A 138,303-nucleotide genomic window follows, 5' to 3' on the forward strand; every position below is an offset into this window, starting at 1 on the left:
CTCCAACAGAAAAGGTGTTGCCTTTATCTTCATTTGACAGATGGGAAACCAAGGGCTAGAGAGGCTGGAGGGAAGGACATGTCTCTATTTTGTCCACCCAAAAGCTAGACACGTGGGCTTGGCCTCTTTCACACACTTTCTCATCAGTGGTAACAGCACCATTTCAAAAGCTCATTCGTAGGTGCTACAGAAGGAATTACCCTGGGAAATACCTGTCTCCTCACTGATGATGGATCAGCACTGACCTCTGGTCAGGACTAAACCCCCTGTGTGGTGGTTCCCTGTGGTGCCTGTCTCAGAGCACTGCCCGGGATAGACAGAGCAGAGGCCACATCCCAGACTTGCCTTGCCACTCTGTAGCCTGTTGCTTGGAAGCGCCCATCCAATAACGGAGTTGGCACTCCATGGTACACCGTGATGCACAATCGAAACCACTTATGGATTAGCAGCTGGGAGCAGCATGACCGTGCCTGAGCACCAAGCAGATGCCACAGGCAGATAAGCCATGGATCTTTTGTTCTTTTTCAGGAAGCTCTTGGCAAGCTACTGCCTTGACAAAGCACTAACTTGTGTCCTTGATAACTTTATCATCCAGGTTCCTCTGATAACCCAGGTTTCTGTGTCAGGTTTCTGATCCTTGCCCTGTTATCACGATCTCAAGACCACTCCTTACTCAAGCCAACAACTTGGTGCATGTGCTTCTGGCATAGGCTTGATGGAAGGTCCTCCAAGACCTGCAAGGATCAAGGCAAGTTTGCAGCCTGATCAAACACAGGGCCTGATGGTGCTAATGCTATATGAATATGTAACAACACGAATGAACTCTAATGAGCTGGGCCACAGGGTTTGTTTGCAAGGAGCCCAGAACCTGTCTTACCGGCTGGTGAAGAAGAGGCAGTTTGCTCATTACAGCACGCTCCCCTCCCGGCTCCCCTCCCGCCCATCCGTGCTGGGGAGAGGCCCTGCCCAGGTGGAGGCCTTATTAATTTGTAAAGTTGTCTTTTGATCTCTATCTTGGAGCATAATGAGAAGGTTTGAACTCTGCCCGTCCCACCCTCTCTGTGCCTCCCACTTGCTCTTATCCCCCAGAGACTGGCAGGCAAGGGGGAAACTGCCACAGCTCTGGGATTCATTTCTTCCTGGAGAGGGGAATATTTGGGGCCTTTTAAGACATACTTCAGCAGACACATCTACGGCCACGTAGCAGGACAGCACTAATCCCTGCACACCCTCCTCTCTGTCAGACAGACACCTGATCCTGGGGGGAAATAAGGGGAGATCAAATCTCAAAGGCAGCTCCTTATTCCCTTGGTTCCCCCAGCCCAAAGCAGCAATCAGAGGCCACCAGTTGTGTCCCTGTGTGGAGCACCATCGATGCAGGATGTTGGCTCCTATAGGACCTCTGCTCTGGAAGGAAGTTCCTGGTGCCCTGTGCCTTCCCCTGGAGCTGCTACAGGAGCTTCTGTGCTAGCAAAGAGCCACATATCCCCCCATCTAATGACCCATCAGAGTCTTCCCCTTGTGATGTAATCTCTCTCCCACCCTGGATCAATCCTGCACTCCTAGCACACCGGTTGCAGCTCCTTCTCCATCGCTTCCTGCCCCTTGGGCTGCAGCCTCCAGAGCCACAGCAGAAACCGCAGCAAGAGCTCGTTTGGCACTGCAGTCTGTGTCCAGGAGAGCCAGCTCAGCCACTCAGTTACTCCTCTCCCATGACTCCTCCTTTCCTCAAAAGGAAATGAAAACAAGCTCCAAGCCAGACACGTGTCCTCAACGAAACCCATCTGTCAGAGCCATCGCCATGGTCCGACCGGGCTCTTGCCTGGACAGGGTGTCCAGCCCCGCCATGGAGAAGCGCACGTAGCCAGTCCCAGGGGCAGCACGTACCCAAGGGGACACAAGGCCGGAGCAGTGGACACCATGGGACTGCCAGGGCAGCTGTGTTGTCCCCAAGAGATCTGCCTGGGGCTGTGCTACCTCCCTTCTCAGCAGTGACAACAGCTCCCAGGCAAGGAGCCAGCTGATAGCTCTGCACATCCACAGATGTCTCCATACCGTTTCCATACACACCAAGCAGAGTGGTGACGACCTCCTTAGCAGGAACAAGAGTGTCCTGAGGGGCAGGGGTATCCACCCATCCCCTAGCTGCTTCACAAATTTCCTCTGAGGGAGGTTACCTAGATCTTAGTTTTGTATCAGGCCCTTGTAAAGCCCCAAGAGATTCTCCCTCCCTGCCAAGAAGCTTATACTAAAGTGTTTTTAATACATTCATTGTGTTAGTCATACCCCATATGTCCTCTGCAATCACCCCTCCTTCTCAGTGGAATCTCCCATCACACCAATTACTTTGTCCAGCCTCTGACAGAGCCTTTATTAGAGCATGAACCCATCTGCCTTCTGTCATCCACCCCCCTCCAGGCATTTTCACATTTCACTGTTCCCTCTCATGTCCTTTTCCTGCCCCACAGCCCAGTTGATACTAGATGCAAATCTCACCTATTCTACATTCTCCCAGTATCCTTAGAGAATTAAGCAGCCCCAGCTCCAGTACTGAGTCCCTACATGCCCCCACCTGGCAATGGGCTGCTGCCCTGACAGCCCCAGCAGTAAAAACAGTGGTTCTTGCTGCAGACATCCAGAGTAGACACAGAGAGTGAAAACACGTGAGTTTCACATCCTCCTGGGGCATTCCCTTTGGTCCATGTTCTGGGCCAGGTTTGTTTGTGCCTCCTGGAGATGTGCCCCAGGGACCTATGGATGCAGCCCCAGCACCTCCTTTGGTGTGTGCGGTAGGACCAGGGCAATTATTAGGGGCTTGTGTGGTAACCCATGTCCAGTTTAGGATGCTCCCTTCCAGTCCTTGCTACCCCACCTCAAGCTCGAGGTAGAAAACAGGAGGGAGGTCACCTACATCAAGACCTGATGTGGCTCATTTCTGTGAGCACGGACACGGTGCTGCACCTACTGTGCACCCGAAAGAACACCAGAACCTCTCCGTGGCCCAGAGGGAGGTGCAATCCCTTTAGCTGTGAAATGGGGCTCCTTTGCAGTCTTCCTCCTCCTTTGTATGCCTGCACCTTCCCAGTTTTGGTAGGCTGTCTTCTCCAAGACCTGGGAAGGTAAGCACACTTGCCTCACCTGCTGCAGGCGGGCAGAGAGAGCAGCTCTGCCAGCTGTGAGAACAGTGACCCCACAACCGCAGCCCCACGGTGGCAGGGCTGTGTTTTGCAGAGCACGTGCAGCCCCACGCAGGAGGCACGTTCGCTCCTCCTGCCTGTGGTGAGCTGGCAGGCTTTCCAGGGAGCCACGATCTGCTCACAGAGCTGCTTGTTCAGGAGCGTGCCGTGTTTTTGCCTGGTCTTGCAGCTGCCTGTCAGCTGCTGTACAAACACAGCCCTTGTCTCCCGTGTCTATCCTCTCTCCCCTCAGCCCTGCTCTTTGTGGGGCTCAGGATTAGCCACACCTCAGCTGGGTAAACAGGAGCTGATCCTGCCCCAGCAGCCGAGGGCTTTGCAGCCTCAGCCACCGTGAGCAAGAAGTGCTCCTTTATTTTTCTCCCAAGCAAATCTCTCATCATTCAGCAGATCTGAAGCCCTTAATTGGACACAGTAGCTGATGTGATCCTCTGCTTTGGTTTCATCTTCTATTTTCTTTCTTCATCCTCTGCTTTTGTTCCACTCAGCTTCCTTTATTTTCTGATCTGTTCCTCATTTTCTCACTCTTCTTCCCCAGTCCTGTCTCTGTCCCCTTTTTCCTTTTTCACCCACCAGAGAAAAGCCACCCTTTCTGTATGTCATCTTTTTGGGTGCTAAATAATGAACTAATGAACTATTATAGTCTGAAAAAGCCTTGGAGGTTGTTAGTAACTATAACCAGAACCTTGGTCTTCAACTCAGCTCAGAGGCAGCGTTTCCCGCAAATTTTTACCTGGCTTTGAAGGGGTGCTGAGCAGGGAGGGAGGAGGACGCCCAATCCCTGCAGCACAGCACCCTCTAGCCTCCGCCAGGGCGGTAGCTCTTCCCTGAGCTGGAAGCAGGAACGACCTCCACCATCATCACTCAGCCACGCATCCTCCATCCTGCCATGCTCCCTACATGGCCAGCCCTGTGTAACTCCAGCAAAATCCTCCTGCAGCACCATATCCAAGGATAGATTTCATGGGAACTCCAGGGATCAGGATCATAACTCTGGTCTGTTCTGAGCAGACATCAGCTTTGCCAGGTGGAGCCTGCAGTGAGCTCAGGTGGTGTCAGCCCGGAGACGGGATCATTACACAGCGTCAGCAGCACTGGTTACTTCCTCTAGCCCATGCAGTACTTGGTGGTGGTACAGGCAGGGGTTTCCAAGGGGAAGTGCTGCTCCTGCAAAGCCGGCTGAGGTCACTGAGTGGTGTGGAATCAGTGACTGCAGTAGCTCTGCAGTTGCTGTGTTTTCTTGGGAGGCTGATCCACAGCCTGCCAGGTCCCTGTGCATGGAAAAGGGTGGTCACCCCAGCACGCCTCTGGATGTGGCAGCAGGCCTTCCCCATTTGGCTGTGACTGCCAATGCATCTCCAGGAAAGCATCAAGCAGATGGAGATGCTCTAGATTAGCCTTTCATGCCAGCCACCACACTGTTCCTTGCTGCCTCCTGCCCACCCATCCACCCCCCAAAACATTCTCCTGTGGTTCCCACCAGCCTTGCCCACAACCCACCTCCCTGCACCAGCATCAAGCCTGTTTCCTCTCATCCCTATTTTTCTTCTACACCTCTAGGAAATAGAGCTCTGGCTCTCTGCTCCCTAACACCATCACTCATTCTCCCAAAACACAACTGCAACCATGTCCTTTGTACTCACCCTCCTCCAAACACAGTTGTCTGTTCCCTCCCTCCCAGACCTATCCCGATTCCCACTATTTTGGCACAAGGCAGTAGCTTCCGCCTCCGCTCATTTTATTTCCATAAATATTGCTCTCTAGGAAGAGGTCCTTCCCCATTCCTCAGGCAATACTAAAATTTGGATTTTTGCAAGGGGTTGATAATCCTATTGTTCATTTCACTGAGCATTTCAGTTTGCAGGATTGCAACCCTTCATTCTCCTCAGGCACCACTACTTCCATGGAAAATTTTCCAGAGAAAGTATTTCACAAGCAGCCACTGAAAAATAAATAACTATGGTTTTAGCAGTCTCCCTCACCAGCTTTCTGAGGCAGGATAATCATAGTCTTTCCAAACTCCAACCTCAGGAACACAGTATAATGGCAAATGTCAGACAGACCACTTGGGATTAAACAGAAGACCAATGGCTTCCTTTATTCAGCGTGACATCTTGGAAACACTCCAGGAGAAACTCATACATCCTTCTGGCTCTACTACATCAATTTGTTCAAGTCCATCCTGCTTTCCACCAGAGATGCCTCCTCTCCCTGCTCTCCAGGCCTGCCAGACACCTGCTGCTCTGATGCCACCTCCCCTGCACAGAACCCCTCTGCTTGTGCCAGTGGCTTTAGGAACAGGTGCCACACTAAAGCACCACTTGGCTCCTGCAGCTGTGCCTCGATTCACCAAAATGTGTGATAAAGGGGCAGAAATGGGTGAGAGCAAAGAAGAGGTGGCATAAGAAGTGGCTGCAGGGACAGGTCTGCTCAGCCTGGCAGCTTTTGGTGAAGAAGGTAAGAATTTCACCTAACCAGACCCCCTGGAAAATTGAGGGGTGTTGTGGCACAGGTTCATCTGAGGGAGATACAGATGGATTCTTCTCCTAGAGCACCGAGACTACTTGTGAAGCCAGGTAGGATTCAAGTGCCATGGAGCATCCAGAAGCAGGACCAGCAGCACTGCTGTTGCTGGGGAGTGATTTTCAAAACCTCTTCCTCCATCCAGCATCTGTGGCTGGATGTGGGGTAAAAGCTGTGAGCTGGCTGTTGGGAATTTGTGGACAGAGCAGCGGAGCACAGCCTGGTAAAGTGCTCAGCTAAGTGGTATTTCTCGTTCGGCCTAAAGAATTTGGGAATGCAATAGCCCATCTGCTCTGAGATGATCAGTGAAGCTCCCTGTGTTAGCAGTCAGAGCCTTCTTGGGTTTGGTAGAAAAAAAAAAAAAAAGAGTCAAAAAGTCTCTAGCAATGGCTTTCAGCCATTAGAGACCATAGCCTGTGGTCTACAGGGGACAAAAAGGTGGACAGCAGTACCCAGCAGGGCTGACTGAGGTCAGTCACTTCAGTTCTATAATTAGGAAATAAATACCATGCTAAATAAACCCAGAGTAGAAGCTTTTGAGGAGCGTGACAGAGCTGGAAGTTGGAAAGGAGCAGCTGAATGAGAATGTGATGGAAAAATACTGAGCAGGTGGGCCACGTGCCACCTCCCCGACTGGTTTGTATGATGCAGCCGTTCTCCCATCCCGGGCACTTGCCTCCATGCGTTGCCAGCTCCTCAGGACAGAGGCTGGGCTATTTAGAGCTCTGCAAAGTGCCCATTACGCTTTTAGACACCATTTTCAGAAAACACGTAAGAGTGCAAAGAGCACTGTGCCTCCAGATCCAACAGGCTCCGGAACAGCACGGCTCTGCAGCCCACGAGCCAAAGCCTCGCTGGCACTGCAGGGAAGGCAGAGCGGGAGAAGAGGAAAAAAGCATTGCCTTTATTTCCATCTGCAAAGCTTTTTTTGTGCTCACATGTCACTGACAGGCACTTTGCTTATTTTCAGCTGGCAATCAAGCCCTGCCTAAGAGATGTTTTCCTTTTTTCTCTCTGCTACACCACTGGCAGAGATGAACACCCTGATGTTTCCTCCAGCAAAAAGGTTCCCTCGGGGGTGCAAAGTCCGCGGGAGTCCTTCAGCACACGGCGCATTTGCTGAGCAGGAAAAAAGCCGGGCCAGGGGAAACGAAGCAGAAAAAGAGTTTGAGTTCCTTGTGGCAGCAACAGCCAAAAAGAGAGAGGGATGTGAAGAACAAAAGGTGACTGTCACCACGGTGTTGCACGGGGGTGTCTTCAGGCTGGCTCAGCAGCACGTGGAGTTCTCTCTGGCTGGTACCTTTCCAATTGCTGAATTTAAAAAGGTGGAATTATCATCAGTCTTTTTTTGGCCTCTGTACAGAGGTAATTGCCTGCCCAAAGCACAAGGCAAAGATGCATTTTTCCCCGTGCCTGCAGTTCCATGCACACATATTTGGCCCCTTTGACAGTATCCACACTACTCAGAGAAGGATCCTCCTGTCTCTAGAGCACTAGGGTGTTCATGGACACCCCCATCCCACTTCCCTGCACTAACATCAGGCAGAAACATCTGCTGGGCTGGTGCTGCCAAATCCTTCCCTACAAGACTGGGAATGAAGCTCGGCCCTTCCCAGCACCCTTCCTTTTGGGATGGTTCAGGCTCCTGCTCAGATGGCATTTCCTGAGCATGAGCTGTTTGCTATGAGTGGCACAGCCTCTCTGCTGGCTCGGGGCGGGAGAGCTCCACCTATGGTAACACTGCTGTTCCCAGCGCCAGCCCTATGGAGCGGGCCGGCCGGAGCAACTCCCTGCACGCTCTGAGAGAGGGCAGCTCCCTTCACAAGCCCTTTGTATTCCCAAAATGCTCTTGCTCCCTCCCAGATAGGCCTGCTCCCACACCACAAGGTACAGCTGGAACCCCCCCAAGGTCACTCAGAGTGAAATGCCAATGACTCGCACCGATTCTTTTTCCCCTTCCTGGAGACGCAGCACCTTTTCCATCACTTCCCTTCTTACTGCAATAAACAGAACTCAGGATTTTGGCTATTGCTGCTGCAGCCACCTGTGAATTTGTGCTGCCACCTCTCCAGTGTTAAGTCCCCTCCAGTTCTTGGCTCTCATTCCTCACTGATGCATCTGAGCAACCCTGGTGTAAAAGACCGTCCTGTGTTTCATTTCTCCTCAGCAAGAAGTGGGCAGCTGAGAGTTTGGTTTGCTCTGCTTTGTGGCAGGGTCCATAACAAAGCTGTCTTCTAACAGCTGAGCTTCTCTCAGGTCAGAGAAATCTCCAACAGCCTCAAGGATTTAAAATAAAAGCCTTACCCAGAGGCTCAGCTCCGGTCTGTGGCATGTTTTCCTGCCTGGATCTGTTTTTTCCTGCCTGGATCAGATGGTGAAGGAGCTAAGGTACACCCGGAGTCAATTGGACTGCAATTTTGTGTAATCAAACTCAAACACATTCCTGAAATACTTTGTTAAGCCTGATACCGGATGTTTATCTGCTGAGCCTATCTGGTAGCTTGATCACAAGCATAACTCAGCTGCCTTGAGACACACCAAACCTCAGCCCAGCTGAGTTGCTGACAAATTTAGCAACCATAAACCCTGGGCAATCCCACAAGGTTAATTAAACGATAAGGAATATTGCTGTTTGACTGAGTGGTGCAGGATCACACCTGGAGTAATCGAGGAGGAGAGGATGCCGCTGTTTGTTCTGCCACCGTCATTTCAGCAGTTCCCTCTCTCCCCTTCCTCAGAGCTCTCTCCTTCCCTGTGACTCAGGCTACAGCAGTTACTCATCTCTCCACATGCACAGCGCCCTGGAAAATGTGACTTGCTCCTTGAGAGCTTTCTCTACGTAGGAAGCTCCAACTCCCAGTAAACAGAGGAACCAAAATGTCTGAAACGAGAGGAAGGATTTTTCCACCCAGTTATATAAAGCAACCATGAGCACAGCTCGGAACAGTTGATGTTACCAGCAATGTAGTGCATGGCTCTTTTGGGATAACACAAGAAAAGCAGGTTTATAAACATCACACTGTGGACAGTTTGTTATCTTATAATTTGTTTCCCTCCAGTGCCTCCCTGACATGGTGGGGTCCATCCACCTTCAAGTGGATTTTGCTGTCCCTGTCACACCCCCCACTTGTGAGGAGGACACTGGGCATTCCTATGCCTCTGAGGGACCAGGGAAAGCCCTTCCCTGCTGCTGGCACAGCCCAAGGGTGGTCCTGGTGTTTGCCACACACAGGTGGCCTGTGGGCCCATGGCAACCAAACCCAGCGTGGTGAAGGCCCTGACACCATTTTTAAGGCCCTAAAGTATTGTTCGTAAATGACTTTTAGTTGCAACACGTTATTACATGACCAGCATCCAGCACCAGCTCATAAGTAGCCTAGAGGGGGCTTTGGCCCTCAGGACCACGGAGCTCCGTATCACTGAGAGGTGAACATGTCCCTCATCTGGAGCCGCTCCCCTTACAGCCTCCCCTGCACCACGGGCGTTGGCTCCGGCGGCAGGGAGCGGCGAGGCTGAGGATGGAGCTGTGGCTCTCTCAGGCTCTGTCATGGCGCCGACGCTCCCGGCCCCCCTCCGGCACTGGTAGCCCCGCCCCCCGCGCCCTCTGCCGCCAATCACCGCTCTCCGCTTGACTGACAGGCCTCCAAGCCAATGGAACTGCGGCATCCCGCCCCGCCGCGCCTTCTCCAGCCAATGGCGCCCGCGCGTCTCCGCTGGCGCGCGCGCTCCCGCCCTCAGCTGCCTTCTGACCAATCGCCGCGCGGTTCTAGGCGGAAGCGGCACTACGGAGGCCAATGGGAGGGCGAGGGCGGCTGCTAAAGGGCGGCGGGCGGCGGGCCCGCGGCAGACGGGCGGGAGCGGCGGCGGGAGGAGTGGAGGGTGCTGTGAGCCCGGCAGGGCCTACAGGTGAGGCGGGGAGCACCTTCCCGCGGGGTTCGGGAGGTGGCCGGGTCTCCCTCCCGTTCTCCCGGCGGTGCGTGGCCGCAGGGGGCTGCCCCGCGGCCAGGTCTCGCCCTGCCCAGGCACCGCGCGTTGTCCTCGCGTGTCTATTGCCCGGGGCGGAGGTGGGTGTCCCTCGGCGTCCGGTTCTCCCCGGGCGTGGAAGCTCTGGGACTGGCGGTACGGTGACAGCCGCCCCCTGCCCTCCCTGGGGGTGTGAAGCTGGGCCGGGAGCTGCACATCCCTGTGCTCGCAGGGAGGGAAGGCCGGGGTGGGATGCTGTCGGGAGCTCAGTGCAGAGCAGAGGGTGGCCCTCGTGTAGGTTAGAGCCAGGGCAGCTGTGCCTCCGGCTGTCACGTCACACTGTTCTCTCAAACGGCTTTTTCTCTGGTGCTCCAGGGTCCTGACCCCGCTAGGAGCATCTCGCATCAGCTTCAGACTCCCTTTTGTTAGGTACTATGTACCTGCTTGTCAGCCTGTGTGATGGGATTGCTCCTTTCTGCACCTTCACGTATGACTTGTGACTTCCTCCAACTCACGTTGGGTAGGTGCATCTATTACAGCTGATGAAATCCCTCACCTGACACTAACTTCTTTGGAGAGGTTTGTCAGCAGTAGCTTTATTCACGCAGTTATGGCTGGAGGGATTGCATTCTGCATTTTCATGCAGGTCTCCTCAGAGAATTCATAACAGCTTCCTCTTATTGTTGATGTACAATTGTCACTGGCCTGGCAAGCACTAAAGATTCCTGTCTGCCTCTTGCAGATTGCTGCTTGGCTTCCACAGCATTGGTGCCTCATTCTGTGACAAATGTTAGTGGCTTGTTAGTCAGCTAACTGGTACAGTATATTCATCTTACAGGCCTTATTTATCACACTCAGCCGCATTTGTAATATTGCTCAGGTTGACATGTTCTAGTCCCTGCTGATAAGTGTCGTAAGACACTCAGTTCAGCTGTTTGCATTTGTGATATCTCATCTTCAGACTTTCTTCGATAACATTTATTTCCTCTGCAGGGAGTTTTGTTATTGACAACTCGTCTCTTGTTGTTGTGTTATCTTTTCTTGGTTTGTCTGTGTCCTCTCTTAGGTGCTTGCTTAGTTCTCATTTCACAAGAGGAGTTTGCATGGGTTCTCCTGTCTCTTGGATCAGTGGACATGCAGCTGTTCTTATTTGAGGCATGGCTTATTTTGGTCTCAAAGTCAAGAGTAAGAACAGTAAGATTATTAAAAGGGAAATCAGAGCTAATGTTTGGGTTCTTCTATTCTCTTGCCTTATTCTTAAAAACAGTTGATTTTGCACAGGAGGTCCTCTATGTTACTGAGTAAATTAGCTGCACAGAAAATGGGGCTGATCTAAAATTGTGCCAAACTGTCTTTTTTAGGGGTGGAGAAGATGGTGAGTTTGGGGATAAGTCCTCCCATCATGCCCAACCGTTTCTGAAGAAGTTAAACTTGAAAATTAATTTATTCTACTCTCGTAAAACCTATATTTTTCTATTCAGGGAATGAATAGCAGCTTAAGCTCTTAGTGTTTCATAAAGCTGCTTTATTAAACTTGTCATGGGAAAACACAGAGATTAACACATTGAAATAGTTGTTCTGGGATGTGGCACTGGGAAAGAAAGATGGCTGAATAACATCCTCTGTCCTTGACACAGGTTGTCCGAATGTACTAAGTTCCAGTTGTACTTCTAGGTGTGATTTGGTGCACAACAGGAAATGGTGGCTTTAGAACAGTGATTCAAACCTTCTGTAGTTTAACCTCCTTCAATAATGGAAATGGCCTGGGTGCTGCTGGATTCACATTGTCCTGTTATTCCCCTTTTTTGCTCTGTATCTCTTGCCTCCTCTACTTTCACTCTGCTGGCTCTGGCAGTACCAGAACTTGGAATAAGTTAACAAAGAACAGGGTTTAGCAAAGTCTCTGGTAGGGGTCTAAGTGTTGGGATCTTATAATAAGATGGGTGCTTATAATTCCTATTGCAAGGTATAGCCTGAAACTGGTGGTTTGGACTTTCCAGCAACAGCCTAAATAACCAGAGTTTTGCTAGTATATTGGAGTCTTCATCTTTGCTTTTGAGTTTCTCTGAAACAGTGTTTTGTGAGGTGTTATAGCTCTGAATTGCTATTCTTAGGGTGCTATAGAGCAATTGATCTTCTGTGCAAATATTTGCCCTTCTTCAGCCTAAATATCTTGCAAAGTTTAAATTTATATACAGTTAAACAACTGATCAAACTCAGCTGACTGACTGCAGTACCAAACAGTTGATTTAATTTCAGTGTGCAAGGGCACATTGTCCTTCTTGTGGAGAAGCAAAGTCCCACTTGCCCAACATATATGGGTGGCAGTGATGCTAACCCAGTCAGGCAGCTAACTCGGCCTCTTCTGGCTCTGGGAAGGCTTGTATGCCCAAGGGCTTGTCCTTTCTTCAGCTGTATCTCTTCAGCTGTATCAGTTGACTTAATAATAAAGATTGTCTCTGACTGCCAACCTTGCTTTGCCGATATCAGGCAGCAATAATTGAAAATGCTTTGCAAAGCAGTTCTGTACAAACCAGATGCTTGAAGTGTTTTTGTGCCTGTGCCCCGTTAGAGGTAACGGCAGTGGAAGGAGGTGTCACAGATTTTTATCTGTACCTCTGGATTGACCAAGAAGTGCAGTTGCCTTGCACTTACTCTGCTGTTGAGAAACACTTGTTTCCCTTCGTCGTGTGTTTGATCTGACTAAAATAAATGAGAGTGACAACTTTCTCTACTAATATGGACTGAGCCCTTGCAAAGACCATTCCGAAATGTCTTACGTATTAGTTTCAAGTAACAGAGGTACAGCCCTATTCAGGACATTCTATCCTCAAAAACGTAGTACAGGCTCCTCAAAAGGGGACAAAAGACTGCTATTGAGAGAGTCACTCTTCAATAATTTGTCCTGCTTCTAAACTTAAATCTTCAAAGATGCTTTTGCATAGAGCTGCAGGTTCCAGAAAGGTTATGCTGAAGGTGTTCAAGCCTGACTGTCCCTTAACTGGAACACCCAGTTCTGTGAAGGTTGGGCATATGTGACTATGAAAGGTTGCACTAAGTGAAATAAGCAGATGCACAGTCACAGTGAATGTCCTTGTAACAGGTAAGGACAAAATGTCCTAAGACGTATGCCTATAATATCCCTAGCCTCTCACTTGGAATTCAGCAGGAGAGAAGGCAATGTAGCTCTTCAAACGTGGAGCTGCTGGTAACTGTTTTAGTTGGCATTCTGGTAGAACCCGAGTACTTGGCAGTGGTGGTAATTGTGTGTTGGTCAGGTCCTGTCTCTTTGTATGTAGTTCTTCTGTCCTGAAATGTTGTTGCTTCATTTTCAATGTCACTACATGAATTGGACTTCTCTAGTGTGAGCCTTCTATCAGTCATGGACAGACTCTGAGAGAATGACTCTACAAATCTTCTGTTCCCCGGTGGAGAGGAGCTGCTCATCAGGGAAAAAAAAAAATGTGTTTGAAGGCCTCAGTCAAGTGGCACCTCAGCTTAGGATCATGTTCAGATATAGGTGTTTTCAGACTACTTGAACTGGACCAGTCTTGAATAAAGTTCTCTTACCTGTGTTGTGCTTTGGGATAGGTGGTCTTTCCTTGCTCTGCAGCTGGTCTGGTGTGGAGCATGTTCCCTACTTGCTTGTCTGTGCACCCTGTGGCTGAGCAAACAGCTGTGATGTGCTTGGACTTTGAGCTGCTCCTCCAGTATGAAAAGCTGACCTCTGTGACTGGGGATGGAGGGGTTGGAGTTGGAGGGTAAATGAGGCTTTAACAATATGATGCCGTGCTTCAAAATATAGTGAGGGAATAGAGCAGACTCCTTGGGGATGTTGGTCTGTAATGTAGTTTTTATTAGCTCTCCCAGCTCTATGGCTTGATGCTGGGGTCATTCCCTCAACTACTGAGCATGGATTGTCAGGTTCTCTACAGCCTGTTTACTCCACTTCTTCCCTTGAGCTTGATGCTGCTCACTGGCAAAGGGTTGTGTGATAAGCAGCTAATGCTGTAAGGCTGTGGAAAAGTGTTACCCAATATTTCTCTCTGTATGCAAAACTAAGCTTGACCCCTTGTACAAGAAGCTGAAGCTTTGCCCTGTAGTTCCATAAGGCAGTGGTCAGGGTGTGACGGTCCCAAGTCTCTGTATCTTATCTTAAAGGAAAGGCTTATGTTATCTAGGCAAACATGGTTATTTGATTACTGCAATTAATTGATTTCAGTGAAGTCAGAGCCTTGTTCTGTGTTAGTTTAATCATGTTCATCAGGGGTGTGCAATAAAAGCTAATGCAGTAGTTTTCAATCCATCTGAGACAGAGGAACCAGATAAAGCAACATACGTGGAGTCTACATAGCAACCTCTTTGGGTAATACACAAAAGCTGCCCGTGGGTCAGTTGAACTATTTTTGATTAGCTAAAATGATATTGTAAAGAAACAAAGGCAGTTCCTGTAGTTGGAAGGAAGTGAAATTCAAGGCTCATTTGACTGTGAATTGCCCTTTTTGGAGAACTGAAGGACCTAAAGAGCCTTCGGCCCTGTTGGCTGTAGAATTATTCTCAGGTGCTTCTTAGGTAAGTTGCCTTGGGATGTACACCCAGCCCTCTTAGGTGGTTGATTTCTGCTCTGAAGATGTAGGATTCCTCAAAGTCAAAAAGGAAAAAGCTCCAGTTAAATGCACCTGTCTTTCTGCACTGATGGTGCCTTGTGCTGGGAACTTTATCCCTGTAACCTCACAGTACCTCTAAACTTAGTATGAGCCAAGTATTGTAATTCATGAAAAGGTCAAATTCCAGTGAAGGCACCAGCCAAGAAATTGTTTTTGGAACAGGGTGTAAACAATACTTGCTGGTGTCTGTACTTGCCAACCAGCCAAATCCTGGCCTGGGTGCGGGCTCTGGCACGAGGTGGAGGGATTTGCACCAAGGACTTCCATGTGCTGTCCAAGTAGTGTTCTTTTAAGCATCCTCGTGAGGGGACATGTCAGTGTGCCCTCTCTGTTTGGAGATAAAATCTGTCAGATATAGGACAACAAAACCATGGGGGGCTTTGCTGGACTCCTGAGGACTGCACTTTATCTCTCGTGGCCACATCTAACCCTAAGCTTAAGTGCTTGAAGTGCTCAGCTAATTCTTAATTATACCCTCTGTGCTCTGAGGTCTGAGACTTAGTTGGCTCTTTGAAATGGCCAGAAGTACCCAGTGATGCATCAAGATGATCTCAGCACTTGTTTCACATGTTTTTCTTTAAGCCACCACCAAAGGTTATGGGAGGTTTTGCTCTGGATAAGCTTGGGCTGGGTACATGCCAGTCTCAAGATAAGTGGTGTTGTGACTTGCTTTGTGTGCTTAAGCTGATGAGGTATAGTGCTGGCGTGGCTCTAAAATACTTATATATATTTAATTTTCTTGAAATAAAGTAGCAGTTTAGACTTGACACTTTTCCATGAAAAGAAAATCATTTCTTTATACAAGTGCTGGGTAGAAGGAAGGATATGGGACTGTGCAATAAAGCTTTCTTCATGATTACTCTTGAACAGGTTCCTGTAGCGGTGTAGATTGTGTGCCTTCAGACTGCCTTCTGGTACTTTACAAAAAGTCTGGCAGCCTTTCCCATCAGGACACATGCTTCAGAGCCTTTCCCAGGTATATTCATTTTCATCTGGATGGTCTCAAAACATCTTCCTCTGCATTGAAACCCTTGAATGCTCAGTAATGTGACATTTCTGTACACTTCCTGGAGTGAGATTTGAGTAATATGCATAAAACTTTCCTTTATTTCAAAAACTGTGCACTGCTCTGGCTTTCAAACCTCTCTTAAATAAAGTTCCCTTCTCCATAACATGGTTCTAAATATCTTACCTGGCAGTGACAGGCCTGTAATTTCTGGTTTTGCAGTGTATCTTTCAGAAGAGGCATTAGGTTTGGTTGATATTAAAGACAATTAATTTCCTAGAAACATTCCCCAAAGAACTAATTTCAGTGAAACAACCATCCTTCTTTGCCCTTCAAAGAGGTGGTAAAAAAAAACTTACTTCTGATCTTCCTAGGAACAACTCTTAAAGTAGGGGGGGTTTGCTTTTCTCTTGTCTCACATACTTGCTTTGAGTTTTATTCCCCAAGTGGACGCTAAAAATATATTAAACCAGTCCAAGAAATGTGTGGTGCCTTACTTAACAAAGTCTGTCTGCTTAGTCTGTCAGAAGCAGCTTCTTTGACTCTTCTGAACCTTTGTGGGTAAGAGAGTATTACACTACTTGGTGGAAGCTGTAAAAGCATCAGAAAGCAGATTTTTAAAGACTTTCAATGTTGACCAGGCATGCTTCACTTTGGTGTCCAGCTGAGCTCTGAGAGCACCAGTGAGCCAGAATGCTGACTGGTGGGAGGGCAGCTATGAGGCTTTTGTACTGAGCTGCCATTCCTGGAAATGGCATTCCTTCAAGATTCTTCAGTCAATGTAATGGAGCATAAAATATCTTGCTAGTGGAGTCCCTTTCAAAGAGGCCTTTGCTCTTGTCTGTTCCATGTAGCTGCATCTTTGCTTTAGCCAGAAGCATTTCTAGTGAAATGAGGCTTTCAGTGGCTCATTAAAAGGCCTGAAGGAAGGACCCTGTGGGAATGGCTTCCTTTAATGTCTTTGCTTTTTTAATGTTGGCTTTCCAGTATGCACAGTCAGACTCTGCTTCCATGGGTGGAGGAGCTGTAATGCTTGGTAGTTAACAAATCCTGATTGTGCCGCATTGAGTCACAACATAAAGTGACTTCTGTCTTTGGAAGAGTTTCCTCTCCACAGGAAACCTGTAACTGAAACGTGTACAGGTCCTGGATTTGTTGACAGTTGTGAATTCACTTACTATACAAGTAAATATTTTGATGGCTTTTCCAAAACCTAGTGTCTTTGAAAGGATGGTAAGGAATTTGCTGTAGCTCTACTGGCTTTTGTTGTGCTTGTTTCTGTTCCTGTCTGGAAAGGGGAGACGTGGGGTTTTTTTTTCTCGTTGTACTTGTACAGGTGAAGTGCACTCTAGCAATAGTGCTGAAATGTTTCCTGCAACATGATTTTCAGCTTTTTGTGATGAAAGGGGAAATGAAAAGACCACCAATTCAGCACTTGCTTTCCAGTGATTGATTTTAAACATAGCTCTCAGTCACAATTGGGACTTAAGAACGTTGCTTAAAAGGGCTGTTGGTCTTGGGGGCTGTCATGCCTTTTTTAAGTGATTCTTTAAAAAAAAAAAAAAGGTGTAATTAAGGTTCTTCAAAATAACATCCTTGGGGCCAAGAGTTTCAAATTCTTTGTGTTCCTCAGTGTGGATCTCCAACCCTGTGATGGATGTAAAGGCAGGCTTGATTGCTTCCAGTGGTACACTTACTGCCTCTTGCTAGTTTTGTCTAAGCTACCAGAAGTGAATCCAGTGTTCTGCATACAGAAAGGACCAAATGTTTGTCCATTTAAATTAGTGCTGACCCTGTTAGAGGATATTCTAGATTAAAATTTGTCTGGCTCGACACTGTGGTTATCTGTCCTTTTTCGTAAACAGACAAGTTTATTGGGTCAATGCAAAAAGGGTTTAACAAAACAGAAGCAAGGTGACCTTATCCCAGCTGGTAAAGAGGGAGGCATTTGTCCGATGTGATTAGAGGCAGAGCTCAAATTCATTTTATTAAGCTAAACCCTTGAAATTTTAGAGCAGAGTGCCTTGACTCAGCCCCTGCAAATCTGCCCTGGCTGAGATGGGTCTGTTTAGGTCTTCAGAAATACCAAACTGTAGAGGAGGTACCTGAAGTGCCACAGCTGGATCCATAGGGCTTGGAGTTTACCAATCTAATCTTCATGGACTTAGATCCGTTGCTTAAATAATCACTGCAGATACCTGTGCAACTGCAGCAGCAGTGCCAGCTTTGTGTTACATCTACAGACTGATCTGAGCTTTTGGGTGAAGATCCTGACAAGTACATGATCCTCTAGCACATGTTTGAGGTGCGTAAGTTCAGTGAATGTGTGTTTAGACTGTCTTAAAATGGAAAAGTACTAGTTCACAAGTGTCAAAGCATAATCCTGCCTACCAACAGCTGATTTTTCTGTAAGTAATATCAAGCTGTTTTAAGGGAGTGACAGGCTAAAATGAGATCTAAAAGTATCAGAGAAGACATGGTGTGTTTGTAATCTGAAGATTATATGGCAGAGAGCATTCTCAGGGAGATAGGGCTTAGCTGGATCAGTTACACTGAATCATTAGTACAAAATCCTAATGACTAATTGTGCCCAGGTTTATTTTTAACAAATTCACTAAGGTGAAAGCTGTAAATGGCAAACTAGCTTAAAATCCAGGTGGCAGGAAGGTCTGGGATAAGTCTTGTATTAGTGTCTCATAATTTTCTAAATAAAACAATGAAAGGAATATGTTAACAGAACTCCTGGGAGTTTCAGCTGGGGAAGATTTGCTCGAGCACCTGGTTGTCCTGGAGTTCAGGAACTTGGTCTGCTCTTCTGCCACTTGTGCCTTCCCTGGGGAAGCCATTTCTGTAGTTTGCCTGTTGTCTCCTACACAACTGCTGGTAGGGTTGGTGAAAATATGCTAAGTATGGATGTGATAGAGCTGAACGTTTTGCTTGAACTCTTCACTGAGATATGTGATGCCACTGTAATCTTCTGAGTAGAAGATGTCTTTTTGTGGCCCACTTTGCTCCCTTCTACTGTGAAGCTCAGGATTGGAAAATAAAAGCTTTAAAGCTGTCCAAAATTAAATGTCTCTTCTTTCCTCACCTTCTGTTCTGTGATGCATATGGTTATGGTGGCAGAAACTTGCAGCTCTTCAGCACACTGTTAATCAATAGCTGATGTCATTTGTGTTTTCTTCCAAGGGATTTTGGTGTAGCTGCACTGAGTACAGAAAGTACTTCTGATGCTCTTCATTCCTGCTAGGAAGAATAAAGCTTTGATATGGTCTGTCCTGGTGGTGTGTTTTCCATTTGGAAGCAGCAGCTGTGGTAGGGAGCAGACAGTTCTGGAGCTTTTCCTGGAAGCTCTGATTCCCCATCGATTTGTTGTGCCTGTAGGAAGCCAACTCTAATTGTAAATATCACTTACGCTTTTATGGTCACAGGCTGAAAGCTCTGTCCTTTATTGGCATCATCAAATTCTTGTAACAAGCCTTCTTGCATGTGCACTAGTATTAATTAGGTGGCTGTGTCTGAGCCTCCTGTGGCTCTCACGGTCTTGAAGTGTGATATGTTGTAACATCTCAAAAAGCAAGTGTGGGAACAAGCAGAGACTGTTTACAAGCTTCCATCTGTAGGAGTGAGCTGCCTTGCTAAGCCTGAATAAAAGTAGCAGGAAACTTCTTTCAGTCTGGCTTCACACTTCAGTAACAGTGTAGATATTGCAGAAAGTTGAGTAAAACAGCATCCTGTTAATTCTGGTCTTTTAAATACAAAGGGATTAGGGTAGTTCTTCTAATTCGGTACAATGCTGCACTGTCTTGCAGAGATGGGGTCTGTCTCTGCTCATGAAGGTGTATTTACATGCTGCAGATGCATTAATATGCTGTAGGCAAATGATCTAGTCTGGAATCTGTCCACGGGCAAGAGATTTCTGATGCATATGTATCACAGTTGAAGTGGTTATGACTGACTACACAAATCACTAGCAATGTCTGTGGTGAGACCTTTGTGTAAATTTGTGTTTATCTCCAGCTGAGAGATGCAGCTTTATCAGTAATAATCAATTTGCTTTTCTTCCCTTCACAGGGTAACTCCTGTAGCACGTGGATCCAGAAGGTGACAAGTCTACTGAGGACTGGCAGGTTTTTTTCTGGCTTGAGGAAAAATTGAAATTGGTAAGACTTGGCTTGTTGGTTGATATCTTACTTGGGTTACCCATATGACTGAGGAAAGACTGAGGGAAAAACCTGCCCCTTCAACAACAACTGCAGCCAGCTGTTTGAACTGTGTGTTCAAAAAAAGCTGGATCAGTTTAAAAACTTGATTTCAAGCCAGAAGGATATATTTTCTTTTTTTGGTTCTTTTCCCTGCCTCTGTTCCTTTACTCTGAAGCCCTTGAAAGACTAGATATTAATCTAGTCCTTCGTCTGCAGAACTGCAGTGAACTAAAAGAAATGCTGAAATTGCCAGTACATAAAGTAACCACCTTAAATGGAGGCAGGATTTAGTACCAGTATTCTCATGGAATTGTAAAACTCAGGCTGAGGAACTAACACAGTAGTTCTTTCAGGTTCTCATTTTCGAGTCTGTCTTGTACATCTGTGAAGAAACATACATCTAAAGCTGCTAAGGTGTCTTTGTAGACTGACTTTTCACCTGGCTTGTTTGAGCTGTGGGTAGTCTTGTGCAAGATCCTGAATGCACTGACTGGCTGCAGACCAGGGCTTGACACCTGAGACACTGGTGCACTTGTAATGCAGCACTGATTAGGAATAAATCTCCTTCCCAGCTGATCACCCAGTTTCTATTTCTTCTGTTGGTCAGGGTGCTTAGAACAGTACCAAATAAATTTCCCTTCATCTTGAAAGTTGCTAGTCTGAGTTGATATGCTAGGATTTCTTAGCAGTGTTGACTAACAAATTTAGTTGGTGAGCACAGTTGTGTATTTTACATGACAGTTGATACTCACATCCAACAGTGTATTTCTAAAAGCTTTTATTTTCTTTTTTTTTTATCTCCAGGCTCAAAATGAGTGCAATATTGGAAACCTCTGAGCTGCCAGCAGTGTTTGATGGGGTGAAGCTGGCTGCAGTTGCCGCTGTGCTGTATGTTATTGTTCGCTGCTTGAATTTAAAAAGCCCAACTGCCCCTCCTGAACTCATTTACCAGGACTCTGCTTTGGCCCGCTTTCTACTCAAATCATGCCCACTTCTGACCAAAGAGTAAGTACATTTTTTCCATGTTGACCTGTATTATAGGAATAAGAGCTGCACTTATCTGTTCTTCTGCCTAGTGTGTTTCTTAAACCTGGGTGCAAATAAATCGGTGCAGGGTGCAATCTTGATAAAATAAACCTGTTCCAAGTCAAGCATTTCATTATTGCTGGTGTCCCAGGTACCTGGAGTTAGGGCCAACCCTTGTTGTGCAGGGCTCTCCACAGATGCAGTCAGCACTTGTTCATGTTCTTGTACTCCTTTCTCTTAGGGAGGAAATCTCTTGGGGGTCACAGGGAGGAAATGGTTTTTATGCTGTGTCAGTGTGCTTATAATGAACACAGGGGTGGCTATTAGTTTTAAAGTGCCTACTCCTATTTGAAGTGCCTTAAGTTGATTGAAAACTAATTAAATGTATTACTGGGTAGAGCACATCATAACTAGTTTAATAAAGTGATGACATACTGACCAGCTCTAAGGCTGTTGCATTCACTTCAAATTGACCTTATGTCAGCTGTGTATTTGAGCAGGCTGATCCTTGACTCTCCATTCTAGGACCTCCAGAATCAGTGCAGCAGCTTTTATCTTCACCAGTAACCTTCACCAATAATAGGAAGCATTTAGTACAATTTCATGAGCATTTGGAGGGACAAGGACTTTGATTACGGTATTTATCTTCTGCAATCACTTTGAAAACTTGCAAGTCCTATTTAGAAGCCCTAAATACATCAATTTTCTAGTAAGTGCTCAGTGCAGCTGCATGAACTTTCCTTTTGGATCTCAAAAGTCAAACTGACTTAAGGATAGTCATTCTAGAGGAGATGAGAGAGACTTTTAGCATTGCTGTGTTGGGTGCCTTGATTACATAAGGTGTAAGATATGAGGTCGTGGAGTCTGTAAACTTTTAGAGGAAACAAAGCATTATCTGTTTCTAAATTGGAACCCAAAGAGAGTTCTGTGATGCACTCCAGGTTTGGTAGTAATGTGTGTTTGGATTCTTGATTATGTCCACTGCCTCAACTGCAAAGCAATTACGTACCTAAAAAATACATTAAGAAAGTTCAAGTTACTTAGTACCTTAGACACTTGCCATCTCAGTGTAGCAGTCATAGTCACTGAAGGAGAAAGCATGAAGCTGTGCTGATTACCAGTCTTGAAGGCATATTAGTATCAGCTTATCTTTGGAAATGGATTGGAAGCTAATTCAGAGTCCATATTACCCCTATTTCAGCTCTTCTCACAGCACAGGCTCTTAGCACTACTTTATTACAGCCATGTTTTTGACTTTCAGTTGGAGAACAAACCATACCCTAAAGAGTGAAAATGCAGAACATGTACTGCAATTTTTAGACATCTGTTGTGCATTAATTGCAGGTGTGAAGAGCTGCTTGCAGAACCCTGGTGTTGTGTTAATAGTGTGCAGTTGTGGGTTGTTTTCTCTGGATCAGCTGAGCTCAGGCTTGCCAACTTCTCTGAAAGCTGCAGCAGTGATCTCCAATACATGGTTCTTGGGTAGAATATTGTCTGAAAGGTTTCCATGACCCCAGGAAGCAAATTCAGCTGAAACAAGTTAGAACAACGTGTCAATAGGTAGTTGTTCAGTCCTCTTACCACTGTTCCTCTGTTAAGGAAGACAGGAATATAATTGCTGTTGGGGATTGAAAGGATTTATAGGACAGACAGCTTTAAGATGATGTATATGTGGGTTTTTTTTTTTACTACTGATGTTATCAGGGACTTTTTTCAATACAGAAACTAAAAAAAAAAAATCAAAGAAATCCTGTCTTTAGGCATGGAAGTCACCTGGGGACTAAAGTGGAACAAATATATTTAAATTCCTGCAATTATGCATGAAGTAGTTTGCAGGACTAATTAGCAAAAAGCTGTGTGAAAACAGCTTGTGCCATACTCCACTGAAAAATCTTGCAAGGCTTTGATTACTTGCTAATTATTCAGAGTGTTAGGAAAGCTGATTAAGCAGCTCTTTTCAAATTCTACCATGAAAGCAAAATAAGTAGCCCAGCAATCCCTTTTGTTATATCAGTACTGGGTTTGTTGTCAGATCTGTTATATGACCAATTCTTCTCTACAGAAGAATGTTCACAGCTGTGAACTGGCTTTCAGACCTGGTTTGTTCAGCTTCCTTACACTTCAGGGAGGAAAGGGTGAGGGTACTGCTGGGAAAAACAGGGTGGCAGAGAGAAAGCAGAAATAAGCAAAGTTATTCTATCCGTGCAGGTGTTCAAAAGTACTTGGAGAAAACACTTCTGGACTTTATTTTCCCTTTATGGCACCATCCTCACCTATGGACTTACCCGTTGTAGCTGTGGTGTTGTTTAGTAAGCCAAGTGATGGTAGATGAATAATTGAGGAACTTTGAATTGTAAAACTGCCTGAGATGGCTGCGTGCCAGGTACCTTGTACTTGCCGGTGTTAGTACTGCTTTTTACAGTTCTCTAAATTGCTAGAAGCTTTCTACTTATCTAGCAAACACTGGTAAGCAAAAGAATGTCTTCCTGGAGCTCATGTTTTCTTACCTCTGTCTCCCTTCCTCTGCCCTGTCCAGCTTTGTACTTTGGCTTGACAAGTGGAGTAGTATAATCAGACCCTTTTCCATTCAAATTGCTGCTTCTTGCATGGAAGCTCTTGCAAATCAGCCCAGCTATTGGTGCTCTCGAGCCCTTGGGCCTAATCCCTGGCTGCAGCTGTCTCCTTTTCCTGTCTTTCAAATGGGTGCAGAAAGTCCTTCATCTGCTCTTACTCCTGTAGAAATGCAGTGCTGGCTCTTTGATTCATGAAGATAAATTTGGCCAGTGCTTGCTGTAGTAGGCTAGACTTTTTTTGGCTGTTTACAATTTATTCTATCATCAAGGGTATGTATCTTTATTTCTGTAGGGATGTGGCACGTGTCATCCCTATCGAAAATAATTATCCTTGCTGTCTGCACACTTTTTTTATCATCAATAAAGGCAAGCTCCTCAAAGATTGAAGCAAATGACTGTCAAGCCTGTTAGTAAACACTGTCAAAGATCCAGCCTAGATCCTTCTTATCCTTTGTTTGCACACTAACCTATACTGGATAAGTAGGCTGCCTGGTACCAGAAGACTCCTTTACACTGTCACTGCGTTTCTCCTGGATGCAAGGAGACAAGTAGTCAGAAAAGCTGTCTTCAAGCCTTTCAGTGTTCTTTTCTTCCTCCTGATAGCAAGCAGTGTTTGATTCCTGTCAAATCCTTAGTGTTTCACCCTGGGAGGAACACTTCCAGGAGAATAATAAACTAGAACAACAGTGTTACCCCTGAAGCTTTGGCAGGTGAACATGCTGAGAGGCAGAGGAGAATGGCAGCTCCCTATTGGTAAGTCGAAGTGTTAACCTTGGGGAGAGAAGCAACCTCGGGGTTTTGAGTTCTTGCTGGGTGCTGTGGCATTGGCAGCAGCCTTGTTCTCCAGTTCTTGTCATCAAAAAGCCTTCACCCTCTGAAGGAAGACTGTAAGTGCTGTAATCCTCATGCCTTGTTTTGACTAAAATACTTCTTTGTAGTCAGTGAAGGTTGAGGAGGGGTGTGTTGGGCACTTTACTAAATAAAAGCTGCCTAAATGGTGAAGGAGGTGATTTAGCCAAGGAGGCCAGTCTGTTCTTTTAAATAGTTCCAATTTCATACAGTTTCTATGGGCAGCAAACACTTCTACTCAACTTGGTAGGCTCAGGGGACATGGAAGCTCCTTAAGCTGCTTAAATTTTTGTTACATATTTGCTCTGTTTTCATCACATTGAACAGCCTAGATGAGCTGATGCAGAAAAAGCTGCCTTCTATATATTTGTTGGAGGGGGTTGAACCCTGCAGACTTCTAAATGAGTTTTCTTGATCAGAATTCAAATTGCATTCCCTCACATCAAGTAAAGGACAAGGTTCAAACTAAGTTTGATTTTGTAAAGCATTCTTTAAATACTTCCAAACTGCTCAATAAAGGGGGGGGGGGGGGGGAATAATCTGTCACCTGCTGCAATGCTGGCAGCAGTTCTCAGGGTGTCCTGACATGGACAAATTGTAGGCTCTGTTTTCTCGCCATCAGTATCCAAGGTACTACAGGACATCAAAGGCCATGTAAGAGTTAATGTTTAAAGTGTTAATCTCCTCAGATGAAATGAAGTAATGCTCCAGAAATAAGCCTGTTGCTGAACTTCCACTTCAGATCTTTGAGGACCTGAATGCTGATGCTTGCTAATAAAAATAGCACAGTTTTTATGTGCTTTGTGTGAGCTGCTTATACAGCTGCTGCTTTCCTAAATTCCTGCATACTGAGTGATGTACATGCTCTAAAATTATAATCTACTGCCTGAGAGCCACTAAACTTAATCAGCAATCACATGTTGGAATTGTTTTAAATATTAAAATGCTAGGAGAAATATTTGTGGAAAACGTAGGAATTCTCTTGCTGTTGGGCACTGTTGTGTGCAGCCACCTATCAAGATGGGGGGGCTGTGCTACACAGCTGAAATGCAAATTTGGAGCTAAAATATTAGCATTTGTGAGCAGATTTATGTAACTGGCTGTGAATTCACTCAGTTCAGTTAAGACTGAACTCTGTACTCTCGTGCCATATAAGTCAGCTTCCATAATAAGTAACTTGCATCCCCAGGCCTGTTCTCGTGTCTGCCTTCTGTTGCAGAATCCTCTTACTGGAAGTTATAGGGCTGGTTACTGGAAGACATAACTGCTTCAAATATTTATCTTTACCCAGAGTCCCTGCTGTCTATTGCAACCAAAACAAAACAGGAAAATGAGTCAGTTAAAAGCCTTTGGGTCTGGAGCAAAGTGGGAAACCATTTTTGTTTCACAGACATAAAAATATCCATTTGTAGCACAATGCAACTTTTCCTTTGGATTTTATCAGTACATGCTTCTCTGTGTTACTGTGGCACACTATTCTTGTCCTTGTGTGGAGGTCTTGGCAGGAGGTCTTCCTGAGTGCTGTTCACCACCAAGCCGTCTGCTCAGCTTCTGTTGCCACAAGCCACTATTGCAGAACAGTGAAAATGCTGCTTATAGGCACTGTTTGGGCCTGGGCTCTTGTACATCTGTGAGCAGCTTCACTGAAACAGGATACTGAGGATTACATAGTGACTCATCTCCATACGGGGAAGTTTGCTGTGCTGTAGTAATAATCTCTACAATACACTGCTTTTCAAAACCACTTTGGTTTCTAGCAGATATAGAGGAGTTGAAGTCTTTGAAGGCTTTCTCTGTTTCTGCTGATTATCAATGCTGGAGGGAAGCCAACTGCTTTTGAGTGAAGGGCCCTTGTTTGAAAGACATGGTTAAATTTAGCAGTAGTGATAGTTTTAGCATAAATTCTGAAGGGCAATGCTCACATGTGCCTTAGACTGAATACTACTTAGTTGCTCAGCCTGCGTGGTTGTGTTGCATCCTGTTGGGCTTGTTTTGTTAAGGTAAGCCACAAGAAGGATACCCTGAGTACATGCTCTTCTTGTCTGCAGGATGTTGTTTTGGAGGAGCATCTTTTTCAGCTGTTTGCCATGAGGAACGTTGGCTTCACTACAGAACAATCTGTGCTAGCTATTGCTAGCAGCACTGGGTTTTTTCAGCTGGGTTGAGTATGGAAATGTCTTTGGAACTGTTTCTCACATAATAGGCTTAAATAAATTTTATCTTTCAGAGGGGTGAAGACTTTTGCATAATTCCTGGTGAATCTTTTCCCTCACCAGTGTGGTGTTGTGCACCTTCTCAGCTGAAGAGTTCTTTTTATACTTTCCTCTTTGAATGATTTTAGTAAATGCAAGCTCAAAGTCCACACAAACCGTGTATAAAAAGATGTCCCATCCCTCAATCCTGTACAGTCTTGCACTGTCAGGCTCAGTACTTGATCTTGGAAGTTCTTGTAGACTTTATCTCACTGAAAGGCATAGAAGTCACTTATAGGAAGATTTCAAAAATAGACTTATCCATTCCCAAAATGGAGGGTCAACAAAGAGTGTGATAGACAGATCATATGTCTGATTCTGCTATAGATCATAAGGATACCTTGTCTTTAATTGAGGACAGACTTTACCTGAATTCAGTGATAGAGAGGAATCACTGTCAAGCATTTATTAGGTTTTGCAGTAGTTAGATTGGCAGCTTGTCTTGGTAAACAAAAGTAATATTTTTAATAGCTGCTTGTTTTTGCATCAATCTGGTAAGGTAAATTTTAATCAGTCTTAGTTTTTCACTGATAATGTAAGATCTGTACGATCTAGGCAACTTCTTTCCCCCTCCCTGTTTAATCTCTTGGAGCCTGGATACTTAAGGGATGTGTTTTGCCTCAAAACAAGCCTGTCGATTAAAGGCTGATGGACCTAAACAAAACTATTGGTGAGATAAGCTGCTGCTCAAATGCTTGGATGCATTTCAGAGCTTTAACTGCTTTAAAATAAAGTGCAAACTGTAGAAATACACTTAACAACGTGCTTAGGTATTACTAAATAGGAGTAACAAAACTGCATCAGAGTACTATGCACATTACTCATGCTGAGTCTTGACCTTTAAATATTTATTTGAGAGTGCATTTTCATGCAGAATGACTAACACAAGGCATCTTTGCTGCGGGCAGTGTGATGCTTAAGCAGCTGACTGGAGTTAGCATCATAAAAGATAAGCTGAACATTTTACTTGGTCCATAGGATGCTCAAACACTCATTCACACTGAAAGGAGCAATAGTGAGTGTTCACTTGTCCATAGGGCTTCACAGAGTTTAAGCTTTGAGGAAGATGTGGAAACTGTAGGTATCATTTGTCCATTATGGATACTCACAGGGATTCCTGCCTTAAATGAAGAATGTATCAATGAAACTGCATGTGCTGTTTGCCCCTAAAAGTAGCATAAAGGTTTGAGTTATTGCAGATCAGTACTTAGGTAACCTCCAGTCAGGTTATTCAAAGTCAGGTTTGGGGGTCTCTTTCCCAAGAGGAACCATCTGTGGAGACTGGTAAGCAGTGCACTCTTGGTAAGTAGTATGCTTGAAGCCTTTTGTCTTAATTTAAACTCTGGCAGTAGTGGTGAGTCTTTGAAGACTCTTCTGATTTCCTCTCTAGCAACACCCTGTGGTACCTGCTGCTGCATCTCTTCCAATGGATGACTGTAACCTATAGCTGGAAACTGAACTGTAGATTAAACATGAGGAAAGGTTTTATGCTTGCAGAGATCCTGATTTTTGGCTTATATTTTTTTTCTATCAAGATGATAGCAGTAATCAGTGACAGCTGTATAGCTTAGCTGCTGTAGCTGTAGGTATTGCTTCCCTGTTAGCCCCATGGGGTAAGATTTTGGGATAAATGTTGATTTGAAAAGCATTGTATGGAAGCAGAATTGCCAAGACTTTACAATGCATATGCTTAACCCAAGATTGGAAACCATGAAACAATGTTGACATCTCAGTCTCTTCTAAAAGAGCTACAAATTCTTCTTATAGGTTGTATTTGTCAACTCCCCTCAAAAGCTGCCAGCAAACCCCATCTGTAAAGGGTGTCCGTGGGGGAAAAAATACAACTGCAGTCAAGCACAGTGTAGTGTGGAGTATGGCTCCTGACCTGAACTGATGGTAAAGGGAACAACTGGGGTGAAGCCACTGTTTTTCCTTATGTTAGAAGAGCAGTGCCTCTGCCAGTGTATCTGGCATAATAGTTGTGTTCAAAGCCTCTTCACTGAGCTGTTTGTGACTCGAGCAGAACCATCTGTGGTTCTTGTGCAGTCTGGCTCAGTTTGACTGCATTATTCCAATGGATATCTACTCTGAATCGTGAGAATGGATCCACTGACTACTTTCCACCTCTACCAGCTATTTTAGAGGATGAGCTTGTACAGTCCCTATCATTAGGAATCTGCACAGCTGCATGTGGTGCCTGGCAAGACCCAGTGCAGAGGTGCTGGGCTGACAGAAGAGGGGTAGTGCTAATGGCCTTGTATGGATCCTTTGTAAAGCTTTATAGTTGAGTGATCAAATCCAAGATGCACTGAGGACCAATTTATGAGGTTGCTGCAAAAGCTGTCAGCTGATGCTCACCTTTATTGAAGTGGTAGCTGCTTCTACAGGAATCTATTTTGGGTTTCTTTGGGAAGTGCACTTGCAAAAATTTGAACAAAACTACAGTGAACTGCAGTGTTGCTCTGACTGTAAGAAGTCTCCCTCGTAGATGAGGGAAGAGAACAGGGAGAAGGAGCATACTGCTACTCTTATCTTGCTAAATAAGCCTAAATAGTTCTTATTTTGTAGGAAGTCTTTTTAAGGAGTGTGCGGGGGAAGAGAGAGTTGCGGATATGACACATAGGAGCTGGCATGGGGAAGGTCCAGCTGTGTGAGTAGGTAGAGTCAGAGCACAAAGGTAAGGTTTCAGTCACATTCTAGTGGATTATGGGCTTAAGTAGTAAAGTTGAGTCCTGAGATGCTAGCTTTCTGTGAACAGGGAAGAACATGATCTCTGCTTCATGTAGTCTCAAGAAGTCAAAGGGAATAACTGGAGGAAACCCTTAACACAACAGGGAGGGAGTTGCTAATCTCTCAGAATCCAGAGTGGTGTCAGTAGCTCTAAAGCTTCTTCTGGATACCCTGCTCTGTGTAGCAGAGACCACAGTTTCTTAATTGGAAGCGTGTTCCCTGGGACTGCTGTTCTAAACAATAAATCATTCATGCTTTCCTGTTCAGAGCTGATATAACTGTCTTTTTCAAGGCATCAGCTCAGTCTCCTTTGCTGAGTGGTCAGGTGACTTGCCCACATGGTGGTGGTGTAGGGCACAGTATGTTTCCTGTTACACCACTTGCAGCTCTGCTTGTACTAAAAAAACCTGATAACTAAGCCTTCAATGCTTTCCTGCTCATAGCTGTGTTTCTCACATATGTATTTTGAGGGCCAGTATGCCAGGAAAAGACAATCTACTTTGTCACCTAGCTTTAATATACCCTTGATAAACAAAAATAATTGGTAGACTCACCCCTCTGATTGAAAGGGATTTATTATTCAGCAAAGCTTGGCCGGTTCTGAAGGGGTCTCTTAAAATTGTCCCAAATTTACCTAATTCTGAGAGGCAAAATCAACCTGTCCCATGCTCTTTGCTTAACTTAGCAAAGCAGTTCTGTGTAAAATGGTCCCAAACAGCAAGTCTTGGGGCTTTCAGTTTTCTAAACTTGCTCTGAATCCTGTCATTTCTGCTACTAGCTTGTACGGGTAAGTGCTTACACAAGGTCATGTGGCTCAACCCCGAAGGCTTTAGTGTTTCAATTAAAACAGATTTACAACACTTTACAGTTCTAGAGGTCACTTTGGTTGGCTGGCAACATGGAGTCCCAGTCTCATCGAGGCACAAGGCTTCTGTGTATTTATTGAGGAGCATTTGTGCCTCTAACATCTCAATATAGAGGAATGTCAGGGTTTTGGCTGCTGCTGCTGCTATCGGTGCTGGTTTTTTAGCTTTGAGAGCATTTTGGTCTCTCCTCTTGTGTAAGGCTGCAAAGATCACTGCTGCCAGTTCAGTCATAGCAAAAACAATTCCATATCTGTTACTATATTTGGTAACTGGTGAGAGATTTGTTATGGGAGTGCTTATCTGTTCTTAAAGGATCATTAACACAGCAAGGGTAAGCAATTAAATTAATGCCTTTCAGGTACATTCCACCCCTGATCTGGGGAAAGAGTGGACACATCCAGACTGCCCTTTATGGGAAAATGGGGAGAGTGAGATCCCCACATCCATATGGACTTCGCAAGTACCTCACGATGCCAGATGGAGCGACAGCCACGTTTGATCTCTTTGAGCCACGGTCTGAGCACTGCATTGGAGGTCAGTCAAACAGCTGCTGGCTGCTAACCTTGATTCTGTGCTCTGGGAGACGGATGAAGATAGAGCCCACAACTCCCATTTGGCCTTCAGAAAAAGCAGTTTTCTTTTTTTAATTGTCGGTGTTGAGATCCTCGTGGTACAATGCTGCACTAGAACAGTTACTGTTATCTTTGTAGCTGAAGAGAATTTGAACAATGCTTCTCTAATGAGGAGAAAATTCAGTGGCTAGAGCTGGTAATGTTGGAGCTTTGCACATGAGAGTGATAGCTAATTTGAAGAGCATATGCTAATCCTGAATGTAATTTACTGTAGTTACTTGAATTACAACAATTACTTTCTTCATTGATGAAATGATATCTTGTTAAAGTAGCGAGCAGTGTCAGCAGATCAAATATCATTAGATTAGCCACAAAGTAGATGATGGTTAATGTCAGCTGATCAGCGTGTCTGTGCTTAGCAAAGCTTCATTTCAAAGATCTGTATTACACCCAGCTCTGGACGGGAAATGAGGGGAAAATAGCATAACCAGTCTACTTGGTGCATGAATGAGCACTGGGCTCCACAGCTTCCACACACATCGCAGTCACAGCAGGCTGTCAGAAGGCAGAACATGTGTAATGTCAAAAATGCCCATCAAAGGGAAGAATATACTCTTGGTCTCTAGGCAGTGTCTGTAGAACTGTTTGTACAGCTTTCCCTGAAGTTAAAAGCTGTTCATCTCCCGTAACGTGAATTACTTTTTCACATCTGCAGTGCTGGAGCTGCTGGTCTCCTGTCCTGTACAGGATTTTTGGCAGACCAGTAGGAATTTTAGCTTGCTTGTGGTAGATGGTTTCCCACGGATCTGGAATGGAAACCTTCTGAGCCTCTTCATTTGCATGAAGTGACATTTACTTAACTTCCTCCCCTCTCTCTGTGCACAGAGGATGTCACGATGGTGATCTGCCCGGGGATTGCCAACCACAGTGAGAAGCAGTATATCCGCACCTTTGTCGACTATGCCCAAAAAAATGGGTACAGATGTGCTGTCCTGAACCACCTGGGAGCCTTACCAAACATCGAGCTCACTTCTCCACGAATGTTCACGTACGGTAGGTATTTCATGGCACCTGGGGGACTTATTTTCAAGCTTACGGAATTTCTAGGCATTGATCAGCCTCCTTTGGGATAACACAACTGCTGCACCCAAATGAGGGTAATAGTTTCCTGCTGTTTCCTAGGAACTAAACTGAGCTTACATGGGAGGAGGAGGAGAAGAGGCTAATAATACTGAATTCACTTTTTCTTGGCTCTTCTGCCAGCTCTTACACATGTTTTAATCAAGGAGGCATGTTTTTGAAAACTTCTGGAAAAGAACTCGTGGGTCTACCACAAACCTGCTCAAATGATTTTAGAGATGCTGAAATTGCCAGTTTAGTGGAATGTGAAACAAATCTGTCTCTAAAGGATAAATGCTACTTCTGAGGCTTTGTAAAATGTGGCCTGAGAGGAGTTTGTACCAGTCCATCCAGAAAGTACATTTCTGTCCTAGGAGGATTAGCCCTGCCTGTAACACAGTGTGAAGGAACAGCAACAGTTCTAGAGCATGACAGCAAAGCTACAGAAGTGGTAGTGCTTAACTGCCATGATTTTGGGCTCTCACTTTGAGTAAGATGTCTTTCTTGAGCTAGAAATGAAAAGAAATAAAGGATTTGGAACAATGTTAAGGGTGTCTCCAGCTAGTCTCAACTGCCCTATTAATGAGTAATGTGATCTTTGTAGAATGTGGCCTTTTTGCCTGTGACCTAATCTGCTTGTTCCTGAGCTCCCCTGAGCCTTTGTGTCCCTCTTTACTTTAAATATATATAGGAACACTCTCAGGAGTCAATTGTGGGTTTACCAGACTTGTGCTAGGTTTTAAGATGACTATGACAGATACTGCTTAGAGTTTGGATTAACAGTTAGAATAGTTATCTTGAGTGGTTAAATTGTCAAAATAGAAATATTGTGCTTTGAGATGCTAAGTCTGGCAGGCAAATAGACCGTAATGCTTTGTTGCTTGCTTTAGAGTTATTAAATCTACTCCTCTTTGGAAAACACTTCAGGAATATGAAGTACCTTCATTTGTACTGAGGCCCTAGGCTGTTAGTGGCTGCAAGCCTACCATGTCTTCAAAACTAAGCTTGTCCTCATTAAAGCATTTGCTTTTTTTGACAAAAGTTGAGCTTGCTTTAGGCCTTAGGGAGTTACTCTGTAGTGCATCTGTTGAGGCATACCTGTCTGAGTCTTTTATAACCTTGGAAAAGGCAAGGAATGCATAGCACTTCCTTTGAGTAACGGAGTAAATCACTTGGCAGAGTTGCATGTTAAATAAAGTACTAGCAAGACCATGAGCAGGCTTTACTCTGCCTCCAACCCAAATAACAGAGTGTCCTTCTAGCTTTGCTGTATTCCAGGCATATTTATTGAGGAGCAAGTAGCCTAAATATGGGATTCACTGAATCCTCCAGCCTAAATTTGGGATTCGCTGAATCCCAGCCACTACATCAAGCTTGACCTGTTGCTATTCTAGCTTTGCATTTCTGAGCTGCCCTGAAATCATGAAGGTCAACCACTAAAGTGTTTTGACTGCTGGCTTCTTCCAGAGGAAACCAGAGGAAGGCAGCTTTTGTCAACTTGAGGAAAATTGCTCGTTAAGACTGTTCACAAGGGAGTGCCCAAGCCCTGCTAGATTGCTCAGCCAGGAGCTTACTGTTCCACTGAAACAAATACAAACCCTGGTGTTCAGAGTCTGCTCTAGGGGTAGATAAAGCCAGAGTGATGTCTAGCAAGGATGCTACAGCTGGGTTGGTACAGGGTAGAATCCCAACTCTCAGGATTTATCCTGGACAAATTCCACAGGGTAGAGCTGAATTTCTGACTCTAAACAGCAAGAAACATCTGGAGTTTTATTTCTGTTTTTCATGTGATGCCTTCTGTGGTTTGCAGTCTTAATCCAATGAGGAAGTTAACAATGTGCATAGATAGTTGATACCAGTGTACTAATGCCATCAGTTTAGCAGCTTCTCCATATTTCCTTTTCCCATACTCAAAGGCAGGCGAAATAGTTGAAGGTGCTCAAATGTTGCAGGTGCCTTCATGTCTGTCAAACAATTGGAGGATGCCAGAAACTGGGCCCCTTGGTCCCAGCAGCCTGTGGGATCCAAATGGGTGCTTGCTGAGAGCAGAATAGATCTATATAGAGACACTTAACTCTTCCCTTGATACGGGGATACCCATGTGTCCTTTAGAAAGCTGCAGTATCTTTACCTCTTTGGTGGTAGCAAAGGGCTGTCTGTGTCTGCTGAAACCCTTCCCCCTGATTCCAGAGGGAATCCTGCTTAATCAGGCTCTGCAAGAGTCTGCTGAGAGTTCTTCCTGACAAGCCACATCCCTTTCCAACATCAGTAGGGATTTGGGGACCCGTGACAGTCTTGCGAAAAGCAAAGGAGTGAACTGCTTTCCAGATAGCCCACTTCAGAAGTGGCAAACTGCCTCAGGAAAGTAATGAGGTATGGTACTCTTCCACTGTAATGTCAAGCCTGGAGTTGCTGGACTCTGCATTTTAGGCTGTTTTAGAAGAGTTTCGATTGTCACATCAGCTTTTCCCGTGATTTTTAAGCGCATAAATTTCATCTTATTTTGGCACTCTCTCAGAACTGAGCATGAGCTAAGCTCCACAGGACTTTAACAGATGTATGAACACATGTGTGAATCAGAGCTCTTAAAACCTTAAGGCTATTGAAAAGTCAGAAAGGGTAAGAAGCTGAACTCAAAGCACGCAACTGAAGCTTCATGCGGGAATTTAAGTATGTAAGAAGATGAATCTTAAACTTCGGTTTTTTTTGTTTTTTTTTTTTAGGTTGCACTTGGGAATTTGGTGCCATGGTGAATTACATCAAGAAGACCTACCCTCAGACCCAGCTGGTTGTTGTGGGCTTCAGCCTGGGTGGAAACATAGTGTGCAAATACCTGGGAGAGAGCCAGGCCAACCAGGAGCGAGTCCTGTGCTGTGTCAGCGTGTGCCAGGGGTACAGTGCACTGAGGTGGGTCTGGAGGCTTCTCCATGCTGGTCTCTTCTGGGAGTGCAGGTGGGGGCAGATCCTTGCCAGGGTATATGTGGAAGGCCAAAGTGAAGACAGTTGTTTCTCTTGTATTGACCTGGCGTGACAGACTGCAGTGTGCAGGATACCACCCTCCTGAAGGAGCAGCTAAAGCTTTGTTGATTGGAAAGAGTTAAGCTTCTTGTCAGCAACGCAGACAGGTTTTTCGTACCTGGCCAGGTGCATGCTGACAGCTTCTGGGCTGTGCTTGTGATGCTGTCTCATTGCTACAGTGTCCCTAGAGGAGGCATTCCCCGTCCTGGTGTAATTAAGCAGGCAGGCTGGGCAGTGTGACCAGCTGCTGAGCTGATGCCAGACTTGTAAGCAATAGTTTACACTGTCTTATCACTCTGAAAAGTATCCCGTGGTTCCTAATAGCTTGTTTGGCTTCAGTGTTTAGTTCCATCTGGAGGCTCTTAACCCGGGGAGACTGGAAAGAGGCACAGCACACAGACTGTCAGTCCATGCTGCCCTCGTAGTGTGTGTCACTGAAACAGTGCTGTGGGCTGATGAGATGGAGGGACACTTGCAGCTGTTCTAGAAGTGGGAAGCTGGGGAGGAGAAAGCTTATAGCCCTGGAGTGTGCTGAAAATTTTAAGATGTCTCCCCCCCCACCATGGAAGCCAAGGCTGTGACACTTCAGGAGCTGTGGTGGCTCCACTTGCCTGTACCGATGGAGGGTCCAGGCACAGTGCTGCTGCTTGAAAACTGGTGCCTCAACTAATGTGCTTTTTTACTCCATGTATGCACAGTTAATGAAGCCAGTGTAACTGGCTAAGCAGCTGTTTTCAGTTTTTACTTTCTGTACACTTGGACAACTACTAAGATGTATCTGACTTTACAGTAATTTAACTGCAATTTTTGAGCCATGAGATTATTTACAAGGCAAGAGGGGCTGTTGAGACTCAGGTATTTGGTTCATGATACTTTGGACTGATAAAAATGGTGAAAACTATGGCAGACCTGTGGGGAGCTTGCTATGGAAGCTCACAGCCCAGTCAGGGTAGCTGGAACTCTCAATGCTGCTGATGCTCTGCCTGTATAGGGACCAGTTTGATATTCAGCAGTCTGAAGATGCCTTTTATGAATTAGGCTCTTAGAGGTAAAAATAAAAAGCTTTTCTGGAAACATTAAGATGAGAGTAAAAGTTTGATATACATGTAATATTCCAGCATACCTAGTCCCTTTTGAGGTCAGATGTGACTACTGCTAAAACAGATATAATCTGCTGCTAGTTCACACCCTTAAAATCTGAACAGATGCTGCAGGAACAGCTGTTCTGCTTTGTTTCAAGTAAAATGTTCTTAGCTGTCCTGGGGTTCTGGCATAGAGTACACAACATCCTTTTCAAGCCAGCTCCTTAATTGCAGCCATCGGACAGGGTTTGCAGGAATAACATCTGGCTGAGGTCCACTTGGTTCATCTTGTTCAATTATGCAATACCGTATTTCTGGTCTCCAAAATGATGTTTAGAGTAATGCTGTTATGCTTGCAGGGCAAGGACAACCTGATTAACAATACTCCACTTGGATATTTGTGTGGAAAGACAACTGGTTTTTTTTTTCTCTGAGTTTAATGCAAGTATTGGGTGGGTTGTGTGGATTACTGAGCTCTTGCCTCCACCTGCTGGGTAAACATTTCCTAGCAAACCTCCTGTCACAAAACATCTGCTCTCTAATACTGGTTAGCCAGCAGGAAGTCTTTTCAGGTCTTGTCTTCCTACCTAGTATCTGCTGCTGCTTTAAGTGCTAATTAGCTGAAGAATTAGGGGAAAGCAACATGTACTGAGCAGGAGACAGGAGAGGGAAGGCCTTGTGCCCTGGCTGTAGAAGTGGGAGGGAAGGAGGTACAAAGCACCTCTGTGTAAATGATTAAAGCCTTAGCCTTCCTAGGCTTGGTCTGGTAGATTAAAATAACTGGCTTCAGCCTTCTGGGCTACATGGAAGTGGATTACCCTGGTAGATGTGACTAGTTAGTTTACGATTCAATTTTTTAATATTGATTTGTCCAGCCTTTATCTCCCAAATAACTTTAGGAAATGAAGGAAAAAAATGGTGGTGAGCAAGGGATCTCTAATAGGAAAGCATTTCCAGAGCAAGAGCAATACTAGGATTTGCCAGAAGAATGAGACTCTTAGTTTAATGAATTAACAGAATCTGGGGAATGTGTTCCCTGAGGCTAAACAGGGACAGGTCTCCTTATTCCTTAATCTCTGCCTGCACAGGCTTGATTCTGCTTCTTGATCTTGTGGAATGCATCATCTCCATAGCTACAGGCTGTGGGGAGAGACCTCAGCTTTAAAACCTGGGCAGTCCTCAAAATATGGGAAGCTACCTGTGTGTGGGTTTGGGTTTTTTGTTTGTTTTTGTTGGTTTTTTTTTTTCAATGCTTACAAGCTCTTCATATTGGGAGTACTGCTGTACACCACAAGAGCTGCAGGGAAATGTAGTAGCTTTAACATCAAACATCTTGTAATAACTTAGTAGGTTTGGAAAATGTTTTGTGAGGAAAGAAATGTGCATTGTCCTGTCTTCCTTCATTCCCCTTCCCTGGCATAAATGTGGTAAGTATAGTCTGGCTAAACAAAAAGATTTTGGAAGGTTTGGTGGATTGTTTTTTTGATTTTTTGTTTGTTTTTTTTTTTAAAAGAAATTCCATGCTCAGGCATTGCTAACTACAAGAGAACAGCTTGCTCTTGCTCTGATAGGGGATTTGCTGGTTATGGCTTGGGAGGTCATGCTAAATCTGCTGCAGTTCTTATAGTATGTTAATGTTTAAGTGGTAAAGTGCTTCAGTAGCTGAAACTGCTCCCAGCATTCTTCCAGTCGCTGGGTAAATGATAGTGTGTTTCCTCAGTAACAGCAAACCCTGCAAAGACTAAAGCTCTAACCTGCCCATGACCCTGCATAGCAAAGGAGTGCTGGTATCTGGCAGAGCTCACAGAACTCTGGATGGCTTTAATTCTGTTTGAACAACAGATAAGCTGTGAAGTGCTATTCTGCTTTGAGAAAAGGTAAAGACAATTCAGATGATACTTGCAGCTGCATCTAGTATTTATTCTTACAGTTCTTGCCAATGAAGCTGTGTCTGTACATATTGGAAACATCTGCACAAATTATTTCCTCTGCAGAGCAATATGCACAATAGGCAACACTGTTCAGCAATGGGTTTTGGCCCTTTCCTTGGTAGTGCTATTATGTAAATTACGTTCAACTTCTGCAAGGGGATACTTTGTCAGTGTTTTGGATCTTGATTGATGGCTCTTAAATGCTCTTATCAAAACTTCTAATTTTGTTGTGCAAGATGAGACTGCAGATCTGTTTTCTGATACTAACAAACTTCATCAAAGTGGAAGTCATTTCCTGGAAAAGGTTAAGCTGTGGCAGGGAAGGCCTTGAGGTTTGTTTACATAGCCTCCAAGCTGCCATGAGATGTTAAAAGTGTATTAATCTAATCTTTCAAGATCTCCATTAACAGCTTTGTTTGTTCTGCACTGTGGTTTTTTTTCTAGGGCACAGGAAACCTTCATGCAGTGGGATCATTGTAGAAGATTTTATAACTTCCTCATGGCAGACAATATGAAAAAGATCATCCTTTCTCACAGGTACTGCAGTGCATCATTTACACTGATGGTATTGATTGGGTCAATTGCTATACTGGATTTGTTTTCCCAGTCCTTTAAAATAGGACTCCTGAAAGTTCTTTGGTTGGTCTTTAGATGAACCAACAGAGAAGGGGAGCCTGTGTCAACCTCATTAGTGTACTGTAAAATGTACAAGTAAGCTTTGGTCCTCTTGTTGGAAGAAAGGCTTTGTTGTCCTTCTGTCTTCTCTGAAAACTTGGTCAATGAATAAACAAGACATGCACAGGAAAACATTGCAATTAGACTTCAAAGTCGAGTATTCTGCATCTGTTTCACTTCTAGCCAAAGAATTCCCTATTCAAGGAGCCTCTTGTTCTGCCACCTACCTGAGGTAGGACTAACCTTCAAGATCTACTGTATGGAGCTGCTGCTTATCAAATAAGCAAATAGTCAAACCTGTAGCTCTGGCTTCTAGCTGTTCCTCTAGAAAGAGCCTGTAGCCAGCAAAATACTTAATGTTGCTGTTCCTGGAGTGCAAGTGCTGCTGTTGCGATCCGTGTCTCTCACATAACAAAGGAATGTGTGTACTAAACAGATGACATACTCAATGTTGTTGTTTTCCCTCACTAGAAGTTCTCTGGGTGGTACTTTCTAGGGCAAGAAAGTACCTCATCCATGCCTGACTGGAGAGAAAAGGAGAGGAATATCTAAGATCCACTGAATTAAGAGCATGTGTCACTTCAAACTTTTGGTTCTTTGTTTACACTCTTGTGCAGTATGAAACACTTGTAGAAGTTAGGGCAGCTGATGTAGGATGATCCACATAATTCATTCCAGATTTACAAATATTTAGACAACTTGACCAAATTTGACATCTGAAGTTAGGTAAGCTCCCATTAAAAGGTACTTAAATTTGTAACCCAGAAAAAGCCAGTGCTGGCTTGAAGGCAAGTATGTTAAGTAAACTTTTTCCATGATCGCTTGTGCTCCTAGGCAGCTCCCCCAAATCAAACCTAGCTCTGCACTGCAGCTGCCTCTGAAAGGGAGTAAAAATCCCTTTCCAACTTGTGTCTTGTTTTTCTGTTTGTTTGGGGAGAAGTTTGTTCTGGTAAAGAAACATTCTCTCTTGGGGGCAATAATTAGTTATGACAAGTGTCCATAGTAAATAGCTTTCTGCTAAGGTAATGCCCCAAGTAATTTCTGTTGTGTGAGCTAGGCTGATGTCTGTGCTGGGGGGCTTTAGGACCAGATGGTGGAGGAGATGCTGTGCCCAGGACTGCTCTCACCCAAACCATGCACAGGATTGGTCTGAAGCCAAAGAACCCTCCCTCTAATATGCAGCCTCTATTCCAAATACCTTTAGTGCTCTCTGTTCTGGGAAGATTGTTTTTAGGGGCCCCATCGTGCAGTTTTTCAGTATATCAGGACAACATTTTTCTCTGAGGAAGCTGCTGGGGTTTCTGTTATGTCATGCTGCAGTGGGAAGTAGACAAATATGCTGTTCTGGTTCCCAAGAAAGCCTCATGTATATGTAGCCCACTTCTAGTCTTGTCAGATTTGGCAGACTCACTTGTCCTTGAAACAGGTCCTTCTGCCCTTTTGTTGTCTGGATGTAATTCTTGATGTTACTCTTTCAGGCAAGTTCTTTTTGGAGATAACATGAAGAAGCCACAAAGCCTGTCAGATGCTGATCTGAGCAGGCTCTATACAGCAACATCCCTGATGCAGATTGATGATAATGTGATGAGGTATGAGGGACAATTCTCTGCTCCTCTGTAGAATTCTGAAAGTACCTACTCTTCCCAATGTTGCTCTTGCATGCCCCTTGCTGTGCCTGTAGGAATCTGCTGATATACAGTGAACTCAACTTCAAATTCTTACTTACCTCCACACTGAAGAAAACTTAGCAGGAAAAACCTTACTATTGACAGTCACAGCTTCATTAAAATAATCTAGGAGATGTTTATCAGTAACACCTGAACCTGCAGCCTTTAATAATGTAGGAATAACTTGCTCTGCTGGGGAGCTCTAGCAAAAAACAAACAAACAAACAAAAAAAACCCCAAACAACAACAAAAACAGCAAAAAAACCCAAACAAACAAAAAAAAACAACAGTGGAATGTGAAAAGCATCTCAGAACAGCTCATGGATTTCCTTAGCTCTGTTTGAATCTTGTAAAGAACCTTCTCCTCAAAAAACACTGCTGCCTTCTCAATACCCATGAGGGTTGGTTGAAATAATACAACTTAGTTGTCATACTAACACCTAAATTAAGTTCTCTGCTTTATTAAGCAGTAGCCTGTTATTGCCTGTGTTCTTAACAACACCACAGCACCTTAAGTGGCAGTGTCCATACCACAGCATGTTCTGTGTCAGGCAATGCACCTTTCCAAAATGAAGCTGTAAACTTATATATAGCTCTCAGCTATAACACTTCTGGCAAACTTGGAATATTGTTGGCTGTTTATTAAAAAAAAAAAGCTATTCCCTGAGAGGGAAATCTCCCTACTTGTTTGGCCCAACATACCAGCTATGTTGTCTCTTAGATAAAAACAAGGCACGTGAGTATAGGTTTACTGAATTCTGAGGGGCTTATCAAGTATGTTTGAGCTTCATAAGCTGTGGTGAGGTTGTATTTGAAAAGGCTTTCAGGAAAAGATGAACAAGATCATAACTTTTTCTTTCTTCTACATGTACAGTTAAGGGAAGTGGGATACTCTAAAAGAAATGCCCTGAAGCCTGCTAGTTTTCAACTTGCATTTTTAACTCACAATGTTTGAATAAGCACAGAAAACATAAAGGCATGTAATACCAGAGGTGGGTTTTGCAAAGACACTGGGTATTAAGTTCTTTGAAAATTGAGGCATCATTCCTGTTTCTGCGTATATGTCCTCACTTGAAAGTAACAGTCACATGGGTACTAGAAGCAGATGATTGCAATGACAATCTGCTCTATTTCAGGAAGTTCCATGGCTACAGCTCACTGAAGGAATACTATGAAAAGGAAAGTTGCCTGCAGTACTTGCACACGGTAAGCTCTTGCAATAGACTGCTCTTGTACGTTCATTTTCCTACTGGAGAGAAAATACTCTGTGGCTTCTGTTGTTGATACCTGACACAGCTGTCTTAGCTAGGATTTTCAGAAATAATCAGGCACAGTATATTGGAATGGGATTTCAGTTCTTGCTACCTCTAATACTGGGGGTAAATGCTCTGAGCTCTAACCAGGTTATAATTCTGGCAGGTAGTAGCACCCAAGTGATCTGGATAAAGCCGTGTGTTCAGCTGAGCTGCTCTGAGTGCATCATGACAAGGTGGGAAATGGGTGGTGGCATAGAGCCTGCAGTTTCCAGGAAGAAAGGTTTACTAGATGCTGTGGAAGAGACTTGAGACACTATCTGGCAGGCAGATGCTTAGTAGAGCAGAGTTATGCAGAAGTGGAACTGGGATTAATTCTTCCTTTTTCTACTGAACCAAAGGATGGAGATGTTCCAAGGGAGTTTCCTGGAGTTTAACCAAGGTGTCCATAACAGAGCTGGCACTAGATGCACTGATGTGCAAAGCAGAGGAAAAAAAGGGTGTAGCTATTTGAATTCTGAGAATGGGGACTTGATCTGTGTTTGCTCTGATACACCCCGGCCTCTTTCTTACAACTGAGCTGGGGGAAACAATGAATTAACTCTGCAATAAGTGGTCTTAATTGAATTAAATGAAGATACTTTTGCAGTTGGTAGATTGACATTCAAATATCAAACCCTTACTTTTGTTTTTTTTTCCTTTTATGCCAGATCTATGTTCCTCTTCTGTTGGTTAATGCTGCTGATGACCCTCTTGTCCATGAGAGTCTTCTATCAATTCCAAGAGCTCTTTCAGGTATGTTGAAGCAGTCTCCTCCAGCTGTGCATATTTGTGCACCTGCAGCTTGCTTATCACGTCATGATTCACCATCTCAAAGCATCCGGACTTCCTCCTTATGTCTGTAATGCTGTGGGAGATGTGCTAAGCCTCTTTAAATCACCAGTTGCTAGAACTAGCAAGGCTAACCTTGAGCAGGGAAGAACTTTAGTCCACTCTGCTGTTTTGGCTTCTGTTGATAGCCAGCAGGTGACATCCAGGTTATATTCTTGGATGGAAAAATGATTCCTCATGTCTTCATTCCTCACTGGGATTTAATAGAAAGGTGGGTATTAGTGACAGTCTGGAAGAAGCACAGATAAACACCCCCCTTTGATGGAAGAGGGAGAGTGTGTGAATGGCTGTGTCACTTGGCACTGGACTGAGATCTCTCCCTTGAAAGGAGCTGAGCTATCTTCAGACAAGGAAAAAGGAAAATTATCTGTATTAGCTCAGAAGGGGGAGCTGCTGCTGCTTCATCACACAAATAGTGGATGGGCAGGGAAGGAAGCAGGCTCCATTCTTTTCCTGATTGAAGGCTGTGAGCAGAGAATCTATCCACAGGAGCAAGCACAGGGTTTTTTTCAGTATCAATGAAACAAGATGGCTGATACACTGTCAGAGCTTAGTGCAGCTTGACATGGTGCAACAGTCCTAGTTCCAGTGGATGTGAGTTAAAGATGTTCATTTGTTAAAGACTGTGCATTCTTAGAGCAGTACAGCTATTGCTGTAAGGGCCTGGCCAGCAGCATTTCTTGGGCAGCCTTCCTGTGCTGTCAACTTAAGATGGTTTCATTCCCAGCTCGAAGATGTTAACCTTCTGGAACTTTGTCTCCTTTTGTTTTACAGAGAAAAAAGAAAATGTCATGCATGTGCTGCCCCTTCATGGAGGCCACCTGGGATTCTTTGAGGGGTCTGTACTGTTCCCAGAACCTCTTACCTGGATGGATAAGCTCGTGGTGCAGTATGCCAATGCCATCTGCCAGTGGGAGAAGACAAAGCCTCACTGCTCGGATGCAGAGCAGGCCATGTCTGCCCAGGAGTAATTGACCCAAAGACTCTGGATCACTTCAATATATCTCCCCCTTTGGGAACATCTTGTTCCCTCACCTGCTGCTTCAGGTTTCCATTCTCCTTGATATCCTATGGCTGGGGTTTGATCACAATGTTTTCTTCCGAAGTGGAGTTAAAGCAGAGATTAACATCTGGTCAGAGCACTTTTGGGTGTATAGTCACTTGGGTTTGTAACTTACTCCTCTGCTTGAAGAATTAAGTTGCTGACTGTGGCTTGTTACAGGGCTACTGAGCTAAAGATTGCTTGCTTTAATATAACAAGTTTCAAATGTCAAAATCTCTTCGCCTGCTGGTCAAAAAGTTGATCTGCAGCATTTGTTTAAGTTAAATGTCCAGGTAACTATGGCTCTGTCCCCTGTTCTGGTGCTGGAAAATACCTGTACCAAGCCACAAGCCAGTGAATGTTCGGTCTGTAAGCCACTACAATGTGGCTTGGAAAAATAGATGCTTGACTGCAAGTGGAGTTTCAACTTTGCACCATCTCAAGGGAAACCTTGTAGTTCCTAGGAATGCACTTGCACAAGTGAATCACTTTAAGAATATTCAATTTTCTATGCTTCAGCTGTCTGTGGTTTGGGGTGGCTTTATACTGGGACTCCAAGTAGAGAAGAGCTGCAGCCTGGTAATGCCAGTTAATGTTTCTATGTATAGACATTTTCTCACTTCAAGACCTGATCAGTCACCTTGTCATTTTTGCCTCTCTTTAAATGCAGTCATCTTTTCAGTAGTGGATTCTTTGTTTGACCCAGGGCTGGCTCTGGCTTCCAAATGGAAACCCATGATCAAGAATCTGCAGGACTTTTCCGTGAGATCGATCTGTTTGAAAGAATATTTTGTGGAGAGCTATGTACTCTTAGGGATTAATTGGCAGGGGGGTGGGGTGTGTCTCTTTAGATTTATTCACCTTATGTCATGGCAAATAGTATCAAAATTCTTCCCCTTAGCTTTGAGAGCATCCAGTGGTTTTCAGACATGACTTACCTTACAGCTGATGGGGAGCAGGATGTGTCTAGCTCTGTGCAACTGAAATGACATCTTTGCATGGCTGACTACTTCCATAGCTGTATAATGCTGTAGGATTACTGGCTCCAGTAAGACACTGGCCTCTCACTTGAATTTCTTTTCCACACTCAGACATCCTCTTCTAGTTTTAATGTGCAAAGTGAGGTGTGAAAGCTGGTTGCAGAAAAGATGCCTACTCACTTGTGCTTTTCCTTCAAGTGGTTGTTATGGTCTGTGCCAAGATGGTTATTAAAGACTCTAGTCTATCTCCTGGAAGGAAAGTTGTCTTAAGACAATCTGGAGACTGAAACTTTGTGGTAAAAAAAAGATCTTTTTTTCTGTTTGTTCTGTCAATATTGTAGTTTCATTAATCCGTCTTCAGGATTTCTTTATCACAGTGTCAGTGAAATTCTTTTTCTGTCAGAATTTCCACATCAGCACTTTATTGCTTCAACCTTGGTCTGTGTTCCAGGCACTTTAATTTATAACTTAAGGGTGAAACAAGCAGCAGGACTTCAGTCTGGTAATACAGGGGAACAAGCCTTCTGGACTGCCCTGTCCCTGAACTTCAGTAGGGTGGAGAGGTGGGGTTTTGGTTTAATAAAGCAATAATTAACTATTGTAGCAGAGGTGCATTGTCATATCAGGAAATTTCTTTAATTTGCCTTAGGCCAGACACCTTGGCCTGTTACAATGAACTGTGGATATCTGGACATTCTCCTTGTTAGTAAATCCAGGTTTCCTTTTTTCTTCAAAGAAAAATGAAACCAAGTAAAGCTACAGCAAGACTTGGCCATGGTTGTGGCTGTTCCTTAAGAACTATTTTAGGGCATCAGTTAGCAAGGATATTCTTAGCTGATGGATATCTTGTCTCTGTTATCCTCTTATTCATACTGCATCACTAAAATATGTCATAAAAGACATTTCAGTTTTTTGCTTAAGTAGTGTTCATGCAATATTCATTGGTTATGACTTAAATATCTTCTCGCTTCAGCAAAGTGGAGTATAAACAACACTTGTACACATCAAATAGATACAGTATAAATTTAGGTGTCTCAGTCTCCTAAAATGAGGTGAGCAACTGGGCAGTTCTCAAAGCAGCAGGAGCTGTAACTTTGTCTAATGAAACAGATTTTTCTTTCAAGTTAGAGGGTCTTTCTGAGGAATACTTCTTCCTGCCCCACAATCCAAGCCTTCATAATTCAGAAGTACCAGTGCTGTGGACTTCTTGAAACTCTCAAGAAGTAATATGGGTCTCTGTCTTGCTCCTTTGCCCTGTTTTTGCACTTGCATCTAAAACTGTTCAAATGGCTTGTATGTGACTTGACTGATTCTGGCCTCTTTGGGGAAGAAGAGCTTTTGTCATGGCTTGTTCATGCAAAGGTTTCTGGAGCCTGAAGTTCAGCTTATTAAGCCTGTGTGTGGAAGCAGTGGAAAAAAACCTGTTCTCTCTATCTCAGCCCACTCCATGCTTCTTTCAAAGCAAGATTTGTGGTCATACATGCAGCAGTCAAATCTTGGGGAACTGGGAGAGGAGAAAATTAAGCTGCAGAGCATATTATCTGAAGACCTTAAAATTGTCTATTAAATCTTGCTACCAACAATGACTGACAACTGATATCTGGTGCCAGTGCCCCTAGACACATGGGACTTTGGCCAGTCCTCCTCTGAAATACTCTTACTTCCTAAAATAAGGCAGTACTAGTCTTGTTATGTGGGCAGGTGGTCTTCATTTGCCCAGTGAACACAAACTTAAATGCAGTCTGAATTTTTCAGTCTTAAAGGTGAGGTTGTCTTTCGTCTCTCATCAAGACACATGAAGCTGCTGTGGTGTGCACCTGTAGATCATGGCAGTATGGTCTGATAGAGCAGTTCAAGATCACAGCACGACAAATCTGACGTGTGCTCTGCTTAGTTTCAAACTGGGATTAGAAAAAGCATTAGGAGAGTTCCTCCACAGGTAGTCTCATGGTATACACACCTTTCCCATCACTGGATGTAAGTAGCACTTGAACATAAACCCCAAGGACCTTCTCGATCAGTCAGCAGGTTGCAGAATTATTATTCTTTGATGGTTAGGCTGGTCCAACCATCACCTTTGCCATTTTTCTGGAGAGATCTGAACATGGTAGGTAAGAAGCTCAAGCTTGCTCTTACTGAACCACCTTTTTAGTGGTACCTTTGTTAGCTTCTAAACGGAGGTGTTTTCAGATGGGACTGGCAGTGCTGTAGTTGCACTGTAAAGGCAAACACTTGAACTTCCCTATGGTCTTTTTCCTGAGTGTTTTTCTGCAGTTCCTGTTTGTGAAGATACAGGTTACAAAGAGAGGGCATTTAGTAAAAATATTGGGAACTATTAACTCCAGTACTGAATTTAGCCAAGCTATCTGTGTGTCATCTGTTCTGGGTCTGGCACAAGTTCCTAGACCACAGCCCTTTGACACGTGGTGCCTTGCCCTTTTTCTCCTCCTCCCTTCACATCAGCATATCTAGAGACTTCAGTAACAGCTCTGTCAGAGCTTTTGGGGCTTTGCTTTTTGGTAAATAGATTTTTAGACACTAGGTATCAAGGCACATCCTTAATGTACACTGTACAAGTGTGTGCTGACTTAAAGGACCTTTGTGGGCAGCCTACAATTAGCTACAGTCTATTTGAAGGCAAAAAATAACAATGTATATAAGCAGTGGATCATTTGCAGCTCTCTGCTCCTCTAGCAGTTGGAACTGAGTCATAGAAGCAAGGTTTGCTTTGCTTGGTATGTGATTTGTTGTCTTACAATCCCAAAGTTCTTGTGTCTATTTAAACACTCCAGCAGCATAGCTGGAGGTATATTAAGTGACTACATCTGAAAAGAAAGAGCAGAGAGTAACTTCTTCAGGATTTAATTGCCAAACAGTTTAGTCACCTGGATTGCTTCCAACTTTTTCTGGAAATACTGTGCTTGTCTGGAGCTTATTGAAACTCTTCAATTTTTTTTTTTTATTTTTTTTTTTTTTATGAGACCAGAGAAGGCTTGAGCCTTCTGCTGCATGTAGAAGTCATTTGTTGTAAAGAGCATCTTGTTTCTGGCTTGAGCCATACTCCTTTTGTCCTTATTCCTTAGGTGGGTCTGTTCATTGGGAAAGTCCTAGAGCCACAGTGACTCAAAGCAGTGTCTCCTTCATGGCTTCTAGGTGAAAAGCAAAGAGCCCTTCTTGGTGTGAGGACTTTGAGTTTTCTCCAAGCTTAGACTGCCTCAGAGCATCACCAGCCCAAGATGGGGGAGCCCTGTAACTGTACCCTCTTCTCACTGGGAGCAGGCTTTACACAGGCCTGGACTTTGCCAGCTTTCCATGCTGTGGTGCGGAAGGGTTTTTAGGGTTCTCCTGAACATCTGTACAAGGTGGCACAAAGCCTTTTTGCTTTTGTCTAAATGACATTGCATTGTAGTCAAAGCTCTTTCATGACTAGAGATGAGACACAGAACTTTCTTCTAGAATCTCCACTATAGTTCTGCGGGGATGTTGACCCTTCTCATGGCTCCTGCCAACTGGGAAGTCTTTAAAATAAACAAAAAGCCAAACAAAACCCATTGGTATTCGATACAACCAAACCCTACTGCTTAGCCCAGGTCAACAGATTTCCAAAGAAGCATATTTTCTCATGTTATGTGACAGCTTGACCATAATTCCTAGTGACAGATCACTAGATGTTCTTGAGAAAGCATAATCTCTTTTCTCTGAAACTTCCAGGCCAAAGAGGTGTGTGAAGAGCTTGGGAAGAGGAGACCTGTGCTCTTGTTTTGCTTGTGCAGCTGTATTAGAACAGGCAGAGTGACTTCTAATGTTCTTGGTGAGCAGTTGACTACAAAAACATTTTCAATTTGGCAAAATTATATTCTGCAACCATCTCTAAATGCTGCCCTGAAGAAACTTGTATATTGAGACACCCTCCCTGCTGCCATGTTCTGAGTCAAATTCTCTGGAGCTGAGAGCTTCAGGGGAGATGATTTGCAACTAGCAATGCAATTTTTCTATATCTGCTGATGTTTACCTTTAAAATTATATATAAATATATATAAAACAATGTCTTTGATTTTTTTTCATTAATTTTTGTTCTTGTGTGGTGTAAAATGGAAGTCACTGCAAAACAAAATGTAATTTTGTTATCTTTGATTTGGTGGGATTTCTTTATTTAAAAATAAAGGACTTATTGAAGTCAGTGCTACATCGAGTGACTGTGTGCGAAGTTATATATGTTGGCAGAGGCTCTCAGTCTTCCCTGAGGCCCAGTGTGGGGAGGTGGCTGGAGGGGTGACTTTTATCTTCTCCCCCTTTCTCCCTTGCAGCACATAATGCAAGTACTAGTGCTGCTCGAGCTTTTCCAGTTGCCTTTTGTCTTCTGGACAAGAAGGGGTCTTTGCCATTCTGGTGGAGAAGGGGCATGGCATCAGCTTAAACTGCATGCCTGCCCTGAAAATAGTGAAGAAGGGTTATTTTTGCCAGTGGAGAACATCTGTTATTTTACCCTGCCTGACAGGGAGTGGATTTCCTAACCTTTCAACTGCTGGCAGAAAAAACAACAGCAGCTCCTGCCTGGACAGTGACACCTTTGAGCCCAGAGTATACAAAAGCACTACTCACCTGACACTTAAGAGCTCACTGATGTGTGGTTCATTATCTACAGACCAAGTGAGATAGAGGTGGAGGGTAACTTGGACTTGTGAGTCCTTGGGGCAGCAAGGTTGGGATAGGACTGTTGCTGCTCTTCCCCTCTAATGGGAATTACTTTGTGGGAATTGTTTTGGGCTTCATCTCTAGTTTACTGGCCATTGAGATTTAGCTGTTAGTTCTGCTTTAAACCTGCTTCCTGGCTTGGTCAGAGTCACTGCTCCCTGCTCTGTTTGCTCTGCTGTTCTGTCTCCCTGTCAAAACAAGCTACTGGCTGACAATCTGTCCCAGCAGTGGTGAGCAGCCACAGGGACCTCACAAAATCTGTCACTGTCCAAGTCCCAGAGGCAGCAGTGTGGTGCTTCTGTCTGTATGGTTTTGTTGGGTTGTTTGCTTTTTGTTTCCTTTTCCTGTTTTCACAAGCTGCAATTGCTCTGACTCCCAGGCAAGCTGTGCTGTTGTGTTTGCACTGGCCTGATGGTTGCAGAGTTGTCACACGTGGTTTCCTTGGGCTGGCTCCAGATGCAATAAGGAGCCAAATGCAGCCAAGAGGTGCCTTTTGCTCTCCCTCTGGCCTCTTGCACAAGGTTGGCACAGCCTCAGGCTGGGGCTTGCCATGCATGGCCTCACCATGCTGCTGGGGCTGGAGCAAACAGATTTAACCCCAGTGGCCTCTGGCCAGACAGGCCCCATCCTCCCTGTGGCTTCAGAGCCCATGTCCTGTTTGGTTTGAGCCTGAGCCAGTGCCCTGATGAATGTGGCTCTTGTCAGTGCCCTCCACCTCAGCCAGCTTTGGGGGGGAGGGGTGCTCTGGCTGATGAAAGATGAAGATGGGAGGGGGGACCAGGCTGAGGGATGAGGTAACCCCGGCAAAGACAAGTAACTTACTCCTCTCCCAAGCCCTACTGCTGACCAAGGGAGAAGATGGTCTAGAAACAGGTGTCTGATCAGCTCCTTGGAGGGGGTGCCTGGTTCATGGACCAGAACAGACTGCCTTGCCTGGACAGCTACTTCTACCTCCCTCCTCCCCATCCAGGTTCTGCTGACTCCACATTAGTAAGGTCAAATTAGCATCAGGCACAGCTTGTTTACTGGGCCGGGACCCTCCTCTGCCCTCCACCCTGGCTTTTGGTTGAGCTTCCCTGACTAAGCTCCTTCTCACAGTGCAGTGCTAGGAGAAACAGCTTTTGAAGGATTTAGGAGAGTACATTCTGCTTGTCTTTCATTATTCTGTGCTTGAAATCCATCTCCTAGTCTCTGGCTGCTGCAGCCTCTGTTCCTCCTCCCTGCCTGCCTGGCTGAGTAGGAATTAGGCACAGCCGGCTCTGCCTGGGCCCCTGATTGGGTTTTTCTTTGCATCTTTTGGGCTGTTTTCTCCTTCCTGGTTAGAGCAGGTGACTAAGAATTGGGGGTCCTTGCTCAGGCAGGGGTGGGACTTGATCTGGGATGCAGGGGGGATGGAGACAGACAGCTCCTTGGTCCTTGTGCCAAAGGGTAGTCAGTGATGAGGGACAGGGGTCTCCTACGAAACGCTGACACTCCTGGCCTCCTTAAAACCACCAACACAGCCAGTACCCAAAAAGCTGCATCCCTGTTCCTTACCATGAGGGACCCCAGAGCTCTGTTGTTAAACACTTTATTTCTCCCTCGCTGTAGCCCTCCCTCCCCAGAGCAGACACTCTCCTGTCCTCCCCCCACAGCTCCAGGGAATGCTGTGGGAGGGGGCTGGTGGCCTCCTTTCTCTGCTGGCTCCCAAGGGAAGGGTGCTCTGCCCAGGAGGGACAGAGCTGCTGGGCAGCCCCGCTGCCTGGAGTGGGGAGGGGAGGGACAGGCGTGGAGCAACGCGCCCAGAGCGCCTCGTCACAAGCAGTCACTCGACCAATGCTACAGAAAGGAGGTGGCTGGGGTTAGGGGGCCACCTCTGATGCTACTGTACAGGGCAGGGGGAGCAGGCCCCTGCTTCAGAGAGCTGTGTCTTCAGACTCGATGCGGGGCCCAAAGAGCTTCTCTGCAGTTGCTTTGCCGTCGTACTTGGGCAGGTTGCCACCGAAGTCTGCTGGCAAGATGTCAGCATCGATCTCCTGGTAGAAGGACTCCAGCTCCTCCCCGTGCACAAAGACCTGGAGGGAGATGGGAGTGACTCTCAGCAGAGGACTGGAGCCATTCTTCCCAACCACTCTGTTTCACCCAGGGATGTGCCTTTGCCTCCAGGCCCCTTTCCCACACTCACCCTCTCCAGCAGTTTGCTCTTCAGGAATGGTTTGACCACGTTGTAGGTGGTGGTGAAGTACCAAGGCTGGTGGATGAAGTGGACAGCCTTGAACCGTGCTGGGAAGGAGTCCTAGGATCCCAAACCGAGACAAGATGGTTACAGATGGTGCTGTCCACCCAGATGTGGGCAGGCAGCAGTGGTCACCCCAGCATTGCCATAGCTCTCCTTGCCCAATCTCCCCTTCTCTGTTTGATGGCCCCTTTGTGTTCTGACCCAGAGGATCAGCCATCCCAGTCCCAGGAGCACCAGGAGGCTGAAGAGTCTCCTAGATAGCTCATTGCTCCCACTCTATGAGAAGGATCACATCTCTACTGTCCTCCTTCCCTGAGGAGAGCTGAGTCTTTGGCCTCTGGTCCAAGGACAGAAATCCTGAAATGCCTGTAAGTCTCCATCCAGCCTGGGTAGGGCTGGGCCGAGAGGTTGGTGAGGAAAGACCTCCACAGCATGTTGCAAGTGATGGTACTGCTTCTGGTCAGACTTTTGAGAGGGCAGGGAGACGGGGTGGGAAAATTAGGATCCATTTTGCAAGGATTAAGCCAATTAGCTGGCAAGGCAAGGAGGGGGTGATGGGAAACAGCCTCTCTATGATGCCTTCTCATTGTGCCATTGTGGTAGCAATCCCAAACCCTGCTGCCTCCCTTCCCTGAGCTCTCTGCTCCACCAGGGCCCTCTCTGCCGCTGCTGGGCGCAGACTTGGCCACCTCACCTGCAGCATGTCCACCATCTTCTTGAGCTCAGAGGGTTTGATCCCTGATGCCTGCTGCATGGTAAAGCCCTTGAAGTTCTCAACAATGCAGAACCCATTGATCTGGGTCTCTTCGTTTTCCAGCAGCTTCTCCAAGATAATACAATAGGCACGAAGGATCTAATGGAGAGACAGCAGGGTCTTGTATGAGGTCTTGTCTCCAATAGGAACCTGCTGTAGGAATCAGGAGGTTCCCAGGAAGAGTCCCATGGAGTATTAGCCAGGGTCTGCTTGTCACAGCCAGCCCCAGGACTTCAGAGCAGGGAGGGCATTTCAGGGGATGCTCAGCCACCACCACATTCCCTTTCAAGTTAGGAGCATCTCAGATCTGGATCAATGATACGTTGCAACCAAATTCAGAGCTAAGCAGAAAACGGAGCTGAGAGAAGCTGTGAGTTACGTGCCTGGAGACCTCTTTGCCAAGAAGCCCTTTCTGTGTCCCATGCCTCAGCTTCCTCCTCTGCCCTGTACATCCCTCCTTTCTGAAGGACCTTGTTTTAATGGGGTGGTGCCTTTCTTCACCCCATGTTACCTGGGCTGGGGGATGTACACCCCCAATTTGGTCCACACCTTGCACTGCACTGGAGGGGAAGGAAGGGGAACAATTTCAGATGGGCCATGCTCTCCCAGGCTTCCTCAAAGGATAAATTCAGAGGGCTACAGATTGGCTTCAACCTGGACGTGTGTGTGGACATGTGTGTGTGTGTGTAAGGATGCTGTGCTCAGACCTGCCAGCGGGAACAGCCCGGGAGCGGGACCCCACCCTGCTCTGGGAGCAGTGTCTCAGGTGAACTGACCTCATCGAAGGTGATCTCCTCGTAATCCCAGTTCTCGATGTTGAAAAGCATCACCACCCGCCCATGCTTGTCCCTGCTGGCCAGGATGCCGGGATACCCAGCCTCGATGGTGCTGCGCACGGCCTCGGGGCTCAGGTTCTCGAAGAGCTCGGGGTACTGCTGACGGAAGTTCACGTAGCCTGGGGAGAGGCAGAAATACAGAGGACAAGGGCTGCTTGCCCAGCCTCGGGCAGCTGGGGGAGCTGCCACAGATGGGATGGACTGGCAACAGTGAGATGTCAGTCCTGACCCCCAGAGCTGTGCCTGGGGTCCACATGGGTCAGGACTCCTCCAGCAAAGGGGGGCAAAGAAGCTCAGCAGCAGACCAGCCCCAGCACGCCCGGTGTTATCTTCCCCTTGCTGGGAGCTTCCCATACCTGCCTTCTCTTCAACACCTCAACAAGCAGATAAAGTAATTTTTCCCCTGATTTCCCTTCTCTCCTTCCTCTCTGTTTGGGTGACATCCCCCAGCTCCCCTCCCTTGCTACCCTGTAGGCATGAAATAGGGAATAAGGAATTTCATCCTGGGAAAATGCAGGCAAACAAAACAGCTCGTTTTGGAGCCAGCACTGATAATTACAACTCATTATCTCCCAAGCTGACACAAAGAAGAGCAGAGCTGGAGCCAGGCAGGTCCCAGTCAGCAGCCACTCTCCAGGCTGCCCTCCTGCTTCTCCTCCACCCCTATGGGTCACTCCATCCATCCCTATGGATGAGGGGGTGCCCCAAGCCCTCCAGCCCTTGAGGTGTCCCAGGGATGCTAAACCACCCAAGGAACTGTACACAGAAGCATCATGGCGTGTAGGACTGGCTCCTTACAGGGGTAGAGAGGGGTGAGTATAGGGCATGTATAGGGCATAGGGATCTCAAGGGGATGCAGCACAAACCATCTGGGTTTTTTGCACAAATGAAACACCCTGACATCACCAAATGCATTTTTTTTCCATTTTGTTTGGTAAATTGGCAAGGAATGGTGTTGCCCTGGTGTTGCAGGATACCTGGCATCACCCTCACTTATTTCTTTCCTCATCCCAGCTCTTTCTGAGCCCCCCAGCCCTGTCTTTTTCTATTTATCCTCTCTCTTCATCCCCTTTCCATGCCAGGGTCCTGCTCTGCCAGCCCAGCCCAGACTGGGGGCCTAGGAGGCACCAGCACAGAGCTGGGGGGCTGCTGGTGGACGTGTACCCCACCCTCACCCAGCATCACAGCCCTGGACCCCTCCCCACCTTTCAGCAGCTCATAGGCCCTGTGGACATCGAACTTGCGGGCGCGGATGAAGCGGAGCAGGAAGGAGTCGTCCTTCCCCTGCACCTTCTCGGCCACCGCCTTGCAAACGTCGTCGCCGCTCGCCTGCTCCTGCACCAGGTCCCGCAGCGCCTTCACCGCCACCCCCCTCTGCTCCTCCGTCTCGTTCAGCTCATCCTTTGCCTGGGGGGAGCAGAGAGGGCACCCAGCTCAGTGATGCCCCACACAGGTTCTAAAACACCCTAGAGGTCATTTAGGCACCCAAAAACCAAGGGAGGACAGTCAAGCTCCTTGCAACATCTCAGCACAGGGAGGGCAGGCTCACCCAAGTCCCCTACTTGGAGTCGCTTTGGGGTTAGTGCATCCCCAAATGTAAGAGCTGGTCAAGGGTCTCCTCTGGCCCCTGAGAAGGAGCAGGAGCCTTGGGCTGCAACTGCCCCCGCAGTCCCCACAGCCGCCCTCACCTTCTGCAGGGTGTGTGGGGGGATCTTCTCGCACTTCCCAAAGACAGGGCCATGGTCCTTGGTGGTGAGGCGCTCCAGCTTGGTGCGCAGGGCCTGCTCCTCCTCCGAGACGATCCGGAACGTGCCCGTCTGGGGGTGAGGAGAGCATGTGGGGTCTCCCCAGCCAGCCCCCAGCTCCCTGCCCCACTGCAAGTGTCCTGGGGCAGGGAGAGCCTCCATGCATGACCCAAGAAGATGCAATGGGATGGGGATGGACTATGTGCTGCCCAGGCTCCCCACTGCAGGCTGAGAGCAGCTGAGGGGGCAGGGGGTGCACAGGGTGAACCCCATCCCAGCACTGCAAGGAGGGGATGCTGAGAGCCTAAAGGATGGGGCGGTGTGGGGGCAGTACTCACAACTGCAGACATGTTGTCCTCTGTCCTCTGTCAGCTGCAGGACACTGTGAGAGGGAAGGAGGAATCAGCAGTGCTGGTGATCCTAACGATCTCTACAGCGCTCCTATGCCCCATCCCCTGCCTCTCTTGCTCAGACAGGGGTAGGAGATGGATGCCCAGAGGACACCTCCAACCCTCCTCAGCTCCATCACCTACTGTCTGTATCTCTGCCTGCCTGCAGAGACTGAGCAGCCTGGAGAAACACCACAGATGTTTGCAAAAGCAGCTTGAAAATATGTGTGTTGATCATCTGATACCTTCATATGTTTTTCTCACTCTACCATTCCTCTGGAGGCTGGGGACATCTCATGGCGACCCCCAACAGCCTGAGCTCACACAGCAATGTTCTGTCTCAGACCACCTTCACACAGGCAGAAGTGAGCACCCAGCTTTGTTCAGGCAGCCAACTCATCCTTTTATTGCCTTTTGTTTCTACTACCAAAATAAATAATATCCCCAAAATAAATAATTATCCCCAAAGAGTTTCCCACACCCTCGAGTCCAACCGCTCCAGCCCAGAGCCCATCACCAGCTGCAAGGCTGGACCATGAGCCTCTCGGCACCTTGCCAACGCAGTCTCGGTGAAACACCTTGTTCCCATCCCTCGGGAGGAGAAGAACTGCCTTCATCCTATCTCCAGCATCTCCCCCACCCTGTGCTGGGCTGTAGGACCAGCTCTGAGCTCAGGCTGTGCGAGGGATGCTTGGCTCCAGCATTTGGCTCAACCATCTCCCAAGGGCATTCTCTTTCCTTCCAGCTCCTGGGGAAGGGATAGGCATCCCCTTTTTCCAGGCAGTAAAACCAATCCAAGCGCTGGAGGTACCAGGTTAAGTGAGGGCTGGATGACAGTCTTCAATGCAGTCCTTTCCAGTGGAAAGAGTTCTGGATACTCACCAGGGAGAGGAAAAGCTGAACTGTCCACAGAAGGTCAGTGCACGGGGCCGAGGTGGACGCAGGGATGGTGAGGCCAGAGTGGAGCAGTGAGAAAGCCGGGCGAAAGCTTTGTAGAGTCACCGGGTTGGGATTAGACCGTCACAAGGCATCAACTCACTGCAGCTTTGTAATTAAGTCAGCACAACCCAGGCAAAAAAACCCATTAAAACATTACAAAAGGCAGCTGAGGAGAAGGAAGGAGGGAGCTGGGGCTCGGCCGGCCAGCGGGAGCGTGCGTGGAGAGGCGGGCTGGGATGCCGGACCCGATTAACAAAGTATAAAAGCTCCTTGTTGTGTAACTCACTCATTAGCGCGGGGCAGGGGCAGAGGCAGGTGGTGGGCAGCCTGCCATCCCAGCCTGCTCCCCGGGGAAAGCAGGACAGGTCTCTTCCCCAGCTTCTGCCCCAAAAGCTCTGGAAAAGTCCTGCTGTGGATTTGGCCGTGTGGGCAGAGTCCGACTGCAGGGACAGGACTGTGACAGAGGATGCTCCTGGGGCTGGTCTGTCCTGGGGCTCTCCAACTCCTCCCCAGTGAGGCCACCCAAACCAGCATCCATATGGGGCCCCTTTCAGCTTTTATGATAAAAAAAACATGGCCGGAATTTTTACTACATCCTCAAGTGCTTGGAACTTTGGGAACTGGAACCCATTTCATTTCCAGGGTGATGGCACAGACCTGTGAGGGAGGGGAGCCCTGGGAAGTGGTAGGGACCACAGTGAGTCCACATGTGGGTGCAGCGGGATGGCAAAATGAGTTTTTCTGGGACGCCCCAGTACGCTGAAGCTGCTTAGAGCGGGAGAGCCCTTGTAGCCTTAACTCTTTGGGTCCAGGATTGTGGGAGCTGGGTGAGGATGTGGTGAGGATAGAGCTGTGCTCAAGCCCAGGAGAGGAGCTCAGCTGTGCTCTTAAAACGATGCGGATTTTGGGGAGGTGGCGGGGCAGGGCTAAGCACCAGAGCAGGCCTGAAGTGGCTTACACAAGGCATGTTTTGTAATGCCTCTGGGATTTACGGATTTGGGTTCCACACAGGGATGTCCTGCAAACAGATCTGAGACCCCAGTGTGAGGGAGGGAGGAGGAGGAAGGCACGAGATTCCAGATGAAAGGCGGGGGTGCTGCTGATGGAAAACTGGGACTTGTGCCAAACCCCAGAGTGATGCTGCCATGGCCAGAGGCACAACAGCCAGAGGCACTGGGGCACTGCCCTTCAGAGGAGACCCTCAACCCTCCTGCCTCCTTTCAGCATCAGCCCTGGTGCAAGGCTCAGCTCCCTCCTACAGCTCGTTGGACCTCTGTCTGCAGCCCAGTGGGCAAGACAGTGCACAGTGGGGGGACACTGTCAGCGTAGGGGCTCCCAAACAGACCCAACAGTGCTCTATTGGAGTGGCAGAGGGCACCAGAGTGATCCTTGGGCCACCTGGGCACCCTGGTCATCATGTTCATCGCAGATGAAGTGGGTTTGCAGGCACATGTAGAGCCCCTGGCATCACCAAATGAGTGCTTTCTCCTGGGAAAAGCGGTCTCAAGGAAAGGGGTGGCAGGCCCAATGCGGACCTACCCTGGAGTGTTGTGATGGAGCCCTAAGGGGATCTCTCTCTCAGGTCCGGTTATCCCCCTCCCCACGGGCCCTGGCCCGGGGCAAACCCGCTCTCCTTGCTCGGCAGCATCAGCTCCCGCTCCACGTGAGCACGGGGCTTGTGAAAGCTCCCACGATGTGCTGGCACCGGATCTTTTGGCTAAATCCCACTGCTTAAAGGCGGGCTAAACCTCCTGGTACGCCCAAGGCCACCCCTCACACCCCCCGGAATTAAGGGGCTTTTACTCGAATGTATCCTCACCCCACGTGGGTGGCACTCGCGGGGCCGGGTGCCGCTGATGCGGGGTGGCCCTGAATGGGCACTTTGTGCCAAGCACCTCAGTGCCCCCCCCCCAGCTGCCCATCGCACGTGCCTGCACCCCATGTCACCCAGCATCCCCCTCTGCACCCCATGTGCCTGCATCCCACTCTATACTTCTTCAACTCCATGAACTTTGCTGTGCGGGTGATCGTGCAGTGGGAACAGATTGCTCAGAGGGGTTGTGGAGTCTCCCTCGCTGGAGATGTTCCATGGTACAATCCTGTGCCATGTGCCCTGGGACCATCCAGCCTGAGCAGGGGAGCTGGGCCAGGTGACCCCACTGTGGTCCCTTCGCACCTGACCCATCCTGCGACACCGCGCCGCGCGGGACTCGAACCCGCGGCCCGGGCGGGAAGGGAAGCGCGCGCCGGGGGCGGGAGCTGTTTCCCGGGTGACGCGCGGGCGCTTCCGGGCGGGAATTTCGGGGTGACGGAGGCGCGGCCCGGGGGGTTCCGGGCGGCCCCTTGTCCCCATGGCCCAGCGCATCCTGTCGCTGGCGGCCGAGGAGGGCCCCGAGCGGCTGCAGGAGGCCCTGCAGAGCCTGGGCGAGGCCGAGGTGCGCGGGGAGCGGGGGATGCGCCGCCCGGGCAGCGCCGCGGGCGAGGGGCGGCTCACAGCGTCCCCTTCTCTTGCAGCTGGGCGAGATGGTGACCAGGCAGGCGCTGAAGGGCAGGGAGACGGCGGCTCTGCTGAGAGGCATCTTCAAAGGTGGGTGATGTCTGAGCTGCTCTCAGGGGGCTGCGGCTCCAGCGCTGCTCACAACACAGGTGGGTGCAGCCAGTGCTGAACAGCACATGGAAGTGTCACTTCTGTGGTAAAAACCCACTCGTCAGGGCTGTCACAGGGAAACAAGACACCCGAAAAAACATAGCAGATAGCAGACTGGACTGATAGAGTTGTGATAAGTGGGATTTATTTTGGGAGCACTTAGACACCTTGGAGTAGGACTGAGCTGGCCAGCTGAAAACCAAATTACCAGGCTGGTTCTTCTTGACATTGTGACGGTTCCTGATGTCTGGCATCAGGTTGAGTGAGCCATAGGGTGTGATAACAATGTTGAGTGCTTTGACTACTTTATCCAAGAGATTCTCATTTTCTGTGCTCATTTTTTTTATTATTATTTGATTTTTTAAATTTTTATTTATTTGTTTTTATTTGTTTTGTCAGATAGATAAAATAGGGAGTTGCAGTCAGGTGACAGTTTATCCCTGCTGATTTCCTGTAGTTTAGCAACATGTTGTTACTTGCATAACTTTTTTTTCCTATTCCTTCCTCTCTATTATTTGCTTGCTATAAGGCTCCCCCTGCTCTCAGCGAAGTGGTGTTCTCAGGAGACTCCAGGTTTACAAGCACTGTGTCCCACTAGTGGAGTCAGGAGACCTACATTTGGGCAAGGTGTCTGAAATCATAGGACTGCTGATGCTGGAGGTAAAGCTCCTTTAGGCTGGCTTTCCTGGGCTCTACTGGGTATCATTTCATATGTGGATTGAGATACTTCACTAAGCCACTGAGGAAAATGAGTTGTGTCCTTTCCACAAATCTTCCGTGGACTAAGTTAGCTGGCGTTGGAATTTGCTCTGTGTGTGAATTTGATTATCTTTGGATATTTAGTCTTAAAAACTCCAAACCTATAATCACATCATCTTGATTTACTGTTCTGTTCTATAAAGGGCAAACAAACCAGGGAACTTGGGGCTGAATTCCCATTTAAGGGGAGCATTTCACTGTGAGAAATGTTATCTTCAGCTGGTTTTTGGTGACAGTTTGGATGTATATGTGGAATTCTGTGCACAGCCTCAGGCTCTTTCCTGTTGCATGTCCTCCCAGGCCCGCCAGCTGCCAGGCCACGCATTGGCTGAGCTTGCCAACCTGTTTGTTGATGTTATTAAAGGCGGCAGCCTCTCTAACGGGAAATCCTTGGAGCTGTTTTCCACTGTTCTCACTGTACTGGCCAGTTCAAAGGAGAGCCTGGCTTATGGGAAAGGTAACCCCCATCAACTACTTCTCCTGCACCTTGTCCTCCCTTCCTCTGGAGCCAGCTCCTAAGACTCTTGGTTTTTCAGGTGAACTGAATGGGGAAGAGTTTAAGAAGCAGCTGATAAATACCCTCTGCTCCAGCAAGTAAGTACATCTGCCAGCTCTTAGTCATGTGGCAAAACATTGTGTTTCGTTGTTTTGAAAAAGACATCCACTATGAGCTGTGTGTCCTGTCATCTTTGAATCTGTGCCCTCTGTGACAGTGTCCTCTCTGACTGGGAAGGCAAGGGAGCACCCTGTTCCCAGATCCGGTGCGACCATTGCATGAACTGGTCTCAGGAAGTGCTTGTTTTTGTTCCTTTCTTGGTATTTGTTATTGTAAGGGCTGGGGCGGTTCAGAACCATTGTAAATGTGGGTGGTTAGGGTGGTGCTGATGAGTTCTGGTAGAAATCTGGCTTCTAATCTTAGTATCAGAATGTAACAGGGAAATGGTGACACTGAATAATTGTGTAGGAGGGAAGAGCTAAATGATAATCCTGCTTGCTCTCAGTCTTCCAGTGTATCTTTGTTTCACCAGGTGGGATCCTCAGTGTGTAATACATCTTGCCAACATGTTCAGGTAATTCTTTTTCCCTTCAACATCAACACTGCCTTATGCTGTGATCATGTCCATGTCCTATTTAACATGTAGTTTGGGGCAAGTAGGAACAGGAGGTCTGACCATAGCAGGTACAGCCCCATGGGTGGTTCGTCCATGAACATCCACACCAAATCCATGTGGATACAAAACACAGCTGTGCAGGCATGTCCCGAGGGCTGGGCATGGCATTGTGGTTTTGTTTCCATGTGTGAGTGAGCCTTGGAAAATTAACAATATAATAATGAATAAGAATCTTTGATTCTACAGGGATATTCCACTATCAGGAGAGGAGCTGCAGTTTGTGGTTGAAAAGGTCCTTAGGATGTTCTCCAAATTAGACCTGCAGGAAATTCCCCCTCTGGTCTATCAGCTGCTGCTGCTTTCTGCAAAGGTAAAAACTCATGGGAGCTGGATTTCCTCTAAGCTTATATCATCAGAAAAAAAATGTCCAGACTAATCTATAGGCTGGATTTGGACAGGGATTCTGATTGTTCCCAAACCATGCTGTAGGGACACAGTGGGACATCAGTAGGTTTTCTCTAACTACCTCTAGCCTGAAGAAGCTGACTGCTCAGAGAAAGAAAGGACCTTGATCTTCCTTGTGGGAAAAGAAGGAAACCTTTGGGAAATAAGGGATGAGCAGAGACCTAGCAGACAGCAGAGAGGATTGGTTTTTTTATTGTTCTCAAGTGTGGTTTTGCTCACTCTCTGTGATCTGCACACTATAATAATAGCTCATGCAGTGTGACTGTCTTCTGGGCTGTAGTCTGACTTGTACAGGGAATGTGTCATCTACTGTGCTCTTCCTCCAGAGCAGAGCACATCTCTGGCCTTTGACAGGGTGATCTGCCTCTTTTGCTTACTTCATTTGTGATCCAGTCAAAGACAAATTATGTGTGTGTTATAGGAGGTCATTTGGGTCCCCTAGCCAAAATGTATTGTTAGATTTAAAGTTAGGAGTTTGAAAGCCTTCTCAATTGATTAAAACATAAAGGATCCTTTCTAATTAGTAACAACTTAAAAAAAAAAAAAAGGGCAATCAGAGCATCTGAAAGCTTGAGTTTCTTCCAGCTCTTCAATAAGTGCAGTCAAAAGAAATATGCAAACTGGAAATCTGAAAATGAGCCACACAGGAGTCCTCCCCTGCCTCAGCAATTTATGGAGGGAAATGAAGGATACCATGATATTTGTGATAGGTGTGGGAATAGAGTGTAATTCTCTGGGATACTGCAGGCCCTGCAATGGCTTAATGTAATGTTCTGTCTTGCAGGGCAGTAAGAAGACTGTTTTAGAAGGAATCATCAGTTTTTTCAATCAGCTGGACAAGAGACAGAAGGAAGAACAGAGGGTACCACAGTGAGTTCCTGCTCTGTTATCCCCTTTCTTTACTACCCGGATATTTGTTTATTTCTTTACTGGATATTTGTAGTCACCCTGGTCCTGTCCAAGGTTCCTTGAATTTGAATTGTTAAACCTTGTACAAATACGTCCTCCTGGATCCATAAGAAATGATTTATGGCTTTGGATGGCTTGGGTTTTTTTCTGATAAAACTTACAGGTCAGCAGACCTTGAGGTAGCCACGATGCCCCTGGACCAGCTCTGCCACGTGGAAGGCACCGTTATTCTCCATATTGTTTCTGTCATCAACCTGGACCAGGACCTGGGCGAGGAACTAATCAGACATCTGAAGGTATGGCAGGATGGAGCCATTTTCTATTGGTGCTATTCTTGAAGATGTTGAAGCAAGGTTTTTAAAACTTAGTTGGTTACATGGAGAAGGGATTTAATAATTTTTACGATCACGGTCACATTCTCTTTAACAAGTGTTGTGATATGTTTGAAGAGACGTGTACCTGATGGCTTCCTGAACTTGCAGGACACTTCAAGTTGAAGATAACAAGCTTTCTGACTGTTCCGTGCTGTTTTCTAGACTGAGCAGCAGAAGGACCCTGGTAGAGCCCTGTGTCCCTTCAGCGTGGCTCTTCTGCTGTCGGTTGCTGTAAAACACAGACTGCAAGAGCAGGTATGTGGGTCATAAACTTGCAGAGAACTTCCATGGGGATACACTCTGCACTTCTTGTAAAGGAAAGGAAGCCTGGTTAGGTAGTAGTCCCATCAGAATTAGGCTTAAAATGGTTTCAGGATGCTTGTGGGGAGGCAGTTAGATCATCGGTATGCTGTACTTTACTGAACACTAGAAAAGACCCCAGAGCAATATCACAGTTTTCCGGAGTAGTGATTCCTGAGGGTTGGTATTGTAGGATGAGAAGAAAAGCAGTCTTCTTTTTCTAATGTTTTGGCTCTGTGTTGGCCACATGAAAAGCATCTGGCAGCAGGTTACCCTCCTTGAAGCACTTAATGAGGCTGGTGTATTTGTCCTGAAAAAGAAGTGAGTTGAGATTTTTGGCAGGCAGTACTGGAACTTGTGCCCTGGCCGGTGCTCTTACTGGAACGTACCCAAGACTATACAGGTCCCATTTCAAAGATCATTTCCTCACACTTAATGATTTTATGTTCCAGATATTTGATTTCTTGAAAACATCAATCACAAGAAGCTGCAAGGACCTGCAGTTCCTTCAGGCCTCCAAGTTTCTGCAGGATTTGTTTCCTCAACAATATGATGTAAGCGCTGTAATTCTGGAAGTGGTGAAAAATAGGTGAGTTGTTGCCACGTGCTTCAGAACATTCAATGGGCTTTGGGAGGGGGGAGAGTTTCAGCCTTGCTAAAATACTCTGGGATGCTAAATACCAAATACCATGTGCTGGCAGGGATCAGTGTCAAAATCCAAAGTTTTTATCCCAGTTTTATGTTGGCGAATTAAAAAAAAAAAAGGCAACAAAATATAGCTGTACAAATCTACTCCTTTTACCTCAAATCTCAGAATCTGGTGGTACAAAGGACTAAACTAATCAGGACCTGATCTGTTTTTCTTACTGAAACACTTAGAGTGTGAGTCATGCTGCTGGCTGTAGTTTGTGTTCCAATCAAGGCATGAGGGATATGTTCTCTGTTTTCATCCCCCACATGGTTAGTCCTTTAAACATGCTGTGGGATAGCTCTGGTCTGTCACCAGTTGTCCTTTAGTTTGATGGGAGGCATTCCTCTTCTGTCTTTCTCTCCAACTTGAAGATCTTGTGATCAGTAGGATACTTGTGCACTCTGACTGTGACATACTGTTATGTTCAGATCAGACCTGAGTGCACATCATTCCCCCTAGCAAGGAAGCATTTGAACTGGAAAGGAAGTCTGATGGAGAACCAGGACTGCAGAAGGTGTTGTGCTGAGCACCTGTCCCTCAGCCTAAAGACAGTCACAGAGTTGTGAGGGATGTCATCCTCCCTGCTGTCATCACGTGTCTCTCACTGCTGCTTTGCAACCTGGACGGACTGCAGAAGGTTTTTACCTCAGACTGCTCTAATCTAAACTTTCCTGTGACTAAGTTGTTTTTTCCCTGGTCCATTTAATGTTTTCTTCAGTGCATTTGGCTGGGACCACGTTACTCAGGGCCTGGTGGATCTCGGCTTCAGCCTAATGGAATCATATGAACCAAAAAAGCCCTTTGGAGGAAAAGCTGCTGATACCAGTTATGGCCTTTCAAAAATGCCAGCCCAGCAGGCTTGCAAACTGGGAGCAAGTATCCTGCTGGAAACATTTAAGGTAGTGTATGTTTTGGAGAGGTTTTGAGCAGGGAGGGAACTCTCTTCTTATTCTCTCTTGGTAAATGGTGTCAAAACCTTGCCTGCTGTATCCATCATCAGCGTTTTGCAAACATAAGTCTCCTATTTGGCCCTCTCCAGCTGGAAGAGGCCATCCTCATAAAGACCTAATCCTACTCTGTTCCAGCTACTATGGTACTTGTGTAATCCCTATTACAGTTCCCAAGAAACTATGGAGAAAGTAGAGAAAATCAGAGGTGCAAATAAAATCTGACAAGGTGGGATTGAAACCCATTCTTCTTCACTGAGTTGGTAAATTTGCATCCCACAGACGATTTGCCCCATTATGTTTTGACTGTACCTCTCTGATGTGCTGGTTCTGATTGTCCTGGGGTGAAATCTGAGTTGATCTGTGTGGATTTATCTGAAAGGGACTTCTGGTGACCATCCCAGCTTACCTGTCTTGTGAGGTATGGGAATATCTTTATGTAGTTTTGACTTTTACTTATTGTTCTTTCTCATTTCAGGTTCATGAGCCCATCAGAAGTGAAATTCTTGAGCAGGTCCTGAACAGAGTCCTCACAAAAGCAGCATCTCCTGTCACCCACTTCATAGGTAACAGGAAAGGGAGAAAAATGTGCCCTGCTCTGTGGGCAGTCACAACATAGCTCCTCAGAACATGTTAGGGAGTCACAGAATGGTTTGGGTTACAAGCCCCATTTGAGTACCGAAAAGCTGCAACAAGGTCTCCACAGAGCCTTCTCTTCTCTAGGCTGAACAACCCCAACTCTCTCAGCCTGTCTCCATAGCAGAGGTGCTCCAGCCCTCTAAGCACTTTTGTGCCCCTGCTCTGGACCCACTCATCTATGTCCTTCTTGTGTTGAGGACCCCAGAGCTGGACACAGTACTCCCAGGAGGGTCTTGCCAGAGTGGAATGAAGGGGCAGAGTCACCTCCCTCACTCTGCTGGCTGCACTGCTTTTGGTGCAGCCCAGGATGTGGTTGGGTTTCTGAAGCTCCTGCTGAAATGACCTGAAGCCAAGAAAATCTGTTCCTTCTCCTCTTTCTGAGGTATCAGCTGCATCAGATTACCTTGCATTCATCACAGGTGAAAAACACATTTGCAGGCAGTTGCCATGGAACAGCTGACGCACAGAAAGTCTGTACCATCAGTCAGTAACCTGGTCCACATTCCTAACCGTGTCTTCCTCCTTGTCCTTGGGCAAGTGCTTGGGAGCCGCTGGGGCTGCCGAGATATCTGTGCTGCAACCTTTTCTCTTACACCTCAGTGCCCTCTGGTGGGGTGAGGCCCTTCAGCCAGGCTGGGAGAGTTTTACACTTGGTGCCTGCAGCAGAGCTCAAGTTTTCGAAGCTCATCCTGTCACGACCTCTCTGTGTAATGGAAGGTCTTCAATTAGTCTGTAATTCTTAGCTCTACAGACATCTTTTGCTCAGACTTTTCTGGCCCCTTGGCATCAGCTGCTCCTTTTGTCCTTTTATTTTTCAGAGCTGCTGTCCAATATTGTTGTGTCAGCTCCTCTTGTGCTTCAGACTTCATCCTCCAAAGTCACAGAGACCTTTGACAACTTGTCCTTTCTGCCCATCGACACAGTGCAAGGGCTCCTCCGGGCAGTGCAGGTAGAGCTTTGCGTTCCTCCGTGAATATCCTTGCTAGTTTAGTTTCAGCGACAGCTCTGGGCCACAATTATATGCATGATCTGATAACCCTCCTTATAAAATAAGCCTTCATCCTGTGCTGTGGTGTAGCACAGAGCTGTTCTTCAAGCATGGATTTGCATGTGCCCTCTAGCAAAAAGCATATGGTGTGGTCTGGCGTGGGACCGAAAGCGCTCCGTGCTGACCTTTCATCTGGAAGATGCCCAGATGCTGCACCCTGTAGAAAACTAAGGATACAGTGTTTAGCTGAACAGCTGTAGCTGTCATGTTGATTTTTCTTCTTCCAAGCTCCATGTCAGTATTTCTCTTTGACTGGGCAGAGATATTGCCCTGGTGTTAAACTTTTACCTGCTTTCTCCAACCTGGGGATAACATTTCTTTTCCCAAACCTTGCACTGTGTCCTCACTCACCTGCTAAGGTGTCTCACTGCTACAGCTCTATGGGTTTCCTTTTCTATTTTAAAACATTTTGGGTCTCCTACTGTACTGACAACAGTGTTAGAAATGCAGGGCCAGATGGGCCTGAGGAAGATGAGCTCATATGCCCCAAGGGCTTGGCATGCCTTAGTGCTTTTCTCTCCAAAGGTTATTTTCCTTTCCAGCCTCTGCTCAAAGTCAGCATGTCAGTGAGGGACTCCCTGATACTTGTTCTCCAAAAAGCTATTTTTTCCAGGTAAGCTGGGAAGGGGATGCTTTGAAAAAATTTCTACAACTCATTTATGGCTTTGGAGCAGAAATTATTTTTTTTGTTTTGGCTAAGTGTCTTCTTCCTGTGTTCTTCCATAACTAGATGGTGACGTCTCCTATCCCTTTATCCTAGGACTGTAATACAGTCACAGCTCTACTGAACCAAGCCCCAGCTGAATGGGCTTTGCAAATTCAGAAAACTGTTGGGAGCTCCAAATAAGCAGGCAAAATTAAAACCAATTCCAACACGTGTCTACACAGCTGAGTACATCCAGGTGCTAGGGAGAGTCTGGAAGGAACCACTGATCAGAATGCTGAGCTGCCACCTTCCCTCTGATCCCTTACACGGTGGTAGAGAAGCAGCCTTGTTATCTTGGTAATGCTTTGAGCAAACCATCCTGCTGTGATCATGGATTTTGTTGGGCAGTGGCTACCTGTTTATGAATACAGAATTCAGAATTTAGGATTATAATTCAAGGCAAGGGACTTGGTTTTGGGAAAGACCTGGGATTTCTGTGAGCAGAGCAAAACACCAGGTTTTTGTTAGGAGTTTTTCTACTCTGAGGTCTGTAAGACTCTCCCATTCCAGCTTTCAAGGGACATTTAATACTTGGGTCTTGGCCTGGGGCTCTCCCTCAGTGTGAGCATTGCAAGGACAGAAAGGGAATTGAATATTGTGGGAGTGTAAAGCAAGGGAGTTCCCAACAAATTGCCAAGCTCTTGGCTTTTTGGGACTGTGCTGCCTTTTGGGGAAATACAGTTCTACTGGGCCTAGTCACTCTATATTTGTGGTCTTTTTTTCATTGCTGAGTTGATCTTGTATTTACTTCTGAGCTTCTTGTCTCCATGTTTCCTTATGTTTCCTTATGCCCCAATTCCCAGGCAGCTCGATGCTCGTAAAGCTGCAGTCGCTGGATTTTTGCTTCTGTTAAGGAATTTTAAGGTTCTGGGCAGCTTGTCCTCTTCCCAGTGCAGCCAGGCCATTGGTGCCACTCAGGTAAGTGCTTGCTGTGAACATATGAGACAGTCTCGTGTCTAACATGCACCGTTTGAAAAAAGTCAAGAGGGGAGTGTTTCCCCAAAATGGAAATACAACTTCAGTAAGGATTAGTCCTGGAAGGAAAGCTTTGGGAAGTGCAATGTGCAAAGAGAAGCTGGTCTAGGGATGTTGCTGCTCAGAGTCATTCCCTTACAGCACAAAATATTCTGGGGAGCATCCCCACTGCTCCGTGAGGATGATAAGGAGCCTGGAAGCACACTGAGGACTATTTCAGTGATTGTTCAGGGGCCAGACCTTTTTATCACCTTGCTTCTGTGTTGTGATATCTGAGAATATACCCAGTGTAATGTGACTAATATTCCCTCTCAGATCCAGGCAGATGTTCATGCCTGCTATAATTCTGCAGCTAATGAGGCCTTTTGCCTTGAAATCCTGGGCAGCCTGAGGCGATGTTTGAGCCAGCAAGCGGATGTTCGACTCATGTTATATGAGGTAAACATGGTTTTTTCGGTCTCCTTTTAAACAGCTCTTCTGGAGTCAGGTTCTGCTGCAGCCACAGGTAAATAATGATCACATTATTGTGGAAAACAGCCTATCAGCTCAGTTATGTTCTTCTTGGGACGCGTGTACCAAAGACTGTTTTTTTTCTCAATCCTTCTGCTTCTTTTTATTTTGGACTATTATAAGCCCAAGGACATGTTGATGTATCTTCCTCAGCTCATGCATTGCTTAAGAGCAAAAATGCATCAGTCTGTCTTCCTGTGTGGTGTGGCCTGGGAAAAGGGAGGTATGTTTGATGCCCAGTGAGGAGGAGTGGTATAAAGGCACTGGATAGATGTGGAGCTGTTGAGAGTTAATTGTGGGCTCCAAAGAAAACCCTGACTGTAGAGTATGGAGAAACTTCCTTAGAGACTGTCTTTTCTCCTCTTCCTTTCCAAGTTTCTGTAAAAGCTTGGGTGTCCCTTAGATCTCCTGTGACAAGTGGCCTGTTATAAGGGGCCATTCTTGAGTGTGTATAACTGCGATATATGATATAACTGTGGGGTACTACCTTGAGGTAAAAAAACCAGTCCAGGTCAGAGATATTTTGTTTCCTTCTTGACTTGGTTGGATTGACCTTTGGTGAGCTGCAAGTTTTAGATGTGTTTGTCACTGTTGCTAGAAAACTTGAGTGCTTGCTTTATCCATCCACTGAGTTTTCTCAGTCTGCAGGATTTGTTGCCTCCTACAGTTTCCCCACTGGCTTGTTTTGCCTTTGAAGCAGGATTTCACAGTTTGAAGTTGGATCTAGTGCTAGTGTTAAATAGCAGTGAAAGTCACTCTGGGCTTGATGCCACCGCTGCTAGGGAGATACAGCTTGTGAGAGGGCCCCTGTGAGGAAATTCATACTCTTTCTGATTCATACCTTCTTTCTGTGGTGCCTTTGCTTTGCCAGGTATGGAGTTGTACACTGAGCACATTGTTACTTCCTCATGGTTCCTTGCAGTGCCAAAGTGTCATTGCTGTCTTATGACGCCAACTTATTGTGCCTGTGGTTCATTTTCTGTGTTGTGTCAGCCCACTTGTCCTTCCTTCCTGTCTCCAGGGTTTTTATGATGTCCTTCGCAGGAACTCCCAGCTGGCCAGCTCCATAATGGAAACACTCTTGTCCCAGGTAAAGTACTGCTCCATGGTGGGGCTGTAAGGGACTCTAAGAATTCTGCACTGCAACCAGCACGGCAAACAATTCAGGTTAAATATTGGGGAAAGTAGTTCTGCCATACACTGGAAATATGTTTAAGTGCTGCAACACTGCCCTAAGGAGGTGTTCAAATCCCTGCTATGTTGAAAGAGCAGTCTAGGTAAACGTCTGGAGACTGGTTCATAACCTGTCACAGGGTGGAAGAGGAAGGATCTCTTGGAGCCCTTTCCAGCCCTTCAGTTCTTAGGTCATGGGGGAAGTGTGAGCCTGGAGAAGTGGTTTGTGCTCTCCCTGTTCCTTAGCAGTGCACAGCAGTTACCCTCCCATACTTCCCTAAGGATGTGTGCTGACACAGTAATTATTACTGCTGTCCTCCCATGGGGAGAATACCCAAGTCCATGTAGGATCTGGGAGGATTAACTCATCCCCCAGCAGTGTTGCTCATGGCAACAAGACAATCACATTTCCCCAATCCATTGGACAGGCTGTGCTTTCTTTGAGACAAGTAATTTTCTTCCCTTTAATCATCCATAGAGTTCATGCTGACTAATTCCAGCTTTCCCATGACAGTACAGGGTCTGGGAAAGGAACATGAACTGAGCTAAGACAGCTTTTGGGTGGCAGAGGGCACTTAACAGGAAGTTGGTGTAAATGTATAAATTTTATGGCATCATTATACATCTATAACTTTCCCTATATTCGGTTCTGTGTCGATACTCAGAGCATATCTCTTTCCTGTGGTGCCAAACAGCCAGGAATTGGTGGAAGCGTGGTCTCGTGGGTTTGTTTTCATGCCAAGTGTAGCCTCCACAGGTGTCTGCACCTTTAGGCCAGGAAGGTGGGTGCCAGGACAAGGGCACTCAGGTGCTCAGGGCTGCAGCAGCAGCTGTTGATCCTCGCTGTTAAAAGGATGGGTAGCACTGCAGGTGGAGTGCAAGTGGTGTTACATGTTGGGGCAACACACCAGCAAGTGGTCAGATTATTTTAGGGCAGTGACATGTCCTGGCTGAGAGGTACATGAGGAACTCAAGAAGGGATTTTAATCACCGGTAGAGCAGATGACGTGGCTCGCATATTTGTACTGTCCCATTATTGCAGTGCCAGCTTTTGCTCTTTAAAGTGGGGTACAAAGACTATTGTATTCTATTTTCAAACACCCTAAGAGGCTCAGTTACCAAGGAACTAGTTATTTTTATTTCTTGTTTTCTGTGACAGATAAAGCAGTATTACTTGCCCCAGCCAGACCTCCTGCCTCCACTGAAACTGGAAGGATGTATTATGGCTCAAGGAGATCAAATCTTTCTGCAAGAACCACTGGTAAGAGCTATATTGCCAGGCCACAGCTGCAAGCTCATCTGTTACATAGCATTTTAGTTGTCCTGCTACATGAGCTGAATACCTGGTGCTTCTTCAGCTTCTTCTAGCCTGGAGCGATTCTTTAAATGACAACAGAGCTGGGCATCTCACCCCTGCCTCAGGCTATTTATTAGAGCTCCACTAGCACAGTGGTTATGGGGACCTGTGTGAAAAATGCTGTAGGAATAGTGTAGTTCTGTTATCCACTGTTGAGTTCACCCTGCGGGTTTTTTTTCCCTCCTTCAACTTAATTCCACATAAAATGGTTGTGCAGTGTGTGTGTAGCAGGGGGAAGAATCTGCCCTTTGGTTTTGCTCCTTTGAAATTTGTTGGAGATGAGACCTCAAGAACTCGTTGGACTTCCAAGAGAACAAATTCAAATTAATCACTTTGTTTTCCCCTAAGGAAGCTTGTGTGCTGTGCTGCAGTAGCACATGCAGGAATGGAGCAGACTCTTCAGCTAGAGTGAGAGTCCCTTTGGCATCTCCTTCAGCAGCTGAGGTAGCTGGGTGGAGGGAGCAGTGGGAGTTCAGTTTATACATCTCATCTGGGCAAGAACATTGAAGCAAGAACTGGGTAGTTCTGTGTAGGATTACTGACCATCTCAATCTAGGAATGAGGCATATTCTTGAGACTCAAGGCAGCTCTGAAGGCAGCTACAGCTCTTTGCATCCAACTATAATAGTCTGGCCCATGTCCACCTCTACCAATGACCTCCAGCTTGCAGGCTGAGTGTGACTGTGGCTGTTTCCTTCAGGCTCATCTGCTCTGCTGTATCCAGCACTGTCTTGCCTGGTATAAGAGCACTGTGAATCTGTGCCAGGGATCTGAGGATGACGATGAGGAGGAGGATGTGGGATTTGAGCAAAACTTTGAAGAGATGCTTGAATCTGTCACACGACGAATGATCAAGAGCGAGTTGGAAGACTTTGAACTGGTAAATCAAATTTTCAGTTTGACTCAGTGGAAGAAGATGCTGAGCTCTTGTCAGGTTTTGAAAAGATTTTTCACTTGTTTCCTTTGCCTCTTAGGATAAATCGGCAGATTTTTCTCTGTCTTCTGGTGTTGGTGTGAAAAACAACATCTATGCTATTCAGGTGATGGGAATTTGTGAGGTTCTGATTGAGTACAATTTCAACATCGGGAATTTCAGGTAAAACATCAAATCTTACCCTCCAGCACTAGCTGTGCTACTGTTTGCCCATCTCTTTGGAGTACAGCCTCACTGCAGGCACAGGGTGGTAGTGCAAAGACAGCATCAGTGATGTTTTCTGAGTGTGAGTGCCTTGTGGCACAGCCACTCACAGAGCCTTGGGGAGTGTTTGCCTTTTGAATGTCATGTGATGTGGGAGATGGGATCTGACATTTTGTAGAAGAACAGGTCGAGGAGGAATGGATGAGGTATACACTGTTAGGGAGGTGGGAAGATGTCATATGTCATTGTTTCATCATTTAGGGAGTGTCATTGTTTAATTTGGCAACTGAAGCTTTAAATGGGAGACTTCAAGACTGCATTTTCTCTATTAATGCTTTCTACTACTTCATTGCAGTAAAAACAAGTTTGAGGATGTCCTAGGCCTGTTTACATGTTACAACAAACTCTCTGAAATCCTGAAGGAGAAAGCTGGAAAGAACAAATCTGCCTTGGGCAACAAAACGGCACGGAGCTTCCTGTCCATGGGTTTTGTATCCACTCTGCTCACAGCTCTATTCAGGTGAGAAAGTGTCCAGCCCTCTGTGGAGCAGAGCCAGACATCAATTCAAACCCTGTCTGTTAGTGTATTTGGAAAGGCTGGTGGAACTGTGCCCTCCAAGTGTTCACTACAAGCTACCAAAGCACACCTTCCACCCTGAGTTCAGCCAATGATTTTATTTGTAAATATTTGTGAATCCAAATATTTGGATTTTGAATCTCGTAGGCCATTCCTGAGCTTTTATTGTGCATCTCCAGTTCTCTGACGGAGCTCTTGGTTCCTCAGGGACAATGCCCAAAGCCATGAGGAGAGCCTGGCAGTTCTGCGCTCCAGCACAGAGTTCCTGCGCTATGCTGTCAGTGTAGCTCTGCAGAAGGTGCAGCAGCTGGAGGAGACGGGACAAACTGATGGACCAGATGGACAAAATCTGGAGAAGATGTTTCAGAACCTCTGCAAAATCACGCAGTGAGTCACTGTGGCAGGTGGAGACATCAGCAATGCATTTTGGGGATTTTCGATTCTCAGGGTTTTGAAAGAAGAATGCAGTCCATAACTGTTTCAAACAGTTATTGTTCCCGGGTTGAGGTCATTGCCTTTCTTTGCTCCTGAGAAATCAAGTGGAGGCACTACGGTTTCTGTGCCAGAGTGAGTGATACAGCTCTAATAATGGTACTTGGCCTGGAAGAACCAAACACCATCAAACTCTCATTTTCAGCCCCTCTCTGACTTTTGGCTCATCACTCATAGTCACAGAGAAGGTAGGATGATTACAGGCTGAATTCTTGAGGCCTCTGGAATGCAGTGAAGTTTAAATTCACTTCAAGCTGCAGTACAAAACAGATGTATGAGGGACACAAGCTTTAGAAAACATTTTTTTGTAGGACTTCTGCAAGATGCTGGAAGACATTCATGCATCTAATCCTTTGGAAATCCAAGAATGTGAACCATGTAAATGTCTTTTGGAATCTAGGTCATATCTGCATGGGGTCTTTTCAGAGCCCAGTCAGCAGAGAGCACAAAATGCAAATTACCCCTGCCATGCATAATGCCGGTTTTGTGTCTCGCCCCAAATAATAGAGGCTATTTTTGTTGCAGTCATTAGGACTACATGTGAGCTACATGTTTTGCGTGATTGGACATTGAAATAGAATAAGATCATCTGTGCAGGCGACAGAACTAATGAGAAGAAAGGAGAGGGAACAAAAAAGGGAAGAAGTGGTCTTAGGGGAGCAGGAAAAAGATGTTTGCCTACAAATAGAAAAGTCTCCTTTGGGCCAAACAATTTTGCTTTCCTCACAGCTTTTTATTTTGCCTGCCTTTACATCTCTGATTTTATTTATAGACAGCCCTGTAGTGAATTCTGACATTTTGTAGATCCAAACTGCCAAAAGAAAAGCTCTTTTTGTCACTGGCAGATTTGATACCCGTGGTCAGGGTTTGGGTAGTCTGAGAAAGAAAGAAAGCTGGATGGAAGAAATGAGTGTATAAAGATGGACTTGAAATGGAATTGGAAGGTCCCTTGGCACCTGGAAAGAATTAAATTATTTAACTGTGCAGGAAGAATGCAGTAGCTGTTTTGCTGACATTGAAATAAAATCTTAAAACTAGATCTCTTCTCCCACCACTTTCCTATAGAAAAAAGACCTTCCAATTTAGTTATATTAAAAATACAATCCTAAGAGTAGAATCTAGTTCTTGCCCTGTGCATCCAGCTTTACTGGTCTAAATCTCATCTCTCATCCCACAGGGTTCTGCTTTGGAGGTACACTTCAATTCCCACTGTTGTTGAAGAATCAGGGAAGAAGAAGGGAAAAAGCATTTCACTCCTGTGCTTGGAAGGTTTGCTGCGGATCTTCAACACGGTGCAGATCCTGTACACTGCCAGGATCCCCCAGTTTCTGCAAGCCCTGGGTAGGCACATAGTACAGTTCTGCTCTGGTTTCTGACCTCCATGTTCCAGCCCATGTGTGGGCAGGTAGGGGCTTAGCAGCCTTTATCCATAACAAGGGAGAGAGGGGTCTGGTCCTTGTCTGTCAGTAATAAGGTGGGCTTCATAGCATTGATTTTTCACACCAGACACAAATTCCAGAGATATCTTTACCTGCTTTTATAGAGCTCTGAGTCTGTCAGCAGAGGATAGTTGGGGTCTGATATAACATTCATCTATTTGAAGTTTGCCTTTAACACATTTCCCCGCTCACCACGGTTCTGCAGTCTGTATTCCTCCTCTAGCTGTGAGCAGTTGCAGTCTTTCCCACTTTTGGAAATAAATCCTGTATTCTGCTCTTGGCATTTAGCTTTTTTTCTGCACCTCTCTGTCTCTGGCAGATATTACTGATGGTGACGCAGAAGAAACGGATATTAATGTCACGGAGAAAGCTGCCTTCCAGATCCGACAGTTTCAGGTAAGTACCACTGTGTGCTGCAAGTGTTCCAAAGCACTTGGAATCCTGACAGAAAGCACTGCTAGCTCTCTTTTGCTTGACCACAGGGTTGAGTTTGTGATAGCAACTGTAGCACTGATTCATTACCAGTACAGAAAAGTTTCTGATCCCTAAGAAAAGCTTTTTCAGGGTGCTGTGCAGAGCTGGATGGAAGTGCTTGTGTATTTACAGAACTATAGGTTCTTCAGTGCAGCATAAACTTATCTGAGTATTGTAAAAGTCATACTGAGTCATAAGCAGCCTCTGTGTAAGCACTCCTAACAAAAAGCAGTACCTGCTCTTTAGAAGACTCCTCTTTTTATACTCTTTGTTATTCTCCTTGCTGCTGATCCCTTTATCTGCTGCAGCTTCTGGTTATTTGCTTCTCCAACACATATGCACACTCAGGGACTGTTTTCCTTCCTGTGACCAGAGGTCCCTGGTGAACCAGCTCAGCAGTGCTGAGGATGACTTCAATGCCAAGGAAACGCAGTCACTCATCACAGTTCTCTCCACATTGTCCAAACTCCTGGATCCGGCCTCGCAGCAGGTACTTCACAGCCTTCATGTGGTGGCAGGGATGGATGTTGTAGCTGCAGGTGTGGGAAGGAGATTATCAGGTTGGGTTGGGATTTGCAGGCACACGTGTCGAAAGAACAGTTTTGTTACGTTCTCAAGGGTTCTACTGTCACACTCCTGCAGGGACAGTTAAGAGCAAGTTTTCGTCTCATCCCACTGCTGCACCTTCTGATCGTGGCTTTGGGCACCTGAGTGATTTGTTTGCCTGAGCAGGGACTCCTAACAGAGCCTAGTTGTAGTATTGTCTCCACATGGGAATAGAGGCAAAAAAGGCCAGCAGACTTGTGTCCAGTCCAAACTGGCTGAGTGCCTAATTCCTTCCATGCAAGGAGTCATTTTCTAAAGTGGCCGAATTTTACAAGCTAGGAACTGCACTAAGTGTGCCAGAAGTCTGGAGTCATCATTTACCTTAAATTAAATGGAGCTGTTACTTTGTCCAGGGGAATGTATTGCCATTCCCATCCCGGATCTCAGCTTTTCACTTGTTGGTAGTTTAAGTATCTGTTGTGGAACTTCATAGAGCACAGCTGGGTGCCTTCTGCCAGGAGGGGACTTCACTCGTCTTCCTTTGCTGTGATTCATTGTCTTGAATTTTTATTATTACTAGTAGTAGTAGTAGTATTGTGCTTTGAATTCTGTTTCAAAGTCATGATATCTTTTCTCTTTTTCTCTAGTTCCTTCAATTCCTGACTTGGACAGTCAAAGTTTGCAAAGAAAATGCTCTTGGTAAGTAAGCTTGGGGAGCATGTTTAGATGTGATGTGTCAGGTCTGATATTAGACCCTTAGGTGCTCTGCTGTTGTCTGTCCTGGTTTTACCTCTTTAAGATACATTCAGGTCCCATTCTGTGGCAGATTGCCATGACATTGTGGTTATTAGCACGAATCTTAGAGAAAGAACTAAAACTATTAGTGTTGCTGAAGAAAAGGAAGCCACTCACTTACCTGAATTTTCTCCCTTATTATTTAGGCTCAAATCGGGATTTATACTCTGGAAAGATAGTATTCTAGTCAGAGTTTGTATTGCACTTCCTCAGTGCTTTTGGTCACAATTTTTCTGTGAGCTGAGGGCTCCAGTGAGCCACACTTCCCCTTGCACTATTACATGGGATGCCTGATGTTTTGAACTGTGCTGCTGTAACTGCAGTATTTTGATGGGATTTTAACCTACTGTGGATCATTTCGGTTAAATCCGCACTGAATCTGAGACTTCCCCTCGCTGGATGTCTGGTGTTCCTAAGTAGCAGGGGGAGCTCTGCCCCTGATATAATGTGTTGTTTTCTGTTCCCCACAGAGGATATCTCTTGCTGCAAGGGTTTGCTGTCTCTGCTCTTCAGTGTCCACGTTCTCTACAAGAGCCCGGTCAGTCTCCTGCGGGAACTTGCACAAGACATCCACGCTTGCCTGGGAGACATAGATCAGGTGTGATGCAGAAGCAGCCTGGCCCTTCATCACATAGTGCTGTCAGGGCAGAATTGAGTGCATCTCTGGTGTAAACTCTGTGACAGCAGCTGGAGTTTTATTCACCAGAATTTGTTTTCTCTCCTCTGGCCAGGACATAGAAGTGGAGAGTCGGTGCCATTTTGCCGTAGTGAATGCCAAGACTGCAGCCCCCACTGTCTGTGTGAGTCAAAATAGTGTGTGTGGAACAAATGTAGAGTCCAGGGATACGGTGTGACAAACAGCTTGCAGGTTCCCGTTGTGCCAAACTCCTCCAAAAACCTGTTTTGTTATTGGTGTTTCTGTCTTAGCTGCTGGTTCTGGGTCAGGTGGATAAGGTCCTTGAAGAGGTGGATTGGCTTATCAAGAAACTCACCAGTCTGGGGTCCAACACATCAGGTAATAAAAGTCCAATTATTAATGTTACACGTTTTGTCAAAACCAGATGAAGACAGAGAGGAAAAAAGGTATCTTGGGATTTTAAGACAGCATCATCTGAGGGCAGGTTAAACTCTCCCTCAAGATGATTCTACATGAACAATGTAAGATAAGGGCGTTGTCACAAAATCCTTCCAGTGATTATTTTCCTTGTGCCACATGGGTGCTTTGTGCATTGGACACAAAGAGGGCCTTTTGTGCCTCCCACCTACACAGAAGGATTCATTAGACACACATTCACCAAGTATTCATCTCTTTCTTCTAGAAGACCCTTCTCAGCCATCAAACCAAACCCAGGCTCTGGAGAAAGGTGTAATTCTGCAGCTGGGAACTCTCCTGACAGTCTATCATGAGCTGGTGCAGACTGCACTCCCAGCAGGGAGCTGTGTGGACACACTGCTGAGAAGCCTCAGCAAGACATACACAATTCTCACCTCCCTAATCAAACATGTGAGTGTGCTCCTCTGACAGTGAGCTGCCTATGACCTAAAAGCTTTCTTCTCATCTGCTGCAGCAAGCTCACAGTGACCTCAGCAGCTACGCTCAGAACTGGGCTGTTGATCTCTTACAGGAGCTGAGCCCTTATTCTGTTGGCTTTCATGCCCTCAATTTCGTGACCTTTCTGAGCAGTGATGGTTGTACCAGTGGAGATAAGGGGAAGCTTCTCTCCAGCTCAGCTTGGCTTTCCATGGCTTGGAGTGGCTTTTTCCAGTATATTTTGTGGGTTCCTTTGTGCAGGTCTGTGCCAGAATGAACAGCACTAACAGTGTTCTCACGGTACGCGTCAATCCTACCCTTGCCACTCATTCCCATTAAAGGCCTGAGGCAGGACCTGAGGGAACAGGGCCATGAAAGGAGGCCAGTGGAGCTCCTTTGAGACAAGGTGGTGAATGCCCCAGAGCTCTTCTCTCACAGCTCTGGAATGCAGACGTGATATAGCAAGCCACTGTGGGGGATAGTTGTTGCAAATCCTGCCCTCCCCACTGCGCTGTTGGATGAGCTGCTTTGAGCTCTGCCTGGATACAGGATGAGAACAGCATACCTAGAAGAAACTCATGTTTTTCTTGCAGTATATCCAAGCTTGCCGCAGCACCTCGAATACGATTCCAGGAAGGCTGGAAAAGCTGGTGAGTGTGAGCAAATTGCTGGAGGAAATGGCTCCTTGCCTCGAGTTAGGAGTAACACCAACCTCTCTGCTCCTTTGCAGGTGAAGCTTTCAGGTTCCCATTTGACTCCACAGTGTTACTCATTCATTACTTATGTACAGGTAAGGCCTAAATTAACTGGCAAAATCACAGTGAGTCTATCTCATGCTGAGTGGTGTATCAGCTGCAGCACATGAGCACCTTTGGGGATTATTAATCTTCCTGACATGAGTTGAGTTTCTTATAGTTCAAGCTTTACTATGTCAAATAATAGTATAAGACATTTCAGCACCACTGGGACTGAGCATGCTGATTTCTGCTTGAGCAGGGAAGGAGCTGGTTTTCAGTTGGGTTTTTTTTTTTTCCCCCTGTGTTCATGTGGGTTTTTTTGGATGAGATTAATACTGCTGTTAACCACAATGGCAAATAAAGGTCAACAACACTGCAGTCATCACAGTGTGAAGTAATGTGGGTGCCAAAGACTGCAGTGCTGAAGCTGGGATTTATCTGCCTGGAGAGGAGCTGGGTACTTGTGTGAGGACCACAGGAATTGAACAACATATTGGGGAAGGTGTCGTGGTGTGCAGAGCTGTCACTGCTGAGGACTTCTCACACATGCATATTTCAGAATGTATAAATTACAAAATTAGTTTTTCTTTCCTTGTTTTTTTTTTTGGTGTTTACCCTGAATTCCATTCTTGTATCGCTACCTTTCTGTCATGTAGCTGGTAATGCTGTTAGCTGGCCAGAGCAAGGACTTCTCTGGCTTTACTGAGCTGGCCTTTCTTCCCTGCTAACCCTGTAATGACACATCTTTTGGCATCCTCTTTCAGAACATCCACAGTGAGAGCTTAAGCTTTACGGAAGAGAAGAAAAAGAAGAAGAAAGAGGATGAAGCTGCTGCAGTCTCCACAGTCATGGTAAGACTGACTCGCTCTGTCAGAACATGGGCTGTAGTTGAACTTGGAATCATACCTCAAGGCTTGTGTTACCTGGTGGCTTCTCACAGATCACCAGGGACAAACTGTCATTTGGGCCTTTAAGTAAAAATCAGATTTAATCTACTGTAACTTCAGAGAAGTCTAAAAAAGCAAAACCAAAATACAACCAAAAAAACCACAATGAAAAAGCCACCTTCACTAAATGCAGCCTAAAAGCTCACAGACATGAAGGAAAGGTCAATATGGATAGTTTTGTGTTCTGTGATATTTTTAACATTTGGGGTAAGCTATGAAATTACAGAGATGGGCTAATTTATTTGAACCACTATTGCATTCTCTTTAAGTGTTTCTTAATTTTATCAGTACATTTAAAGATGAAGGAATGGATTCCACTAAAGTAAAGCAGTTGAAAATGACTGGATTATTTGGTTGGGAGCAAGCAAGTAGGCTGGCAGGTCCTTGATGTCCTTTGTTTGTGCTCCCAGACAGCATCTTCTCCATCTCATCAGCTGTCCCAGACATTCCTGTGATGTTAAGGGTTTAAAAGCCACAAGCATGATCTTCCCAGCTCTTCCCTGAGTGTATGGAAACGGGCTGAAATGCTGCATATCCTTTACCACTCTGTCACCATGGGGAACAAATACCAGTAGTGGTAAATAAACAGGACAACAATGTGGTGAAACGTCAGTGTGTTCCTTGCCTGGACAGCCTGTGCTTGTGACGCCTTGGGAGAGCTGGGGCAGAGGAACTGCTGCTCCCATTGCTGTCAGGGATATCAAGGGCTCTGGACTGCAGGCAGAGTACAGAGCAACACATAGGAGAGCCTCACTGCAGAACCATCCTGGGAGTCAATTTAAAACTAGTAGCAAAGCTGGCAAGGCTTGCTGGGGCAGGACTGATAAGGAGTAAGGCTACTGAAGACACTTGTCTAAACAGGGAATGTCATGGTCTTCATGTCATGCTACAACACCATTGTTCCCTTCTAAATCTGACCCATCACACTCCTCTCTGCATTTCAGGCCAAAGTGCTTCGAGAGACCAAACCAATCCCAAACCTGATTTTTGCAATAGAGCAGTATGAGAAGTTCCTTATCCATCTCTCCAAGAAGTCAAAGGTAATGTAAAGCAGAGCTCTTCTGTGACCTGAACTCGGTGGAACAGTGGGATCGAGGGCATGGTGGAGAGCTATAGCTGGTCCACCTTTAATAATGCTCAAATTAGAAAGGTGTAAGGACTTTTCAGCCCTTGCCCACACTCCTGGCCCAGCACTTCTGAATTGCTGCCATACTGATACCAGCCCATGTCAATGTCAATCCTGCCTGTGACCTTACAGTGTGTGGTTTCTGGTGGTGGAGGAGCATGCACACCTCAGGCCAGCTTTCTTCACCCTTCTCTCCCAGTCTGTGTCATGAAATGTACCACAGTGGGGTACTACATGACAGTGAGAGTAACTGGCAATCACTTGGCTTTTAGGAACACCTAAATGGGCCACTGGATCACATGGGAGTGGGTGCTTTTTCACCTGCCTTTTGCTTCAGTCCTGCATTATTACTGTGATGGACTCAGTCCCAGTGCTGTGCAAGAGACTAGGCAAGGTAGAGAACTAAAGTAAGATGCTAATGGCTTAATGTCTTCTCCCCCTGGTTTCACCTTGGTTGCTGCAGGTGAACCTGATGCAGTACATGAAGTTAAGCACCTCCCGGGACTTCCGCATCAACGCATCCATGCTGGACAGTGCCCTGCAGGAGCACAACACTGAGGATGCTGAGAATGAGCCACACAATGACCAGGTCAGCATTCATTTAGCTTTTACTGGTAGGTTTCCCTCTCTTTAGAGGCCAACTGTACTTGTGAGTTGTGCAGGCATGTGTGAAATTAGGACAGCCTGTCTTCCCTGGGTTAGCTCTCACTTTAATACTCAGCTAATAGGAAGGAGTGAACAGTTACTCTGGTCAACCCCTATGCCCCAGCCCTCTGCCTTGAGTGGCCTTTATTTCCATGTACTAGCTTTCTGTGTTCCTGGTCTTAGGGAAGTGAAACTGCTCTTAAGGCCTTGTTCTTTGCCTCAGCAAGCAGAGAGGTCTATCAGTGTTACCCCTGAGGACCTACTGCCTGGCCAGGACCAGGCCTTTGCAGCATGATGCAAAGTGGTTTTGCATCCAGGTTAACTTATGTAGATAAAGACCTGGCAGGGCAAACTCTGCAAGGCATCATTCTCCTCAGACCCATCTCTGCTAGATAGTGCTGGTGAAGGCAGCATAACCTGTGCTGGATAAGAAAAATAAGCTGTTTGCTGATTGTCCAGGTTTTTATTGGTGCATCTGTCCATATTTTCCTGAGTGTTTCAGTAAGCCAAAACCCAGGACACAGTCCCTGTCCTGTGCCACTGGTAGCCTGTGATCTAAGTTCCAGCATGAATTGGAGAGGGGGATTGGCCCACAGGGAAAGTCTCAGTGGGTGACAGAAGTCCCATATTCATGTCATTTAGTTAGGGAGAAAAAAAAAGAGCTAAATCCTTTTCAGCACGTCTGGTTTCTTGCTTTAGATAAACGTTCCCTAGACTAATCACACAAAAACAATCACAGTCTGTACTGCTACTCTCTCCCTCCCCTCTCCAGAGCAGCGCAGCAGAGCAGACAGATGAGAACCAGGAACCCAAAAAGAAGAGACGGCGAAAAAAATAAACCAGGGCTGCTGCTGCTGCTGCCTCCTCCCACAGTGCCTGTTCCGTGGTGGATTCGCCTTGGTCTTGGAGAGCTGCATGTATGGAGATGATGGTTTATTGTTTCTCTTGTCAAATACTTATGCCTTCTTCCTTTGTGCCCACGGGAGTGCAAGCAGCGACTCTGGCCCCTGTCTCAGGTTTTACAGGTGGCCGCTGCCCTCAGAAGCGCCTCTGCTATTCAAATATGCTGCTACCAAAATCTTCTTCCCCAGGAACATCCCTTCTTACAGCAAAAGGGAAACGGAGTGACTGGGATCAGTCCCTGCCAAAAGACCTCCTTAAAGGACAGTGAGGCTCTGGCACGCAGTCTGGACAACTGTCCTTCTGGCACTCTAGCGTCATCACTTCTTCTCCAGCGAGCCTTTGGTTATTTCAATTATCTGATATATATCCAGTGCTTCCCCTGGAAGACAAGGGGACAGTCAGTTCCCTGCAGTACGCTCAGACTCTGCAGCATAAGACAGCGATAGCCGTGGTTTGCTTTAGTTCAGAGCGTGTAGCACAGAAAGCCTTAAATTTATTCAAACTTCTGTTTTGAGTGGTGGTGAGAACACAAGAACCAGCACCAGTAGGAAGCTGGGAACACAAGCTGTTCCACCTTGGAGTTGAAGCTGCCACGTGCAGCTCCTGAGCAGTGAGAGGCCACAGCTTCCTCTGCCCAGGCTGGTTATGCCATTATGTTTTTGCTGTTTTGTTTTTGCTGACCCTGATTGCGATGCACTTGTTTAATTTGCCTTGTTCTTGGTGAGAACACAAGTGCCCTTTTTGCCCACAGAGCACAAATCCTGTTTCTAAAAGCACCTTTTGCCTGTAAGACTCCTAATAAAGGTTACCCAAGGGTGGAGTGGCTGATGTGTGCAATGACTGAGAGAACAAATCTGAGGGCAGGTTTGTCCTTTATCTGGGAAAAGCTGCTGCACAGCAAGGAGGAGATGCTTTCCCAGACAAAAGTTACTCGTTTGCTTGAGCAGTTAGAGGGGTACATTGAGTGCAGGTAGGGATTACTCTAGGCCTTAGGACTGTTAAGGAAGCACCCAGCAATGCCAAAGCAGTTCTCTGAACAGAGCTGCGCTGGGCTAAGGGAGAGCGAGGAAGAAGAGAAAGAGATGAAGGCTGGAAAAATTTGGGTCTGCAGGGCAAAACAGACATGGTTGTTGAAGCACCTCCCTTCAGAGAAGGAGCAATTAAACCTTGGGTTGTGTTAAAAGTGCACAGGAGGGCTCCTCCAAGGGGCACAAAGCAAATGTGCAGAGAGAATTGGACACGTCCCTGGGAGAGCCAGGACTGCCTCATCACTGTGAGAAATATTTGGAAGGAACAGCACAAACTGCCTGGGGACTGAGAAAGGAAAGAGGGGCAGGCTCCAGCATGGTGGTTGCCCTTCAGGTCAGATGATGGGTCAGGAAGCAAGGGGCTCATGAGGTGCCTCTGCCGAACAGAGGAGCCCTCAGGGAGTGACTACTTAGGCCAAGTGCTCTGCCTAAGCTGAGGATGCCCATGCAGAGGGGATTACAGGGCGTAGCTTGCACAGACATGCTCACCTTGAGGGATGCCATACTTCTCCATTCCCATTGGATTTGAGGGCGTCACACAGTTCATGGTCACCTCTTTCCTTAGGCACTGGTCAATATCCACCGCACTGAAGAAAGCCACTGACTGTGGCAGATCCTGGAGGCCCAGTTTGTAGGCAAACATGCACCTGGGAGAACAAAACAGCAGGTGGGACACCGCTGGACATCACTCTTGGCCTTGTCACACCCAGTTCCAATCAGCCACAGCTTCACCAAAGTGGCCAGCCACCCCTCACAGGTCACTCTGCACCTACATCACTCAGCAGGTGGGGGACAAGGTGCTTTTTAAGTCCTGGGTAGCAGGAGGGTCAAATATTGCTAAAGTGGGTGTGGGAAGAACAGAGTAACTGCCTCCTCACAAGTAGCGTAGCCTCCTCGGGAGAAAGGAAGAAACCAGCCCTTCACTGCTGGCTAATCCTCCCAGGCAGGCAGAGCAGATGCTGGATTTTCCCAGCAGGAAGCCCTGTGCTTGCAGGAGCTGGCACAAAGGCAGGAACGTCAGGGTGTCGTCCCGCTGCGTCTGCTGCACTGGCACAGAAAGGCTGTTTGTGGTGTCCCTGCCTCCGCACGGGAGAAAACAGCTCAGCCTTGGATGGCTTCTGTGTCACCAAATAACCCCATGGTACTGGGAAGGGGATTTGGCAAAGCTGGCTGTGCTGCAAGCCGGATCAACAGGAACCCTTTGAGGTCAAGAGCTTTCTAGGCTGAGCTTAGTTTTGCATGGGGCAGGGAAGCAGTGGGACTGCAGAGACAAGCTGCGCCCCCTGCTCTCCCCTGAAGGCAGCAGGGAATGAGGGATGGGACAGTTTCAGGCTCCCAGTTGCTCAGCCAAGCCCAAGGGCTGCTGCCACAGGATGGCTGCAGACCTGAAGGGAGCAGGAGGCGATGTGTTCCCATCCCAACAGAGCACAGTGAATGGCCTCATCTCTGAAGGAGCCAAAAGCTGATGATATCCCCCTCTTGCCAGCATATTATCCCTGGAAATCAAAGCCGAGGTCTATTTACAGCCACCTTAAGTTACGCATGAAGGAACTGCAGCCTCCAGTGCTGCTAACTTGCCCTGAGCAGAAGAAAACTGCTCTGCACCAGTTTGCTGTAGGCACAGCCAACCCCAGCCCCTTTAACTTGCCTGTCTCACCTCAGAGGCACTTCTGCTCCTCCCCAGGAGACACCACAGCTGTCAGGTCTCACCTTGTGAGGAGGTTGGTGATCTGCAGGGCCAGGGCTGCCCGGTAGCGGTCTTGCTGCTGGACCAGGTAACGCACCTCGTCGTGGATGCTGATGCAGAAGCGCCCCTTGATGTCAAACTCCTCGAAGAGCCACTTCATGGCGACCAACATGAGGTGCAGGTAGTCAACAGCTGAGCTCTGCACCACCCAGTTCACTCTGCTGGTCAGAAACTGGTGAAAGGAAACAGAGATGGATAGTAAGAGAGCACTGGGTCCAGGGCATGGTCCCCCCCTACAGGACAGCTCCTGTGAGAAATCTGTTAAATTCAGGGTTGTTGGGTTTTCTTGATCCCACGGAGATAAAGGGACAATGGGTTTCCTGAATGGCTACAAGAGCCTACTGGGTCTCCAGCACCTAAGAAGGGCTGAGCACGGAATCACCATCTTGGAGAAGATGAGGAAAGCCCAACGCTCGGCAGCCCAGAGCTGCATCCTTACCTCCCCCTTGACCACGGCAGGCTCCAGGGCCCTGCTGATGTGACAGCCCAGCACCGGGGTCTGTGGAGTGGGGGATAAGGCGATGCTCTCCAGCTTGTTGAACATCTCTGACTCGGTGCCTCCAGCCCACACTCGGTGCCCCACCACATTCCACTTACCCCTCTTCCGGGACCTGTGCGGCAGAGAGAAGGTTTGCTGGAAGTGTGGGAGGACGCTGCAGGTCCCTGTTTGAGAACCTCAAACACTCCCTCCTGGCTTGAGGCAGCTGGATGAGATCCTGCTAATTGTTCACTGGGAGAGTGGGTGAAATTGAGAGCCCCCCAGATCAAACCTCCCTGGCCCTGGAGGAGCAGAGAGCACCAAGACTATCCAGCCCCATTTCCCTTCTCTGCCCCCTGCCCGTCGGGCTGCAGCTCCCTCTGCCTCACATCCTGATGGATGCCACAGAGCCACACAGGCACAGACCATCTCACCTTTTCATGGCTTCTCTCTGGAGTCGCTGGACATCCTGGGCTGACACCGATCCGTCCTCCGCCCTGTCCACAGCCAGGTCCAGCTGCCTCACCAGCCACTCCCCCTCCTCAGACAGATGAAACCTGGAGGGAAGAGCGAGTAACCCAGGTCCTGTGGGACACTGCCACCATCCCTGTCCCTGCTCAGCCCGGGAGCACCCACCTGCGGATGCCCTTGGTGACCGCGTACATCTGCTGGGCCTTCTCACGCGCCTGCTGCTGCGTCAGCCGGTGGTTGAACTGCATCAGCAGCCGCTCGGCGAAGGGCTGCCCGGCCCCGTAGATGCGCCCGTAGTTGAAGACCTTGGCGTGCTCCCGGCTGATCCCCACCGTGGCAGCCGTCTTGCTGTGCAGGTCTGTCGCATTGCTCTTCTTGCCCTGCAGGGTCATCCAGCCGAAGGCAGTGCAGCCTGTGGGAGGGAAGCAGAGGTTGGACATCAAACGGGATCAGGACTGGGAGGTCACCCCACTACCCAGCAAACACGCTCCCCTGTGGCGCAGCCCTGGCTCACCGTGCATGCCGGCGAAGTGCGCCTCGCCGAGGACAGCAGCTATCCAGAGCTCCTGGGAATCCACGTCTGCGCCCACCAGGGAGTATCCGGGTGGCACCTGGACCATGGCTTTCAGCTCGCTGCCCACCCGGTCGGCCTGCAGGACACAATATGCAGCTCAGCACAGCCCTCTCCTCCTCCTCGGCACAACCTTCCTCCCACAGCTGCAATGTGCCGACAGGGCACTCTTCATGCCCCTCAGTTTTGCTCTCAGTCAAAACCAGGTTTAACACACATATGGGGCATCACCCACTTGGTCAGTCCCTCCAGCACAAAAGAAGGGGAGCTTGAAGAAGGACAGAAGCAGGCACTTTGGTGTTTTCTTCTCCTTCCACCGAATCCTGAGGCCCCAGACCCTCTGCTCACTCCTTCCCCTCTCCCCAGCTCACAGCACATCAGCAAGAGAAGGGCCCCAGCACTGGTCCTGCCACCTCAAATCCCAGCATCCATCCCCAACTCCTAGTTCCAACACAGGCAGCTCCCACCAGTCCAAAACACACAGAGGGTACCCCAAAACACCCCGTAAGGATCCAAGCAGGGCCATACCCGGGCATTGCTGGCTGTCAGCCAGGTGGGCTCCACCGCCCGGCGGGTGATGGTGCCTGCGGTCACCACCTGCGGCAGGATGGCTCCGTAATTGTCCTCCTCGTTATAGTCAGGATGCCTGGGAGAGAGATGAGGGTGAGCACCATCCTGTGAGAGCCCTCCTGGCGCGGGGTAGAGGGAACAACAGTCCAGATTTGGGGCGTTCCTCCCCGTACCTGGTCACCACGCGAGGCAGCTCTCCCTTCTTCAGCCACACCACTACCTGGGAACTGGGGAGACACAAGGCAGGCGAGATGCTGAGCCCCCCATGCACCCATACGAACTCCCCTGGTCACAAAGCAGCCTCCACCCACAGGGATGTCAAGGTGAAAGCAGCTGCTCACCTGATCCGCTTGTGAGCATTCCTCCAAAATGAGATCATTTTGTTAATCTCAAGGGCTCTGGTCCCGTGGGTGCGGCCCACAGCAGCCCGCAGGGTGCCGTCCTCCATCTGGGGCAGGAAATCCTTAGCAAAAGGGCTTCCCACATTGTTTTCATTCCCGTCCTTTAGCAGGAAAAGAGGTGTCAGGGCTCAGTCACCACCACTCCACAGCAATAAAGCTCTGTGCATTCTCCTGTGCCAGCTACAGACACGCGTTTCCACCACCCAATCCCATGGGATGAGATCACGTGGGTCCCAGGAGTGCTGCAGCACTGGAGTGACAGGAAGAACCCCAGGAGCCCCAACTTGCCTTGTGAGGCAGCTTGAAGAACCAACACCCAGGGATGTTGACATCGTTGTAGGGACCGTTGCCATGGTGGTACAAGGGCTGGCTCATCTCCAGCCTGTCACACAACTCATCCACCTCCTCCTGTGACCAGCAATGTGAGGTGATGGATGCCAGGAACACCTTCAGGCATGGCTGGAGGGGGAAATCAAGGAAAGAGGGACCAATCCACCACCCCATTCCACAGGAACCCCCCGTACCTGCACCAGGCTCTGGTCCACCCTGCCCATTTTCTCCTCTGCATCCACTTCCACACGGCTCAGCTCCTCCACCTGAGGCATAGAGGAACCATAGGGGAGGCCAGGTCAAACACCAATTATCCAGTAACCCTTATTATAGGGAATTTTTTACTTGCAAGGCCTGGAGCTGCACACAGGGCTGGTTTTCACATGCACACGGGGAAAAAGCACAGCACCACACCTCACTCCCGAGGGACCCTCCATCCCTTCCTTCACCTTCTGCCACATCGTGCTGCCATCCATCACCAGCAGCTCATCCTCCATGGCAGCTTCCAGCCCCGGGGGCTGCTCCTTGCCTTTCTCCAGGCAGTACTGCTTGTACAGGTTCTCGATCACCCTGGCAGAGGAGAGGACAGGGCTCACACAACCACAATGGGGCCTGAGGCTCTGGAGCACCACCTGGGCAGAGCCCCAGGGAGCTCCCAAATACCCCCATAGAACATCCCCCAGCTCAGTAAGCTATTACATCCTTCTCACCTGTATGGGCAGGAAGGCTCATCGGTCTCTGAGGGGGTTGCTGGCAAATTGTCCTGCCGTCCTGGCACCAGGTATCCCCAGCCATGCTTGTCTGAGTAATGGAGAGGGAAACCGTCCCAGGCCAGGCGCATCAGCTTCGGGGTCACCCTCATCTGCAGGCTGATGAGGCTGGGTCCGGGCACCCACCCCGCCTCCTCCAGGCGTGGGCACAGCTTGCGGTACCAGCTGGGGAGCAGCAGGGACGGGTCAGAAAGCACAGGGCAAGCCCTGGGGACACCCAGGGTCCCCAACTCACCCCGGGTGGCCTGGCAGGTGCTGGAGTCTCTTGGGTTGCAGTGCGACTGTCTCCTTCAGGCGCTCCAGACAGAGCTGGCTGGCAGGGACTTTCAGCTCCTCATCCTCGCTGGGGGGACCAGGGTCTGGTGGGACAAGGAGGACTGGCTGTCAAAGAGCCTCCATGACACTCCTCTAGGAACAGGGACCTCAAACCAGCCCCCCACCACATGCCCCAGCATGGGGACACAGGCCAGCAATGCTTCACCCTGAAGCGCCAGCAAACCTTGTCCCTTTTTCTTGGTACCCCTGGGAAGGCATCCCTGGAACATCCCTTGTCCCCAGGGATCACCTGTGCTCACCCTCCTGCCACTCCTGCGCTGAGCCTTCTGCACCCGTTGCTGCTGGGGAGGCTTGGCTGTTCCCATCCTCATCTTTCTTCTTCTTCTTTTTTGGGTTCTTCTTCTGTTTAAACTCCTGTGTGTCCCACTCGAGATCCCAGAGCCAGGGGTCATCCTTGTACCTGATGACATGCTGCTGTCACACCACAGCTTTGCTCCTGTCCCTCACATCCACCCACAGTCCCCCAAGGACCATCCAGCATCTGGGCTCCTTCCTGGGAGCAGCAGGACCTGCAGTCCCAGCCCATGGTACCTGTGCTCGTGCAGCAGCTGGCAGGCATCATTGGCCAGGTTCATCAAGGACTTCTTCATCTCCTTCTGCAGCTCCTCGTAGACGCCCTGAGCATCGTCCAGGTACCTCTTCCAGTTCCCATTGACCGGCAGGTAGGACACCCCCATCTCCAGCATCCCTGCAAATGTCACAGGGTGGGGACACCTAGAGCCCAAAGCAGTGAGGAATTAGACATCTGATGGAGCAGGTTGTCCCTGGAAGCACCAGACTATGACAGACCATGAATGTGTCTTCACCCAGAGTTTCCCAGCCTCACACAAGAGCCTCAGTGCTCTTCACCTAAACCCATAAGGATCCCTGTATCTTCTGCCTGCCCTGTGCATCAATTGCTGCCCTAAAAACAACCCTATGCAACAACCCCAAAGCTGTACTGCTCTGAACTGCCTCAGGAGACCTACTCACCTCCTCCAGCCATGCTGTGCTGCTGTTTATTCCTGCTCACCTACACACGGGAGGTCTGACATCCCTCCTGAAAAGAGCTTCAGGACACCCTAAGGACAAGAGGAGCCACATCCCATCCCCAGAGGGATTGTGACCCTTCCTGCTGCCCACTAAGCCCACAGCCCCTTGGCCAACATCAGTCAGAGCTTGGCAACTCTCACCTCTCCATGAAGAGTGGTAGCTGCTCCTGAAACACCTCGTGGGTGGCCTGGACATCACGGGCACAGTATGACATCAGGTCCTGGGGACAGTGGTAGGTTGGAGCAGGCAAAGAAGCTGCCCCCCTGCCAGCACAGGGCAAGGCACTGGGGCTGTCATAGCAACTACCCCAGCAGCTGCTACCACCCTGCTCCCATCTCCAGCTCCCACTGTCAGGATGTGATGGGATGGCCTCCCGCACCTGGAAGTTACTCCTGATGTCAGCCATGGTCCCCTTCACAAAGATCTCCCGTGCCTCCTTCTCCAGCGGCTCCCCCCCGACGTAAAGCGCATGCACGTCCACCAGGTTGTTGATGCTGCTGACATGCACCCAATCCCACGAAGTCATCTGTGGACAATGGGGGGTCAGCCAGTGTGGGACAAGGACCGGCCATGGATGAAATCAGGAGAGATAAAGGATGCTGCTGCTCCAGTTTAAACCAACGCCACCTCATCTGGAAGGTGCTGGGAGAGCTTCACTCAGCAAAGCTGTTCCAGCAGATCCCATTCTGCCAGTACAGGAGCAAATGGTCCCATTACAGCAGCACACAGCCCCCTCCCACCCAGGCCACTGCCAGTGGCTCAGCTCCCTCACTCACCGCTGGCCCCTCCGTTTTGCTGCGTGTTTTCTTCATGTGCTCCTTGACCTGCTGCATCCCTTTCCTCTTGCCATGCTTGGCAGCCATCCAGAGGCTGCGCTGGAAGCCTGTCAGCCCCGAGATGGCCATGTGCATGCTCATAGTGTCCAGGAAACGCATCTTAGAGCCCTGAGACACAACAGGGGGAAGAAAAGAGAGGGTTTGGGAAATGCTGGAGAAGCTGCAAGTCCTCTGTTCAAGCTGCCTTTGCCAAGACAAGGCTTTGTCTCCCACATTCATCTTTTGAGAGCCAAGAGCATCCCCAGCACAGGCTGTCAGCTGCTCAAAGGCTCCTGCCACACCCCCAGCTGCCAACCTGCAGCCTCCAGCAGCCTCCAGCAGCCTTCAGCAGCCTTATGGGGTGCAAGAGTATCTCTCTCTAAAGAGATATAACCTCAAACTACTCTGCAGGACAAAGTGAACACAACCCTGGGGTGCCTGTGCAGAACAGCATCTGCAAAATAACCCCCAGGAGCCAATGCAAACAGTTATCTGCGTCAGAAAATGCAGCTGCTGGGCATAAAGCAATGGCTCGGCAGTTCACCTGGATAAGGTACTGCTCCTTGATGAATGCCCGGTCGAAGGCCACGTTGTGCCCCACCACCACTCTCTCCCTCCAGTCCTCCTTGCCGGCACAGCTGGCACCTGCCGGGCTCTCCATGGGGATGAGGTCGGCCAGAGTGAGGTGGCTGGACCAGGAGTATCGCTGCTCCAGCAGCCGCCTGCTGCACCACGAGTACCTGCAGGGGACACGCAGCTGTAACAAATAAAGCAGGAGCTCCTGGGACAACAAGCACCTGCTGTGCTGTGGGGTGCTGAGCAGGATTCCACCCGTGGGAGAGAGGTGACATACCCTGGTGACACACCTGCTAACCAGGACACACATCCCACATCCCAGAACCATGCTCTGGGGCTTCGTTGTGTTTTCCCTACAAGCCAGTGGAACTGCAAGAAAAGGCTCCACTCAGGAGCATCCCCATCCTCCCGAAGCTGTGTCCCCCCCGCTGCTGTGACTCCCCTGTCGCTGCTGGCACCACATCTCACCAGGCGTTTGGTGAGACCACCACAGCCAGCGTCGGGCAGTGGCCATCAGCCACGCACACCTCCACGTCCAGCACCATCGCCCGCTCCTCGGGGAAGTCCACAGGCTCTGCTTGCCCGTCAGGGCTGTAGCGGGTCCAGCCCAGCTGCCATGCCCACTGGGCAGGCAGAGGGGGCAGCTCACACCGCAGCAGCTCGTGTGCCGCCTCCAGGTAGGGCAAGCTCTGTTTCTGTGCCAGGAGGCGAAAGTGCTCGTCGATGTTGTCCCCGTACATGCGGGGCAGCCGCAGGTCCACGTCGGGCAGTGTGGACGTCTCCTTGCCCCACAGGTCGTGGCGCTGCAGGTGCTCCACGCTGCGCTGCACGTCCGCCGCCGAGTAGCACACCTGGGCACCGCGGAAGATCTGCTCGTGGAGGGTCCTGGAGAGCATCTGGATGTTGAGGGGGTTCATGCGCCGCTGGCCCGTATTCTGGCTCAGCTCCTGGGGCAGCGGGCGGCTGGCCGAGGAGCTGGAGGGGCATCGCTGGGGCTGGAGGCTGCAGCCCCTCACCGACCGCCTCCAGGGCAGGCGCCTCATCGCCCCCTGCTCCGGGGTGTGCCCCGGCTGGAGCTGCGGGGAGAGAAACGGTGCAGGGTGAGCTCGGCACTGACCACCACTGCAGGCCCCCCAGCAATGCCTTGTGCAGCCATGCACCCCTCTGTACAGCGGGCACGGCTGTACAGCCACATCCCCTGTACAACTGTACCCCCTATACAGCCATACCCCCTGTACAGCCACACCCCCAGTACAGTCACACCCCCCGTACAGCCACACCCCCTGTACAGCCACACCCCCTGTACAACCGTACCCCCTGTACAACCGTACCCCCTGTACAGCCGTGCCCCTATACAGCCATACCCCCTGTACAACCGTACCCCCTATACAGCCATACCGCCTATACAGCCATGCCCCCTGTACAGCCGTGCTCCCCATACAGATGCTTCCCTCTCAACTCAGCCCAGGCTCCCACCTGGTCCGCTCCGCGCCTCCCGGGCCTGGCTCGGCGGGCAGATCCAAACCGGGGCGCTCCCGGCAGCTTCCGGCCGCGCTGACGTCCCGTCCCGTCCCGCCCCCTCCCGCTCCCGGCCCGGCCCGCCCGGGATTCCCTGAGTAGGGCACGCGGGAAGGCGGGAGTGGAGGCGGCCGCGTGGCCTAATGGATAAGGCGTCTGACTTCGGATCAGAAGATTGCAGGTTCGAGTCCTGCCGCGGTCGTGAGGCAGCACCGCACTGGTGCCCGTGTCTTTTTGCTCCTCCGCCCCGCAGCTGCTGCGCCGCCGGTACCGGGGTCATTGCGCCCCCTGATCAGCGTTTTGCTCCTGTGTTCAACGGGAGCGCAGAAAAAGGCGGGGGGCGGCTGCTGGGACCACGAGTCGGGCAGGGCGGCCCCGGGGATCAGCCCTCGGCAGGGATGGGAGTGGAGCGCTCTGTCATCTGAGTCCTGCGGGAACACGAGCTCCATCCATTTCCTCCGCCCCGCGCCCAGGGTGATGGGATCAGCACCCACCGCCCTGGTCCCTGTCATCTTAAGAGCCCCGAGCGTCACGGGTGGGTTGGGAACAGCGTGGGGACCAGAGTCTGTGGGGCCAGAGGTGAGAGCTGGGCACAGGGTGTACATGGGAACATCTCAGCCACTGGGGATGGAGCAGTCGCTGGAGAGGCAAGGATGAGCACTGGGTGTGGGGTAATGGGCTGTAGGGTGCAGGGAATGGATGTATGGCACAGGGAAGGGGATGTAGTGTGCAGGGAATGGGATGTAGGGTGCAAAGAATGGAGTGTGAGGAATAGGATGCAGGGTATGGGTTGCACAGTTCAGGGGAAAGGCCACAGGTGCAGGTAACGGGATTAGGGTGCAGGGAATGGGATGCCGGAATCATGGAAAAGGCCACAGGCTGCAAGGAATGGGATGTAAGGTGTAGGGAATGGATGCAGGGTACAGGGGATGGGATGCAGGGATTGGGAAAAAGGTCACAGGTGCAGGGCAGGGATTGCAGGGTGCAGGGATGTGGGATGCAAGGAGTGGGATGTAGGGTTCACAGAAAAGGCCACAAGTGCAGGGAATGGGATGCAGAGTGCGGGACACGGGATGCAGGCTGCAAGGAATGAGATATAGGGTGCAAGGAATGGGATGTAAGGTGTAGGGAATGGATGCAGGGTACAGGGGATGAGATGCAGGGATTGGGGGAAAGGCCACAAGTGCAGGGAACGGGATGCAGCGTGCAGGGCAGGCATTTCAGGGTGCAAGGAAAGGGGTGCAGATTGCGAGGGAAGGGAAATAGGAGGTGCCGAGGTCAGAGCAGGTGAGTGCAGATTCCCTGGGCCCCGCAGGAGCTGTTCCGACCGGGAAGGTGTCTCCTGGCAGAGTGCAGCTCGGCCTCGGCGTTGCCGGGCGCTGTGCCGGGCCGGGCCAGACCGAGCCGAGCCGTGCCGGGCCGTGCCGAGCCGCCAGGTGGCGCTGCGGCCCCGCCGGTGCTGCCCGGGCCGGGCCGGGCCGGTCCCCGCGGGGCCGTCGGGGCGCGGACACCGCTCCGGTCCCGGCCCGCTTCGCGCTCCCCACGGGGCACCGGGCAGGGGCACCGGGCACTGCGACCTCCCCTTCGCCCCCTCCCGGCCCCTGCGGAACTCCAAACCCGGAGTGCAGCTCCTCCCCAGTGCTCCAGCTTCACACCACCCTCTCCTTGTGGGTGCAGGACTGGGGGAGAAGGAAGGTGAGGAACTGCAGCACCCCGTTCTCTGCAAAGGCAGAGCGAGAATGGGCGCGGTGTGGGATGTGAGAAACGCATACACACAAGCACAGCGAGATCCTGTGTTCTGCGGCTTTGAATGCTTTTCACTGCCCCCCGGCGCACCCCAAAGTACCTGCTGGCCCCCAGCCTGAGATTCGATGGGGGGGTTGTGCTTCACCTTATTTCACCCGGCTGCCTGAGCCTAGCAGGAGCCGGCCCCACAGGGGATACGTGTCCTCGGCCACCTCCATACCAGGAACTTAAGGTTTCCCGGTCCTTCGGCAGGAGTTTGGGGGCGCACGGGGTGCAGAGCCGGCAGGAGGGATGCTCCAATGCTGCAGGTGCTCTGGTCAGGAGGGAAAAGCCATGAGCTGCCCTGGGACGAAGCGAGGAAGGGTTTGGGAATCCCCGGCTGCAGGGTGGCTCTGGGGAAGGACCTCGGTGCACTTGTTCTCCCTTCGGTTGCATTATATTAACACTGATTTCTCTTATTTGGGGTCTTTTATCTACTTATTTTTATCGTGGTCGCGAAAAATTAAATTAAAAAAAAAATCCAAGCCCACTGCATCACAAAAATTCCCCCTTTCTCCAAAGCGGAAATAAAAAAAATTTAATTCTCCTCGAAATGCTTCTCGCGGCAGTGCCCTGGGGAGGGTTGATGACAACCAGCTCCGCTGCATTGTCCACAGGCAGGACCGGGCCAGTGCTGCCTATGGTTCACCCGGGTACAAGCAGAGAGGGAGGTTCGGAAAGGCATAGCACCACTGTATTAAAAAAAATCACCGCCGTAAACAACCCGAAATAACCTCAAAAATCCACCGTTTCAGCAGAGATGGCTGCAATGCATAAGTCGAAATGTGGTGTGTATAGTCTTTTTTTTTTTTTTTTTCTTTCCCTTGGCTTTTTGTTTTTCTGCCTGTCTGTCGGGGAAGCATCCCCGTCCCGGTGCGCCCCGTCGGGGTCGGGACGGGAGGTGGGAGATGCGACTTCTCCCCCACTTCTTGGAGACCCCACTCCCCGCCGGGAACTCGATGCTGTCGGTCGGATAATGGGGCGGTGGGACTTTGTTTAACCCCGTTGCCCCCGGGGCCAGGGGTCAAGGGCTTCCTCTTCCCCCGGGACATGGTAGAGAGGCCGTCGGTCACAACAGGAGGACCGCGGCGGGGAGGGGGATGTGACGGCCGCAATGTTCCTCCCGCCCCGCCGCGGCCCTCACGTGCGATCGGCGCTGGACCCCGTAAACCTCCATGTCTCCCCGGCATCGAGAGGTTGAGGAAGGCTCCAGGTGGGTGTTTTGGGAGGAACAAGAGGCGGTCAAACATCAGCACGGGACAGAGGGGCATGCGAAGAAGTGGTCCCTGCCCTACAGCAACCCCGGCTCTGCCTTCCCCTCCCAGCTGGAGCAGGAGTGCCGGTTTTATCGGGGTTTCACCCCCTCCTTCCACAGGCAGAGATACCTCAGCTGCCCCCCCGGAGCCAAGAAACGGGAGAGAAACGGGCAATTTTTATAGGTGACGTACGGGCTTACGTGAGAATCCGTGCCCAGCACTGTTCTTTCAGTTTTTTTCTCCTGAAATAACCCTTCCGTGCAGCTCGCACCCCCCTATTCCAGCTCGCACCCCCTTTTCCAGGCTGGGGGGAAATCGGAAGAGGGAGAAGCGAAAGGGAAAAGAAAAGCATCCCCCAACATCCCGCTTTTTTCCTGCTTGGGCAGCGAGCCCCGTAGCTCCCAAAGTGAGCGGTGAAGAGGGCGACGGGAGACGGGCGGGAGCCGACTCCGAGGTGGAGGGGTCGAGGGTGGGATGAGAATAGGGGAGGATCGTCCTTTTCGGGATCAAGGGAGAACCAGCGAGGGAAGGAGGCTGGCGGCACCACAGGCATCCGAGGTAAGTCCCTCTCCCGCCCGCAGCGGTGGTACCTCAGCCCAAGCGCTGCTGCGGGGGATGCTTTGAGGGTTCAAAGGAGCCCGATCCCGGGGGATGCCCATCCCCGGGGCTGCTCCGTCCCAGCTAACGGGCCGAGCTCTGCGGGGCCCGGGCTGCTTTGGTGGCTGTGGTTTCTGTGGAGATTGGTGCCGGTTATCCCGACCAGGGGGCTGCAGGCAGCCCCTGCCCCGCGCCCTGCCCGCTCCCTCGGGGCTGGGCCGGGGTCCCCCCGGGTCGAGCAGCCCACGGAGCCCGCTCCCAGCCCCCGGGGCTCCTCCCGTGCGTGTCTCAATTCGCTCAGGCTTGACTTGGCAATAAGCTCTCTCAATAGGGTGACAATAGAGCCCCGGTGGGACCCGAACAAAGAATTTGAAAGTAGTTAAATTGCAGGACACGTCCATCGCCTGGGTGCTTGAATTAAAAAAAAAAAAAAAAAAAAAAAAAAAAAAAAAAAAAGAGAGAGAGAGAAAGAAAGAAAGAAAAAATCGGAGAAAAGAAAAAGGAGAGAGACTTTTCTTTGGGCTGGTGAGAAAATGCTCAGGGTAAAAGTTGGTTTGGCGTCTTCATTTCAGCGACAATGGAGCAGAGCTAATTCAATAGGAAACGCGGGGATTTTTTAATGAAAAGACCGCCGGGGTTACACCGAAGTTAAGCTCTTGTGAATTAATTATTAGGGCAAATAAACTGGGAGGGGGGGAGAGCTCGGGAGGGAGTGTTGCAATTTCTTAATATTCTCCTTTTCGTGTTTAACGACAATGCCATTAGGTTTTCGACTCTGAGTGAGCAAAAGGATTTCTTACACTCTCCGGGAAGAGGAGAAGACGCGCTTTTTCCCCCCTCTCTTTTTCCTTTTTTTCTTTTTTCTTTTTTTTTTTTTTTTTAATGGTGTTAATTGCTTTTAAAATAAAATACGACGGAATTTGGCAACGAGCTACAGTTTCTACTGGCGGTGGCGTTTGGGGTTGTATTTCCTTTCGTGGCAACTCGCAGATGCAAAAAGGAAAATAACGGGGGAATTTAAATACATGAATATAAAGGCGAGGCGGCATGTTCGGCTGTTGCAGATCTCTCGGGCTCGATCGGTTTATTTTTTCCTACATAGAAAACCTGTCTGGGGATCCCTGTGTATTCATCGGGGCGGCGAGAGACTCCCCAGAGCCGCTCCGGGGCATCGGTGGAGTGAATCGGAGATAAAAAATAGGAGCCAGGTTAAACGCAGGAAGGAAGAGGAGGAGAGGTCGGAAGCGAAGTAAAGGTGTGCCAGGAGGGATTGGGGTGGGGGGGTGGTGGTTGTGTTTTTGGGGGGAGGGCTTTTTTCGCCTTATAGCAGAGGCTGCAGGTGGTGCAGTGTGTGTGTGATTCTGTAAAGACGGTGAGGACGATAGAGGCGGAGGGGAGCGGACTGGGGACGCTCCGGTGGTACCTGCTTGCCCTCGCCCTGGTCCCAGCTCGCTGCGGCCGCTGCGCTGCGGCTGTCGGGGAGAACCGGGCTCCGGGGCTCGGCCTGTCCATCGGGGAGAACATTGGCACGGCATGGCACAGATGGGCCCGGAAAGACTCCAGGAAGGACCCCCTTTCCAGGACCAGGGCTGCGGCCCGGAGACAGCCCGTGCCCCGGCTCTGCCCGATGGCCACAGGCGGGCCGTGCCATGCCGTGCTGTGCTGTGCCGTGCCGTGCCGTGCCGGACACTCGCGGGTCAGTTCAGCATTTGGACAGCGGTGCGGGGCCGGGGAGGTGGCCGCGGGGCGCTGGGAGGTGCCCGGGGCAGCGGAGGGCAGGGGTGGCCGCAGCCCTTTCCCTGTCCGCCGTGACTGGGGGCTGTTCCTCAAGAGAAGGGGGCACCGCCGAGAGGGGGTCGGGCGGCGAGAGGGAGCCCAGCCCTGGCTCTCCCCCCGGAGAAGTGCACCCCGGAGCCGGGGCCAGAGTGGGGGGCGCCCGGCGGGGAGGCCAGGTAAGCCACAGCAGCCCCGCGGGAGTGGGCGGCAGAGGGGCTTACCGGGGGGAGGGAGGGGGTACACGGCCCCCCTCCCCCGGGCAGCCCCGTCCTCGGCGGGTAATTAAGGGGTGAGGCGGAGGGGCTGCGCTTTCTGCTCGGCGGAGCCTGCCAGCCACCAGCCCCCGCCGCCACCACCGCTTTCCTCCCGTCCTCCTCCTCTCCCCCTCCCTCCCCCCGCCTCCTCCCCTCCCCCTCTCCCTCCTCCTCCTCCTCTCCGCCATGGTTGGAGTGAATAGGCGGCTGCCGGGCTGACGTCAGTGCGGGCAGAGCCTGCCGGCGGCGGCAGCTCCCGGCCAGCGACCAGAGCCGGCACCGGCAGCAGCCGGGAAGACACACGGAGCGCGGGCAGAGCCGCCTCCGCCACCCCCGCCGGCCCGCGCCCGGGGCTGGGGGCTGCGGGGGACACCGCTCGGCCGGGAGCAGCCTTGCCCGCCCCTCCGCCCGCCCTGGGGAGGGGAATGGCCCCGCCGCCCGCTTCGCCCGGGGACCACCGTCCTGCCCTCCGCACGGCAGCAGAGTGAGTGTCGCGGCCGGGCATCGCCGCCTCGGCGGGGCGGCCCCGGGGAGGCGGGAGGGCGCCAGAGGAGACGTTTGCCCCGGGGGGGGACACACCGGCTGCCGGAGGGGGAGGAGGGAGGCAGGGAGAAAGGGAGGGGGTAGACGAAGTTGGGTCGGTCCCCACCGGAAAGTTGGGCGCCTTCAGGTGCCGGCACCACGCGGGACCGGGACCGCCCCGCGCCGCACCGTGGCCCCGGCTCACCCTTTGCGGGGGACGAGTGGGAGACACGGGGAACCTTTTGCTGCCGGGGACGCGTTTGCTCCGGCAGCCTCTCCCCGTCTGCCCGGGACATTGGAGCTCGACAGCAGGGCCCGGGGCGGGCTGAGTCCCGACGGGGCGGCGGGGAGCCCGGGCCGAGCACTGCCGGGGTGCTGCCGAGTTGCCCCCAAACCTCTCCGTTCGCCGGCCGGAGAAGCTGCATCGGATAAAACGCTTTGATGAGGCCGAGCCTCCCTGGGCATTCAGGTTTTAGGCCGTGGGAGAAAACTCGGGTTCCCGGGGAAGTTCTTCCTCCCGATGCAGCGGGTACTGCTGCTGGGCCTGTTTTTCGGGGGGAGGAGGGGGGCACAGGGGCGTCCCGCTCCCCTGCTCGGATTTACCGCCGAGGAGCAGCAGCGTGGCTACCGCTACTCGTGCACAGCTTCTGATGCTGGAGGATTTATTTCATTTTTCATTTGCTGTATCCCTTTTCTTTGCTTTTTTTAAAAAAAACCATACATTTTTATTTTATTTAATCTCTTTTTATTATTTTTTATTTTTCTTTCTTTTTTTTTGTTTTCTTTTTTTTTAATTTTTTTTTCCTCACATTAATTCTTCCCTTCTGCTCCCTACCTTCCCGTGAATAATTATTTCCTTGGGGTTTGTTGTTTGTTTTTTGTGTTTGTTTTGCTTTTTTTTTTTTTTCCCGTATCACCCTGGAAGTGAAACGCGTTTTAGGCCTCAGCCTTAAGAAAACCCGAATCATAGCAGTGCAGGTGGCCTGAGAGCCCGTACCTGGCCGGATCCCCTCGACGTGCCTCCACCCCCGGCCCCCGGCCGCGCAGCACCTCGCCCCGCCGAGTGAGGAGGGTCCGGGACAGTCCCCGCCTGGGCCCCGGCCCCGACGGCCGGAGAGAAAAGAGCAGCCGGGGGTGAGACGCCGCCGCTTTGCCTTTTCGGCGCCGGGGCTTGCTCAGAGGCGGCTTTTAATTGCTAAGCAAAGCGACGCGTTTCCCTCACGCCCGTCGGGAGCTGCCGCTTCTTTGCCAAGCCCCGATGGTGGGGAGAAAAGCAAAAAAAAAAAAAAAAAAGCACAACCCCAAAAAACAATTAGGAGAAGATGCAGCTCGAGGCGGCGAGGCGCGGGGGGTTACTCCAGGTTGGCTAAAAATAACTTCTCCTAATTAAAGAAAAGTGACGTCAGACGTGCAGGACGTAGAAGAGGGGAAGGCAGCGGACTCTTTACTGGGCGATCACGTTAAATAATTCAGGGGCGGCCCGGTGACCGGGCTCTTCCGAGGTGCGGCCGACGGGGCCGCCTGCCTTGCCCGGCGCGGGGTCACCGGAGGAGGGAGCGGGCGGCGGGACCCTCCTGCCCGCGGGTGGACGCGGAAGGCCCGCGGGGCCCCGGGGCCGGTGCAGCACCATGGCCAGAGCCACGCCGGCACCACCGCCCCTCGCCGTCCCGTCGGGCCGCGAGGGTTGTTTCCTCTCGTGAGTGCGTGCAGAGGAAGGACGGTCCCGCGGCCCCGGTGGGCGGCTCGGGTGAGGCAGGACGCGGGCTGGCTCCGGTCGATGCCCGCTGCAGCCACCGGAGCTCCGGAGCACGGGCAGCCCTCGCTGATTCCTCCCCAAGATGCTCGCTAGTGCTTTGCCCTGTGCCAAGGAGCCATTTTGTAGGCATCCTGCTAAAACTGTACCAAAAAAGAGCCCCAACCTCTCCTTCCCCCTCCGCAAAAAAACTCCTAAGCCCAACAAAATAGCAAAAAAACCCACGAAAAAAACCCCAACAAAACCAAACAAAACCCCCCAAACAAACAAAAAAAACCCAAACCCAAAACTCAAAGCCTAAAATGAACCAAAATACTCCAAGTGCCAGGTATTTATCTCCTAGGTGCTGGGGCTCTGCCTGCACGGAGAGGGTCAAGGCGAGATCTCCGAGCAGATCAAGGCATTGCCGGAAAGGATAAGGGAAAAAATATTATCCTATATATTTCTCCCAAGAAAATCACCTCCTTTGACCGGCAGAGAGAGGGGATCCCGCCTCCAGCCCCGAGCAGCCCGGCGAGGTGCGGTGGTTCACCCGCAGCATCCTCGCCTGAGCGAGACGGCGTCCCGGGGATTCGGCGCGGCGGGCGGGAGACCTTGCACGGCTGTAGCCGGGCAGAGCTGCGCCTTAGCAGGGCTAGCCCTGCCCGCCCGGACCCCCTCGCCGCTGCCGCAGGGGCGGCGGGGCTGGATCGGGGCCTCATCGCAGCCAGAACGGCCCCGGCAGCGGGAGAAGCTGCCGGTGGCGCCCCAAGCTGCTCCCCGCCACCGGGGCCCCGCGGTGAGTACGGGGGCCTCCTCCATGGGGGGAAACCGAGGCCGGCCCCTGGGCCAGGCGAGCCCCCGTGCCCGCTCGTACCGTCCCTGCGCCCCCGGGCAGCGCTCGGAGGCGGTGGGGTGGATGAGCGCCTTCCCCCGCCCCAGCCGCGAGCACACCGACAGCGACCACCCTAACAGCGAAACCGATAAATTAAGAGAGAATCCAAGGCCCGAAAATTAAGGAGATCCGATTCGTGGCAATTTTTCCCCCCCCTGTCTCCGGGGCAGATTAAAATAAACCGCGGCCAAACCCCCTCCCGAGCGCCTCCGGGCCGCGGGGAAGGCAGTGAAGGGTTGGGAACGGAGAAAATATTTCTCCCCACCTTCCCCAGCCCCGTGGGGGCGGCCGGAGCACCCTCGAGCCCGTTTCTCGTTAGGCAGGAGGCAGGAGGGAACCTGCAGTTCCCGGGAGCCGGGCAGGGGCGGCCGGGCTCGCCTGGGCGCCGGGAGCAACGCCGGCTCTCAAAGGGCTGGCAGCCCTCGTCCTTTAGCTTTTAGCCTGATTGAGATCGTAGATTTTATTTATTTAATTTTAATTTTTTTTTTTTTAAGGGGATGGCGGGGAGGGGGAGGGCGAAGAGAGGCAGAAATAAATAACCTGAGCAGAGCTCGCCGGGAGCCGGAGCCGGCGGGACCGGCAGGCAGCGCTCTGCCGCGGCTGCTCCCGCCGCGATCGCTTCGTTTCGCGGATCCCTCGTTTTGTAGCAGGTCACATTTTACTCTCGTCTGGGATTTAAAGGAAGGCGATGTTCAGAAGCAGCGATGATTACAATTTTAATTTTTTTTTTTTTTTAATGAGGAGCAGGTCAGTTAAGCACCCCAGATAATTATATTTACCTCCTGGCATTTTAGTCTGATTATTGATGCTGTTATTATTTGTACGTGCCAAATTCACCGCTACACGCGTATCGCGTCATGAATCTGTGCGGGAAATAGCAGATCGTGGAGGGGAAATAATTAAAACGGAGGGGAAACGGGGAGCAGAGAGGATCGGTGGGGGATCGCGGGTGCGTCCCCAGCCCCCGGGACACGTCTCGGGACGGGCGGGCCCCGCGTTTGACTGTGCGAAAAGGGGCCCTTCGGGCTGCCCCCAGGTGCGGAGACCGGACGGGGAGGGCATTGTTTGGGGAGGAGAAGGTGTGAGGGAGGTGCGCTGAATGTGAGGGCGGGGGGGGGGGGGGGTGGGGGAGCATGGCGGGGAGAGGGAAAAATGGGAAAAGGGAGAAGTAAAGGGGTCGGGAATAGGAAAAGAAAATGGATGGAAAGGGAAAAGGTGGGGAGAAAGGACAGGCCAGGGAAATAGAGAGAGCAAATGGGAGAGGGGAAGGGGAGAAGGAAAAGAGAGAGAGAGGAAAGGGAGAGGGAGACCTGAAAGGGAGAGAGAGGAAAGAGAGAGAGGGGAGTGCCTAGGACAGGGAGAGGGAAGTTAGTTGCGGGTGCAGGGCCATGCAGGGGTGGGTGCTGCCCGCCTCTTCCACTCCGCTGCCGGCCCTGCGGAGCTCCTGCGGGGGCACGTAGGGGAGGGAGGAGGCGGGGGGTGCAGAGCGACCCTCGGCGCAGCCCCCCGGCAGAGGCCGGGCAGGAGGAGGGCGGCCGGTCCCGCCCGGTGCCGTGTCGTGCCGAGCGGTGCCGAGCCCGCCCCGTCCCGTCCCGTCCAGTCCCGTCCCGTCCCGTCCCGTCCCGTCCCATCCCATCCCATCCCATCCCATCCCACCCCGAGCCGCTGGAAAGCCCATCCCGTCCTGGAAAGCGCGGGAAAGGGGGCGCTGATTTAAATGAGGGCCCGGGGATTGGCTGGGCGCGGCGTGACGTCACTTCCCAAAGGGGGCGATTACCATGCGAGGGGAGTAGAAGTTGGGCAGCGGGGCGGGAGCGCGAGTGGCGCTCGCCGGGCCGGCGGGATGGGCACCGACGGGCTCGGATCGGCCCCCGCGACCCTGCCCTGCCCTGCCCTGCCTTGCTTTACCTTACCCTACTCTGCCTGACCCGGCTCGGCTCGGCTCCGCTCAGCGCAGCCCGACCTGTCTCGGTACGGCGCGGTTCGGCTCTGAGCCCCCGTGGCTCTGCCCCGCTTCTCGTTCTCTCCGCTTCGTATTTATCTTTCTCTCTCTCTCTTTTTCTCTCTCTTTTTTTTTTTTTTTTTTTTTTTTTTTTAAATGTGTGTGTGGTTCCCGGTGGCAGCTCCCGGCCGCCCTGCCCCGGCCGTGCCCGCATCCTGGAGCGGACGGACGGACGGACTGACGGACAGATGGCCGGCATCCCCGACGGAGGGATGTTTCTGTCTTTGGTTATCTAGCTGTATGAGTGTTGTGGAGCCATCATAAAGCTAGATAACCGAAAGTAGAAATGACTTCCAGACCTGCTCGCCCGGGGGAAGCGGCCGCACCAGGACCGGCGGTGCAGAGACGGCCCGACTCGCCACCCTGGGGCTCCAGGTAAGGGCTGCGGCTCCGCGACCTCCCCGTCGGGCCGCTCCGGGCAGCCCGGGGCTCCGCGGCAGCAGGCGGGAGGGACGGGGGCAGGGGGGCGAGCCCTGCGCCAATTTTTCCATTGCCCGAGAAACCTGGGGTTTAACTGTCGGTTAAGCGCACCTCGAAATTCACTCCTCGGCTGCGGGGTGTCGCGGCTCTGGGAGGATGGAGAGAGAGCGAGCGCCCTTCTCAAAAAAATCCTCCCCCCATCCCAGCCTACAGGTCAGACCTCGAAAACCCGCAGCTTTTGGGTATTTACCCTTCTCTCTCTCTCCTTCTCTTTTTTTTTCGGCTTTGGATTTGATCCTGGCCTCCCTTTGGAAGGTCAAGTTGGTGATAATGTGACCACTTTTCTTGCGCTGTGGCTGTTGCTTTTGTCCGTAGCTGCAGGGATATGCCCAGGGAAGGGGTCCCGCTGCTGGGTGCACTCCTCCGGCGTGCAGCCGCCCGGCCCAGGGGCTTCTTTGGAAGCCCAGCGCTTGGCAAGGGACAAAGCCTCCCTCACCTCCGCTGAGAGCCCCAGAAGTTGAAACATAATGTGTATTACAATGTCTGGCAAATAATAATAAAAAAAAGGGGGGGGAGGGAAAAAGAAAAGAAAAGAAAAGCAATTGGCACATCTGCATTCCGTTCCCATGGCGACAGAAAGCACCGCGCTCTCTGCCGAGCCTCCCCGGCACGTTTTCCCAGCTGGCGTGGGGCGAGCGCCCCTGGCCGGGGCCGGGGTCCCCCGGGGCCCCCCGGCACCCTGGGGCAGGCCGGGGGGCATCACCACCAGCCCCTGGCCCGGCGCTGGCAGTTCGCATCCCGCAGGGATGATCCCCGCGCTGCCGCCAACCCACGCGGGCCGTGACAGCTCCGGGAAGGCTGCAGAGAAAAATCTTCCCGTGGCTGCGGTTACCAGTGGGCTGTTTGCTGGCTCTCTGCCCCCCAGGAGATGCTGCGGGAGACTGGGGAGGGCTTGGGAAGGTGCTACCGCGCTCCCGCTGCTCGGCGAGGTGGAGCGCGGGTACCCTGCCCCATCCTTTTCTCCGCGGTGGGCATCCCTTGCCGAGGGAGAGGGTAGCACAGCAGGGCCGAGCCACCCGTGCCCACCGGCGTGCAGGGACGGCGAGAGGTGGGAGCCCCCCCGCACCTCGGAGGCCGGTTTTCCACCTTCACTTGCACTGGGTAATGGCGTCAGATGCCACGTAGGCCCGCAAAGCTAAATATGCCTGTGCACCCTTCCAGGGCCAGCAAAGCACCGCCATAACCACAGTAAGGAAAAAGGATCTCAGCCTGAATTTGGCTATACCGGGAGAAAGAAAAGTTCTGAGGAGCTGTTATTATATATTCTAATGAGAAGTCATTGGAGAAATTAAAAAGGGCAGAGAAAGACGAAGACGCCAGCACTAATTCCGCAGGAAGCCTCCCAGGGAAAAGGCTGTGTGAGTGTGAACGCTGAAAAGCATGAAGGCCTGGAATTAGACTATCATTTAGAAAGCGTTACTAATCCGAAGTTACAGCAGTAATTCCATGATTTGCTGGGTCCCACACGCAGCGCCAGAATTAAAGATACGGATTTTCTAGAAATGTAACTCAACTGTGGCACCGAGTCTCGGGAAGATCCGAATGAATCATTCATTCCAAAGGCAGCAAAAGACGTGTCATTAAGAACCATCCTCCTTCTCTCCAGCCCATCTGGAATATGTATACTCGATGCAATCCCAGAAATTGTGGAAGAGATTGGAGGTGGGGAGGAGGGAATGTAGTCCTTTCCCTCCTTTATTATGTTGGTTATTTTTAAGAAATAATTTTCCAATTATTTTCACAATATTGTGAGTGGCGCTCAATTCTTCTCCTATTTATTTTTTTCCCCCTTTCCTACGCCAGCATCGAGTCAGGTGCAAGCGGTTTCAGTGGAGATGCTTTAAAACTAGACTGAACAAAGCAGGAGGGAACTGAGCAAGGTGGTTGATGAATGCATTTATTCCGGAGTAATGATTTGATGGGGGATGGAGGAAAGAAACATTCAAATTCCTAATGAATATAATTCAGGAGGAATCATTCAACCAGCGTGTTAGAGAAAATCTGTTTGGTGGGAGTGTTTCTGCACTGGCAGAACCCAGGAGGTATTTCTGTCCTTGGCTTTTGTAATTGCAAAAGGTGAAAATATAAAAAGAAGATCTGAGGAAAAAAAAATATACACACATATAATAAATGTCTTTGTGTGTGTGTATATAAATACATATATATATATATATAATTTCATGAAATAAAGTGCAAGTGTGGAAATCTGTGTCTACATGAGAACTCTTACAAAGGATCAATGCAAGCTTTTTCACCTTGCTCTTTAATCAGGTGGTCAGAAACCGCCCTTGACTTCTATTATTTTTTTTTTTCTCCCCAAAATTGCCTGTTCTGAGCTGATTTTTCAGATATTTTTTCAGGCTGTGGACTTGGTTCACTAAGCCCAGAGCAGTGTCCCCAAAGGGGATTGAGACAGGGACCGAGCGATTTGGCCTTTAGTGTCCAGGAGAGGGAAATTGCAGTTGAATTTTTTCTGGTGCTTAAATTCTTCGCTTTTGCCCCCATTGTTGACATGAACCTGCGGGTGTTTGGAGGAGGTGTGGAGGTGGCACCCCCTCAATTAATGAAGGAGGTGGCAGTGAGTGATGGGGGACAGTGGCATGAGAATCCCCAGCTCATGGGGAGGGTGGAGGGCTAGGAGGCGGATAAAACCCCCCAGCAAATCCCTACTTGTGACATACCCACTGCATTTAAAGAGTCCCTGGCAGCCCACTGACAGGTCTCTGCTTTCTGTCTTTTTTTTTTTTTTTTTTTTTTAAGTGCTATGGTGGAAGAAAGGTCCATAAGGGTCGTCCATCCTTGGGCCAGGGATGGATTGTGGCTACACACGGGTCCCTTTGTGGCTTAGCCTTTTGCCCTATATGTGTAGCTGTTGGCTTTGGATGGGTCTTTTCCCCTGTGTAGCCAAAACCCCAAAGGGAAGGTGTCTCTTTGGGCTGTGCTGAGAGGAGAGCCCACAATGTCCTAGCATTCCCGGCTCTTTCTCTTCTCAGTGGGACTCTCCTGGTGGAGCAATGGGATGCAGCACAGGCCATACGTGGGTGAGGTTCCTGGAGCTGGGCCGTGATGTCTTTGTTCTTCAGGCAGAGGTGGGGATGGGCAGAGGGAGACAGAAACAGAAGAATCAGTGTGTGCCATTGGGGGATAAATGGAAAATATAATTTGTGGGTTTCACCTTGGGAAATGATGCTCTGTGGCATTGAGTACTCCAACTCATGATTTCCGATCTTTTCCTAAGACTCGGCCACCATGCAGCACGTTTGGTTCAAGGGATGAGGTGAAGGGGGTTTGTACCAGATACCTGGGTAAGCCAAACTCGCCTGGGCTCAGGGGCAGATGGAAAATGGGATGTTACATCCCTGCCTTTCGAAGAAGCTGCCTTGGAAGCCAGGCCATGCAAACCCTCCCGCTTGGTTATGGATGAAATCCCATCAATGGGCATTTTTGTGGAATTGCCTGGCAATGGTGTGTTCGATGCTTGGGGCTGGGCTCAACCATTTCTTTTGTCTCTCTTGGCTCCCACCCCCTCCCTGCACCCTTGACGCAGGCGGACGGTGCCTCCCTTTACCTGCTGCTCTGCCCTGGCTTTGTCCGTTCCACCTGAGGAAGGGCAGAGCCCAGGGCCTTGGAGGGCACATCCAACCTGTGGCTGTGGATGGGTGCTGCTCATGCACCAAGGAGGGATTGTGGCTGCATGCTGGAAACACACTTTCTCATTTCTGCGTGGAGGGAAGGTGCTAATTTGGCATCTGTGCAGGTGCAAGCACTGAGGGCTGGTGCCTGGCACGTGGCAGTGCACGTGTGCCGTTCGTGGGGTGAGTACCCCATGTCACCCTTGTCACCGATGCTCCCACATCATGGACCCTCAGTTTTCTCTGGGTGTCTCTGGGGGCCACCAGCATAAGATGGACCCGTGGCTGCCCACCTGGCTTCCCCGCCACATGGTACTGGGCGTCGCCCTGGCTAGGTCAAGGATTTCCGTGCCTACAAGCCTAGTCACCTCAGGAAGGTGTTTGCCAAGAGCCAAGCTGGAAAAACATTATCTCGAGCTTTTCACCATCCCTCTGTCCCTCTGGGTGCACGTGTTTGGAACCAGAGCTTGCACATGAAGCTGGGCCATCACGCTGCCCACAGCCATGCTCCCGGGATCTGCAAAGAGTCAGGACAAGGCTCTGGCTTTCCTGTTTTCTGATATTTATTCAGGGGCTCAGGTTTGGTTAGGAGCGTTTGCCTCGAAAGCTGAGGAGTGGAGGTAAAAAAAAGAAAATGGGGGAGCAAAAGAACACAATCTCTGGCAGTTAGCTGTCTCTTGGAAACTCAGTTTGCTGTTCCTATAGAGGCTTTCTCTTTTCCTTCACCCTGGTCTGGCCTTAAGTACCACTTTAAGCGGGCTTTGCTCATTCACATCCAGGCTCCTTAGAGCAATTGAGCCCGCGGGGGTTTGAAAAGAAGGGACAGTCCTTCAATGGCAGGACCTTGGGCCAGGCTAATTGGTTTTGGTTCAAGGGGATACTGGATTTGTGAAAAGCCCAAAGACATCTTTCCCACGCCAAATCCCAGCTCTTCAGAGGGGGAAGTGAGGGGTGCTGGGTGGAGAAGGGAGCTGAAAGAAATGTGGTTTAGTTGAGGAACACTGTGTAAGGATCCGGACGCCCACCAGGCTCGGCAGGGATGGGTGCAGCGGGGGGCAGTGCCCAGGGGAGCACGGCAGCAGGGGGACTGTGTCCCTCCTCCTCAGAGCAGGTGGGCGGTGGTGACTGGCTCCCAGTGGCACTCTGGCAGTGGTGGCCTGGTTTCATTAAAACCAGGCTTTTTCAGTGGATGCCAGACTCCTGTGGAGATGGCAGGAATGAAGGAAGGATGGGACCTGGGTCCAGAAACCAAGTTGCTTCTGTGTACTCACCTGTGCAGCCATGGGGGGAATTTGTTGAGGTCTCTTGTATCTCATTTTGATTTAGGAATTTATTTATTTTTAAACATTGACTCTCTCTGGCACCATTCCAGCAGTCCCACGACCTTTACTCTCCTCGATCCATAAAAATCACTTAATTATTAGGCTGAAAATCAAGGCTTGGAAACAAAGCCAGCTTATGGGACCATCAGTTCTTGATATATTTCCTGAGAGGACATATTTCTGGGCACCTTCAGAGCAGAGCATGCAGCTTGTTGGATATGAGATATCAAGGCATTATTTATTGAGGAAGTCTTCACACTCCCTCATCTGTTATAATTAACTGATGACATTTTTTCTTAGGTTCAAAATATGGCGAAAAAGTGTAATTAGCACGAAGCTGAGGCACTGCATTAAAATGTCTCCTATAGTTAATGTAGAGTAGTCGTGCTATTTATTATAGGAGGAGCTGGCTCTGACCCCTGTGTTGCCTAACACTTTTTATTGTAAAGATTCTTGAACTTTTTTTTTCTTTTTGAGCACCTCTGACACTCCCATTGTTTGCTGCAGGCCCTTGAAATTCGTCCGGGGGAAGCGCTTTGGCTGGAGAAATGCCTATTCTTTATCCCTTAAATTCCTTTCAGGTTTAGCTGAATTATGAATCGGTCAGAATTGCGATTTCACTTTGGTTGCCTCTTGAGGTGGAGTGGGGGGGGAAATTAAAATTTATTGTTTCCCTGGAATAATAATAACAGATCAGGAGCAGGGTGAAGCCATGGACTCCCACCACTTTATTGAAGAGCTCTGGACCAGCCAGGGAAGGTGGGAGGATGTTTACAGCCAACTCCATCACCCCCTTCCACCTTTAACTCATATTCTTCTAGCATGGCCCCACCTCCTGGGAGCAAACTCCTCTGGGTCCTGGAACCAGGAGGAAAAAGTGTAGGGGGTGTTGGCCTGGGCACTGCCAGCCTCAGCGGTCCCCTTCCCTGCCGGCCCCGGGAGAGCAGCCTTCTGCCGCTGCCAGATAACATTAGTCCTGTATTTCATAGTGGCAGAAATCTGTGCCGAGGCTCGGGGCTTGAAATCGTTCTGCCCGCACAGGATGAAGCAGGGATGGGTGCGGGGTGGAGGAAGGGGAATTTGTTACACTTGCCTACAATTGTTTTTCTTTTTGCTTATATAAACAATCTATTATTTATTAGCTATAAATAATGCATTTTTCTGTATGTTTAGAATGCACGTGATTTCTGTATATTAAAAATGTACATGGTTGAAGGCACCAAAGCAGGCGCTGGCAAGTCAGGGGGTACCTGATTTCATTTTGACCATGAGATGTTAATTCAGCCTCTCCCTGCCCGTGCCCTTACGAGGCTGACAACACGGTCACAGCCTATTTTTAGCTCCCTCCCTCTTTTCCTGTCCAGAGTGGCTGCACAGCGAGGTGGAATTAAGGTTGCATGGGCAGCCATAAATTGGACACTTCCTAACTTCGAAGTGCTTGACCACGCAATCTAAGCAAGGGCTCTTCAGGGCAGTATTTCTGCGTTGGCCAGGCACGTCAAATACAGGGGTAGAGAAGCCTTAGAGCAGAAAAGACCTATCAGACTATTGAAAGTGCTTGTTTGAATAGATGAGGGAGTCAACAGAACCTACACTTGATCTGAGCTAAATGGCCAAGAAGATGTCTCCAAGCTGAGAGGGGGAAGCCTTTGTTCCTTCAGTCCCAGCCTTGATGTTTTCTTTGCCTTTGGTTTTGCCTCGTTCCCTCCTAGGGAGGTTTGGGCTCCTGCTCTGGAGGAACCTTTGGCTTGCATAGCGAATTCGTGTGCTTGTGAAAGCCAGGGTGTCCCTAGGAATGTGCACCTCCATACTCGCTCCCGTCACCGCACCAGCAGATGTGTGCTACCAGCTCACAGATACTTGCTGATTGGCGTCCTTGCCTTGCCTTGCCCTGCACACTCCCTTTCCCATTTTGCTATCAGGAGCTGTTCCACATGTTGGAGGGAAAGGAGAGGCCTTTGTGTCTTACATAGGAGGGATAATCTCATTTTTAACTGCTGGAAGAATTACTCCAAAGGTGATTATATGCAATGCACATTTATCTTTGCTTGAAATAGCACTTTTTTTGTTGTTTTTTTTTCTTTGTTTACTGGTGGGTATCTCCATTCTGACTCTCAATAAGATGCTGGCTGTCTGTTTTATAGTGGAGTGGGCACCTCAAGCAAATCCATTTGGGAAGTAATCAGCCTTTTGTTTTACTTTCCTGGGTGTAATGCAGTCACAGCCCTTTGCACATACTTGTGCTGATACCAGAGCATTCTCCCCTGGCCAGCAATGTATTTGCCCTGGGTTATAATTACTTGACCTGGCAGTGTTACCTTGTGGATTCCTGGAACCTGATACCTGCCTGGGGCTGTTTCTGGATCAGCACGGGTATCTAAGTGTCCTACATTTGGGTTTCCATCATTTGGGTTTGGCTTGTGTTCCCTGAGCATCTCTTTCGTAACTTTCCCCATTTCTCCTGCCTCTCAGTTCAGCAAAGGGCCTGTCTATCTGGATGCAGGCAATAAACATCTGTTCTCACCCTCACTTCTGTTAATGAGATAGAGACAGGTAAGCATCACACATACCAACTTCCCTGCTCTCAGCAACATCAAGGAAATGGTGACAAGCTATTAATGGAAAGTGATGGTCTGGGTGCTAATTAGTGCTTCCTTTTCAACTTTTACCTACATGTCTGCCGAGATGCCCATCCCAGTCTCTCCTCTCTCCTTGCATCCCTTTGTTTCCAGCACGTTCCATGTTCACTGTGCACATCCCATGTCAAAGAGGCTTCTCTCTTTATTTTTTCTCTACCAATCACTTTCTGCATCTCTTTCATTCCCTCATTTTTCTGTGCACCTTCATTCTCCTGCAGTTGTTCCAGGCAAAGAATAAGCACCATATTATAGTAGGATTTGAAATCTTGGGGATGGGACATGTGAAGTTGGTCAGGAGTTTCTCATCTTCATCAGTAGGTAGTAATATTTGCTTGTGGCACCAGTGCACGGGGTCAAATTACCCTGGGGACATGAGGTCAGAGATCTGTCCCCTCTTCCCACAGGTAATGCTGTAGTGAGGCTCCCAGCAGCTCACAGGTCTTGATCATGGAGTAATTAGTATTTAAAGCAGATCCTCTGGTAATGCCCAGAGACTAAGTAGGACAGGCTTCCATGGTGTGAGCCTGCAGGAGATGACAGGTCCTGCCCCAGAGAGCTTGTGGTCTAAACTCTAAATGATTTTGCTGTCCACCAGACCCTGTTAATGGCTGTTTTTTGAGATCCAGCCCAATTTATGCTGCTGCAGCAATGTGATTCCTGGTCTCAGCTTGGTGCCCAGTCTCTCCTGTTTCTCTTTCTTCTGGTCCCTGGGCTCTGCCCTTTCCCCAGGGACCCTAATCATCCCCTCCTCACCTCTTTTGCACGGGCTGTGGGTTTCTTGCTGCCAGGCTTGTGTCCCAAGGAGCTGCCTAATCTGCCCCTGTCATTCCCAGTCACAGGCTCTGCACACACCATAGCTTTATGGGGAATGCTTGCAGGGCAGTGGGAAGAGGCAGCCATGGTTTGCACATCAGCTAATTAATTTTCATGACTGAACGGTGCTGCCTGGTCTCTTGTTTATACTCCTCGCCGCTCCCCTTCTCCCCCTCCTCGCTGACACACACACAAGACGACACATCTCGTAGGAACGTCAGCATCCTTCCACAGCCTTGAGACGCGGGCGGTTATTCTGTTGGCTTGTCAAACGCGGGTTTCCCTGCTTCATGGTACACAGGGGCCCCCTGTTTCACATTTGCTGATTCTTATTAGACCCAGCGCGCCAGGGCCTTGTCTCTCCCCGCAAAGCAACGTGCCGCATCCCATCCATAAATCCAACCCTGGAACAAAGCCTCTTCTACCCTGCCCCATATTTCTACCCAGCCTGCCCGCTTTCCCCTCTCTCTCTCTCTCTCCCCCTCTCCCGTGCTGAAGGTTTCCTAGTGCCAGGGAGATATGATAATTCTTGTGAAGAGAGCATGAAATGCCTCTGCTCTTTGTGTCTGTTTAATTCAATGAGAATCCCAGCCCCAGATGTCATGAATGGTGGGCTTTGTGCTGGCCCTTCCTAAGCCCTAACCGCCAGCCCAGCTCTCTGTCTTTCTTGTTTCCCACCACTGGATACTGATTAACAAACTAAATTATTTTTCCTCCCTAATGATGTTTTCCCACTTTGCCCACCAGGCTGGAAGAAGCCACGGGGAGGAAAGAGTTTGTGCAAAGGATGAGATAGCCAGGGAGAAAATTAAAGAGACAGTGTTGCTCTCTGGGCTCTGGCAACGCAGGTCCGCTCGGCTTTATTTCCTTATTAGAGAATGGGGTCGTGTCTGGCTGTATTTTACGTGGCTGGGTGTATTTCAGCCGAGGGATGGGCTAGAAAGCATCTGCACAAGGTACGCTCTGGAGCATGCCAAGGTCCGTAACTCACTTGCAATTGTGTGTGCGAGTTTGCACGGTCCCAAATTTAAGGTCTCTTTTCCAGCCGTGAGTGACATGCGGTAATTACTTGACATCCGTCCATGCATATGGGAACCTCTTTCTAATTGAGACAAATTCTCTTTTCCTTAATCAGACATGACTGAGAGTTCGTGGAGTGGGATGCCTTGGGAAGGGCTGGGACGTCTCCACCTGAGCAAGGAGAGGTGAGTCCCTGGAAGTCTTGCTGAAGGATCAAGTCCAACTCGTGCATGGGAGACCAGCTCTTTTACCTGATCCCTCCCTCCCTCCCACAGCCAAATTCCCAGCCAGGTTTTGAAACAGGGCCAGTTGTTAGCTGCTGCTAGAGAGGACCAGCAGCAATAATCCAGGGAGCCTGGATGGAGCTGAAGGCAGGTGGCCAAGGAAGGATCATGCAGAGCCACCTGCTTTTTGGAGCCCAGCAGTGCCTCCTTGCTGGGCACCAGTGAAGCTGTGGCCAGCAAACACCCTCCTGGAGCAGAGAGAGAGGATGGGTGTCAACCTGGTGAGGAGAAAAGGCAGTAGGGAGGGAGCCTTTCAACAACAACCTGGGGGTCTGGGTTGTGCAGCTGGGAGTCATTGAGAGGGGGTTGGTTTGGTATTTCGATTTAAAAAAACAAACAAACAAAAAACCAGAGGACACCCCATGCTGGTGATGTGGGCTCCTCTCAGCTGTGGCATGGGCAGGATCACGTCTGATGGACAGGGCACGACAGAGAGCTGGGTGTGCTCAGGAAAGCTCTGTGGTGGTGCAGGACTCAGCCCTGTATTTATGAGACAATACAATGTATGTATTTATCTCTCACAATTGAGACCTCCAGTCAGAGAGGGCCAGAGACTTGCCTTTCCCTGTGCAGATCTGGGAGGCTTGTGCAGGCTTAGCTTGTAGAGTGGCTGCTCCTCTCAGAGCCACGCTGATGCTGCGGTACCCAGCCATGGTTCCCCTTTTCCTCAGCTTCGACTAAAAGGGGGAATAAACCAAGAAAAAGGAGCTGCTTGCCTGCACCCACCAAACCCCTGCAAGCACACCCACTGCATCCAGCAAAGCACTGCCTTGTGTATGGCCTTTGCTTCCCACTGCAGTCACATCTGACCCTTATTACTTCTGCAAGGTAGAACAAGGCAGGAAAAATGGCTGTGCAGTGAGTTTCTTCATGCGCCAGGATTTATTAAGAACAATAGGGGAAATCAATCCATCTATGTAGAATACATCGCAGGCTGCAATGGGATAAAGCATTTATTCCGCTCTTGAAGGGTAGAGCTATAACTCATGGGAGTTAGTGCTCTGGAGTCCCTTCCCTTCATGTGTGCAAAGAAATGCTTTAGCCCATGGCAACCTACCAGCTATTGAATTTGTGTGGAGAATCTGCCGTCCTTCCCCTCTGCCGGCCCCTTTTTGGAAGGCGAGTCACTCATTAAAACACACCTCTGGAAAAATGAAGGGGCTGTCGGTTCGAAGGCATCTCTACATCTCAGTTTTACTTGAAACAGAAAGGGTATAGAATTGTCTCAGTGATGTAAAAGCAACCTCCCACCGATTCTGAACGGGCAGACTGTGCTTAAACCAACGTAGGATTTGCTGCAACTTTCTGCTGATGCCCAAAGACCAGGCTCTGCAATTACAGTGGAGAGGGATGGGTTGGGGTGTTGTGACAAGGCAAGATGCTGTGCAGGGAGATGTGTATTGTGCAGCTGAACACCTTCACTGCTGACTAGATAGATGTGTGTGTATATATATAAGTACTCCCTGTGCCCAGCTCTCTACTCGTGGTAGAAGGCATGCAGTGCAAAGACTGGAGCAGTAGTTAGCAGGGGCAAAAGGTGACTGGGATTTGTTATAATCTTTCTGGGTGTGAGAGAGTGTGAAGGTGGAGGGGGCAGGGTGGGTGGCATTAATAGTGAAATGGTATTTTCACTAAGCCTATTTTCACTGGGTCTAATCTATGTTGTGGGAAGAGGATCTCTTCAATAGGGCAGACCCAGCGAGCTGGGGTCTGGGCAGCTGAGGAGTATGGGCAGGGGAAGCGTGGCAATTGGGCAGACACGTCAGACGGCCTTCCTCAGCAGAGATGACTTGGTAGGTTGCGTGCTGCTGGGCAGATGGGGTTAATTCTTACACCCAAATCAAAAGGCAACTGAGGGGGGAATGTTTTATTAATGAAAGCAACCCTTTGTGAGTATTCCTCCTGAGGCACGTTCCCTCCACCCGCTGCCTTCCCCCCTGGCTGCTGTCTGGCCCCACGTCTTGCTCAGTACCTGCTCAGCTGCCACTCACCCACCGATAGGTTTCATCAAGACACGTCTCCATATGTGTCTGAGTCTGGAACCTGGGTATGTAGGATGGGAGGAGGAGGAGGGATAGGTCCTTGGCCATGCTGTAGACAGGGGTGTGCCACAGGCAGGCGGAGCTTGGGCTGTCACAAGTTGCATGTCAGCTCATCGTCTTCTGCAATGGTGCTGCAGGAGTCACCTCTTGTTGGTACCAAAGAGCGAAAGAACCAGAGTGTTTCTCTGGTAAAAGGTAAAAGAGAAGGTTGAAAGCGTGTACTTCAGTGGGCTGGGGATTAAGGGGACAGTGAAGCAGGAAACTGGCTTGGGGAGGTTGGAAGTGCCTTACCCACCATCCATCCCCTTTCCCATCCCACTGCCCTGCTGCCTGCCAAGCAATGGGCTCAAGAGAGGAGCAGCCAGTTTCTGTGCCCCAGAAAACAGCCTCTCCTGGTCTTTCTTACCCTGCTGTCTCCCTATGCCCATGTCCCTGGGGGCCCTGGACAGCTTGTTCTGCCTAAGGACAGGGCCATGGGAGTAGCAAGGGCTGTGTGTGGAGATTTTTTCTGTTGCTTTGTTAAAAATAAAACAAAAGCTGGTTTATGACAATTGATTCAGGAGAAAGAGGAAGTGGAGCTCAATTCCCAGAGCACCTTTTAGCAAGGCTCTGCATGCGCGCGTGTGTGTCGTACGTGTGTCAGAACTGAGCACCCACGGAAGGCCGGGTCGGGAAACCTCACATGGAAGCGGGGAAAAGACCCCAGTGCATGGCTGCTTCCCTGAGGGAACCCCCGCAGGGCTAATGTTTGATCTGAGGCTCAGTTGTACTCCTCTGAAACCTTGGGATGTCAGGAGCTCGAAGGGAGCCTGGGATGGAAGAGGATGCTATTTGCATTTTCCTATGAATGCATCTATTTGTATAAATCTGGTGTCTCTGTGCATGCGCACACTCCCCTACGCATGCATTTGTTTGAAGAGCAACACGCTGTCCCCATGGTGTTCTCCGCTCAGGGCCAGAACTGGTTAGTCTGAAATTCAGACTCTTCCTGGAGGAGCTGCAACTCCCCTCCCCGCTTCAAATCTAGTGATGGCTACGGACACAGGAGTCCCGAGATGGTTCACCATGCGATAGTACAGTTTCATTGTGGGGAATGAAGGCTCCCCCTTTCAAATTTGCACAGACATCAAAAGAATCTGGAAGGTTCAAACAGATCACAACGTAATCAAAATGCCAAGCCACCGTCTGCTTCTGCCTTTGGGTTGACAAGCAGGATTAGCACCCAAGGGAAGCAGGGTGTAATAGTGTTTCACGGGCACTGTGAACAGCCCAGAAGTGTGCGGAGTACAGAAAGGTTAGCCGAAGGGCAGGTCTAGCTACAGACGTACAGTTGGGGGGTGGATTTTAAAGCAAGGAGCCGTACGTGTACAACCTCCGTGGATATTTACTTTAGCAGAAAGCAGGACTCTCCTGTATACCAGTTATGTCACACTGGAAGGAGTTTAAACTGGAGAAAGCCAGCTTGAGAGTGGAGATATGAACCAGCGTGGCGAGGAGCAGCAGCAGTTGACCTATAGTGCTGTCATTATAATGGTGTGGTTTGCCATGTAGACAACCCTGGAGCGGAGCAGCTAGCCTGCCATCCCTTATGTTTCACTGTCTAACTGAGATGTATAACACGGCCCTGCCTGCGTGCAGTTGCAATCACCTTCTGGTTCTCTGCAGAGAATTGGAGCAGATGCCGAATTTTCAACCTGTGTCATGTGCCTATCACACTATGTGAAATAGCCCCGTCATGGCTAAAGACATGTGAAATGCTTCCCAAATACTGCTTTAACGTCAGTAATTGCTGGTCCTGTCCTGAAGACAGCCTGAGATCAGGGATATGAGGGTTCCTTGATTGGTATTTGGTGTTGCTCATTTGGAGAACTCAGCAATGCTGATGCGTCCACTGCAAAGCTCCTATGGAGTGGGAAATGTAGCTGTAGCTTTGTCTGTGCTCTCTGGTAACTGTGCCTTCTCCTTTTATAACTGACCTTGTTTTAAATTTGTGTTACATTAAGGTTTAGGAAGCTCACTTCTTCTTTAATGGTATCTCTGCAGTTTTGCTTTAGGATTTATTTTGTTTTGGCCAGGAGAAAGGCAGAATTTGCTCATAACTCACTCTCAGAATGCTGGACAGGTGACATCTTGCCTTGTAGCTCTCAGACTGCTGCATCTGTCCAGGCCTTTTCTTCCAGGGCCAGTCCAGTGCCCAGGACTCACAGGACACACTGAGGTAGGGAGCTGTGCCCTGACAATGGCTGCCCGTGTGGGGATAACGCCATTCCTGTCCAAGGGGAAGGCCATGGAAAGGGCACAGCCGCCTCCATGGCCATGAGCAGGGCGCAGACAATATGTGCTGCCTGGTGAAGGAGAAGCGTATCAAGACTGTTCCAGGCAGGAGGGCTGGGGAAGAAGCTGAGGGAGTGCTGCATGCCCAGCGCCTTGGCACATGAGTGGGGTCCGGGCTAAGATGGCCGCTCGCCAGCACACTCTGGCCCACCATGGCAACTCCCTCTCTCCTGGGGCCCCCGTTTCCCGGCTGCCGCTGCTCCCGGGTGCCCACCGCCTCAGGGCTGGTGGAAGGGAGCCTGCCGGGACAGGCCAGCTGCGGGCCTGAGGCAGTGTGGGCCCTGGCGGCCATTTTGCGGGAGGCGAGCGCCGCCTGTAAGATGGCCGCATGGGCATGAGGTGGGGTGCAGCGCTGCCTTGTCCTCGCCACGCTGCCTCCCTCACGCCGTCCTCTCCTTATCTTGCTAATTACCGATGAAGGCAGAACAATAACGGGAGCTGGCATGCCCCAGTTCTTTCTCTGCCACCTCCTTCCTCGGGCGGAAAATCTGCGCGCACACCTCCCCCCCCCGCCTGCCAGCCCCTCTGTGATATTAACTGAATTAACATACTTCCTAATTTGCCCTGTGTTTTCCCTGTGCTGGCTCCCAGCCGCCTCGTCATGGCTTCTCCAACTGGTGGAGAAGAAGCGAGCACGTTCATCCCCTCCGCTTGTTTGGTTATATGCGAAAAATCCTTAATGACATCTAAAAGGGGTGGTGGGACAATAGCTCACGCGGGGTTTGGCAGGAGACGTGCGATATTTACCCTGCCAGACCATCCTCACTGCCGCTTTGCCGAGGGATTACGACGGCCGCCGTCCCCGCGTTCCTCCATTTATTTATTTTGCCGGTGGCGGGGGGGACGCGTTGGCACGCGGCTGCTTTGTGCGCCTTGCTTCACCTATGAAAAGGACACATTAAGGTGTTGCCATAAACCCCCGGATGACAAAGAAAGTGCCTTTCTCTTCGGCTCGTAGGCAACAATGACAGAAGCCTTTAAAACCATGATTTCCCCCCCCCCCCAAACGATTGCAGAAGGCTTCCCCCTAAAAGGAACTTAAATACATATCATTAATTCTAAAGCACTGAGCTCCTGCTAACTATGCCATGCTTTTTGTTTCTGATAGTATTTGTCCGTTGCAGAGAGCAAGCCAAGGATGCGGAGCCTCCCCCACCCTCCTCCCTTTGTTTAAGTGACAAAATGTTTCTATGTTCTTGTTTAGAAAATAAACCTTTGTGGGTTTTTCAGCTTTTAGTTTTATTTTTTTTCCATTTATCCTGGTGTGAAATTCAAACTCCCCTTCTTCCCATATCTTGGGAATCCATGTTCCTCATGATCAATTTTCCCTCCTTTATCTAAAAATACAACATTATTTTATAGCATTACTCTGAAAACGCAACAGTAATATTTTGAATTTGAGTATTTGGAGCTTCAGGATATTGCAATATTTTTTTTTACAAGCGATGAATGAAATGCAATGATTTAAGTGTGTAATGCACAATACAGATGCCATGCATTGTAAATACATTTCAGGGGCATAAAATCCAACACAGAGAGCCAGTGTTCCACAAAAGCCGGGAGTCCAAAAATAACTGTAAAAATGAATTGTCTGTCGGGACGAATCTCTCAGATCCGAGCCCATATTTGCAGGGTTACAATATACAACTGGCTTACTTATTGGCATAAATATCTCATTTTAAAATGCCAATGATAAACTGAAAAAGAGGTGAAGGAGATATTTGACTGATTACTGGATGCCATGGATTCCCTGCGTTTAATTTCATACTTACATGCTATTTACTTATCCCATGTTTATGGGTATGCGCTTTAGCTTCATATAAATCTCTCCTGTCTGCCTGTCTCGCTGCGTTCTTTTCTCTTCTGCCATCCCATCTGCTTCTCATGGTCCTTCTCCTGAAACCACATCACAGGATCTGATGGGGATAATGGGAATCCGCCTCTGGTCTCTATCATAAACATGCCAACGTGGGCTATTGTGTCAGGAGCCGGCGGTCACCAGATGGTGCTTGGTTGCCCAGGGTCTGTGTCGCTGGGTTTGGTCTCTTGATAAACCAACAGCTTCTTTAGCATTGTGTTTTCCCCCAAGATCTACCTATCCTGCCTGAGGAAGTTGTGAGGACCTTGGGTAATGCACCCCAAAGGATGAAATCCTTCTGGGTGTGTTGAGCGTTTTGCAGCCTCAGCCATGCAGCTGTGAGCTGCCCTTGCAGAGCTGAGGTTTGTTAATCCCTGTGCTCAGCTGCGTTCACCCTGTCTGCATTCCTGGGAAGGAAAACGAGTGTAGTAGTTAGGACTGAATGCTGTCTCCATGTGAAAAGTGGTCCATGTCGAGTTGAGCAGACATCTTGCTATCTTTATGTATTGGTCTTGGGAAGACAGGGCAGGGATATCTCTGCGGTGCAGACAAAATCAAGCTATCTCCTCTTGCCTAGGCTCCCAGACAACTCTTGAGTGTCTGCAAAAGGACTGGCTTGTGAATGTATCATTGAGAGATGGAGATGTTACAGACAGGGACTGAGGTATGGGGCTTTTCCCTGTGAAAAAATGTCCTCCAGCTAGGAGAGACCCAGGGACAAATCCTGCTCTTCATTCGGTGCCTGTATGTCTTCAGGAGGTCCTGGACATTGTTGTGCATGTGAGCTGCAGAGGGGGGATTAATGCAGAAATAAAGATTGAAGATAAAAACAGTGAGAGCAATGGCTCTTCCCGAATGCAGACAGATGGAGAGAGCCTGGCATAATTACATTTAGCAAAGGGCCGCCATGAATGAAACCAATTAAAGGAGAAGCAATGCTCGTATGAGAGAGCGAGGGAGAGAGGAAAGCAACCACCTCTTCTTGGGCATCCACCTTCCATGGGGGGTGAGTCCTGCGCAGTCCCCAAGTCATGGGTGAGGTTGTGCATGCACCTGCCTCCTGGCTTAGGGGGACTTTGCTTATCTGCCAGGGCGAAAAAAGAAGGAAATAGGAAGCATCGGGTGCTGGCAGGGCCGGCGCGGAGCTGGCTTGCAGCCAGCCCCAGCCTCGCCATCTCCATTGTCTCATGGCTTTAATGCATGCCTAGAAATCCAGTATTTAGGATTCAGGTTACCGTTGTAAAGCAGAAAGGTCGTGATCAGCACTGCTTGGCATGGATTCCTCCGGCAGCTCTTTTGCCTGCGTGCCCCATGTTGGGATGGTGTTGGCAGAAGGCCTGGGACTCGGAGGCTGCAAGGAGCACGTCTTTTCTGTCTCTGGCATGGTGTGCACCTTGCAAGGGATGTTGCTGGCTTTGGGATTTAGGGAGGGCAGCGGGAGGTGTCCAGAAAGCCACACAAAGGAAAGGTTTGAATTTCCTGGGCAGCCAAAGCTGAGCATGTCTTGCTGACAAGCTTGGCATAAAATCTAGCAGGGCAGGATCAATGTGTCTCTTCCTTTGGCTCTCACTTGGTGGGAGCTTCAAGAGTACTTGCTGCTGGTGGCCAAGGCTAGGAGAGGCTTTTGGGACTGTTCCTCCTGATTTCATTTGTAGTTCCAGAAATGGCTGTTTTCCAGCTTGCTTTCCTTCTTCTACTATTCTACTCTCAAGGGGAGGTGCCTTTTGGGTAGAAGAGCAGCTGGCAAGGCTGGACTGGAATAATTCACAGGAGTTTTAGTACAAAGCTTGGGATTTGGGGTGTCTGTAGCAAACCCACAGCAAGTGTAATCAAGGACTGTTTAAAAGTCTCAGTTCTCGCTTAAAAGTAATAGAATTATGCTAACAAGAAATGTATTTAGGGACATCGCAAGGGAAACTCTGGAAACAAGTCAAAGACCTTGTAGGGCTTAGTCATTACCAGTCTGAAAAGAAATCCCTCCATATAGTTGGCTTTTTTGGAATGAGGCTTAACAATTTTGGGGATTGAGACTCAAAGCTCAAGGCTGACAGTCCAGGATGCTGCATAACACTGAACAGGGAGTGAAAGAGAGTCTGACAATTCAAAAGTGTCATGGATCACACTGGGTTGAATAGTGGCTGGCTTGGGTCTCAGGAGAGATCCCAGCCACTGTTGTATGGCCCAGGGCACAGAGAAACTTGGACACAGAGGTCTGTGGTCTGGAAGGTAATAACTGATGTTGTTGGTCCCTGGCACCCTATTCTGTAAGAGACCAAGTGAGGGATGCACATCTGTGTATATGCTTCTGGAGGCAGTGGGGACAAAGCTGTGCAGTCGCTGTTGTGCCTGTGGACATGTATCCTCTGTCTCATTCTGGGAACAGCTTGAAAAACAGTATTTGACTTCCACACAGCCAGTACTCAGAATAAAAATGCCTTTTAAAATTTATTTGGTCCTTGCTTTAACTGAGAGGTCACGTACTGTGTGCAGCACTGTGGAAGACTGCTTAAGAGCCAGAGGAGGAGATGCTGTCTCTGTGGTGTCCTCATGGGACCGTGCAGGATCTCCCCAGGCTGCAGCAGACATGTCCCACGTTGCCACTTGGACCAGTGTCTCAAGGGAATGTGCTCCTTCAGTCCATTTGTGATACATTTCGTAGGCATTGCCCTGGTCCCAGTGGCCGCTTGTCTGAATGTGCTAGTACCAGTGTGAGTTTAAATATGTCTTATGCAGAAGTACTGGAGCTCTCTGAAATGAAGGGCAAACTGCATGCACGAGTCTGGACTTGTACAAGCATTTCAAGCAGTTGTGGTCCTGCACCATGCCCAGACTGGGCTTCCTCATGGCCTGGCACTGAGAAGCAGAGTAGAAATGGAAGGCTCATGAGTGGGTGTGAGCCTGGGACTCATCTGACTCATTTTGCTTGCCATCAGGTGGATGGGTGATGTGTCAGAGCAAGCTGAGAGCTTGGGGAGGAAATAAATAAGTAGTTCACATAGATAAGTGCTGGCTGGGGAGCCCATCAGGGGCCTGATCCCTTGCAAAGGGAAGATCTTTCCTGCAGCTCATTGCATTTCTGTAGGCTCTGACTGACTTCTGCCTCCTTGCCTCCTTCCCATCCCCAAATGCCAGAGGTTAAAGGAGTGCCTGCTACTGCTGCAAGTGCTTGAGGATGTGGTAGGAAATGGCTGGTCTTTGCTACCTAATCAGCAGCATGACTGAGTGCTGAGAAACAAAGGCTCTGGTTTCTACATTCTCTTCATCCTTCTTCCGTTCCTTCCTAAGCCCTAGAAGAAGCTGCTCTACTGATACCACAGGATGTTTCCATAGATTCCTCTGAGGGTGTATGGATGTGGAGGGAACTGCCTTACTGTGTGCACTGGGATGAGGATGGTGATGAAGTGCTTTATTCCGCCTTGGATCAAGCACTCCTAGGGGAGGCATGACTGGAGGAACATCTCCTCTTCTCGGGCTATTCCCGGTTGCAGCTGTCTTGAAGCCCTGCAAAGTGCCCTTGTGCCTCCTTTGGGGAAGAGCTGCCTGTGTTGACCCATTTGAACATGGAGCAAGCGGAAACAGCCACAAATGCCTGCTGTAAGCTTTGTTTGCTCCATGCTCCAAAGGCAGCACCTGACCACCAGGGTCAGCCTGGGATTGCTTGTACCAGTGCTCAGCAGGGCCAGTGCACTTGGCTGAGGGGCTGGGAGCTGCAAGAACTCTGCCGAGGAGGGATTCTCTGCATCGTGGGGAACGTTCACATTTGTGTCCTCTGATCAGACCCACTCAGTTAGAGTCATAGTGGCAGACAGGGACACAGGGTGTTTGAACCGCGTGCTGTGCTCCTGAGGGACTTGCTTTATGGCTGTGCAGAATTAGTCTGTGTTTTCTAGGCCACCTTTGAAAATGGCTGAAAATTTACTTTCCATAGCCTAAAAACTGAGCTTTGTGTTTGACTCCTTAAATGAAAGGCAGGGACTAGAAATCTCCTGTGACTCGAGACCCTAGACAAGCTATGAATGGCTCAGTTAGGGTGGAAATGGGCTTTGCAGTTTGCTTTGAGCACAGTGAAGTTTTGCTGCTGTTGTTCCCCCAGTTTGGGCACAAGAGCCGTGTTGAGGAGCATCCCAGCTCCTCTCTGCTACCCGAAGTTGCTAGGACAGAAACATGTCCTTTGACAGGGCTGTCTGGTTTGGGAAGGACGACTGGACTGGCACTTCTTTGGTGCTGTGCCTTCATGGCTGTGCTTGGAAAGGGTGTGTGGGCACAAGGTGACCAAGCCCAGAGAGAAGGGACGTCTCTGGTGACGACCACTCATGTTGCCATGCAGCCCTGAGGAGCAGGAGGCTGTGTGTCAGCCCGATGGAAGCTCTCTGCAGGTCCTCCTGCCCGAGGAGCTGGCAGTGACACATTTCTGACACAAACTGAGAGGAGATGCCGGCGTGAGATCCCGGTCATGTCATCTGGGATCAGGTACCAAACCCAGCCATGGCTGCAAGCAGTGAAGGAAGCAGCTGCCCCAAGCGATGGTGAACATGATCCAGAGCTAATCCCGAGGTGTCTGCTCCCTGTGTGTGCCTGTGGCAAGGTGCTATCCTCGAGGTCTCCCAGCCCCACACACCGTGACTGCTCCCAGGGCTCTGGCTCTGTATAGGGATGCTGTGGATGCCAGAGGGATGCTGTGGATGCCAGAGGGATGCCGGCTGAGGATGTGACGGGTTCGCACTGGGCTCGCATTAGATGACGGGTGCTGGCTCCACAGGGTGCAGGCACAAACATCTCAGGGGGATTTGCTTTCCTGCAGAGCCTGCTGCTCTCACAGGAAGATGGAAGAATTCTGGTCCTAAAGGGATGAATGCTGCCTGCACTTTGAAGGCAGACATCCCAGGAACCATAGGGAAAAAAAGACACCTACTGATTTTTTTCTTTTTTTTTATTTCTCCCTGTTTCTGTCTACCTATCAGCCTGTCAGCCAGCTAGATGCTAATCCACAGCAGCAGCAGCACAAATAAAGCTAGACTAGAGGGATGCTAATTTATGCCTGGATTTCATGCTTTGTTTTACTTCTCCACTTTATTGGACAGAGTAGGCTTTGTGAGTGACGTAAAATGTTGCGTGTGCTCTCCCCATGGCAGGTTACTGCACATGCAGCAGGAGAAGTTCATTTCTCCGTAGCCCCTGCAGCCTTGCACATGCCTTTCTCTGCCTCCCCTGAGTCATTTGGGGGGGTTGTTCCTGATAAACCTCCATCAGATAAGGGCTCGCTCTAAGTTTTGTTGCCCTGTATGTGAAAGCCAGGGATGTGTTTTCAGTCTCATTGTGTCTTCTCTGATGGTGCCAGCATTTATGCATCTAAACTGTAATTTTTTACGCTCTTGCTGGGTAACCAGACTACAGCCTCTGCAATTTGCATGAATAAATGTCATGTAAAATCATCCATTCATGGGTAGTGGCCAGCTGAAAAGTTATGTTGGGAGGCAATCTGTTCTGAGTGATCTGTTTAATGAGATATTGAGATTTACGCCTCTCAGTGTCTGAGGAGAAAAGCATGTATAGATTTAAGGTCACAGCCCTGAGGTGACCTTACCTGTGTGGTGCAAGTAGGTGAGTTTTATTACTTGTCGCTTATGAAACTGAGATTGTTAAACAGTTTCATAATCTCTGGTGAGCAAAAGCCTTTGAAATGCACTGTCTTAGAATAAAGGAAAATTTAAAGAATTGTCAAATAGGTTTTAATAACAGAGGGTCTTTCAGGGTTTCTTGCAAGGGTCTTGTATGGGATCCACACAAGGACTGTAAGGATATGGGAAAGGAAGGATCAGCTGTCAGAGGCAGGGAATGGATGTGTTGAAGGACTGATGAGGTCTTCAGCTCTTATTAGAGGCAAAGGGGAAGAGATGCCCACATACCTTTGAGTTTTTGTGCTTACCAGGCTGGTACTGACTCTTCCCTGCAGCCAAAGCTCCATGAGCAGAGCAGCAAATCACTGGTGAAGGAAAGAACAGCCGAGATGGAGCTAAAGGGGTCTTTGAAATGGCCACATTGACAGGGATCTATGAATTCCTTTACTTTTTCAATCAATTTTTCCACAACTCCTGCTGACCTCTGCAGAGCAAGTTGGGGGGATGAGCCCGTAGGTGGGTCTTGTACTGAGGTCTGTCCTCAGCTTCACCAAGTTAAATCCTAAGTGATGATTTAATTGCATTCAGTAAAAGCTGCCCAAATTTACAGCATGGAAATGAGAGCAAAATCGCAAGTGTCCTTGTTTCCCTTTACCACCAAATAGCTTTTCTCAGCCTTGACTCCTGCAAGCTGATCTCTGTAGGGTTTTATTTCATTCGCTGTCTTCATTGCCCTATTAAAACAACAGCTCTGTCCCCGAGTCCCTGCGTGTCACTGTGTGTCGAGTGCTTATCCCTGTGTATTGGGGCACAGGAATGTGGCAGTAAAACCGCTCACAACCACTTGTTTGGATAAAAAGCTCAGATTTGCTTACTTGGCAGTAGTTTCCCTTTTTTAAAGCAGAAATGTTTGCACAGGTGACTTGTTTTGTTGCAGCGGTTGTGGGAAAGAAATGTTTTGCCTCATGCATGTTCTCGAGTTTCTGTGTGACATTTTGCCCTGCCTTGTTTATAGCAATGTCCAGGAATCTCTTAGCTTTCCTCTTATGGAAAGCAAACAAAGGTCTAGGGGGTGGATCTGGCTGCAGGAGCAATGTTGGAGGAGCTGGGCTAGCTCTGCCCACCACAGCAGGGCTCATGTGGGTTTGCATCACAGCTTTTCTCTTCTCTGACTAAGCTGATGGACAGGAATAGTTTTGTACTCTTAAGGTGCATCTGTTTGTGTAGGAGGATGTGGGATTGTGGCATTTGTCTTTGCAGCTTTCTCTGGGCTCCTCAATCAGGCTATCTTTGGGCTGATATCTGCTCAGATGGGAGGGAACCTCTCGGCAGCATCACATCTTGCATGGCGCAGGTCCTCACGTGCAAACGCCGCAGGTTTACAGAGGTATCTGGCTTTGTGCGGGTCTCAGAGCCAGCCTCTTTGAGGTCTCTTTGTTTTGTCTCCCTCTGGGTATCTTGTGCGGATGCATTTGCATATATGGAAAACGTTGTCATCATCTTCTCCCCCTCCCCAGCTCCCGTTCCCTTTGCCCTGCTGGCTCATGGGCATTTCCAGCTGAACAGATCTGCCAAGGCCAGCCAAGCGCGGTGGGCTGGGGGCTCACATTCCCCGTCTGTACCTTTGCAATTTCCTTCCCCAGGCGTGGCTGGGGGTGGTCAAGGCATTGGGGCATTTTTTTCCTGTTTTTTTTTTTCTCCTGGTATTTAATAACTCGCAATAGGCAGACAGTGGGGTCCTGAAGGTAGTTGGGTTCATCCCCTGAGCCCCCAGCCCCGACACCCTGCTGCTCCCTCCCTTTCTTCTCACACTGTATCATGTCTGGCAGCAGCACCAAAGAGAGCAGTCCAAACCATGCAGTGAGGTTGCTCGCTTGCTCTAAATCCACGAGGCCAGGTTTATACACTTTTTGTTCCTGCCTGGAAAGCCTTGGAGTGGTTATACCAATAAATCCCTTGCTCCTCCATGAAGATGTCCTTCCCAGGACATTTTAAGTCCCTAATCCTCTCCAAGACATCTCTGGCTCTGTCTTCTCTTCTCTAACCTGTACTTGCCCCCCTGCTGCCAAAGGCTTGAATGCCCTGAGGCTTCATCCCTCCAGTCTGCCATCTCTCCATGCACCTCTGTGCAGCCCTGCTCCTGCTCCCGCTCCACTGTCCCGACTTCCCGCTGCCCGCCACGCACCGGGGACAAGCTGGGCCATTGGAGCGGCCAGGGGCGGAAGAAGGGGGTGGAGGAGAGACGGGGCAGCTGCGAGGCTTGTGTTAGTAAACACTTCCTTGGGTTCACATTTTAATTCCTTACCCCCCTTCCACATCTTCTCCCCCATCCTTTCCCTTTTCTATATGCTCACACAATGAGACCATTGTCAAGGGGTGATTTGAATGAGGGGTCTCCGGGCATGTTCCCAGCATTGTCAAACAGAGTGGGAAAAAAACCACAACTCCAGCCTAGCCAGGAGGACCAGACCAGACTGAGACAGATGCCTAAATTAGTGACAAAGCCTTTTGAATGTCCCCCCTAGACAAGGGTTGCCTTGTGCATGCGTGCGTGTGTGTGTGCATGCTCGTGGGTGTGTATTTGTGGCTGGGTGGCAGCTTGCATGTCTCCCCATGTTAATTAGTTTTGCATGCATGTCTGATAAGGTGCCAATGAATATATTTGTACTCCTTCCATTGGCGAAAGCTGTCTCAGCGGCGGGGGAGATGCAGGGTGGTGGGGGTGTGCTGAGTGCAGCCTGGCAGCCCGGGGTAATTGAGCTGTGTGGAGCTGGGAGAAGAAGGGGTGAGGGTTGCATCAGCAGAGCTGGGCTTCCCAGCCATGAGATCTGCTGCTTTCCTTGCAAATCATGGAGAGTTTAAAAGAGAACTGAGCCTTTTTTTGGTTCACTAGCTCTTTCTCTTCATCCTGCCTGATTGTCTGGTTGAGGGTCTGTAGGCTCTTTCTTCTCCTCTGCCCTGGGTGTCTGTCTCTCAAGTCCCTTAAAAGGTGTTTATTTCCAATGGATTTATATCCATCTTTGTATACACACATACACATGCGATCACTCACACAAAGCCACAGCAACAAAACCCTTGCCTGCTTCTCCAGAAAGGGAGTCAAATCTGCTACCAGTTACAAAATATGGGGGGGAAGTGAAGCGTGTGGGTACCAGGGGTGGAGCAGTGGAAACAGGCAAATGGAAATGCAGAACAGGAGTTGGAGAGACAGAGATAACGTGTGCTATAAAGGATTTATCAACATTTGCTCAGGATAGAGTTATTAATTACCAATGCAGAGAAAAGTCTTTCTACATCCCCAGCGTATGGACCAGCACATAATGTCATTCCTAGAGTCTGTTATCATCCATCCATCCATCCATCCATCCATCTGCATTCTGTAGGTTCACACAAGAATTCATTGTATGAGTAGGGATGTAAACACCAGTTCACATCTAATTAATTTCCTTTCTAAATTAATTTTGCATCCTTTCCCTTAAATCAACAAGACTTAAGAGCCCACATACATTTCTTGAGCAGAATAGGAAAAAACTCATTAATGGGCCAAGATGTCTTTTCTGCCCATGGTCCTGTCTGTGTCTGAGCAGCTGCCAGATGCCAAAAGAGGGAGTTAGATGGCCCAAGGCTGCTCTGAAATCGAGGTCATTTTGGGAAGTTTTGTTGGAGCACAGCTTGCCTACCGTGGAGTTTGGTGGTACCCAGTTTCATCTTGGTTCCTATTTGCTTTGCCTTATATTCCATACTTGGGTCCTGGTGTAGTGAAGGGATGGAGAGCAGGGCTGGCCCTGAAGAGAGCCTGGGTGGGAGATGGCTTGGTCTGATCAGCAGAGCACAGGATTGACTCCTGATGGGATGGCTGGGGAGGAGAAGGAAGGTCCTGATGAACAAGGTAAGGTGGCCATTGGCATCAGCAGGGTTTGGGTTGGGAAGAGCTGACACCCCTTCCCCTACTGGCTTTGCAGCTGCACTGGGCTTTCCTCTGCTAATGAGAGGGAAGCTGGGAGGTGACATGGAGACAATGACAAAGCCACCTGTCTGGAGGAGAGCTGACAAGTCCCCAGCAGAGCATAGTGGGCTGCAGGAGGAGCAGCTCTGCTTTGTGCTCAGAGAAGTCCAGGAACATTGTCAAGGCCAGGCTACACCTCTCCATTGACCTGCACGGGGCATCTCTGAGGGAGCCCGAAGAGCGCCCCAAAATCCTCACTGCCATTCCAGCAGTAGGTACAGCGGGCAGTTCATCACCAATGTGCAAGAAAAAGGGACTCCCATGAAACACAGGTCTTCAGTTGGAGAACAAAGGCAATTTCATGTGACTTATCAGCAGTGCCTAATTGCGCAGGGTGAATAATGAGCAGCCGGGGAGGCAGCACTGCAGTCCCTCCACGGGCTGCAGCCAGTGGCCGTGGCTGGAAGCCCCAAGTCAGTGCCATCAGATCGTGGGCATCCTCAGAGAGGTGCAGCCCCAGCACTCTTCCTCTGTGCCCATCTCAGAGCCGTTTGGACTCCTCCATTGCAAAGTAATTGTGTGATGGATGTAAGAGGGGAACATGCTGTTGGAAAAAGTCACTCTGCAGTTGCTCGGACCTTTCGTTTACGCAGAGGGTAAATGTGTCATCCGTGCCTGACCCAGATGCAAGGTGGCCTTTAATCACAAAGAAGAACCAGGCAAAGGGTTTGCAGTTCCCTCCCTGTCTGGTGCCTCATCCCTGAGCTGAGGGACCCCTTTCAGCTGATCTCCCCCCACTCTGCCCTCCTCTCCTGTTTGCACATTTCTATCTCTCCTTAATTCTACTCCCAAAGTCTGGGCTGGGCTGTGGAAACTGCTTTGTCAGAGCTCCTCACCATGTTGATCTGCCAAAGGGTTTTTTTTCCCTTTCCCTATTGGGATGACTATTCCCACACAAGCAAAGCCTCTTAATGAATCCGTGGCAGCAAAGTAGGTAACGTGCTCGCCCTGCCAAGGCTGCTTGGCACAGCTGGAGTCACGTAATCAGGCTGGGCTGCCAGCCGGGGACAGAGCGGGAAGAGTTAAACTGAGGACAGTGCAGAGACAACTAATCCCCAACAGGAAGAGTAGCAGAGACCTCCCTGTCCTTCATCATCCTCCCCCTCCATTCATGGACTCTTCCTCCCTCTCCACCACATCCTGTTCCTCTCCCACATCCTCCTTTTACTTATTTCTTCTTCCGTCTTTCTCACCCTCCTCTTCTCCATTGCTTTCTCACTCCTCCTCCCTGATTTCCCTCCCACCCCCACCTCCAGCTTGGTCTTCTCTCACATGCTCCGTCATGTCTCCAGAGCTGGTTTTTGAGTGGGACTGAGGGACAGTGTATTTGGACTGCGGTGGAGGTCACAGCTATATGGGGATTGTTTAAAAGAGATTTGCCCACATCCCAGCCCATGTGACCAGCCTCAGCTGCAGGTCTCTCTTTCTTAATCTGGAGATAAGCGTGATTATCCGAGGAAGGGCTGTTCGGAGCTTTGTAACTGTGACAGGGGAGCTTTCAAGTCGCACTTTGCTGGCAGAGCAGCGTTTAAAGCCGGGGAATCAGATTCCAAGCGTGGCTTTGCATCTCTTTTCTGCTGGGAGCATGGTGCAGGGCTGGCAGTGGGGATGGGAGCTTTATTAGGACTTTGCTTATGATGCGGAAAAGGAGTTAGGGGAGGGAAACGGGGGAAAGAGGGAGGTGAAAAAATCCCAATTTGCCATTTCCCCATCAGTGGTGGCGCAGGAGAGGTTGGCACTGATTCAAGGGGACAGGCCAGCCTGAACCCTGGTGTAGAGCAATAAGGTCCATCAACCTGGGGTCTGGCTTATTTTTAGCCTGGAGTCGTGTCTCCTTGTTCTGCGCTACCACGCCTCGCTCTGTTGAATCCCTCACACAAGAGGTCTCTGGGGCCCTGTTTGGAAATGAAATGCTGTTTTAGCAGCTCCCATGGTACAGCTTCCCCGGGAGAGGTGGCAGGGCCAGCTTTGCTGCCCGATAAACACATCGTGCCCCAGCACTGAAGGCAGCCAACTCCCTGTGCCTGTCCAGAGAAATATTTGCTGGAGATGGGCCCTTGTGGGGCATCTCTACAGCCAAGGCAGGAGTGTAGGAACATATAGCAATTGTGTAGTTTAATATCGTATCAGTGTCTTGTGTTGCTGGAGGCCGAAATATGTAACATCTCCTACAAGTGACACTGTCCCCAAAGATTTCTTCAGCTGGGACAGGCATCAAAATAGGGTTTAGTGGAAATGTTCAGCTCTGGAGCAGGCGCTGGTTTGCTTCTATTTGTAGACTAGAAACTCAGAGCAGAGACTTGTAACAGCGCTTCTTTTGATGGAGATGGGTCAAGGAGAAAGGAACCTGGATGCATGCCAAGGGCGGGAATCTGGGGCAAGGTTGAATCAGGACGAAGTGCCAGCGCTTTGGACCGTCACTTGGGCAGGACTCATTGTTCTTGCCGTATCCTCCTTGGAAACGGTTCAGCTTCCAGCACAGCAGCTGAAGCCAGCCTGATCCAAAGGACATTCTCAATCCCATCTGCTCCCCCCACAGCACCCATTCTTAGCAGGCGGGAATTTGCAGTGAGAACACCAAACAGCCCCTTTGGCTGGGCTTGTTTGTGGAGGGGCAGTTTCTTGCCTCTGTCAGGATAGTGAGGAAAGAGTGTATTGCTCTTCTTCCTCTCCCATGAAGGCACATCTCATTTTTGCATCTTTCTGCCACAGCGGTCAGCCAGCCTTAAAGCAGCCCAGGACATGTACCTGTGCCTGAGGATTAAAATGTGTCTCTGCAGGGCAGGTAGCTCAGTTTACCTCCAGTGGTTGCAGAAGGGAAGTGGTTGCAAATGCATCATCTTGAGAGCAGGCTCTGAAACATCTCCCACGTTGCCTGCCTGTCTCTGGAGCCCCACACAGCTGCTCTGTGGGTGGAAGCTCTCTTTTCCTTGTGCCCCCATGAACTTTATTTTTTTGCTATTTTTCTTTGTATGCCGCTTAGATGAATCCTCTTCAGTGCCTACAGCTTATTCCAGGGCTTTGCTGAGGATCTGTCCTACACATGTAGGCTTATTCCAGGACATGGCTCTTGAAGAAACTAGATGGACACAGCATCTTTTCAGTCTGGTAACTGTAAGACCAACAGCCCAAATCCCAACCTGCAGCCGTGTTGCTCATATAATGCCTGTGCCCTGGTGGAGAACAAGAGCTCCCCCTGAAATCCCACAGCCTTGGATCCAGCAGCGGGAACGTGGGCAGGAACATGTAGGTGTTGGCATGTGCAGGCAGGAACACGTGTATGCCAGGGCAAGCGTGCCCATCTCTGCAGGCACAGTCCCACGCCTGTCTCTGCACTAGCCCATCTCTGTGCACTGGCCCCATGTGGATCCACCCCATACCTGCCTGAAATGAGGATTTCGGGGCATAGGGCGACTGCGGGGGCTGATGGCAAATTTACCAATGGTAAATGAGGGGAAGCACAGTAGATGGGATTAATGGAGAGATCCGTTCGAGATGCAGCAAGAGAAGGTTTCCTGATGCAACAAACAAGGAGCTAAAAAAAGGAGCAATGTGGTAGATATAGGTGTGAGATCAAAGGCTGTGACAGGGCCAAGTCAGAGGAGAGGTTGGACCAGGAGCAGTTTCTGTTCCTGGGTGTCGGGTGATGCTGAGGAGGGTGAAGGAAAAGCACTGGCTGCTCTGATTAAAAGCAGAGGGGAGATGGGAATGAGATGGAGGGAACAAAGCAGAGGTCACAGAACAACGAGCATGAATCTCAGGGATTTTGGAGGACCAACTGGGTGACTTTCCCTGCTGGTTGAAAGATGGGCTGGAGAAAGAGGCTTCCACTGAGTGAGGATGTGCAAGGTGGTCATGGCCCAGGACAGGGAGCCAGCAGAGTTCTGCAAGTTTGAGGCACAGGGTAGCTTTGGGATAAAGAAGCTGTCACAGTGACAGGGTGGGCGGTTTCCAAAAGATGAACAAGGTCTCCGGGATAGAGAAAAGGAGCTCCACAACTGGGTTGGGAAGAACTGAGTCATTTCTCCAAACACCATGTTAGGCCAGGTGCTGGAGTTTGAGCACAAGCTGGGCAATAACACATGCAAGGGACTGGAATGCCTGCACATCATCTTTAAGCCATACTGGGCCTGCAGCTCACCCTGTGGCACCAGGACTCTGTGGGGTCCAAGGGGAAGGGAAATGCTCTGGCAACTGCATTGGGATTCTCCTTAGACTCACCCAAGCATCCACTATCACTGCACTGGTGTCTGAGATCCAGGGCCTATTTGGGTCCTTGCTATCATTGCTGTTGGTCAGGGCTGTTTCTTACAATGCCCTGGCACCTCGGTGTGCTAATCCAGTTTTTGTGATTGATGGAAAGCAAAAATCTTGACCAAAAAACATGTTTGCTTGCAACCTCATTGCCATAGTAACAGAGGTCCTGAGGACACCTCTGAAGTAGGTCACCATGGACCCCGTTTTGCTGCATCTCCCAGCATGGCATGGCTCTAGAAGCAGGGTGCACCCACCACAGTCCAGCCAGGCATCACCCTGGCACAGGGGTGTGCCAGATCTGCTCAGGAAAGGTCAGGCTGGAAAACTGCCCTCGGGTGACAGCGCCTAAGGGTGCCAACGGCTGTCCTGACCTGATCACGGGAAACTTCTGTCCCTCCTGCTGCCCCCATGCCAGCTTATGGTGTCCCCGAAGTCAGGGCTCCCTTCCATCTTCCCCTCTCCCCATCCCCCACCTCCTCGCTGCCTCCCTCCCCCCTTTCCCCCAGCGCCTCTCCTCCTGCTTTGCATAATTTTCCATTTTCAGTGTCCCCTTTTCTTTTTCTCCTCTCCATATGGTGCGTCCCCCTCTCTGCCTGGCGCTGGAGCCATCCTTAACAAGCTCGGCAAAGCCCTCTCTCTCAGGGGCTGCACATGAAAGATGCTCTGTAAAAATAGAGGCTGGGACAGAGCTCCCCCTTTTTTCCCCCTTGATTTATATGGGGCTGGGATGTGGGAACGTTTCTGACTCGCATTTTAGAGCCGTCGGGTGCTCGTGCCTGTTCTCTCCGGCCATTCAGTGCAGACCCCAAAGGCCAGCTTGTCCCCAGCCTTTGATCTGCAATGCAGAAAGAGTGGCTGGGGCAAGTTTGTGCCTCTCATCCAGCCCTTGGCCTCATTTTGGCTGGCAGGGAGAGATGCCCTGTCCTGCCACACCAGGGAGAGGCCATGCCCTTTCCTCTCAGTGTCCGGTGGTCTTTTCCAGCTGGCTGTTTTGGCTCCCTCCTACATCCCTGGCACCATGAGGACCTTTGGTCTCACCAGGTCTCAGCAGGCTGGGTCATGGTGAAGCAGCGGGTCATGGGATTTGTGATACACAGCGACTCTGCACATCTAACCCACCACTGCCCCTCTCCAGCTCCACCATGGATAATTGCCAGTGAACACCCAGGGATGAGTGGAGGGTATCGGGGCTGAGCAAAGGGTACTGGGGCTGGTGATGCCTGCCCAGCATTTGATGGGTTAAGCTGGTCTCCAGCTAATTTCTCCCAGCGGCTCCCCTCCTCCTCCTCGTACTTCTGTATGCAGCAGGCAGGGCCTCAGCGCAGGTTCCTGCACTGAGCTGTTGCCAGGGGAGTAGTTAGGCGAGTCTGAGCTATGTGGGGAAAAGGCCCGGGCTGTCAAAGTGTCTGAGATGAACCATAGCCCAGTCCCCCTGCAGCTGGGCCCAAGCATGCATCAGCCCTTGTTTGGAGCCTGGGAATGGCAAAGCCCAGGGAGGTTCAAGGGCAAACTTGCTATTCATTAGTCAGGGGTCCTTGACGTTCCCACTCTCTGTCTCCCTTCTTCTTCTTCTTCTCTTTTCTGTCCCTCTTTTGACAGATTCCTGGGTGCTTTTGGGGAAAACTCCCCTCCTCCTCCTCGCCCCGGCAAAAGCCCTCCACATAAACTTCCCCAGCAGACAAGGCAGGAGGACAATAACGTCAGGGCCACGATGCAAACGAGAACCAGCGGAGCAGCCACGTCCCCCGGGTGTCCTTTCTCCCTGGTCCTTCCTGCGCTGCCGCGGGAGAGCCGACGCATTCATTTCACTCATCTTGCCCATCGCCGATGTTTTATTATCTTGATGCTTGCAGGAAATTGTAACTTGAGATAAGGAAAATGTCAGCCGCCTTCTCCTCTCTCCCGTAGCCCAAAGCACCGGGAAGTTCCTCCGTAGGAAATGTAAATGCTTGCCCAGGTGCAGAGGATGAGCACGAGATGGAGGGAGCCTCGAGAGGCCGTGCGAGCATCTCCGCCAGGAGATAAAACTCGCAGCGTAGGCGTAACACGGAGCCTCCCTCCCACCCCCGCTGAACAGAATATTTCATAGCTCTTAGAAGCCGAAGCTCCCTTGTAATTATCCAAAGTAAACAGCACGTGTTATTAGTTTAAAATGATTTTTTTTTCCCCCTCCCCGGGCCCCTGGAGCAGAATGGAGGTGTAATTGTGCTAAGGAGTTAGCAGGGGAGAGCACAGCTTTTGGTCACATTCAAGTTGGAGGGCTTGAGCCAGGGAAGCTGGTATGAAAGGCTGGTATTTGCATAAGCAGCGTGCATCCCTACAAAAAAAGAAAGATATCAGGGGCTTGCAAAATTCAATCAAGGCTGGGAGGGAAGAAAAAAAAAAAAGGGAGGGGTGGAAGGGAGGGGGGAAAAAAAATTGACAGTGAAAAAGGTTTTTCTGAGTAACACCCTGGCGAGATTAAATTGTCCAGAAAGTTTCTCCGTGTGAGCCGGTGAAGCGGAGGCTGGGCTGAGGGCAGGGGAGGAGCGGGGTCCCTCCTTCCTGGCCTCAATAGGGGATAGGAATCTGATTAGGCAGAATGTTCTGCATCCATTTACCATTATTTGAGCGTTTTTTTTTTTTTCCCCTTCCCACCGCCCAGAATTGCTGTGGCGGAGCAGTTTGTCAGCTTACAAACCTCAGTGCTGGCTTTGTAGGGACACAAGGAGGCATAGGAGCAAGTCTTGGGGCAGAGGCTGAGCTGTAATTTCAAGTATCTATGCATTGGGTTTTTTTAAAACAGTGATAATAATTCCACATGCTAGTTTGTGGGATGTTTTCCCTGCACAGGGCATTGGAGAGGGAAGGCGTCCTTGGGCTGGGATAGGGTCCTGACGGAGCCCTATCTTTGCAGACACCCACAGTGCTAGGCTGAACTCTGACTGTAGAGAAAGTGCATGCAGGAGATTTAGGCGTTCCTAAAGCTTGTGTTAAATAAGTTGGGTCAGACCATCCTCTCCTTCCCTGAGTTACTGAGTGCCTGCAACTGCTGCAAACTGAAGCTGCAAACGCACCAGGCCAGGCAGAGGGTAATTTCCAGGGCAGGTTGATGTCTGGTACCAAGGAGCAGCTTCTCTATCTGCACCATAGAGGAGTTTCTCTGTAGGCCACAGCAAGCTCACCCTGTGCCTGCAGAAGGCAGAGGACTTTACCTGCCAGGTAAAGGCTTTTCGCTGGTGAGCACAAGGGTTCAGCCTCCTTCTCCTCCTCTCCTGGGCTTGCAAAAGCCCCCACCACCATTCGGATCTCGTCTGCCCTGACCTCAGCATCCTTACCAGCCTTGGGGGGACATTGGGGATGACTCCTGATCTCACATAGGACAAAGAAGTGCTGAGCCTTGACTTCTTGCAGCCTGGGTCTCCCTACACACATGCCAGCGTGGGGTCCATCCTCTCAGCACCCTATTTCTGCGGAGGCAGTCTTTGGTCCTTCCCCAAACACATGCACATGGGTTGGGTTTGGCCTCTCACTCTCTTAAGTTTTAGGCTTGCTTCAAAGTTGTGAAAAGGAAGGGATTTTCCTTGGATTTCCATCAAGTGCTTTATGAATATTGCAATAAAGGGGTTACAGAAGATCTATTTTTAAGAGAGAGAAAAAATACCCGTGAAAATTGCAGCCTGGACCCCAGAGTGTAGAGTATTTGCACAGTTCAAAGAGTTACGGTGGTTCATCCAGTCACAGCCCAGGAACGTCGTGGTGCGACCTACAGCAGATCACATGCTGGCTACTCCCAGGGCGGCTCATTAGAGAGCCACACAGAAGATTTATCTCTTAAAATGGGCTTGCAAATATTTTATAAAATTTGCAATATTTTATAAAATTACAATTTGGCGCAATAGAAAGAATAAATTAGCCAGCTGATGGTTCCTTTTGCACTCTGGATCCAAGTGTACTCAAGGATTAGTTATATTACTCTTTACCCCTTCCAACATAACAGTTTATAGGCAAAGCAAAGGGAAGACAGCAAAAGCATGGGACTGGTTTGGGGGCTAGGGAATATACTCTCAACATGGATAAAGTGTAAAGGAAATAGAACAAAAAATCAGGAAAAAGGGAGGAGAACGTGCTGCAAGGTGCAAGGTGTGTGGGGCAAAGCACAGGAGGTACAGGGAAAGCTGAGAAGGGGACTTCTGCTGAGTGTCACAGCTTTGGCTCCAGCTCGGTGTCTTGGTATCACTTTCTCCAGCCAGGCAAGGGCGCTGAGGGCAGGGAAAGTTAACACGAAGATTAAAACATCAGAGGGCTGTGCCTTTAGTGGCTCTGACATGCAGAGTAATCCCATGCCCCAAAGCCTAGGGAGGAAGGACAAGCGGTGAGCCCTCCCCTGGCTGGCGGTGTGCGGGGCAGGCAGAGGTAGGGGGTTGAGGCGGGCGCAGGGTAAGCTCGGTGTCTTGAGGACCGTGGTTTTCCCGGTTGGGAAGGGGGAAAGGTGGTCCAGAGCTGTGAGAAATGTGTGGTGAGGAGGGAAAGAGGATTGGAGTTTTGCTCCATCAGTGAGACAAGTTGGTCTGTTCTCAACAGAGTGCTGCTGCACCATTTCCCTGACAGAGATCATAACCACTCCATTTTTTTTCTTTCCTTCCTAGATCCCAGTGAGTGGAGAAGGGATTTTTCAAGCCTGTGAGTTCCTTTGAGCTGTTGGCTACCGCCTGCCCAGACTTGCCACCTGACTTCTCCGAGTTTCTCCAGGAGGGTCCCAACTGCTTCTCCATTGGCCCCAGAGAGGAGGCAGCTTTGATTCAGGAGCACAGCGGGTGTCTGCATCACTTCGAATCATGCCGGTCCACCCATGGGGAGGGAGCCAGGGCAACACAAGGGATCATCCCACATCACTCCTGTATGTTGCCTTCAGTACCCTCAATACCCCTGAGC

The 138,303-nt window shown here is 49.4% G+C and overlaps 4 protein-coding genes, 1 long non-coding RNA gene and 1 other non-coding gene across 13 annotated transcripts in view; 4 read left to right on the top strand and 2 right to left on the bottom strand.

Annotated features, from left to right (window-relative positions):
• The first annotated feature begins 9,560 nt into the window (after positions 1 to 9,560).
• On the top strand, positions 9,561 to 48,274 carry ABHD2 (abhydrolase domain containing 2, acylglycerol lipase). Of its 2 annotated transcripts, none has more exons than XM_032700121.1 (11): positions 9,561 to 9,623; positions 19,428 to 19,516; positions 20,363 to 20,563; positions 30,213 to 30,388; positions 31,312 to 31,479; positions 34,269 to 34,452; positions 38,021 to 38,113; positions 39,730 to 39,840; positions 41,055 to 41,124; positions 41,882 to 41,966; positions 42,837 to 48,274. In XM_032700121.1, the coding sequence occupies exons 3-11, from the start codon at positions 20,370 to 20,372 to the stop codon at positions 43,031 to 43,033; spliced, it is 1,278 nt and encodes a 425-aa protein (XP_032556012.1). In that variant the 5' UTR covers positions 9,561 to 9,623; positions 19,428 to 19,516; positions 20,363 to 20,369; the 3' UTR covers positions 43,034 to 48,274. The 2 variants fall into 2 exon arrangements, with proteins under 2 accessions (XP_032556012.1, XP_032556013.1); XM_032700122.1 differs by lacking the exon at positions 9,561 to 9,623 and adding an exon at positions 10,066 to 10,200.
• A 2,224-nt stretch (positions 48,275 to 50,498) lies between these two features.
• RLBP1 (retinaldehyde binding protein 1) lies at positions 50,499 to 55,680 on the bottom strand. Of its 2 annotated transcripts, XM_032700124.1 has the most exons (8): positions 55,604 to 55,680; positions 54,671 to 54,714; positions 54,276 to 54,404; positions 53,793 to 53,994; positions 52,528 to 52,706; positions 51,692 to 51,850; positions 50,944 to 51,054; positions 50,499 to 50,833 (listed from the first exon to the last, which is right to left on the bottom strand). In XM_032700124.1, exons 2-8 carry the CDS (start codon positions 54,680 to 54,682, stop codon positions 50,675 to 50,677), a joined length of 951 nt encoding a protein of 316 aa, XP_032556015.1. In that variant the 5' UTR covers positions 54,683 to 54,714; positions 55,604 to 55,680; the 3' UTR covers positions 50,499 to 50,674. The 2 variants fall into 2 exon arrangements, with proteins under 2 accessions (XP_032556015.1, XP_032556016.1); XM_032700125.1 differs by lacking the exon at positions 55,604 to 55,680 and having other exon boundaries at positions 54,671 to 54,729.
• A 2,274-nt stretch (positions 55,681 to 57,954) lies between these two features.
• Positions 57,955 to 82,442, top strand: FANCI (FA complementation group I). Of its 2 annotated transcripts, none has more exons than XM_032700318.1 (37): positions 57,955 to 58,095; positions 58,175 to 58,247; positions 58,837 to 58,967; positions 59,367 to 59,523; positions 59,603 to 59,660; positions 60,095 to 60,136; positions 60,425 to 60,548; positions 61,428 to 61,513; positions 61,716 to 61,848; positions 62,089 to 62,181; positions 62,679 to 62,815; positions 63,636 to 63,816; positions 64,343 to 64,430; positions 65,322 to 65,452; positions 66,094 to 66,164; positions 67,061 to 67,175; positions 67,548 to 67,670; positions 68,764 to 68,832; positions 70,075 to 70,176; positions 70,973 to 71,152; positions 71,247 to 71,368; positions 71,766 to 71,930; positions 72,195 to 72,374; positions 73,657 to 73,820; positions 74,238 to 74,314; positions 74,766 to 74,882; positions 75,586 to 75,637; positions 76,204 to 76,331; positions 76,465 to 76,533; positions 76,661 to 76,748; positions 77,053 to 77,237; positions 77,858 to 77,914; positions 77,995 to 78,054; positions 78,766 to 78,852; positions 79,893 to 79,988; positions 80,538 to 80,663; positions 81,492 to 82,442. In XM_032700318.1, the coding sequence occupies exons 1-37, from the start codon at positions 58,012 to 58,014 to the stop codon at positions 81,555 to 81,557; spliced, it is 4,017 nt and encodes a 1,338-aa protein (XP_032556209.1). In that variant the 5' UTR covers positions 57,955 to 58,011; the 3' UTR covers positions 81,558 to 82,442. The 2 variants fall into 2 exon arrangements, with proteins under 2 accessions (XP_032556209.1, XP_032556210.1); XM_032700319.1 differs by having other exon boundaries at positions 77,056 to 77,237.
• POLG (DNA polymerase gamma, catalytic subunit) lies at positions 81,163 to 92,303 on the bottom strand. 2 transcript variants are annotated; one of them, XM_032700321.1, is made up of 23 exons: positions 92,224 to 92,303; positions 91,216 to 91,823; positions 90,716 to 90,911; positions 90,133 to 90,300; positions 89,736 to 89,882; positions 89,497 to 89,576; positions 88,856 to 89,038; positions 88,564 to 88,724; positions 88,224 to 88,347; positions 87,929 to 88,153; positions 87,668 to 87,788; positions 87,413 to 87,484; positions 87,177 to 87,296; positions 86,829 to 86,989; positions 86,661 to 86,714; positions 86,446 to 86,563; positions 85,861 to 85,996; positions 85,512 to 85,758; positions 85,310 to 85,432; positions 84,837 to 85,008; positions 84,361 to 84,569; positions 83,140 to 83,297; positions 81,166 to 82,001 (listed from the first exon to the last, which is right to left on the bottom strand). In XM_032700321.1, exons 2-23 carry the CDS (start codon positions 91,788 to 91,790, stop codon positions 81,940 to 81,942), a joined length of 3,612 nt encoding a protein of 1,203 aa, XP_032556212.1. In that variant the 5' UTR covers positions 91,791 to 91,823; positions 92,224 to 92,303; the 3' UTR covers positions 81,166 to 81,939. The 2 variants fall into 2 exon arrangements, with proteins under 2 accessions (XP_032556211.1, XP_032556212.1); XM_032700320.1 differs by lacking the exon at positions 92,224 to 92,303 and having other exon boundaries at positions 81,163 to 82,001; positions 91,216 to 91,790.
• A 91-nt stretch (positions 92,304 to 92,394) lies between these two features.
• TRNAR-UCG lies at positions 92,395 to 92,467 on the top strand. The gene has a single exon. It is a non-coding gene; the product is annotated as a tRNA-Arg (tRNA).
• A 2,270-nt stretch (positions 92,468 to 94,737) lies between these two features.
• Positions 94,738 to 138,303, top strand: part of LOC116792722 — a 43,913-nt gene continuing 347 nt past the window's right edge. The window contains exons 1-5 of one of the 4 annotated variants that reach the window (XR_004359248.1): positions 94,738 to 95,263; positions 95,376 to 97,158; positions 103,206 to 103,459; positions 104,726 to 113,175; positions 138,018 to 138,303. The exon at positions 138,018 to 138,303 is cut by the window's right edge and continues 347 nt beyond it. This is a non-coding gene — a long non-coding RNA (uncharacterized LOC116792722). Of the gene's footprint in view, positions 97,159 to 103,205; positions 103,460 to 104,725; positions 113,176 to 138,017 lie in introns of all 4 variants that reach the window. The other 3 variants (XR_004359247.1, XR_004359249.1, XR_004359246.1) reach the window with 3 other exon arrangements.

Source organism: Chiroxiphia lanceolata, chromosome 12 (assembly GCF_009829145.1).
Source record: "Chiroxiphia lanceolata isolate bChiLan1 chromosome 12, bChiLan1.pri, whole genome shotgun sequence".
NCBI classification, from domain to species: Eukaryota; Metazoa; Chordata; class Aves; order Passeriformes; family Pipridae; genus Chiroxiphia; species Chiroxiphia lanceolata.

Bases quoted from the DNA above. Each gene is read 5' to 3' on its own strand.
- ABHD2 (XM_032700121.1), top strand. From the start codon at position 20,370: ATGAGTGCAATATTGGAAACCTCTGAGCTGCCAGCAGTGTTTGATGGG. The intron at 20,564-30,212 runs GTAAGTACATTT...AATGCCTTTCAG, and splicing joins TGCCCACTTCTGACCAAAGA to GTACATTCCACCCCTGATCT. The intron at 31,480-34,268 runs GTAGGTATTTCA...TTTTTTTTTTAG, and splicing joins TCCACGAATGTTCACGTACG to GTTGCACTTGGGAATTTGGT.
- RLBP1 (XM_032700124.1), bottom strand. The intron at 52,707-53,792 runs GTGGGGAGGGGT...GCCTCTCCCCAG, and splicing joins GGCCTATGAGCTGCTGAAAG to GCTACGTGAACTTCCGTCAG. The intron at 50,834-50,943 runs GTGAGTGTGGGA...ATCTCCCTCCAG, and splicing joins AGAGCAAACTGCTGGAGAGG to GTCTTTGTGCACGGGGAGGA.
- FANCI (XM_032700318.1), top strand. From the start codon at position 58,012: ATGGCCCAGCGCATCCTGTCGCTGGCGGCCGAGGAGGGCCCCGAGCGG. The intron at 61,514-61,715 runs GTGAGTTCCTGC...TAAAACTTACAG, and splicing joins GAAGAACAGAGGGTACCACA to GTCAGCAGACCTTGAGGTAG. The intron at 78,853-79,892 runs GTAAGACTGACT...TCTGCATTTCAG, and splicing joins CTGCAGTCTCCACAGTCATG to GCCAAAGTGCTTCGAGAGAC.
- POLG (XM_032700320.1), bottom strand. From the start codon at position 91,790: ATGAGGCGCCTGCCCTGGAGGCGGTCGGTGAGGGGCTGCAGCCTCCAG. The intron at 88,154-88,223 runs GTGAGTTGGGGA...GCTGCTCCCCAG, and splicing joins CACCTGCCAGGCCACCCGGG to CTGGTACCGCAAGCTGTGCC. The intron at 87,789-87,928 runs GTGAGAAGGATG...CTCCTCTGCCAG, and splicing joins GAGCCTTCCTGCCCATACAG to GGTGATCGAGAACCTGTACA.